This window comes from Neolamprologus multifasciatus, chromosome 15 (assembly GCF_963576455.1).
Source record: "Neolamprologus multifasciatus chromosome 15, fNeoMul1.2, whole genome shotgun sequence".
Taxonomy (NCBI): Eukaryota; Metazoa; Chordata; class Actinopteri; order Cichliformes; family Cichlidae; genus Neolamprologus; species Neolamprologus multifasciatus.
Genome location: NC_140453.1, coordinates 27,415,441 through 27,531,545, shown reverse-complemented (window position 1 = coordinate 27,531,545; position 116,105 = coordinate 27,415,441). Strand labels below are relative to the sequence as shown.

General features: G+C 40.9%; 6 protein-coding genes, 2 long non-coding RNA genes and 2 pseudogenes across 15 annotated transcripts; 3 read left to right on the top strand and 7 right to left on the bottom strand.

Moving 5' to 3' along the window:
• Window positions 1-21,853: 21,853 nt before the first annotated feature.
• Window positions 21,854-29,838, bottom strand: LOC146502316 (trace amine-associated receptor 1-like; annotated as a pseudogene).
• Window positions 29,839-46,345: 16,507 nt separating this feature from the next.
• ubr7 (ubiquitin protein ligase E3 component n-recognin 7) lies at window positions 46,346-76,125 on the bottom strand. 3 transcript variants are annotated; one of them, XM_085133955.1, is made up of 12 exons: window positions 76,013-76,125; window positions 72,904-73,026; window positions 69,017-69,150; window positions 68,840-68,900; window positions 68,599-68,694; window positions 62,087-62,140; window positions 59,874-59,979; window positions 59,690-59,760; window positions 59,452-59,616; window positions 59,168-59,333; window positions 46,690-46,751; window positions 46,346-46,608 (listed from the first exon to the last, which is right to left on the bottom strand). In XM_085133955.1, the coding sequence occupies exons 1-12, from the start codon at window positions 76,043-76,045 to the stop codon at window positions 46,519-46,521; spliced, it is 1,161 nt and encodes a 386-aa protein (XP_084990081.1). In that variant the 5' UTR covers window positions 76,046-76,125; the 3' UTR covers window positions 46,346-46,518. The 3 variants fall into 3 exon arrangements, with proteins under 3 accessions (XP_084990081.1, XP_084990084.1, XP_084990082.1); XM_085133958.1 differs by having other exon boundaries at window positions 59,539-59,616; XM_085133956.1 differs by lacking the exon at window positions 76,013-76,125 and adding an exon at window positions 75,526-75,675.
• On the top strand, window positions 53,281-55,443 carry LOC146502315 (uncharacterized; annotated as a pseudogene).
• Window positions 76,011-92,029, top strand: LOC146502311 (uncharacterized). The gene is made up of 2 exons (XM_085133965.1): window positions 76,011-76,222; window positions 91,607-92,029. Exons 1-2 carry the CDS (start codon window positions 76,036-76,038, stop codon window positions 91,699-91,701), a joined length of 282 nt encoding a protein of 93 aa, XP_084990091.1. The 5' UTR covers window positions 76,011-76,035; the 3' UTR covers window positions 91,702-92,029.
• LOC146502313 (uncharacterized) lies at window positions 76,691-78,882 on the bottom strand. The gene is made up of 2 exons (XM_085133269.1): window positions 78,553-78,882; window positions 76,691-77,954 (listed from the first exon to the last, which is right to left on the bottom strand). The coding sequence occupies exons 1-2, from the start codon at window positions 78,879-78,881 to the stop codon at window positions 77,549-77,551; spliced, it is 735 nt and encodes a 244-aa protein (XP_084989395.1). The 5' UTR covers window position 78,882; the 3' UTR covers window positions 76,691-77,548.
• On the bottom strand, window positions 81,688-88,540 carry LOC146502312 (uncharacterized). The gene is made up of 2 exons (XR_014869572.1): window positions 87,992-88,540; window positions 81,688-87,286 (listed from the first exon to the last, which is right to left on the bottom strand). It is a non-coding gene; the product is annotated as an uncharacterized LOC146502312 (long non-coding RNA).
• lyset (lysosomal enzyme trafficking factor) lies at window positions 90,024-97,232 on the bottom strand. Of its 3 annotated transcripts, none has more exons than XM_085133963.1 (2): window positions 97,132-97,232; window positions 90,024-92,608 (listed from the first exon to the last, which is right to left on the bottom strand). In XM_085133963.1, exon 2 carries the CDS (start codon window positions 92,598-92,600, stop codon window positions 92,229-92,231), a length of 372 nt encoding a protein of 123 aa, XP_084990089.1. In that variant the 5' UTR covers window positions 92,601-92,608; window positions 97,132-97,232; the 3' UTR covers window positions 90,024-92,228. The 3 variants fall into 3 exon arrangements, with proteins under 3 accessions (XP_084990089.1, XP_084990088.1, XP_084990090.1); XM_085133962.1 differs by lacking the exon at window positions 97,132-97,232 and adding an exon at window positions 92,864-92,888; XM_085133964.1 differs by lacking the exon at window positions 97,132-97,232 and adding an exon at window positions 92,827-92,883.
• LOC146502309 (uncharacterized) lies at window positions 97,111-102,263 on the top strand. 2 transcript variants are annotated; one of them, XR_014869570.1, is made up of 3 exons: window positions 97,111-97,224; window positions 98,808-99,486; window positions 99,591-102,263. It is a non-coding gene; the product is annotated as an uncharacterized LOC146502309 (long non-coding RNA). The 2 variants fall into 2 exon arrangements; XR_014869569.1 differs by lacking the exon at window positions 97,111-97,224 and having other exon boundaries at window positions 97,524-98,851; window positions 99,321-99,486.
• Window positions 99,279-104,729, bottom strand: LOC146502308 (ankyrin repeat and SOCS box protein 2-like). Of its 3 annotated transcripts, none has more exons than XM_085133949.1 (10): window positions 104,059-104,729; window positions 103,293-103,646; window positions 102,853-102,963; window positions 102,593-102,762; window positions 102,367-102,522; window positions 101,565-101,810; window positions 101,296-101,467; window positions 100,174-100,744; window positions 99,571-99,724; window positions 99,279-99,467 (listed from the first exon to the last, which is right to left on the bottom strand). In XM_085133949.1, the coding sequence occupies exons 2-10, from the start codon at window positions 103,637-103,639 to the stop codon at window positions 99,340-99,342; spliced, it is 2,055 nt and encodes a 684-aa protein (XP_084990075.1). In that variant the 5' UTR covers window positions 103,640-103,646; window positions 104,059-104,729; the 3' UTR covers window positions 99,279-99,339. The 3 variants fall into 3 exon arrangements, with proteins under 3 accessions (XP_084990075.1, XP_084990074.1, XP_084990076.1); XM_085133948.1 differs by having other exon boundaries at window positions 104,286-104,727; XM_085133950.1 differs by lacking the exon at window positions 104,059-104,729 and having other exon boundaries at window positions 102,853-102,959; window positions 103,293-103,408.
• A 4,814-nt stretch (window positions 104,730-109,543) lies between these two features.
• LOC146502307 (dynein axonemal heavy chain 12-like) lies at window positions 109,544-112,744 on the bottom strand. The gene is made up of 5 exons (XM_085133343.1): window positions 112,631-112,744; window positions 112,398-112,518; window positions 111,328-111,504; window positions 111,023-111,194; window positions 109,544-110,908 (listed from the first exon to the last, which is right to left on the bottom strand). The coding sequence occupies exons 1-5, from the start codon at window positions 112,742-112,744 to the stop codon at window positions 110,257-110,259; spliced, it is 1,236 nt and encodes a 411-aa protein (XP_084989469.1). The 3' UTR covers window positions 109,544-110,256.
• Between the last annotated feature and the right edge of the window lie 3,361 nt (window positions 112,745-116,105).

Genomic DNA, 116,105 nt, shown 5'->3' with positions numbered 1-116,105 from the left:
ACATTCCATGTCCCTATTGCCAGTCTTGTCAGCCGGGGGTCAGTCCGCCAGGGCCTCCGCTCCTGGCCACCACCCGGCACACAATGCACCCGACCCCTATGGCGCCTCCTGCGGCTGGTGGGCCTGCGGGAGGATGAGCCCATGTCTCCTCTTCGGGCTGTGCCCGGCCGGGCCCCATGGACTAAGGCCTCTCCAGTCACAGACAAACAAAAAACTCCAGCTGGGAGATAGAAAACGCTGTCTGGGTCTTGCTGGATGTTGCTGGTCAGAGTCCACACATTAGCAGAGTGCTTCTTGGTCAAATGATCCATGTGGACAGTGTGGAGAACTGTTCTGGAAAACAGAAAAGAGAATTAAAATAACAAAAAGCCAAACAGGATTTCCACAAAGACTATCTTGGAATCAGCAATCAAAAAAAAAAAACGCTGGTTCATATTTCAATTAAATATGAACAGGTTCCTTTAACCTAAACCTAACCTAAAAGCTAAATTAAATTAAATCAGATCTGAACTGCGTACATTTGTACGCAGTTCAGATCTGATTTAATTTAATTTCCTTCACACAGCACATTTGTCCAGGCTGACAGGTAAACATAGAATTAATCTCAGGTAACATGACTCATAGTAGAGATTCAGTAAGAAAGATTGCTAGCTCTAATATTATTACCACACAATACAAGGACACACCAACAGCTCAGATTTCTAGAACTATTTAAACAAATGTCTTCTGAATATTCAATTCATGTTCACAGTGGGAGGGTGGGGGGTGTCGTGGAACTTTTTAAATAAAGTCTGCTACACAGAAAGAGCTGTGATCAAGCTATTTATTACTGCGCCAACACACATCAAACATCACAGTTCAGTCATGTCAGCTCTGCCACAGAAGTTGTGCTCCTACTCCTTTATGCATTCCAAGGAAGAGGGAGGAAGTTACAAACTGATCCTACCACACTTCACGTGTCTTGCTATGAAACCTAACGGATCAGTGGTTATGCTGTTTTGTGCCCTTGGCCTTATCAGCACCTGTAAAGGGAGTTGTTTTCTCAAACTGCTGACACTGAAGTAAGTTCATCTAGTTTTAGAAACTTTCACTGAACAGTCTATAACAGTGTCACAACTAAGCATATGCATAAGGACTTAAATACTTCAAAGGAGAATAACAGAAAAATTCTATTAAAGAGGCTAGAGCCTGTCCCAGTAGTCATAGGTAGAGCACACCTGGACAGGTCACCAGTCTGTCAGAGGAATAACACAGAGACAGCCATCAGAGTAACAAATCTATTTAAAATTAATGTAAGTTTGCTGCAGCTGTATGTATGAAAATGTGTATCTGTGCTCACAGTCCACCTCTCAGGAACCTGCAGTTCATTTTTAGTCTACTTTAAACAGACCTCACAAAAGGCTGATGTGGCTGGATCAGTAGTCTGATTTAAGTACGATACCTTTGGCCAGGGATTAATCTGGTACATCGCTTCACTGCAGTCTTATGTATTTTCCCCACACCTGAATTAAAAAAAATACTGATATATACAAATAACAGCTTCAGCTGATGCAGCCTGACTCAATCCTAAATGTTCAGCACACAGAGACATAGAGGTACCGTTTAAAGTTTAGTGTTAACTTGAGTCACTGATCATTTGCAGTATTACAGAGTCTGGCAGTCTTTGCATGATGTCCACGTCACAGTACGTTTCTAGCTGACTCTCAGGTGTGACAGGTGTACCAGCAGGAAAGAGTAATAATAACCTGCATCCTGAGGTTTGTCATGCAGGATTAAAGGTGCCAGGCTTTGTTCACACAGCTAGGATTGTATTTTACACTGACCCTGGGTCAGTATACGTATCATACAGCACTGAAACTTGCACATATTTATTACAGATGTACTGAAGCTAATCGAGATATTTGCTGTCAATCTGTGGCTGCGATTAAACACTTTACTGGAAACTTTATTAACTAGTAACTTCATCAGTCATGACAGAAGCTAATATTTCTGTGCTAACATCATTGAGTTAGAAAGTGAAAACCAGTTAAATGGTTCAAGAAGCACATAAAGTATAAACCTATTGAGAGAAAAAAATGAATAACTAAGAAAAACAGGAACCAAAAAAATTAAAAATATTCCAATAACTACAGTCATTGTTAGGGATGGGTATCGTTTAGGTTTTATCCGATACCGGTGCCAAACCGGTACTTTTGAAACGGTGCCGGTGCTTAAACGGTGCTCAAACCGGTGCTTAAAGAATGGAAAACACAAAATTGGTCCAAAAGCCTCTCATGTTCAGCTGTTTTTTTGTAAAAATAAAACAATGTTAGCCTTTTCTGCAGCTATAGGGCATATATGGTATCACTATGGGCTGGAAGCAGTGCTTAAACAATGAAAAAAAACACAAACTTTGTCCAAAACCTCTCATGTTTAGCTGTTTTCCACTTTTTCTTTGGTCATTTTAGCCTTTTTGGCCAGGGTGAAGGGAGTATCTGCCATCAAACAAGAACACAACCGTATGTAACTACAATGGTGTTTGCTAGTTCACCTTACATGCATTAATGTAATAACGTGGTTAGCCTACTCAACGTAAATTACACACGAACAACATTAAGCTACTCACGCAGAGTAGTGCTGCTGCCATCATCAGTCGTCATCATTTCTGCTACACTGGCAGGACTAGGGGCCAGGACTGTACTCTTCAGGTTTTTGGGGGATGTTGCTAACTCCGGGTCCGATAACAGGCACCACACCCGCAGTAGATGTGCTCGGTGTGAGGTCTCGCAGCAAGCTATCAAATACAGCGCATTTCTCAGCTTTAAAAAAAAACGCTATGCGTCGCCAGGTGTTTCATCGGATTTAAGGTGTTACCTCCTTTGCACAGTATCAACTTAAAGCACTTGTTGCAGGCTGCTGAGTTTGCATCTTTTGCTGTGAAGTACAGCCAGACTTTTGACCCCTTCCCCTTGGGCATTTTTAATCTGTAGCTCTGCTCTAAAAGAACGTACGTACCTGGACCCGCCTACTATCCTCGGAACCGTAAAATGATTCCATACCACTGGTATGGAACCAACAGTTCCATACCAGTTGGTGGCGGTAATGCACCTTTCAGTTGTTTGCCAACCGCCAATACAAATGTAAGGAAGAAGAAAGTGTATCACAGCTCAGGAAAAAAAAGCACCGAAATAAAGCACCGAAATAAAGCACCGAAATGTGCGCTGCTTTTCGGTCTGGTTACTACCGTTTATGTCAGAACCGGTGCCATCATGGCACCGGATACCGGTACCCATCCCTAGTCATTGTCTTGGTGGCCTTTCTCTCCTTATTGGCAACTGCTTTAGACTTTGTGTTCTGACAAGTTTTATTACGGATGCTGCGTGCCTGCCTCAGTGCAACAACAAGAATTTTACTGTACATTAGTGATGTGCGGATCGATACTGAAATATCGATTCCTCCGATACCAGTCATTTATTTTCAAGAATCGATACTCATATTAAAATATTGATATTTTAGTAATTTAGGGTAAATTTGTAGGTTATCATTAACAAGAACAGAGTGGAAATAAACTATATCATTTGGATTGTGTACATTGGAAGGAACTACTTAGTTTTCCACCTGTCATAGTCATGTGTGAAGTACGTCTGTATAAATGTGTCCAGCCCCTTGTTGTGCACACTCACAACAATGGCTGAGTGTAAATGGAGTCATGTGCGGACGTATTTTACTTCCACAAACGGTTGAGACGTAGTCTGCAATAGAGATGGCACGATACCACTTTTTTATGTCCGATACCGATACCGATATCATAAATTTGGATATCTGCCGATACCGATATGAATCCGATATAGTGTTTTTTAATCAATAAAACTTTTTTTTTTAAATATCTTGCTGCATTTTGTATAAGTTTATACTCAAGTTTAAATAAATAACAACACTAAAGCTATTCTGTTATACCTGTATGTAAAAAATACACTGCGCCCAAAATATTTCATAGTTCAGCAACACTGATCAATCTAATAAACTTAAACCTACTCCATCCTCCCTATTCTGGTATTTTAAAGAGTACTTAGCAGAAATATTAAGCAACCTAACTAATAGGGTTGCAAACTCCCAGCAAAAAAAAAATAGGGAACCACCCCCCACCCTCCACCTCATGATGCTTAATCGATGTAATCACATTTAATTTGATGCAGTGTGGGAAAAAATGCACAGAAATAAATTATTTTTCAAGAATAATTAAATAGATTCAACATCTTTCTTCAACAGAATTGCAGAATTCACAGATGGTACTTTCCCAAAGGAAAAAGTACTATAGCTTACTAGGGTTTATTAGACTTAACAGTTACTATATACAGTAATGGACTTCTATACATTTTACATCAGATTAAAACTTTGGGTGTAAGATTGGGATAATTATTTATTAAAAGCTAGACATTTTAAATGAGAATAAGAAAGAAAAGTATGTCTTTGTGCCACCTTTTCCCTGTTCATGCCCTATCGCCCCCCCTGGCTAAACTTTGCTAGATCCGCCCCTGCACAGTTACCAGCCGTCAGCTACGTAGAAAAAGATCCTGGTGTAGAAAGTAATATTAAATAAATTCTAACAGCTTATCAAGGTTAAACGTGCTGCTGTTGTTCAGCCGCTGGTTTCCTCTTTCTGGTGAGAAGTGGGCCAAAAACAAAGAAGAGAGACGGACTCACGACAGAAAAGCCGATCAGCTGATCATTGATCAGTTTCACGATTGAAGTAGCAGCAGGAGAGAGAGAGAGAAGAGGCAGTCGCTCCATATATGTTCCATCGCAGGAATGCCTTACAAATAGGGATGGGTACCGGTATCCGACATAAACGGTAGTAACCAGACCGAAAAGCAGCGCACATTTCGGTGCTTTATTTCGGTGCTTTTTTTTCCTGAGCTGTGATACACTTTCTTCTTCCTTACATTTGTATTGGCGGTTGGCAAACAACTGAAAGGTGCATTACCGCCACCAACTGGTATGAAATGATACACTTTAGATTCTAGCCAATCATTTTACGTTTCCGAGGATAGTAGGCGGGTCCAGGTACATACGTTATTTTAGAGCAGAGCTACAGATTAAAAATGCCCAAGGCGAAGCAGTCAAAAGATGCAAACTCAGCAGCCTGCAACAAGTGCTTTAAGCTGATACTGTGCAAAGGAGGTAACACCTTAAATCCGATGAAACACCTGGCGACGCATAGCGGTTTTTTTTGATCACACCGAGCACATCTACTGCGGGTGTGGTGCCTGTTATCAGACCCGGAGTTAGCAACATCCCCCAAAAACCCGAAGAGTACAGTCCTGGCCCCTAGTCCTGCCAGTGTAGCAGAAATGATGACGACTGATGATGGCAGCAGCACTACTCTGCGTGAGTAGCTTAATGTTGTTCTTGTGTAATTTACGTTACAGCATACACCACATTGTTAAGTCTGTGTTTTGGCGTTTTGTCTTTCGGGTGAACCAGTTTTTGTCTGAGCGTGTTGCTGGGTCTGAAATGCACCGGGATGTCATGCTTGGAGAAAACCCTCCTGAGTTTTTCTGATACACCGGCTACATAGGGGATGACAATGTTGTTGTGTCTGTCCTTCTTATCCTCCCTCGCTGGTGTCTGATCTTCTTTTCTGTGCCTCTTTGCTGACTTTAAGAACGCCCATTTAGGATAGCCGCACGTTTTGAGTGCTTCCTTTACATGTGTGTGTTCCTTCTTTTTTCCTTCAGGCTTAGAGGGAACATGTTCTGCCCGGTGGTGTAGGGTCCTAATTACTCCAAGTTTGTGTTCCAGAGGGTGATGGGAGTCAAACAGGAGGTACTGGTCCGTGTGTGTGGGCTTCCGGTAAACTTCGATGCTGAGGTTGCCATTCTCTTCAATGTGCACAGCGCAGTCCAGGAAAGGCAAACAGTCATCCTTTGTGTCTTCCCTGGTGAACTTGATGTTTTTATCCACAGCGTTAATGTGCGCAGTGATCATCAGAGGGTCCTTTTGTCCCTCTGTGGGGGGATACTCCCACCAGGTTTATATCTGGGACTCTCCACCTTGGCTCATGGCTTACATATCACCGCCTTTACCCAGGGGATGCCATACCCTGCATTTACGGACTTCCTAAAATCCACAAGGAAACTGTCCCACTCAGACCCATAGTCAGTAGCATAAACTCAGCCACTTATAACATTGCAAAACACCTTGCTACCATCCTTGCTCCTCTCGTGGGGAACACCCCACACCACATCAAGAACTCCACCGACTTCACTGACAAGGTCCAGAAACTTACCCTGGATCCAGATGAAACCATGGTGTCCTTCGATGTAGTCTCTCTCTTCACTTGCATACCCACCACGGAAGCAGTGGAGACTGTCAGAAAACGACTACAAGAAGACAGCTCCTTGGAGGACAGGACCAACTTCACACCCGATCAGATTTGCACACTGTTAGACCTCTGCCTCACCACTACATATTTCAAATACAACGAAGGCTTTTACAGACAAAAACATGGCTGTGCCATGGGCTCCCCCGTGTCACCTATTGTAGCCAACCTTTACATGGAGGAAGTGGAAAGGAAGGCTCTTGCCTCTTTCAAAGGAAGAGTACCCAGCCACTGGTACAGATATGTAGACGACACCTGGGTCAAAATCAAGACACAAGAAGTGGAATCCTTCACTGCGCACATTAACGCTGTGGATAAAAACATCAAGTTCACCAGGGAAGACACAAGGACGACTGTTTTGCCTTTCCTGGACTGCGCTGTGCACATTGAAGAGAATGGCAACCTCAACATCGAAGTTTACCGGAAGCCCACACACACGGACCAGTACCTCCTGTTTGACTCCCATCACCCTCTGGAACACAAACTTGGAGTAATTAGGACCCTTACACCACCGGGCAGAACATGTTCCCTCTAAGCCTGAAGGAAAAAAGAAGGAACACACACATGTAAAGGAAGCACTCAAAACGTGTGGCTATCCTAAATGGGCGTTCTTAAAGTCAGCAAAGAGGCACAGAAAAGAAGATCAGACACCAGCGAGGGAGGATAAGAAGGACAGACGCAACAACATTGTCATCCCCTATGTAGCCGGTGTATCAGAAAAACTCAGGAGGGTTTTCTCCAAGCATGACATCCCGGTGCATTTCAGACCCAGCAACACGCTCAGACAAAAACTGGTTCACCCGAAAGACAAAGCGCCAAAACACAGACTTAACAATGTGGTGTATGCTGTACAGTGCAGCGAGGAATGCCCAGACCTCTACATTGGAGAGACCAAACAGCCACTTCACAAGCGCATGGCACAACATAGAAGAGCCACCTCCACAGGACAAGACTCAGCTGTCCATCTGCATCTTAAGGATAAAGGACACTCTTTCGAGGATGCCAATGTTCACATTTTGGACAGAGAGGACAGATGGTTTGAAAGAGGAGTGAAAGAAGCCATCTATGTCCACTGTGAGCGACCATCTTTGAACAGAGGCGGTGGTTTACGACACCAACTCTCTGCCATCTATAATCCAGTTTTGAGTTCCCTTCCCAGACGCCTTAACGCCCACTCACATCCTGGGCCATCTGACCTCAGGAATTCGCATGTTAAGGTGGGGCCAGGTTTCACAATGAACTCACCCGAAACTCTGGCTGATTGGGACCCACACCCAGTTTCACACCTTGGCTCAGGCGATTAGAGGATCATCAGGGGGTCCTTTTGTCCCTCTGTGGGGGGATACTCCCACTAGGTTTATATCTGGGACTCTCCACCATTTGACCTTAGAACTGAAGAAGCTTCTCGGATGAGAGGTGAAACGTCTTCAAGTAACTTAAAGAAGTCCAGACGCTTTTCTTTGCAAGCTCCTTTGACTACGATGACCTGGATGACTGAGAACCTTCAGAGACATTAAGATGGAGTCTATCCCTGTGCAGCAGCCCATTTGTGTCCACCAGGGGGTGGGGTTTAGTCATTTTCGAATTAGATTTTCTGTTCAACCCTTTCTGTATTATTTAGACCAGTTTGGTTGACTTTAATTGTTTGCTAATTGTAATTCCTGTTATTTTACAGAACCACACACTTACATATACTCACACGAATTCACTCCTGGAGATGTTTTGGATTAAAGGAACCTAAACTATCATTGCTGTGGACCCTCTCTTTCATCATATAAGTCACCTGTGCCTTCTGACCGAGGATAGGAAAATCCTGCTGTAATCTGCCAGTTTATTAAGCACACACATGTCCAGTTCAGAGAGAATATCATGCTCAAAGGAAATATTAAAGCACCAATTAGTAGATCAGCCACAGCCAGAGAGAGGATAAGGTAGTTAGTAGGAGTGTGGAGATATCTAAAGTAAATTATAGAAATTATCACAAGAAGATTTCCACATATGTAATAAGCATTAATGAGCTGAGGACAACATATAATAACACACATAATTTGTTCTGTTGTGAATTGCAGAGAAGGAAGCTCATAGTATTAACAGTCACATTGAATGACTCCATGACTCCATGTCACAGCCCTGAACCAAGTTTCAGTTTTCAGCATTCAAAAAAAATTTGTTTCTCATAAAAAAACTACACAAACAATATCAGTCTCCAAGTTGTCTACGTACCTGTATGATGAGGATGTTCAGTCTGTCTGACAAGGAAAAGAGACCTTTAAAATGATCATAACATGACTGCAACATTTCTCAACTAATTAGTAATACATTATGCACTTGTCCAATTAAAGAGAGAAACCTATGCTTGTTGCTGACAAGTAATGATGCGTTTGCAGGTGTGTATGCATGATTTGTATCATCATCACAAATTAGCTAAACTTGCAATGACTATTTGTGGCCACTTGTAATGAAAAATATAATATACTATACTATAATACTATACTAATATAATATACTGTACAATATAAAACTGTTGTTGTGATTTGGCTCAAATATTTGGCTTCAATATAAATAAAATTGAATTGAATTGAAAACAAGCTGAGAAAATATTATGATGTTTTGAGTTAATATTGTGACACAACCTGATATGGTTGTGTAGCAATGGTAAAATGGCAAAATGTGAAAACCTATATACATATTAGCCACCTACAGTGGGGCAAAAAAGTATTTAGTCAGCCACCGATTGTGCAAGTTCCCCCACTTAAAATGATGACAGAGGTCAGTAATTTGCACCAGAGGTACACTTCAACTGTGAGAGACAGAATGTGAAAAAAAAATCCATGAATTCACATGGTAGGATTTGTAAAGAATTTATTCGTAAATCAGGGTGGAAAATAAGTATTTGGTCACCTCAAACAAGGAAAATCCCTGGCTCTCACAGACCTGTAACGTCTTCTGTAAGAAGCTTTTCTGTCCCCCACTCGTTACCTGTATGAATGGCACCTGTTTGACCTCATCCTCTGTATAAAAGACACCTGTCCACAGCCTCAACCAGTCAGACTCCAAACTCCGCCATGGCCAAGACCAAAGAGCTTTAGAAGGACACCAGGAAAAGAATTGTAGACCTGCACCAGACTGGGAAGAGTGAATCTACAATAGGCAAGCAGCTTGGTGTGAAAAAATCAACTGTGGGAGCAATCATCAGAAAATGGAAGACATACAAGACCACTGATAATCTCCCTCGATCTGGGGCTCCACGCAAGATCTCATCCCGTGGGGTCAAAATGATCATGAGAATGGTGAGCAAAGATCCCAGAACCACACGGGGGGACCTGGTGAATGACCTGCAGAGAGCTGGGACCAAAGTAACAAAGGTCACCATCAGTAACACACTACAATGGCAGGGAATCAAATCCCGCAGTGCCAGACGTGTTCCGCTGCTGAAGCCAGTGCATGTCCAGGCCCGTCTGAAGTTTGCCAGAGAGCACATGGATGATACAGCAGAGGATTGGGAGAATGTCATGTGGTCAGATGAAACCAAAGTAGAACTTTTTGGTATAAACTCAACTCGTCGTGTTTGGAGGAAGAAGAATACTGAGTTGCATCCCAAGAACACCATACCTACTGTGAAGCATGGGGGTGGAAACATCATGCTATGGGGCTGTTTTTCTGCCAAGGGGACAGGACGACTGATCCGTGTTAAGGACAGAATGAATGGGGCCAAGTATCGTGAGATTTTGAGCCAAAACCTCCTTCCATCAGTGAGAACTTTGAAGATGAAACGAGGCTGGGTCTTCCAACATGACAATGATCCAAAACACACCGCCCGGGCAACAAAGGAGTGGCTCCGTAAGAAGCATTTGAAAGTCCTGGAGTGGCCTAGCCAGTCTCCAGACCTCAACCCATAGAAAATCTGTGGCGGGAGTTGAAAGTCCGTGTTGCTCGGCGACAGCCCAAAACATCACTGCTCTTGAGAAGATCTGCATGGAGGAATGGGCCAAAATACCAGCTACTGTGTGTGCAAACCTGGTAAAGACCTATAGTAAACGTTTGACCTCTGTTATTGCCAACAAAGGTTATGTTACAAAGTATTGAGTTGTATTTTTGTTATTGACCAAATACTTATTTTCCACCCTGATTTACGAATAAATTCTTTACAAATCCTACCATGTGAATGGTAGGATTTGGATCATGGATTTTTTTTTCACATTCTGTCTCTCACAGTTGAAGTGTACCTCTGGTGCAAATTACTGACCTCTGTCATCATTTTAAGTGGGGGAACTTGCACAATCGGTGGCTGACTAAATACTTTTTTGCCCCACTGTAGGTTAACTGTTTCTGATTATTAAGGAACCTGGAATGTACCAACATCGTTCCCTCTCCCACCTAGAGAGTGCTGGGAGCATATGAGAATCACGTTTTGGTTTTGTTTTTTTAATTTCTCCAGTGCCTTTAACACAATTCTTCCCACAGTCCTGAAGGACAAGCTGGAGAACTCAGGATTGGACCACCACCTCACAACATGGATACTGGACTACCTCACCAACTGACCACAGTATGTGAGAACTCAGGGCTGTGTGTCGGACAGGGTCGTCTGTAGCTTGCCTCCACCAGTGTGTGAATGGGAGAGTGAATGGGTGGATGACTGGGTGTGTAAAACACTTTGGGGTCCCTAGGTGGGACTAGTAAAAGCACTATACAAATACAGACCATTTACCATTTACCATTCATCATCTACACTGCAGACTTCTCCCACAACTCCACCCAGTGCTTCCAGCAGAAGTTCTCAGATGACTCTGCAATAGTTGGCGTTATCACTGACTGGGACAACAGTGAGTACAGAAAACTGTCCCAAGACTTTGTGGACTGGTGTTAGCAGAACTACATTCAGATCAACTGGTGGTAGACTTACTCAGACACAAAACATCCTCCACTGCAACCACTAAACATCCAAGGTGTGGACATTGAGGCTGTGGATAGCTACAGGTACCTTGGTGTTCATTTGAACAATAAACTGGACTGGACTCACAATTCTGATGCCCTCTACAGGAAAGGGCAGAGCAGCCTGTACCTGCTGCGGAAACTCCAGTCTCTTGGAGTAAAGAACCCACTCCTGAAGACCTTCTATGATTCTGTGGTGGCCTCAGCCATCTTTTACGGTGTGGTCTACTGGGGCAGCAGCATCTCTGCTGGGGACAGGAAAAGAGTGAACAGGCTGATCTGGAGGGTCAGCTCTGTTCTAGGATGCCCTCTGGACTCAGTGGAGGTAGTGAGTGACAGGAGAATGGTGACTAAGCTGTCATCCATGTTGGACAGCATCTCCCACTCCATGCAGGAGACCCTGACAGCACTGAACAGTTCCTTCAGAGGCAGGCTGTGGCACCCATGATGTGGGACGGAGAGATTTCACAGGTCTTTACTTCCTACTGCTCCACAACAAAGACTTTGCAGCTGACCAAACACACACATCCACACATGTGCAATAACACTAAGTGCACTTTTTTTTATGACACTGTAGTATTTTATTCCGTTGTTTATAATATTTTATTCTATTGCATATGGTATCTTATTCTTGTTATCTTATCATATTCCAATGTTTATTCTTAATTTTTGCTACTGTAACTTTACACTGTCTACTTTCTGCTATGACACAACACATGTGGGACTGATAAAGGTTTATTTTATCTCTCTCTCTCTCTCACACACACACACACACACACACATAAATATATATATACATATATATATATATATATATATATATATATATATATAATTTTTTGAGTTTATTTTTATTTATTTGTTTTTTACATATTGCAGCTATGTTATATTTTTGCAACTCTGAAATTATCACATGGAGATAAATAAAGTATTCAGATTCCCATATAAATATGAACCTTGTCCCCTGAGTGTGTGTGTTGAGTGCAAGAGCGGCTGACCTGAGAGATGGCTAACCTGGAAACCTGGACCCTCCATGGTCAACTAATAAGAGTACGTGAAGTACTCCCTGAAGGTCTACTACAGGATCTGAATGCAAAATAACAGACAAGTCTTAATGATACTTGGCTAAGAGATGAAAAGCAACCAGGAGCAGTACCCACCATGGAGACTAGAGGCCAGGCTCAAGGTTGCATGTGGGAAGCTAGCCAACAATCAGAAGAAGTCAACTCAGCTTTATTGCATAGCACATTAAAAAGACATGCAAGGCCACCTGGGTCATGCAAGGCCACCTGGGTTGGCTGGTAGACTGTTTACTTAGTCTGGCAGGGCGAAGGACACTGTCTCAGCTGAACTATGGACACGCACACACATACACTTACACTGATAAGCACACACTCATCCCCCTCCCTTTCCAAACGCCTTCGATGCTTGTTTCCTGCGGGGGAACACGGCGGGTCTGTGTGCCGCGCTGGAATGGTAGCGCTGTGCAGGGCGGCTGCTGTGTTCGCTTCGGATTACTCCTCACCCCCCACCCAATCCTGTGGTTTGTCATGTCTTTCACAATGTTGTGCTGTGGACATTTATGTGCTTTTTGTGCAGAGGAGTTTTTTTGTTTCCTGTTCTCATGCTGTCCTACCATGGAAGCACAGCACGAGTAGGGGTCTCTTTTTTTCCTCTTGTACTTTCCCATTGTATTGTACATTTCAGTGTTTTTCTGTAACGCTACCGATCTCCGACTTGTATCCCCATGTAATGTCTGTGTTGTGTGTGTAAGGTCGGGGGGGGGGGGGGGGGGGTCCCCCATTTCACTGCAGTGAAATGGGGGACAAGAAGCAATATACAGGCAAGTATGTAGGACAGAGGACTGGTTTGACTTGAGACACGTGAAAGGCAGGGTGGATGCGAAGAGTGGTAAGAGTTGTAATGGTTTTTTGTTCTCTCATGTATTTTAATTTTTTTTAATTTATTTTGACTAGATTTTCCTTCTTTTCAGAACTTTGGCTGACAGTTGATGTCTTTTTAATATGCTATACAAATAAAGCTGACGTCTTCTGATGGTTGGGTAGCTTTCCTCCGTATGATCTTGATCTTGGGCCTCTAGTTGTCTTGGTCATGGTGCTCTGGCTGGCTCATGCTGGTTTCAGGTTTTGTTTATGTTTTGCTCTTCTCTCTCGCTCTCGTGCCTGCCTGGGCAGAGCTCACTCTGGGCTCTGTGGCCCATGCAGCTGTGATGATTGCCACCACCTGTTGCTGATCTGTCTGGATTTCTCTGTGATTATTTAACGCTGTGGCATGGAGGAGTTCGCCGCTTGAACATTGAAACTCCCATGTTCATGCTCTCAGCTGTTTCTCAGAAATCTCCCTTTGTGTACTTGCCTGTTGGACTAACCTGTGGTCTCTGTATATAGATTTCCCCAGACCTCCTTCCTTTGATTCCTGTGTGTGACAGCCTAGAAGTAATAAATGCATGAACTAACTTCTCGGCATCACTCTGAGACAGGATATTTCTAATTTTACAGATATTGTGCAAATGGAAGAAAGCAGTCCAATTGTTTAATATATGCATTGAAAGACATATCCTGGTCAAAAATCACTCCAAGGTTCCTCACAGTGTTGCTAGAGGTGAAGGTAATGCCACCCAGAGTAAGAATCTGGTTAGCTACCATATTTATAAGATTTTCAAGGCCAAGCACAATAACCTCAGTTTTATCTGAATTTAGAAGCAGAAAATTGGAGGTCATCAGGTCTTTAAGACATTCCTGCAGTGTAACTAATGGGTGTGTGTTACCTGGCTTTATTGAACAATAAAGTTGGGTGTCATCTGCATAGCAGTGAAAATGTATGCAATGCCTTCTGATGATAGTGCCTAATGGAAGCATGTATCTAGAGTCTAGACTCTAGACTCTAGAGTATGATTTAAGTGGTGGGTTCATTCTCCATTACCTGCTGGTTCCACTCCCCCAGCCTTCAGAACAAGAACAGACTGCAGCACATTAAATCAGGGTGCTCTAAAATCATTGGCCTGCCTGTCAGAACTCTGGCACAGGCAGCCAAAATCATCAATGACCCCTCTCACATTCTCCACCCAGCATTTCAATGGCTCCCCTCTGGGCGACGCCTCCGCTGCATTTCCTGCAGGACTGAGAGGAGGAGAACCACCTTTGTCCCCAAACCCACTCTGCTTTTTAACTCCAGCCAATAAGAACATTTCCCAAACCCATAAACATAAACTACACTCTTTTTAGACTGCTGACACTTTTACTCACTTTTACTCACTTGCAGTTATTTATTCACCTTTCAGTCACCTTAATTTTAAAACTTTGTAATTTTAAAACTGTGTATATACTGTATATTCTGTGTATTTATTATCTCACTGTTATTGCCTGTTTATGTCCTGTCCTTATCTTCAATGTCATGCTGCTCTGTTGTATCTTAATTGCCCCTTGGGGATAAATAAAGTCTTTCTGATTCTGATTCTGATTTTACATTTTCAGAGGAGCCAATTTAGTCTCACAAATGCCGTGTTGGGGATTTTATCTTTAGCATCTGCATGGATCTTAAAATCACCTACAATAATTATTCTATCTGAGCTGAGCACTCAATCATATAAAAACTCTGATAAATCAGACAGAAACTTTATGGCCATGTGGACGATAGATGATAACAAATAAGACTAGTTTTTGAGTTTTCCTGCTTGGATGGAGAAGACATCAAGCTTTCAAATATCTTGATGTTTGGTTGATTAATAACCTCGGTCTGTGCTTAGAGGATTCTGTTAGTTAGCATGACTCAGGGGTGTTGATTCATTTAAACTAAGATAATCATCCTGCTGGAACTAGGTTCCTGTAAGGCTGAGCAAATTGATTTATTGATCAGTTATTAATTCATGTACCAAAAGAGACTTGGAAGAGAGAGAGCTTAATAATTAATTTCACAGTTTTAATCTTTGGTGTAGATGTGGATACCGCATTGTTCTTTCTTTGTGATTTTTTTATGTTTTTGGTTTTTTTTTGCAGTTTGTTCTTTTTTTTCAGTTTGTTTTTTGTCTGTTTTGGAGCTGACATAGTCTCTAAGGGGATGGGGATTTGATGGGAGAATGGGAGGATAGTCTGGATAGTCACATTTTGGGGAGTTTAATAAATTTGGCCAGATTTCTAGAAATGAGAGCTGCTCCATCCAAAGTGGGATGGATCCCGTCTCTCCTAACAAAACCAGGATTCCTCCAGAAAGTTTCCCAATTATCTGTAAATCCCTCATTGGTTTTTGGACACCACTCAATCACCTTAAGTATGGAGGACCACAAGAGCCACGCGCATCGAAATAAAAAATTCTGTGCTTAATTAATGAATTGTAGAATAAAATCTGCATTTGTAAATTCATTTTTGAATTCCAATTTGATAAACTGATTTTAAAAATGCTTTTTAAGTCTTCATTTCAAAAAACATTTTCAAATTCCACTTTAATAAACTGCATTTCAAAATCCATTTCCCTTTCCTGTTCGCTCAGGGATTAACATGTGGATTAGCAGTTTGATTAGCAGTTGGATTAACAACTTAATTTTAAAAATCCTGCGGTTATTCAAATTAGCTACACTGTGGGATGTAAGGAGCTCCCTGATTGGTTGGTCAGACACCAGCTGTCTGCCAGCCTGGATTTTTCTAGCTCATAGCTTCGCCCTGCTAAGAAGCGTGTGCTTGTACAAAGGCCGTTCAGCCTCGGGATTTACACTCGGCTCGACACGGATATGTGAAGAATGAAGGGACCCTGCAGCAAAAACGGAGAGCCCAACCTCTGACTGAGTGCCTGTTTATGCAGTCTGACCACCTGTGAAGGTAACGTGCTAACATGGCTAACGCTAGCATCACCGCACGTAGCCCCGTTATTTTAAGGTCTTCTGAGTTTATGATAATTTTATGGCCTGTTACATTTATACAGTGTTAAAGCAATGGCTGCAACCTACAGCCTTTAAACTAGCGATTAAAATGCTGACAGTAAACTCGTCAGTCCAGATGTTACCACATTACTTTGTGATACTTAAGAGCAAGGGTGTAGATTTCGTTTTGGCATTGGTGGGGACGAATGATTCAGTTTTTTTTTCCTTTTTGTCTTTGCTTCTTGATAACAAAAGGAGAAATGTACTTGCCTCCATATGCTATTCTACATGCTTTTAAACCATTTAAAATTACAATTGATAGTTTTATACGTGAGTTATATAATGCCAAATTACAATTAAACAAATGACTAAGTATTTTAGACTTTAGTTTACTTCAGCTGGACTGACGAGTTTACTGTCAGCATTTTAATCGCTAGTTCAAAGGCTGTAGGTTCCAGCCATTGCTCTAACACTGTATAAATGTAACAGGCCTCAGTGCCGGTTCTAATAGTCTGAGCTGCTTCCAGCTTTATTTGTGAAGAGCACAGCAGCTTACAAAACACGTAGCTAGCTCGTACAGCTGCGACATAAAATGATCACCTTCAAGGTGGTCAGACTGAGTAAACGGGCACTCAGTCAGAGGTTAGGCTCTCCATTTCGCTGCAGGGTCCCTTCATTCTTCACATATCCGTGTCAGGCCGAGTGTAAATCCCGAGGCTGAACGGCCTTTGTACAAGCACACGCTTCTTAGCAGGGCGAAGCTATGAGCTAGAAAAATCCAGGCTGGAATTTGAATAGCCGCAGGATTTTTAAAATGAAGTTGTTAATCCAACTGCTAATCCACATGTTAATCCCTGAGCGAAAAGGTTTTTGAAATGCAGTTTATTAAAGTGCAATTGAAAAAAGGTTTTTGAAATGCAGTTTATTAAAGTGCAATTCGAAAAAGATTTTTGAAATGAAGTTTATTAAAGTGGAATTCGAAAATGTTTTTTGATATGAAGACTTAAAAAGCATTTTTAAAATCAGTTTATTAAATTGGAATTCAAAAATGAATTTACAAATGCAGATTTTACTCTACAATTCATTAATTAAGCACAGAATTTTTTATTTCAATGCACGTGGCTCTTGTGGTCCTCCATAGTTTACTGTCCTTTGCATTTCTTCCTTGAACACTGAAAACAAGCTCAAAGCAGCCAAGATTTATGTAACTTAAAGAAGTCTGAAATTTTTCAAAAACATGTACATTTTTCTCATAATTCATAAATAGGATTTACTAAATCAGACAACATCCCTATTTAGATTTGATAATATTTCTAGTAGATAAAGGTAGATAGTTAACATTTAAATATTTAAATATTGTATAAATAAATATTGTATAACATTTAAAGACTAGAAATGACTAGTGAAACTTCAGCTCCTTCTCAATCCTAAATAGGATAAATGGAAGAAAATGGTTAGTTGAATAAAGATGTGGACGTCGACGGTGAAGGCAACAGTGGTCCCCGAGTGGTCGCCAAACTCAGAAGTGTCTCTAGGAAGGGCATCTGTGTCCAGAAGAGTGTAGTCCTAGAAACAGGAAAGATGCTGCTCAAGACCCTCAAGCTCCCAGACCCCTGGTAGAGGACCCAGGCTTGAAAGAGACAGACCATCCAAGGGGGCAAGAGAGGAATTCTTTTATATATATTTCAGGGCTCACAAAATCGCTAGCCCGACGTCCCGGGGCTAGCCATTTTTCCAGTCGGGCTACCAAAATATATCTCTGTCCTGCCCATCGGGCTATCATAGGAAGGACTCTCTGCATGTAAATGGAGAGTCCTCTTCACACACTGAGGTTAATTATGGAGTTCCACAGGGTTCGGTGCTAGGACCAATTCTGTTTACATTATACATGCTTCCCCTAGGCAGCATCATTAGAAGACATAGCATACATTTTCACTGCTATGCAGATGACACCCAGCTCTATCTGTCCATGAAGCCAGATAACACACACCAATTAGTTAAACTGCAGGAATGTCTTAAAGACATAAAGACTTGGATGGCCACTAACTTTCTGCTTCTTAACTCAGATAAAACTGAGGTCATTGTACTCGGCGCTGAAAAGCTTAGAAATATGGTATCTAACCAGATTCTTACTCTGGATGGCATTACCTTGGCCTCCAGTAACACTGTGAGGAACCTTGGAGTCATTTTTGACCAGGATATGTCCTTCAACGCACATATTAAACAAATATGTAAGACTGCGTTCTTCCATTTGCGCAACATCTCTAAAATTAGAAATATCCTGTCTCAGAGTGACGCTGAAAAACTAGTTCATGCATTTATTACTTCCAGGCTAGACTACTGCAATTCATTATTATCAGGATGTCCAAAAAACTCACTGAAAAGCCTTCAGTTAATCCAAAATGCTGCAGCAAGAGTACTGACAGGGACTAGAAAGAGAGAGCATATTTCTCCTGTTTTGGCTTCCCTTCATTGGCTTCCTGTTAAATCCAGAATTGAATTCAAAATCCTGCTCCTCACATACAAGGTCTTAAATAATCAGGCCCCATCTTATCTTAATGACCTTGTAGTACCATATCACCCTATTAGAGCACTTCGCTCTCTCTCTGCAGGCCTACTTGTTGTTCCTAGAGTATTTAAAAGTAGAATGGGAGGGAGAGCCTTCAGTTTTCAGGCCCCTCTTCTGTGGAACCAGCTTCCAGTTTGGATTCAGGAGACAGACACTATCTCTACTTTTAAGATTAGGCTTAAAACCTTCCTTTTTGCTAAAGCATATAGTTAGGGCTGGACCAGGTGACCCTGAATCCTCCCTTAGTTATGCTGCAATAGATGTAGGCTGCCGGGGGATTCCCATGATGCATTGAGTTTTTCCTTTCCAGTCACCTTTCTCACTCACTATGTATTAACTGACCTCTCTGTATTGAATCGTATCTGTTATTAATCTCTGTCTCTCTTCCACAGCATGTCTTTATCCTGTCTTCCTTCTCTCACCCCGACCGGTCGCAGCAGATGGCCGCCCCTCCCTGAGCCTGGTTCTGCCGGAGGTTTCTTCCTGTTAAAAGGGAGTTTTTCCTTCCCACTGTCGCCAAAGTGCTTGCTCATAGGGGGTCATATGATTGTTGGGCTTTTCTCTGTATCTATGAAGCGCCTTGAGGCGACATTTGTTGTGATTTGGCGCTATATAAATAAAATTGAATTGAATTGAATTGAAAAATATATGTCAATGCTTTTGCATTCTTTCTGAAATGTAGCTGTATAATTATGTAATTGGCATCGGTGAGCCACTGTCAATATGTGACATATTGAAATCGCGTTTGAATTTGCGCTTGTTTTTTGCTTTCACTTTGCAATCGCACGAACTGTGTATAGAGAGCGACAGTACTGATTGGTGAGTGACGATAATTTGCGCACCAATTCCTCTGACGTTGTCTTATCAGTCGTTAGCTTACTATGCAAACATGACAAGTGAAATCTCCCGCAGCAAGCTTAAACATGTGAGAGGTTGATCGCGCAGAGAATCGCTGAGCGTTATGTGAGTGCGTGTGTAAAAGCAGCAGGATATATATTTTAGTTCTGCTGAGCCAAATAAGACAGGTCAGGGTGAAGAAGTGACAGTCAAAGAAAAGCTTACCACAAAACGGAAAAGTTATGACAAATCAGACTATAAGGCAAAAAGAAAGTGCAGCTTTATGGTTTTATGGACAAAAGAATTTCTGTGGCTGCAATATGACGAGCTAAATAACCAGGGCTGCACAGAAGTCGTCCGCAGGTGCGCATTCGCTGTCAAAATAAAAAGAGCGCACAAGATAAGAAGTTGCAACGCGTGTTTGCGTACATAAGATTTTCTGGAGGAGGACAGACATTTGTTTAGAACTCTTAAAGATGTCGAAGAAGCTCCTTTAAGCAATTACTTTGGTGTTCCTCCACCTCCAAAGAAATGTCAGAAGGAGTCCGAACCACAAAAGAAGCACGTATTCTCGGAAAAGTGGTTGCAGGAGGTGAGCTGGCTTCAAACAAATGATGAACGCACAGAGATGTGGTGCAGAATGTGCCGTGAAAATCCCACTCTAGCGGACAAAAACACTGCCTTTTATATGGACGCAAACGCGCGCTGCAACTTCTTATCTGGTGTGCGTCTTTTATTTTGACAGCGAATGCGCACATGCGGACCACTTATGTGCACCCATGTAAATAACATAATGTTCTGCCGGGTGTGTTGTTGGTTTTCCCTCGATTTCTGAGTCGACAAGCGCCTTTGTTACTGGGACCAGTCATTTTAAGAAAGGCCCCCCATTAGAACCCATGAGAAATGCAAGAAATGCATTATTGCTCAGTCTGCAATATCTTTCCCAGAACAAACACCAATTGCAAATAACATACTAAAAATAAACCTGAAAATCAGTTTAAAACAGCGTACTATGTTGCAAAGAGTGAACTACCACTGGCACAATTTAGCAGTCTTTGCAAACTTCAAAAAGCAAATGGCCTCGATCTTGGTTCCACTTGCCTCTTACCCGTGACTTCAGTGGAAATTTCAAATTCAGGATCTGACACAGACTGATTCATGTCCTACACAGTTCTTACAAGTTCATAGAAATTTCTGTTCAATTAGAACCAAGTATTTGAGTTGATGATTGTAATTTTTAGACAATGTTGTAATTTGTTTTTCAACAATTTTTTGATTAATGTTTTGTTTCCATTACAATATTATACTTTAATGTATAATATTGTAACGGAAACAAAACAGGAAACAAAACATCAATCAAAAAATTGCTCTCTTTTTTATCCGGGCTACTTAAATTTATTTTGGGCTACCAAAAACTGAGGAGTCCCTAGCCGAAGGGCTACCAGGGATTTTGAAATTTTGCGAGCCCTGTATTTATATAGCAGAATAAGTCTTTTTATGTTTATTTATTATACGGACCCAGTAACTGATATGCTACTTAAAGAATTTATAGGTATTGTCATTATTCAACCATTTTCCTTAGATATGCTTTTTAAACATTTTAATTCAAATTTCCATGACTACATTATCAACTTACTTATTTAAATTACATACTGTAAGACGCAAAAACTGATTACTTCAGCAGAATAGTATCATTGAATCTGTAGTTTCTACTGAAGAGGATCAAATCACTTTAGCGGTTAATTTCTTATTTTGTTAAAACAAATTTAATTCTATGACAATGGTACTTTTCAAAATGTGTCTTTTATACAATAGAGATATTGAACAATACAGATATTGTCAAAATCATTCACCCATCCAAATCATTGAATTCAGGTATTCCAGTCACTTCCATGGCCTTCCATGGAGTGTACAGAAGACAGATTTTAAAAAAATGTAGAAACAAATCTTTATGACTGCTGAAAGCACTGCATGTATAAAACTGAACTGTTTATATTCAAACAGTAAGCCTGCACAGAAGTACCACAGCATAAGCTTTTGTTCATATTAATGAGAATAACTTTCATTTGTTTTGGATAAAAATAAAATGTTCACCTTCCATTAGTGTTTCCCAAATTAAACATGATGTTTAAAAGAGTTGCAGAATATGTATCATTTGGAACAGACATTAAACATACATAGAAGCATTTTCTTTTAGTCTTCTGCTTGTGTCATTGTTAGTAATCTTTATCATTTCAAATTTCATGAATGTGCACCAATTAAAATGATTTTGAGCTTTTTTTTAAAAAAAAAGCCAATCACCTTGAAATATTTTTCCAGAAATAATTGTTGTAAAAGCTGACCTGAACCAGCTATAAAAGAAAGCATAAATGAATGGATTTAGCATTGAATTTGACAATGTAAGCCAGTTAAGTGTTTCAATAACTGCAATTGGTGTTTCATTATATAACAATAGGCTGAAAGATAATACAAAGAAAGTAAGGAGTCCAACATAAGAGAAAAACTCCTATAACAATAGCTAGAGTCTTGGTGGCCTTTTTCTCCATCTTACTGGCAGTTGCTCCAGACTGTGTGTTCTGACATGTTGTATTCTGGATGCGGTTTACTTGTTTCTGTGCAACAAGAAAAATCTTCAAATAGATACTAAGCATTATTATGACTGGGATATAAAAGGAGAAAATAAATGCGAGAGTGGTTGATATTAGAGCTTCTGATAAACAGCTTTCCTCACATTTTCCTTGGTTAAATCCCACAATCTTGATGCCAATTCCAATTAGAACAGCAACTCCCCAGATCAACAGAATCATCATACTGACAACACAATCATTTTTGTTAAAGTCATTCATTTCACCAATTCTCATTTTACATGCACTGGCTTAGAATTTAATTTAACTCAAACAAAATAAAAATTGAACTGCTTAATGTTTACTGGTGATGGCCAGAGGGGCAGATGGCGCAATATGGCAGCCTCACTTCTGTCAATCTGCCCCAGGGCAGCTGTGGCTACAACTGTAGCTTGCCTTCACCAGTGTATGAATGTGAGAGTGAATGAATAGTGGAATTGTAAAGCGCTTTGAGGGGTCCCGAAAAGCGCTATATATATGCAATCATTATTATTATTATTATTATTATTATTATTATTATTATTATTATTATTATTATTATTATTATTATTATTATTATTTACTGAAGTCCTGTACCACACATGATCAGTCATTAAGTCCTTAGAAAAAAGGTGTGTGTTTGGCTCTCAACTCAAGCTTAACACAGCAGAAGGAATAAGGTGCCCCATTGTGGTGCTATTCAGTATTCCAGGAAAATAATCTGTCTTACAGGCTGTAACACCATCCGGCCCAGCTCCAATCATTGTCACATCTCTAATTAAATGAAAAAGTAATCACAGATCCAGATTTTATACGTATAATGTACAATAAGACTACAGGGTTCCAGGTCCAGGGTCTATGAGGTCATTGTATAACCAAAGTGAGAGCTTCTACAGAGGCAGAAGCCTGAGCAGGGTACTTGTGATGTCCTTTTCCCTACCTATACTTTTCATTTACCCCTTGAAGGACTCTAACCAGATGTCCAAACACTGCACCAATCCACCAGTCCAACTTGCACTCCGTCTCATCACTCAGTAATAAGATTCCAAGATACTTGAACCCTCTAGCTTAAGGCAGCCTCTCTCCCCTAATCCAGTGGGAGTATTCCACTATTTTCTGACAGAGAACCATGTCATCCAATTTGGATGTACTAAATCTCATGCCATCCATTTCACAATTGGCTGCAAACCACTTCAGCGCATGCTGAAAGTCATGCGCTGATAAACCCAAATGAATCACAGCATCCACAAAAAGCAGGGATGCTACTTCTAAAGCAGACCATCCTCAGCCTGGCTACGCCTTGAGATCATGTCCACAAAAATCAGAAGCAGGATCAGAGACATAGGATGACCCTTTTGAAGGCAAACACCAGTTGAAAATCTACTTAACTTTTTGCCAGAGTTGTGCTCTCACATTGGTTATACAATGACCTCATAGCCCCTGGAACTGGAGCCCTATAATCTTGTAGTACATGTAGTAGTAGACCAGAGAATTTGGTAATAAGCACGGAATCTACTTTTCTCCTGTATTCAAGGTTTGATAATTGGCTGCAGTTTCCCTGGAAGGCTGAGCAAGTTTTACTAAGTTGGAAAAATCTAAACCTGAAGAATGAAAAAAATAATACATTCATGAGCAGTGATGGGAATAATGGCATTACAAGTAACTGCGTTACTAACGGCGTTACTTTTTTCAGTAACGAGTAATCTAACTAATTACTATTTCTATCGCTGCAACACTGTTACCGTTACTAACAATAAAATGTGGTGTGGTCACGTTACTATTTTTCAACAGACGGTTGAATCTGTGTTCACCTTACCGCATCTTATATCAGTTGCACGGGAGTAGCTGTAAGTAATCTGGGCACTACAGCTTTATGCAGCTGTGCGCTCCCGTGGACAAAAATCACTTTCTGCCCGATGATCACTTTTTGGCACAAAATCTGGAGCTAAGTGGGCAAAACAATCGCATGAGTGCTGCTGTTTGACTTAGGACGAATAAAGTAGTCGTGGTAAGCCGATCACATGACCACTTTAAGATGACAAAGCAACAAGGTGATATATACCAGTTTTTAAATTGTGTTGATAGGCCAAGTTAAACCAGAGTTATAATAAACAATATATACGCTAAGTTTTTTGTCAATAGTTTTGTCATGTTTACTGTTTAAGGAGAACGCTAGTGAGCGCTCTCTGCTTATGACAAACCCCCCCCAAAAAAAAAAAAAACACACACACACACACAAAATCCCGAGCCTTTTGTGTTGGTGGAAAAATGCACCATGTCGACCAATCAAAAATGATATGGCAACATGACATTTGGTTGTTTAGGAACAGGGGGAAGTTTTAGGAGTCACGGTGAGAGAGAGAGAGAGAGAGAAAGAAAGAAAGAGAAAGAAAGAAAGACAGCAGAAAAAGAGAGAGAGCGAGTTTTGAGATGTGAGAGATTTGTGATGTTTAGCATGTTTGGTTAATGTGTTGTCTTGTGTGGCTAGTGTGTAGTGTTGTGGATAGTTTTGTGTTGTGTGTCAGAACAATGAGGCGACTGCTGTCTCCAGGTAGAAAACAGGAGTGATGCACCTGCTGCTGTCAGACCTGCAGGTATCAGTCCTGTGATGTTCTCCTTTATAGTGGACAGAAATATTTGGAGTGGCACAAATAATTTGTGTGGCATCTTATTTAATGCAGAACAGCTGATTGTTATGTAAATAGTTTGAAATTGTTATTAAAAAGGGGTAAAAGGTAAATACATGCAAATAACTTTGTTGTTTGCAAAACTTGTGCATATGATTTTAAAATTGACAATTCATATTTGCATTTAAAGTTATGATTCATAAAACATGTTTGTGGTTGTTACAGTAAAAAATACAACTTTTTCTACTTGGTTTTTATGTTTTTTGTCTGATTTTAGATTAATTGTCTTAATACAGTATGTCAAAATGAAAACATAACTGTAAATTCAGACACATGAGGTTGTGCTGAAAAGGATGATACCAAGCAAGGCAAAGTAAATAGTTTTTAAAGGTGAAATGTAGAGGAAACATCAAAAGTTGTTAAAAATGGCCAATTATACCCTGGACCCCAGAGGGTTAAACATTTTTTTCTAAAGTAACACAATAGTTACTTTTCAACTAATTAATCACTTTTAGAATCTTGTAACACAGTTACTAACTCAGTTACCTTTTTGAAGAAGTAACCAGTAACTATAATAAATCACTTTTTCAAAGTAACTTGCCCAACACTGTTCATGACACTTTAACATGTGAGTGAAAGTTTTGGTGTTGCTGCAGGTTGGTATATCAAAAAATATATTTTTCTCCATTTTTACTTCAATCCTTTATATTTCTGAGTTAATTCAAAATAAATTACCTACTTAATGATAGAAAGTATATAATAATATACATTTAGCTAATAGAATTATCATTAAGTAGATATTACACTTCAAGGATTGTGTTCAAGTGTAAAATGTAATGCTAATGGATATATATTGCAAGTGCATTCCCATTCAATTCTTCCTTGTAAACAACACCATTAACACATAGCAAAGTTTTGATTTCAGACATTCAAATTGAATTTTGAGCAGAGGACTGGTCCAAATATAAAAAGGTAAGCACAGCCTGTTGTATTATAAATACCAAATGTGCATATTGGACATTCTAAATTAATCTGTTCGCTGAGTTACACGTATTTTCACATTAAATTGTCGGTGTCTGGTTTTCAGCGCGAGATGCTAACATCATAAGTTGAGGCTGAATTCCAGTGTCATAGGAACTGGCTCTAGCAAGAAACTAAAAACATTCTACGTTGAGACTAGAGTTGCAGCCCACATTACATTCCACATTTAATTTTGTGTATGACTGGCTTCTGTTGCAAGAAACGGGGAAAATTTCTAAGATGCGGCCAAAGTTCAGCATATGAAATAGAGGTGAAATAGAGTCTGGCTTGTGGTGCGCTTGCATTTCAGAGCTCAGAGGTTTCTGTGTGTGTTTCTGCGTGTGAGACGCGCTCTCTGTGTGTTTCAGCATGTGAAATATGAACATGGTGACAGTGACGGTTGATGTGTGAATTGGAGGACACTTGTGCGAAGAAAATATTTTATGATCAAAGGTTGACGCCTAGTGGACCTCGTGGATTAGTTCCGGGAGTGGTTTCCCAACCGGTAGATCGGACGCGGCCCGGAGGTAACTAGGGTAGCAACCTTGGGAGTGGAACCCCTAAAGAGCTTGTTCATGGTGTGGCAACCCCCCTGTCTGTGGACGCTCAGGCAGGTCTCAGGCATCTGGTTAGCTGAGGTGGTGACTTGGGACGTGAGAACCCCCGCATAACTACAGAATAACCACAGGTTTACATTTATTCTGGACTAGAACAAGAAGATATTTTGACATCTAAGGTTGAGTTCTATATTAGTCAAAAAGGTTGAATTCCTCGTTTCAGTGCTTGAAATTGTAGATTGCTTTGTGCCTGTCCCCTGATGAGTGTGTAAAATTAAATAAGAAAGAGGAAAAGAGGGCAATTTGGAGCCACATAGAGATAGACGGGCGTAATTGGGTGCAATACTCTGTGGTGTAAAAAAAAAAAAGAAGAAGAAAAAACGGTAAGAGGTGAGTAGTGGTGTGAAATATGTTGGGTTTTAAATCTGACGTAGAGAAAGGGGAATAAAGAGAGAGTGGAGAATTATTGAGAAGCACAGAGAGGAATGTGTTGTGAGACTGGCGTGCAGTTTGCGCTGTAAAGGAGGGGCGTGTTGCCTGCTTCTCTATTTAACAGTGATGAAAATGATATTAAATAAATCTCTTAGTGTGTTAATACAGGTGGCTACGGACCTGGACCAACCGCCCACCACAAGCACAGCGGCCGGAGCAAAATTATAGAAATGGGAACCACACCCAGCAAGAATCAGCAGCTGTGGAACCGACAGCAGCGAGGAGAGAATTAGAGGAGAAACTAAACCTTTAAGAGTACACCAAATTGGGTTGGATTTTGGGCCAACGGACTTGTGGAGGTTGGGAAAGCGTCCGGAGCATCGCAACAAAAGGTGAAACAAAAACACACACAAGCAGAGAAATGTGAGAGAAAGGCACCTTTTAAGGAAACGCCTTGTTGGAGAAAAAGTTAGAATTAACCCGCCTACAAATCCACACACATGCAATGAAAAAGCAGCTTACACTCATGAACACGTGAAGATTTTTCAGCAAGGTTAAGGCAGGGAAATTTAACATATACCTGTTGTTAAAGGATGAACTGTATCCATTACTAACAAATAAACTCTCTGGGTTGCAGGACAACAACTTAACTTCAAAGAAAAAGAAAATAAAGAGACTGGTATGACCAACCAGTGATGAAACAACAAATTTAGTGGTTAAGAGTCAAATTGTGAGAGGTTTTCTGCTGACTGAATAACAAGTGATTATTGAAGGAAGGAAAATTCTCTTCTGTGAGTTTAAACATGATCTTAAGAATTTAAACATGTACCAGTGTTATCCTGTCAACTTGGTGGGCTATGAGTTGATTATATCGTGAGAAAAAACAAAAGAAAAGGGGGAGAGAAGGCTGACACAGGGCCTGGCCTGGTGTTTCTCCCCTCTCTGAATAACACAGCCAAAACAACATCATTTTCCTGTTCGTCTGTTTTTGTTTTGTTTTTTGTTTTTTCTCTTTATGTTTAATTACAGGCTGCTTTGCTGGCCCTGGAAGCCGAGGCTGACCTGGACTCCTGCTCTCCCCTCTACCATCTTCAACGTGACCCACAACAACCACCTGAAAATGTCAACAGTGCTGCAGGAAAGCAATCTCATGCAGCGGAGACGGAGCGCGGTAAACCCAAGGCCCGTTTCACTACATGGGGGAAATTTCCAGATAGCTTCAGCTGACAGAGCTGTGACGAGACGCCCATTAAGCCCGAATGAAAAGTGAGGCCGAGCAAAAGAATGCTGACCTTGATAACTCTGCATTAACACTGTGCAGGACAGTGATGGACCAACACAGATGATCGGGCAGCAAAAAGGGCGTGCCAGGGACAGGAGGAGCTACTGAGGTCAAAAGGCACCTCAGAATGGACAAAACACAGAAGAAGATGCAGGTTTCACCTGCAGTGAGCATGGACACTGGAGAAAGGACTGCCCCAATTGGGGTCAGAACCAGGACGGACAGAACTTTGAGCAGCAGCTGCAATGGTCGAAAACGGACTGAAAAGGAGGAGGGCAGTACCCCAGGGCACGCTTCAGGCCGTGGTTTACCCAAACCGCCAGAACAGGAAAGTGATGACCACATACACACACACACACACACACACACACGTCTACACACACGCTGATTCAGCTTGAAGTGAAATACACACATGAACACATGTGCACTCGTTGATTGAGTGAGAAATGACACACACACCTAAATCGAAATGCTGATTCACTGAGAAGTGATCCACACACAAATACACATGCACACGCTTGTGCAATGAAGAGTGATGCACACAAACACATGCTGATGCAATGAAGAATGCTTTGCTAACAAATGCGCATGCTGATACGCAAAATGCACACAAACATCCAAATATAGAATTTTTTATAAAAAGCCATTGATTACTTATTGGTTAAATGTGTTTTATGTCACACAGAGGGCATATATGTAGATTTAGGGAACAAGGTCTAAAATTGTCTGGTTATGAAAACAATGTCTGTGCGTGATGTCTGTGTATGGCTGCTCAAGGCCTCGATTGAATTGTTTACTGTGCTTCCCACAGCCTGATGAGGAGCAGTGGTACAGAGTAAAAATTATGAACTAACGGTGTAAGTTTTATTTCGGAGCGTTGCATTTTCTGTGATTGAGATTTAATTCAAGGAGGAACCAAAGGTGTTACGGTACCTGAGGTTCTCATTCCCACACAATGTTGTCCTGGGAGGAAGCAAAACTTTCCTGTGAATTTCTGGTTGGTTTTTGGGTTTTGCATAGCATTAGGTTGGTTTTATCAGTGGGGTTTGGATTGTTTTCTTTCTCTAAGAGAGAGAGAGATGGTTTTATGCTTGGACATGTTTGCAACAGGCCCTAGTATGTGTTATTTTATTAGTATTTTGTTGGTTATGTTTGCTTTTGCTTTCGTTACAGTGCACTGAGAGAAGAACATCTGAGAGGTGTGATCCACCGGTGGTGATATTTTGTGAGTTCATGATTTAACAATCAGCTCTTTAAACCAGGCCTAAAAGATTTAAATTTAAAGTGCTATGAAATTTTCTTACTGACAACAGTCGCAAAGTGTGCTTCTCCATGATTATAATGGGCTTTGGAGAAGTTCCCTTATATGGGACAGTGGTCACAGGAGATAGTCCTGAGTCTAAAAGGATTGCAGCGAGTCAATCCAGTGCAAAATAACAAGGAATTGTTTTCCTTTTAAAATGATGACGTCATCTTGCTGGTGATGGATGCTTGAATAGCTTGCAGACTCCATTATCAGCAAAATCTGGTATGAATGTGTGAGACTTCACATGACAGTGTGGAACTGCAGACTGAACCCTTTGGTTGCTAATTTTGAGCTATTGATGTTTGCATTACGGAAATTGTGTTTTGTTGGCTGTGTTTGATTAGGGCAGGGGTCAGCAACCTTTAACACCCAAAGAGCCACTTGGACCCGGTTTCCACGCAAAAGAAAACACTGGGAGCCGCAAATACTTTTTGAAATCTAAAATGGTCCGGAATGGACCAAATGGGTCCGGAATGTGGGGCCTCCCTGCTGCTGCGGAGTCGGGGCGGTCTGCTTCTCCCCACCGCAGGGAAAAGGGTAACACAACCTGGGTCTGGGTGCAGTTCCCCCCTCCAGGGGCAAGGGTACCTAGACCCGGTTCGTAGAGTACGCTTGGGGAGTGTGATTGTGTGTACAGCGTCTCTTTATGTCTGTCTCCACGTTGGTTGAGTGTGGAGTAAGTGCATATGAGAGCATGAGGGTGGGAATGGATGTTTGTATCTGTGTGTGCCTGTATGTCTGTGTCTATATGTCAGGTTGGGTATCAGATGCCACCTCTCTGAGGACAGCTCAGGCCCTCCAAGGTTTGGAGGCCTATCTCCCCCCACCACTTCCCCTGCCGGGGGCGGACTCCCTCAGACATCGGTGCGTTGGTGGTTCTTTGTGTCCGGGGGTGGGCGTCCGGGTACACACCGGCTCACTCCTTGGCGGCTGCTTATCGGGGCCTGGAGCCTGGGGCTCGCTTGGGCCACCTCGGAGGTGGGGTGCCCCCGGCCTCTCGGCCTGGGGCTCGGTCACTCAGGCACAGCTGGCTGCCGGCGGAGCTCACGGGCACGTCACTGCAGCCCCCCCTGGCTTCTGCTCCGTGGCTGCTGGGTGACCCCTCATCTGGGACTCTCCTCGGCTCTTTCTGGGACAGTGGCGCGGCTGCCCCTCTGTTGGTCTTCCTTGGTCTCTTGTGTTCTGGGGGCCTCTGGATGTCTGGAGTTTTGATCTCCTCCATACCTGCTTCATGCCCTGGAGGACGGGGCAGTGGCCCCCCACACCCTCTAGCAGATCATTACATGAGGGAACCTTTTAAGAAAACAAGCGCGTCCATGCTCACAGGTGTACACACGGGTGATCACACACACAAACTACACCCTTTTTGGCTCCTACCTCAATGCACACTGTGCTGTCGATCTTACGTGCTGCACAATAATGTTTAATATTTAGTAGTTACTGTCATATTCCCATATATCATTGTGATGTGGTTTATTGTATTACTCTCGTTTTCTTCTGCTTGTTTTCTTTTTTCTTTCTCAACAGGTGATCCAGGTGATCGATATATGTATTTATTTTTTTATTTATTTATTTTTTTTCTTCTGCTTATTCTGTTGGTTTTTGTTTTTTGCCCTTCTCCCCCGTCCCTCTTCTCAACTGTCTTTCTTTCCCTCTTTCTTTCTCCCTTTTCTTTCCCCCAGTCAAATCTGTCCCGTATTCAGCAAGTGAAAATAAAATAAAGAATAAAAGGTGAATCAAATGGACCATTACGGCAAAGCTGGGATGGTCAATTTGGTAAAGAAAAACCGTTGGGCATCTTTCTTCGCCTTTAGACAATAATTCTGATGGCAAAAGAGCCAAACGGGACAGGCAAAAAAAAAAAAAAAAAAAAAAAAAAAAAAAAAAAAAAAAAAAAAAAAAAAAAAAAAAAAAAAAAAAAAAAAAGAAATCTAAAATGAAGATGACACTATATATATTGTTTTTTACTTTTATGCTTTGTGTGAACAACTAAAGTAAGTAAGTAAAGTTTATTTATTAAGCACTTTTCACAGACAGGCAGTCACAAAGCGCTGTACACAAATATTAAAATAAACAATACAATCAATAGGCATTATACACAATGTAAAAGATCAAATGTAAATAATGTAAAGAATATAAAATACATACAGTGGGGCAAAAAAGTATTTAGTCAGCCACCGATTGTGCAAGTTACTGACAGAGGTCAGTAATTTGCACCAGAGGTACACTTCAACTGTGAGAGACAGAATGTGAAAAAAAAATCCATGAATTCACATGGTAGGATTTGTAAAGAATTTATTCGTAAATCAGGGTGGAAAATAAGTATTTGGTCAATAACAAAAATACAACTCAATACTTTGTAACATAACCTTTGTTGGCAATAACAGAGGTCAAACGTTTACTATAGGTCTTTACCAGGTTTGCACACACAGTAGCTGGTATTTTGGCCCATTCCTCCATGCAGATCTTCTCAAGAGCAGTGATGTTTTGGGGCTGTCGCCGAGCAACACGGACTTTCAACTCCCGCCACAGATTTTCTATGGGGTTGAGGTCTGGAGACTGGCTAGGCCACTCCAGGACTTTCAAATGCTTCTTACGGAGCCACTCCTTTGTTGCCCGGGCGGTGTGTTTTGGATCATTGTCATGTTGGAAGACCCAGCCTCGTTTCATCTTCAAAGTTCTCACTGATGGAAGGAGGTTTTGGCTCAAAATCTCACGATACTTGGCCCCATTCATTCTGTCCTTAACACGGATCAGTCGTCCTGTCCCCTTGGCAGAAAAACAGCCCCATAGCATGATGTTTCCACCCCCATGCTTCACAGTAGGTATGGTGTTCTTGGGATGCAACTCAGTATTCTTCTTCCTCCAAACACGACGAGTTGAGTTTATACCAAAAAGTTCTACTTTGGTTTCATCTGACCACATGACATTCTCCCAATCCTCTGCTGTATCATCCATGTGCTCTCTGGCAAACTTCAGACGGGCCTGGACATGCACTGGCTTCAGCAGCGGAACACGTCTGGCACTGCGGGATTTGATTCCCTGCCGTTGTAGTGTGTTACTGATGGTGACCTTTGTTACTTTGGTCCCAGCTCTCTGCAGGTCATTCACCAGGTCCCCCCGTGTGGTTCTGGGATCTTTGCTCACCGTTCTCATGATCATTTTGACCCCACGGGATGAGATCTTGCGTGGAGCCCCAGATCGAGGGAGATTATCAGTGGTCTTGTATGTCTTCCATTTTCTGATGATTGCTCCCACAGTTGATTTTTTCACACCAAGCTGCTTGCCTATTGTAGATTCACTCTTCCCAGTCTGGTGCAGGTCTACAATTCTTTTCCTGGTGTCCTTCGAAAGCTCTTTGGTCTTGGCCATGGCGGAGTTTGGAGTCTGACTGGTTGAGGCTGTGGACAGGTGTCTTTTATACAGATGATGAGGTCAAACAGGTGCCATTCATACAGGTAACGAGTTGGGGACAGAAAAGCTTCTTACAGAAGACGTTACAGGTCTGTGAGAGCCAGGGATTTTCCTTGTTTGAGGTGACCAAATACTTATTTTCCACCCTGATTTACGAATAAATTCTTTACAAATCCTACCATGTGAATTCATGGATTTTTTTTCACATTCTGTCTCTCACAGTTGAAGTGTACCTCTGGTGCAAATTACTGACCTCTGTCATCATTTTAAGTGGGGGAACTTGCACAATCGGTGGCTGACTAAATACTTTTTTGCCCCACTGTAGATCAACAAAGGGCTTGTTTGAACAGAAACGTTTTTAACTGCTTTTTAAAAGAATCCACAGAGCAACTAAGGTGTGTTGCTTATGAAATCCATGAGGTGCTACAGAGAAAATTACATTTTATTTATGTAATTAACACATTTTTAACTCTTAAAGAAATATAACAAAAGGAAAGACACCCAGCTGAATTAAAATGATCCATGTACAGTGGGGCAAAAAAGTATTTAGTCAGCCACCGATTGTGCAAGTTCCCCCACTTAAAATGATGACAGAGGTCAGTAATTTGCACCAGAGGTACACTTCAACTGTGAGAGACAGAATGTGAAAAAAAAATCCATGAATTCACATGGTAGGATTTGTAAAGAATTTATTCGTAAATCAGGGTGGAAAATAAGTATTTGGTCAATAACAAAAATACAACTCAATACTTTGTAACATAACCTTTGTTGGCAATAACAGAGGTCAAACGTTTACTATAGGTCTTTACCAGGTTTGCACACACAGTAGCTGGTATTTTGGCCCATTCCTCCATGCAGATCTTCTCAAGAGCAGTGATGTTTTGGGGCTGTCGCCGAGCAACACGGACTTTCAACTCCCGCCACAGATTTTCTATGGGGTTGAGGTCTGGAGACTGGCTAGGCCACTCCAGGACTTTCAAATGCTTCTTACGGAGCCACTCCTTTGTTGCCCGGGCGGTGTGTTTTGGATCATTGTCATGTTGGAAGACCCAGCCTCGTTTCATCTTCAAAGTTCTCACTGATGGAAGGAGGTTTTGGCTCAAAATCTCACGATACTTGGCCCCATTCATTCTGTCCTTAACACGGATCAGTCGTCCTGTCCCCTTGGCAGAAAAACAGCCCCATAGCATGATGTTTCCACCCCCATGCTTCACAGTAGGTATGGTGTTCTTGGGATGCAACTCAGTATTCTTCTTCCTCCAAACACGACGAGTTGAGTTTATACCAAAAAGTTCTACTTTGGTTTCATCTGACCACATGACATTCTCCCAATCCTCTGCTGTATCATCCATGTGCTCTCTGGCAAACTTCAGACGGGCCTGGACATGCACTGGCTTCAGCAGCGGAACACGTCTGGCACTGCGGGATTTGATTCCCTGCCGTTGTAGTGTGTTACTGATGGTGACCTTTGTTACTTTGGTCCCAGCTCTCTGCAGGTCATTCACCAGGTCCCCCCGTGTGGTTCTGGGATCTTTGCTCACCGTTCTCATGATCATTTTGACCCCACGGGATGAGATCTTGCGTGGAGCCCCAGATCGAGGGAGATTATCAGTGGTCTTGTATGTCTTCCATTTTCTGATGATTGCTCCCAGAGTTGATTTTTTCACACCAAGCTGCTTGCCTATTGTAGATTCACTCTTCCCAGTCTGGTGCAGGTCTACAATTCTTTTCCTGGTGTCCTTCGAAAGCTCTTTGGTCTTGGCCATGGCGGAGTTTGGAGTCTGACTGGTTGAGGCTGTGGACAGGTGTCTTTTATACAGATGATGAGGTCAAACAGGTGCCATTCATACAGGTAACGAGTGGGGGACAGAAAAGCTTCTTACAGAAGACGTTACAGGTCTGTGAGAGCCAGGGATTTTCCTTGTTTGAGGTGACCAAATACTTATTTTCCACCCTGATTTACGAATAAATTCTTTACAAATCCTACCATGTGAATTCATGGATTTTTTTTTCACATTCTGTCTCTCACAGTTGAAGTGTACCTCTGGTGCAAATTACTGACCTCTGTCATCATTTTAAGTGGGAGAACTTGCACAATCGGTGGCTGACTAAATACTTTTTTGCCCCACTGTAGCAAACAAAAACTGTTGTGAGCCGCCACCCTTATATCACCTTTGTGCTTTTGGAGCCTTGACCTGACTTTTAAAAAGTAATTGGAAAAAAGCACTATGCTGCTAAAAGATGAAAAATAGATATTTGCAAAATTCTGCTTAAATATGTATATTACCTGGTTAATGTGTGTGGCGGGGCGTGGTCTGCAGCGCTGCTGGGAGGCGGACGCACCTGAGCGGCACCGCAATCACGCCTCGCCACCTTAAAGTATGTGCTCTCTATGCTGTTGTGTTGTCGGGCTGTGAGCTGAAAAGCTACAGCCGGCTGTATGCGTACAGCAACCGTGTGTGAAAAGATGCTGAAAAGCATGTTCATGCAAACATCGTCGGGTCTGCCGTGATATGTTTACAATAAGACTTATGGTCCCGAACCTGTGCGCAGCATCTGCAAATCGGGGCTTTCATCTTTACGCAGGACTGTAAGCTGTCATCTGTGAGGCGTGAGCGGTGTTTGTTTTAACATAGTTCATGGTGGAGCTGCTGACATAATGTGGATCCGAAGATCCACAACTGGCCTACCTGGGGTTGAAAGTCTCAATAAATCCACGGCGTTTCGGCGGGTACACCGGCTTCCGCGAGTGTGACGCTTATTTTGAGCGATGAAAAAATAATAGAATATAATTTTATTTTTATATTTCAATATCACAATAATCTTCCAATTTAGAATTACAAGTTAAAAAAAGAACTAAACACAAATAAAATACACTTCAGCTAAATACTTCTAATTTATTTTCCCAATCCACCGGGAGCCGCAGTATAAGGACAAAAGAGCCGCATGCGGCTCCAGAGCCGCAGGTTGCCGACCCCTGGATTAGGGTATCACATTATATTGTTGGGAATGTCAAATACCACAGTGGAGAAAACTTTCAATATCACTCATGACGGGAATATGTTACTACTAACCATAGCAGGCCACTGTAAAAAGTCAGTTAAGGTTTATAGAGGAAAGTAGCCAAAACTTTAACAATATCTATGAATAACAGGGGAACGGTAGACTTGTCACATTCAAAATAGAGAATTTTCTGGGATTGAAGATCCTCTGGGTAAGTGGTTAACTAAAGCATGCATAAAGTAAAAAATAAAAAATAAAAATCATTATGTTATCGATTGGTAGTTGATTGATAATAGGCCATATTTACAGCTGCTGTAGACGCAGTCTAGTTCATGTTCAAGCACTCTAATTAACAGATTGAAAACAGCGACATTGAGGGAAGAATATGCAGTGCCGCCAAGTGTTGGGTAAGTTACTTTAAAATAGTAACTTAGTTACATTACTAGTTACTTCTATCAAAAGTAACTCAGTTACTTCAAGTTACTCGTTACTTTCAAAGTAACTAGTTACTAGGGAAAGTAACTTTACTTTACTCAGAATTCTCTTGTTAATGTGTTGCTTCCATAACTTTGCCAGTCTTCTAGCTTGCTTACTTGCCACAAGTGCACTGTGCCACCTACCAATAGAAAGGAAAAGATAATGTGCATATTTCCACGAGAGAAATCCCACGCCTGGACCGTCATTGACTGCTGCCATGATTCTAGCCTACGTCACAGCGTCATGTGCGCCTTTTACATCCAACACAAAAACTGCAGTCGTGGTGCTTTGATTGTACTCAGAACTCGGAAATTCTGCCTTCTGAATAGGAAGATGTAGGTAACACCAGGCTGCAGATGAGCTGCATACAGGGCTGGACTGGGACAAAAAATTGGCCCGGGCATTTTGACTAGAGACTGGCCCACCATTATAGGAAAAATCATAAAGCCTTTGAATGAAAACAAACGCTGTTGTGACAGTGATGTTCACTGTTTGATGGTATATATGCATCAATCTATCAATCCTTTGTTGTAAGATTCAGATAATTATTTTTTAAAAGCTAGACATTTTAAATGAGAATAAGAAAGAAAAGTATTTCCTTGTGCCCCCCTCTCCCTGTTAATGCCCTACCTGGCCCCCCTGGCAAAACTTTGCTAGACCCACCCCTGCACAGTTACCAGCTGTCAGCTACCTAAAAAAGGATCCTGGTGTTATCTGTCTCTCAGAAACAGTTCATAACTTCCCTTCAACTCATTTATGTCACCTAAAAGGTAAACCTGTTTCTCCATCACCTGTTCAGCTCTGATGATTCAGTAAGGACATCTCCTGGTTTCATCTTCATGTTTCCCTCTCACCACATATCCAAACCGACATCATGACCAGCAGCTTTACAGCTGTGGCTCCAGCAAACATCAGCTGATACTAGAAATTAATATTAAATAAATTCTAACAACAGCTGATCAAGCTTAAACGTGCTGCTGTTGTTTAACGCGACATCGGCTGGTTTCCTCTTTCTGGCGCAAAGTGGGCGATAAACAAACAAGAGACCGTTGATCAGTTTTCATGATTGAAGTAGAAACAGAGAGAGGGGGAGAATGAAAGAAGAAGAGGCAGCTGTGCAGCAAAGACACAGAATAACTCCAGCTTTGTGTCTTTTTCAATGTAGCTGAAGTCCGGGACAAACTGTTGCTTTTCACCTCAATAAGAAATGCGTAATTTTCTCTGAATACCAGACGGGACGGTTGGCAACTCTAATAACTTATGAACAAAATAAAGTTCAACATCATTAACTTCATAGCACCCACCCAGCTGTATAGAAACTCCGTCATGCTAGCTAGTACGCAGTACGGAAAAAGTCAGAATAACGAAAATAAACTCCACCTAAACTTGGTTTATATCTGATCCAGATAGACTGCAGGTCATAACTTCTTACCTGAAGTTCAGTTCACACTCGGACCGGCGGCCGCCTCGGGTCTCTTTTCCTTCTGCGTCCCCTTTCCCTCATCCACCTGCTGGCCTCCACCACTTGCTAATGTTACTGAATCTGTGGAAGCTCCGCGATAGCCACCACACGAAGTAACGAGTAACGACCGCATCTAAATCCCAGTAACGACTAACGCGTTCCTGATTTTGGCATAATAACTAGTTACCGTGCTCGTTACCACAATAATAACGTAGTTACTGTAACGCGTTACTTAATAACGCGTTAGTCCCAACACTGAGTGCCACACTATCAGATGCCAGTGACGGTTGGGCTCAGTGATGAATCAGGTGAGCTGGATTCATAGCTGAATCAAGACATAAATTCCCCTGCTGTGGTCAGTGAGGGAAAAACAGGGAAAAACAAAAAAAACGGCGTTTTTATATGTGAAGTTCATATTAATACAGCTTTTGTTTCTAGGTAGTTCTGCAGATGCAGGCTCTGGGCGGAGCCAGGAGTTTAACAGATCTAACATGATAATTAAATTGATTTCATTCCCTAACACAGGATGACAAGGCTAGAGCAACGACACTGGATAGGAGTGTAAACGACCACGGCAGACCCTGGTGCACATTCATGCTTTGCAGCATACTTTATTAACACTTTCACGGTTGCTGTACATCCACACCCAGAGCTGCAGCTCTCCCCCTGCCAGCTCAACATAACAACCACAACAACAATGCCAACCACAGGACCCAGTACAATATTTAATTCGGCGGGGCGTGATTGCAGCTGCCACGCAGGTGTGTCCGCCTCCTCTGCATGGCACGCCCCGCCACAAGGAGAAAGTCTGATACTTTCTGAGATATGATGTCACTAACCTTTTCTTTTAATTTCTAGCTCCAGGTGAATTGACACATGGGAGTGTGTCAAAAAGGGGGAAGTTGAGTTTTAACATCAAACAACAGTTTTATGAACATTTTATGACTTTACTTGTGTGTTTAATAATTTAGGTATGGTAAAACTTAAGCTTATAATGACCCAAAAGTTCCCAGACTTTTTTTTAGAGAACCAGTGGGAAGTATAAATCATGATTTTCATGTTTAAGCATTAATGATTGAAATAAACTGAATAGCGTTTAGAAGATAAAATGCCTGTGTGTGTTCATGTGTGTTCATGAGAAGCTGAGTATTGCACTGGAGAGGAAATTGTAGGACGGAAGGCTGAAAGAAACACATGATTTTTGTAAAAAGGGGGGCAAATGTCAGAAATAAAAATGGTTAATTTGTTTTTGATTTCTTTTACTAAACTAAGTGGTTATAATCATTTTCATACACATTGCGAATATGCTCATATTGGCACTCAGTCTTTTGAAGGTCATAAGCTTCGTTCGGCGTGATGTCCGGACTGATATATTTTAGGTATTGACTTTGAGTGCAGAGGATGCAAACATGCTTACACACACATAGATTATGATTAGAATAAGTCCTTGGGTCAGAGAGTCCTGAACATGATATTCAAAACCAAATTTGCATCACTGGAAGACTAATGGACAATAACATTAGATTATCAAGGCTAGGGAGAGAGGTGTTTCTTTTCTGTCTCTTACAGAGAAAGGAACAAACACCAGACGAGGTCATGGAGATATGAGGATCCTTGCAGCAGAGACAGACGTAGAGACTGCCAAGACAGCAACTGGGGTCAAGTGTCATGGCGTTTGGGCTCCGGCTAGTCACCTCAAAAGGATGGATCCCATAGACACAGCAATAACCATGAAGGGGTTGGCGAAAATCCAGAAACACCAGACCAATGAGGTTCGAGAGGCTCTTGGTAAAAAGGGGGACACGGCTGTGACCCCAGAATACGGGTGGCTGTAGCTCAGGTGGCAGAGCAGGTCAGCCACAAACCAGAAGGTCAGTGGTTCGATCCCAGGCTGCTCCAGTCTGCATGCCAAATATCCTTGGGCAAGATACTAACCCCGCGTTGCTCTCCGATGCATCCATCGGAGTGTGAATGTGTATGAATGTTAGACTACTTAGCACTTAGGTCAGAAAAAAGTGCTTGTGTGAATGGGTGTGATTGGGTGAATGAATTAGTTGTATAAAGCGCTTTGAGTGCTCAGAGTAGAAAAGCGCTATATAAGAACAAGTCCATTTACCATTTACCAATACACAGATCGTTGTTTGAAAATCGGGGCAGAATAATCCCCTGATCTGTGCCACGACTGAAGGGTGGTCTAACCCCTGAGGTCGAAGAAAGAAGCAGAGAATCACCCGACTGGAAGATACTGGTAGCTGCAGCAATAAAATAAAGGTTAAAAGCTCCTTAGACAGAGGTTCTAGTCTGAGTACATTTGAGGGTACAAGGTGGCACCAAGATGGGGGTGGGAAACTGGAGCACCAAAATAAAGCTGTGGGAGAACTGGAGAGCGATGGGAGTGTCTACTACTACTGATGTTGTTGTAATCATTGTTTTCCTTGCATTTGAACTGCCCAAACACAGAGGTCATCCCACATATGGTCCACCCGTTAAAGGGGGACAGAGGGCCTCAAGGGCAAGGGGAGATGGACCTCGTAATATTGGATTGCAAGATGTAAGTGATCTCTTTATGAAAGAGATCAAAAGGGGGAATTGTGGGATTATAATATTATCTTATGCCATGTTATACCCCTAATTAAAGATTGTGAAATTATTATGTAGTTTTAGTTTGCAGTATTCTCCTGAATTAGAAGAATGTGATAACTATTATATTTGTCAAATTGATTTGTATTACATTAGACTGCTGATTTATTGTGAATAAATGATATTGTTTTATGATGCATTATACTGCTGAGTTATATGGAATACTGTTTTCGGAGAGTCAGGACCTTGCTTTTTCTGATAGTAGAGGAGACAGAGAGCACATTCCACGGGAGCTTCACCCCCACCGTTGTTGAAGGCAGACAAAATAGGGAGCCAAGGCCATAAGTCAGGCTCACTAGGAGTTAGAAAGAATGTGAATGTTTAGGCTTTTACGACTAGGTGGAGGCCACTAGAGGCTATAAGAGTTTGAGATTTGCTGTGACCCTCTTCATGCATGTCTCCCCATCCGGATGGTTTGGGTTCTTAAAGTGTTGAATTTTATGGAATAAAGGATTGTTTACTGAGCATTTATACACCGAGTATTGTCCTTCCTTCAGCCCAAAGATCGAAAGAATTGGGAGAATTTAACAGTATAAATACACAAACAATAGACATATGCTTTCAATTGTGTAATTTAAGTGATCTAGGTAGCTCTGTTTTGGAAGTTCAGTTAACGCTAGAAATGTGTTTTGGAGTTTGTAAGTGCTTTGGAATTTGTACGTGCTTTTTGGAGTTTGTACGTGCTTTGTCTCTAGGGGCCACCGCATATATTTATATATAAACATATATAAATAAAACCACTTTTTTTTACATTAGTAATCATTTTGTGCATAATTTTATATTATTGTTAATAATAAATTACTTAAAGCAGCAAAACAACCTGAAGAGCCGGTTCGGAGCCGAAAGAGCCGGCTCTTTTTAGTGAGTCGAGCCGAAAGAGCCGGTTCTCTAAAAAGAGCCGGAAATCCCATCACTAGTAGCATGGGACCCAACACAGCTAAGGCCTATGCCACTGTTTTGTGTTATGTTTAGTGTTTTCAGCAAACACCTTGTATTGGTGTTGTCAATATTATTAGTCGCTGACTCTGCTTTTCAGCGTTCACCTGTCAGCAACTCCAACTCTGTCCATAAAATCCAGGTCATCTAAACCATTAGAATGATGGACACTACATGTAGCTGTGTCGCTCAGCCTCCCCTGACACCGCCCCAAACAACCCAATATCACTCCAAACCGTGTAATAAACACCCACACAGGGTTGTATTACTACATGCAGAAGTTGAATTCCAGCAGGAGCAGATAATATATTTAAAGTCATGAAGTCAATAGTGAGCACAAAAAATGTATGAAGAACAATGCAGAGTCAATCATTGCCAGAAACGATTGAGGTTGCTAATATGTATATACAAGTAAATGTGTTAATAATGCCTGTTTAAACACTTTCCTATGATTGTTTTTATGTTGGCTTGAAATAAAGTCCTCCCTCTGCTGTTAATGCAGCTTCTGCATGAGTGTTGAGACGGCTGGAGCCTATCTCAGCTGTCATAGGGCAAAAGGAATCCCATGACAGGCTGCCAGCCTGGTAACCAATATAACATATAGGACAATAAAATAATGACTATGAGACAGCCCTCTTACTGAAAATCTCTGTGGAGAGAATGTTTGCATGCATGCATTTGTGAAGAATGGGAGTGGAGAGTGACTATGACACGAAGGAGGCACTAAAAGAATGTCTGGCTTTAAAAATGTGTGATTTAGTATAAGAAATTGTATCAAGCACATTTTAATTGACAAAAACAGTCAAAGTTCTGAAAAGGAAAATGAAAAAATAAATATTTTATGAATTAAAGAGATTTGAAGAAATGGATATTCATGTGCGAATAAGCTAATTATAAATTTAATTAAAGCATAAACTAAGTGGGAGTGTATTCATATGTGACTGAATGTTCATATTTGATGAAAATAACAATATGTCATGTTAAAGAATGACATAGAAAAGACGTTTGTAAAAGACCCAAGGCACACACAGACAGAGTTGCAGGGACAGCATTCATTTATTTACATTAGCAATCACTCTTGGGATTCTGTGATGTTGCATTCACCATGTCTTCAGGTCTGTCCTCTGGTCCCAGCCGGCTACTGAAATAGAGAGTGTATGATCGCACAGTCACTCCCAGTTCGTCTGCCAGCCTGCTGGCGCCACCCCTCCTCTGCAGCGGAGTCGCAGACCACACCCAATGCCACAAGAAGAAAATGTAATGAAGTGATTTTAAGGTTTGAAGTTTAAAACTTTGTTTTAAATCGTGTATGTGAAAAATTCACAAGAAGGGAGGATGATAAGATGTGGCTGGACATCAGGTGACTGTATGTCAACAATAGTGATTGGATGTCCAGAGAACAATTCACCTAAAGGTTAGACCTTTCAGTGTTCAGAAAAACTCTAAAAACAAACAGAAAAGCTACATCTAGTGATGTGCGATACCACTGATTTTCTTTCCGATCCGATACCAAGTAAAATCCAGGGTGGTATCGATGATACTGATCCATACCGATACTCTGTACATAAACGTAATGTTTCATTGTATTTCATAATACAATATAGAATTGCATTATGTAATTGTAATAATAATATAGTTTCATAATGATTACAGGACATCCAACTACTTGTTCTTATTGCTTAATGATGCAGAATAATCATATAGAAATAAAAAACCTGGAGTTGTGCACTATTTGAGCATGTTGCCTGCCTGCAGCACTAAAGGACTCTGCGAGAGACGTCTGTCTCGCCCTAGCAGCACCTGTGCCTCTCCTCTTCAGTTCACCTCGACATAAGCTTATCTTATTCTGTGATATGATTTACTCTGAGGTGTTTGACGAGGGTTAGTGGTGTTGCCACTGTCTTGCCACATGTATCGCAAACCACGTCTTGGCTGTTTGTGGAGGTAAAATACATCCACACATGACTCGGTTTAGGCTCAGCCATTGTTGTGAGCGCGCATGCCAGGTGCAGTGTTGCCAACTTAGTGACTTTGTCACTATATTTAGCGAGTTTTCAGAACCCCTTAGCAATTTTTTTTTCTAAAAAGTGACTAGCGACAAATCTGGTGACTTTTTCTGGTGTTATTGGATTTATTACAACTTTTTGACGTGAAAGCGCATATCGCTTTTCTCAACAAGCAGCGGGTGCTGCTGTGGGTACTTCGCCCGTGCCAAAGCGCTCACGGGCAGAGGATAGTCCCCCCCCCAGCTGCTATCAGGGCAGGAGATGTTCCCACCTATGCGTCCAAACTGCAAATGAATCGCGTATGACTGAAGCCTCTGCTCCCGCATTGACTGTAATGCAATCAGTTCTTCTTTTACTGTTATGTTGTTTTGTGGATCACAAGGTTTAAAACTACTTAAACACACACACACACACACAAAGTAACTCCACCAGAGTGCCTATTTCGAGTCACTTTTGCTGGTCCAAGCGCAGATAAAGGAGTAAGGTTGGAATTGTGACATAAAAAAAAACAATAATTGCTAAAAGAAATTTAATATGCAGTTCTAAATAAATTCTAAATGCATTTAGGACGTTTTTTTACTCACTTTGTTTCTTCTTTTTTTCTCTCCTACAACGTGGGTTACAATGACATTAGCATAACCAATTATGCAAATTAGGCAATGGCGTCATTTAGCGACTTTTAGGATAGCCAAAAGTGATTTTCCTTGCTGAGGAGTTGGCAACACTGGCCAGGGGCTGCGACACATTTATATAGCCATATTTCGCATATGACTATGAAAGGCATAAGAGGAAGTAGTTTCTTCCAATTTAGATGATCCGAATGATATAGTTTCTTTCCATTGTGTTCCTGTTAATGAAAAACTACAATTTTACCCCAAAGTACTAAAATATTGATATTTTAATATGAGAATCGATTCTAGAACATAAATTACTGGGATCGGAAGAATCGATATTTCAATATCGATCCACACACCACTATCGCATGCACTTGCGCGACAAGCACTCGTGTTTAAACACACGCAGTCACGGTGACGCGTTTCTATCTCGGATCCTACGATCATTTGCACGGTTATAGAGGCGCTCCGTTTACTTACTGTTGTGCTGCTTCTCGTTCACAGGGAGGGTCTCGGGATCCCGTCAATCGCCATCCAACCAAGGGCAGTTCACACGCTATCTCACCGGCCTGGCCACAAATTCACGTTCCAGGGCTTTCTTCGGGCATCCTAGTGTCCTGGCTGTCCACAGACTTCGGTATGTCCTACCCCCTCCTCAATGAAAGGCCATTTGTTGGGGTCCGGCTCCGAAGGACCAAATAAATGTTAGGTCTGTGCTTGCAGGCCTCGCTGACTCAGAGACTTAGTCCCGCGAACAAAGCCAGATGAACAGAGATCGATTGGTTTTAAGTTGCGCAAGGGGAGCCCAGTCAGAATCTCAGAGCTGTGAGCTCTGCACCCAAACCTCAGACGACTCCAACTCTGGCCCCCTCTTGCAGTTCTTTTATTAACTCAGTGTTTACACAAACATCTCATTAATCATGCGACAGATAAAACACATGTGAACATGTGTCGTGTGTCTGCAACAGTGAACATGTGATGTGTGTGAATGTGTCTGTGAGCATGTGATGTGATCAGTGAAACGTGAGTGTGCGTCTGTGTAGAAAACATAGGTGAACATTCATGCTAAAGATCTAATCATCTTGCACAATGACAACCATAATGATCCACAATTCTCTAACAGAACTGTTACCTGCAACCACCTGACCTCATTCTCCATCCTCATGTCACCAAACATTCCAAAGAAACTCTGTTTGGACATTATAACCTACATTGGAGTTGGCCTGTCCATGATTTCCTTGGTCATATGTCTCATCATTGAAGGACTCATATGGAGAAAAATAACGACTGAAACCTCTTATGTGCGTCATGTTGCCATAGTCAACATTGCTGTGTCCCTCCTGATTGCAAACATTTGGTTTATAATTGGAGCGGCCATTTCAGATGCAAAAGTTTAAAAAAAAAACCAGCATGCACTGCAGCTACCTTTTTTTTTTTTTATCCATTTTTTCTACCTAGCTCTGTTTTTCTGGATGTTTGCCTCAGCTTTGTTGCTGCTCTACCGTACAACTAATGTCTTTGGTGGGGGGGTTGTCTAAAGCATCTATGATGGCCACTGGATTCTCTCTAGGCTACAAAGCTCCTCTCATCATAGCAACAGTAACTGTAGCTGCAACTGCACCTGACAACAAATATATCAGAGAAAATGTAATCTGTTGGCTCAAATGGGATGAGTCCAAAGCTCTACTGGTGTGTGATTCTTACACTGTTAATAGTGCTGATAAACCCAATTATCCTGCATGTGGTTTTCAGTTAGAGATATTTGTAATGAAAACCATTTTCACTAGCAGTCAAAAACTAATGTGTACCCTTATGGCAGCATTTTTGTTAAATATGAACAGAATGATAGCAGAAGTGCTGCCACATGCCTGGCCAGAGAGTACCAATTTGTTTATTTAGTAGTTCAATGAAAGGCTTCAGTTAAGTAAGAGTGAGGGAAAAAAATCGTGCTTACTTTCACAGTTTTGTCTTTTTAAAATAAAGAAAAACACTACATTTTTCAAAATATTTGTGGATGTTTAAGTGGCCATCCAATGAGATGGCAGCGCCAGCTGGGTTAGCCTCATCTTAGATAACATCAATCAGATCATTAAAATAAACTAAGTTTTAAAAATAACATCTGAATATTATTGATAGCTTAAAAACCCACCTGAATAGTTTTGTTATTGATCTGGCCTCTGTAGTTTGATGGTTTTTCATATTTTCTGGTTCTTTACTCTTTCACATTCACACATCTAGCTTTTTTTTCTTTAACTGAAAACTTTGTTTCTTAAGTATTTATTGTCTCTGAGCTGTTTTTCAGTTTTCCATCATTCTATCAGCTGATTCATAAGAGGATTAGTTGGCAGAATTGATTGACTAATCAGTTGACTGATCATGAAGTAACTCCAAATGTTGCCATGTTCAGATTGTTTTATTAGATTTTTAAAAAGGAAACAATACTGAGAAACAAAGAGGTTGTTCGACATGTCAGACAGATTTTATAGAAAAGTTAAAACGGGAAACACACAACAGGTTCCATTTAATCAGGGATGAAAGATCAGCAGATGAGGTGAGGTCAGAGGGGATCAGGTGCAGTAGAACTCTCCGGCATCAACTCTGCGTCTTTTACGACCCTGCTGCTCAAAGAACTGACGAATGTCATCAGATGTCACAACCTATCAGAGAATAGTTAAATTATATCAGTTAACCTATCAGAACAGTCACAAGACACTCGACCTATCAGGTGAAAGACTCACTTTTCCTTCAGCTGCAAATCTCTGCAGGAAGTCCTTCAGCTCAGTTTTCATGTCATTGTATCCTGCAACAAAAATAATCAGGACTATTTAATCTGATCATAGACTTTCTGCAGGTTCAAACGTTCTTCTTACAGAGTCCACTTACAGAATTGTTAAGTTATAGTGTGAGCACCTGCATAAAAGCAAAGATTTCACGTGTGCGTTAAAAGAGTACTGAAGGGGGAAAAAACTAGTGATGCGCGATACCACCACTACTGAACAGGTGATGGAGAAATAGGTTTACCTTTTAGGTGACATGAATGAGTTGAACGGAAGTTATGAACTGTTTCTGAGAGACAAATAACACCAGGATCCTTTTCTAAGTAGCTGACAGCTGGTAACTGTGCAGGGGTAGGGCATTAACAGGGAAAGGGGGCACAAAGAAATACTTTTCTTTCTTATTCTCATTTAACCCTTTAAGACCTACCATAGAACCAAGTCCGCCAGAGCTTATATTATATTTTTACATGCTGTAGTGCAATTTTTGGGAGCATTTCAAGTTGCTATACATCAATACAACCATTATAGCCCAGATTTTAATAATATGTATACATTAAGTGGATAGTAATTACATAAATTGCAAAAAAGTGCAATAAACTAAAAAAAAATAAACCATTGAAAAGCGTTTTTGTTTTTTAACATATATTTCTAGTTAGACAAATTTAAGAGGCTTATCCCTCAAACCTGTAAAGACAAAAAAGTTGCACAAAATAGTTTCCCACCACAGGAAATTTATTTTGAGTGTCTTCATAGTTTTATTTTTTAAATACACCAATTTTTATATACTGCAGGAAAAACGAAAATAAATATTATAATGCAAATTTATAAAAAAAAACAAAAAAACAAAAAACAGCATATGCATCAAAATAAACTATTTCCAGCAGTGCAATTTGATTTCTAAGCATCCCAGAAACAATACAGAAAGTCATAAAGTCAAACATAACTTTTAAAAAACACCAGTACAAGCTTATAAGGCCCTGAAGGTAAAAAACTACATTTCCGCGAAAATGACGTCACTTACGGTTTCGGGCAGGTAATGGCGGACATGCGATAGTTCGCGCTGACGTCTATTCCAACGTAGGAAGTGTTACGAACAGCTGATCGGATCGGCAAAGCATGTTTCTGGAATATTATGTTTTCGTTGCTGCAAGTGCTTTTTATGCTGTTTTTGCAAAGCTATAGGTGGAAGGAAACCGTGACCTAGGACAAGCTGATGGCATAAGATGTAAGTACAACTCCTCCGGTTTCATATGCAAAAAAACATTATTGTGCTAGCTTACGTGGTTGCAGTTCTACCGGGATTTAAAATAGTTACGCCAAACGGAGCGTGCCCACTCCGACCGGCTTTAAAGGGTTAAAATGTCAAGCTTTTATTAAATAATTATCTGAATCTTACAACCAATGTTTTTATCTGATGTAAAATGTACAGAAATCATACATATACCAACAAGACAGTGAACATCACTGTCACAACAGTGTTCGCTTTCATTCAAAGGCTTTATAGCTTTAATACCTGGTGGGCCGGTCTCTAGTCAAAATGCCCAGGTCGATTTTTGTTCCAGTCCAGTCCTGGGCACGACATGCAGTGAGTTAATCTGAGAGGGTGCATTAAAAAAATAAATGGCTGGGCCAGCAGTGCACATCACAAATTAGCTTGCATAGAAACATTAGTTGTGCCGCTTCTTAATGACGGTATCTTATCTACCAACTCCAACTACCAGATTCAACTTGTAATTGGCTAAAAAAAAAAAAAAAAAAAAAAAAAAAAAAAAAAAAAAAAAAAAACGGTGAGAGGGAGGTTGCTAGCTGGCAGTTTTTTCAAGCGATGTTGAAATTTCCACATTCCAACACTTCAAATGCTTCAGGAGCTGTCACTTCCTGACAAGTTTAAGTGTCTTCAGAACATTGCAGAGGCCTTATTGACAGTATTTGGCTCTACATATCTGTGTGAGGAGATTTTCTCTCACACGAAGAGTGTCCCCGGGTAGCTGTCTGAATGCTGGACACTCGGAGACCTGTGTCTCTGAGTGGGAGACCAGAGATCATATTAACATGTGTATCCCTGTATTAACATGCCATATTGGCCCAGTTTATTTTTCTTATCATTGTTGTGAGGAGACCATAAATAGCATTTGCATTTTCTGTTGTACAGTTCATGTGCTCTTATGGAGTTCTTGTCATGGATAAAAAGTGTCTTTTTTTTGTTTGTTTCAAAATATCTGATAACTATTTGCTGCGAACAAATCTATATTTCTCAGCTGTAAAAAGCTGGATTTCACTACTGCTCTCACTTGACTGTTAAACCTAAAATCACTGTTCATTTTAAAACCCAAATTGGTGACAGTGGGCTTTCCGCACTGTGCTAGTGGGCCCATGTCCACAGGAAAGGACCCAGTAGTGACACCCAGCCCAAAAGACAGAACCTCTGTCTTATATTCATGAAAATTTAAAACACTAAGAGCCAACCAAGCTTTCACTTCCTCAAGACTTCCTCATCTACAGGAGTATCATTTTTCTCTTTTAGAAGCATATAAATCTGCGTATCATCTGCATATACAGACGTGGACAAAATTGTTGGTACCCTTCGGTCAATCAAAGAAAAACTCATAATGGTCACAGAAATAACTTTAATCTGACAAAAGTAATAATAAATAAAAATTCTACAAATCTTAACCAATGAAAGTCAGACAATGATTTTCAACCATGCTTCAGCGGAATTATTTTTTATAAATAAATGCAAGAAACAGGCCTAGACAAAAATGATGGTACCCAGCACTTAATATTTTGTTGCACAACCTTTTGAGGCAATCACTGCAATCAAACAATTCCTGTAACTGTCAATGAGAATTCTGCACCTCTCAGCAGGTATTTTGGCCCACTCCTCATGAGCAAACTGCCCCAGTTGTTTCCTGTTTAAAGGGCGCCTTTCCCAGACTATATATTTCAGCTCCTTCCGAAGATACTCAATATGATTGAGGTCAGGGCTCAGTGAAGGCCACTTTAAAATAGTCTAGTGTTTTCCTCTTAGCCATTCTTGGGTGTTTTTAGCTGTGTGTTTTGGGTCATTGTCCTGTTGTAAGACCCATGACCTGTGACTGAGACCAAGCTTTCTGACACTGGCCAGAGTTTCAAGACTAGGGATGGGTACCGGTGTCCGGTGCCATGATGGCACCGGTTCTGACATAAACGGTAGTAACCAGACCGAAAAGCAGCGCACATTTCGGTGCTTTATTTCGGTGCTTTTTTTTCCTGAGCTGTGATACACTTTAGATTCTAGCCAATCATTTTACGTTTCCGAGGATAGTAGGCGGGGCCAGGTACGTACGTTCTTTTAGAGCAGAGCTACAGATTAAAAATGCCCAAGGCGAAGCAGTCAGAAGTCTGGCTGTACTTCACAGCAAAATATGCAAACTCAGCAGCCTGCAACAAGTGCTTTAAGCTGATACTGTGACACTGTCAAAGGAGGTAACACCTCGAATCCGATGAAACACCTGGCGACGCATAGCGCTTTTTTTTTTAAAGCCGAGAAATGCGCCGTATTTGATAGCTTGCTGCTAGACCTCACACCGTGCACATCTACTGCGGGTGTGGTGCCTGTTATCGGACCCGGAGCCCTGCTAGTGTAGCAGAAATGATGATGGCAGCAGCAGCCGTTCTTCTCTGCGTGAGTAGCTTCATGTTGTTCATGTGTAATTTACGTTGAGTAGGCTAACCACGTTATTACATTAATGCATGTAAGGTGAACTAGCAAACACTGTCATAGTTACATGCGGCTGTCTTCTTGTTTGATGGCAGATACTCCCTTCACCCTGGCCAAAAAGGCTAAAATGACCAAAGAAAAAGTGGAAAACAGCTAAACATGAGAGGTTTTTGGACAAAGTTTTTTCCATTGTTTAAGCACTGCTTCCAGCCAAGAGTGATACCATATATGCCCCATAGCTGCAGAAAAGTCTAACATTGTTATCTTTTTACAAAAAAAACAGCTAAACATGAGAGGTTTTTGGACCAATTTTGTGTTCTCCATTCTTTAAGCACTGGTTTGAGCACCGTTTAAGCACCGGCACCGTTTCAAAAGTACCGGTTTGGCACCGGTATCGGATAAAACCTAAACGATACCCATCCCTATTCAAGACACCCTGTGCCAGATGCAGCAAAGCAGCCCCAGAACATAACAAAGCCTCCCCCATGTTTCACAGTTGGGACAGTGTTCTTTTTATGATATGTTTCAAGCTGATGTGCCTTGGCAAAAAGTTCACTTTTTGTCTCATCTGTTCATAGAACATACTCCCAGATACTTTGTGGCTTGTCAACATGTAGTTTAGCAAATTCCAGTCTGGTTTTTTTTTTTGATTTGTTTTCAACAATGGTGTCCTCCCTTGTTGTCTCCCATGTAGCCCACTTTGGCTCAAACAACGACGGATGGTGCGATCTGACACTGATGTTCCTTGAGCATATCTGGATTTGTATATTTCTAAATTCCTTTGGAAAGATAAACCCGCGCGTATCAGCTTAAAAACGCTACAAAGGACCAAAGACAAAGGAGGACTAGATCTGCCTAATTTTCAACACTATTCTTGCCAACGGGCTACAATTCATCTCAGGGTGGTTAAACCATACCCTCTTAGATGAGCCCTGGCTAGATTTAGACCAGGAACTACACAATAATATATAGATTTCGGACCTACCATTTATCAGCTCAAACGTCAAACAACATGTATGCTTTAAAAGCCTCAACATAAGCTCCTCTCTGACAACATGCTGGGAGTTTCTAAAAATGACTGTTCATTAATCCCATGCAGATTGTACACCGATCTGGAACAACCCTGACATACGACTGAACAACAATAATATGATTAACTTCCCAGATTGGGGTTGTAAAGGAATAAAATACTTGGAACATATATCAGAAGGAACAAACTAGTTGTATAGTATAGGAAACATTTTTAGAATATCAACAAATTAAATCTATAATAAAAATAAATTTAAACCTAATCAAGTTGAATTACAAACACAATCAAGTGTGGTACAATTTCTTAATCTTAAACCCCCCAAATTACTGTCTAAAATACACAAAATATATCTGTGAAGGTTCTAAGTAATCCAAAAGTTGACACTTTTCTTTACAAGCTCCGTAGAATACACAACATAGATCAATCAATATCCCTTCTGCAAAGTGGAAAGCAGATTTATCAGTCGGCTTAGACCGAAAGTTCTGCTCTCAGGTATGCTTAAAAATCTTTCATGTGATTAGAAATCCCAGTCATGGTTTTGTCCCGCCTCTGTAATTGTGGTTGATGTAGGAGTAGGTGCGTGCTTGGGGCATCTGGGGACTCCCTAGGGACGTTTTTCCTGGAGGGCTCAACCCAGGGGCTGTGGTCATGACCTTGTTGGGGCTCTGGTGGCTCTTGGGTAGTGTTTTCCTGGTGGCTACATGCAGCAGAGCTGGGGGAGGGTCTGGCAGAAGAGGGTTACTGGACCGGTAGCTTGGCTGCCGCGGTCCAGGGCAGGCTTAGGGTTCTGGGGTGCTCCGCTTCCGGGCTAGGCCTCGGGGGCTTGGGTTCTGGTTGGTGTCGCTGGGGTTGTGGGTGGGTACGTGCCAGCCCTGGTACATTGAGGGAACTGGGGGCCACTTCAGCTGGCGGGGAGGTTGTTAAATCCTTGCACGAGGTCTCTGCTCTCTAGGAGTTCCCTCTGAAGATGGAGGGAGAGCTCTAGAAGAGGTGCAGAATGAACTCAACCTGGGTGTCTATTGTCTTATGTAGTCTGGAAGATGATTATATGATGGGGTGGGTGTAGTTTCCTGCGTTGGGGTCAGGTGGGCCGCCATGGGCTCTGTTGCGGTTGACGGTGCTACTACCGTGGGGGCCCCGGTCTGGATGGGCCCAGGCACCCTGGCCTTAATTGGTTTCCAAGGAACAGTGGTGGCTGAACTGAGTTAGGCACCCCCGTTCCCTGGACATACTACGTCCAGTCTCAAATACCACTTGCTAGCCAAGCACACAGCTAACGCAGAGAGCCCTCCTCCCTCACCAAAGGCAGACCACGCTGGATAGCTTTCAAAGGAGACGTCTGGACAGTTCTACAACCAACAAACTTTCAACAGCCATAGCAAAATGGGTGGCTACAGCTTGCAGGTCGATTAACATTGTGGAGGATGAGCATCCTCCACATAGCATAGCATCCAACAACTGCACGTATGAATTGCCTTCAAGAGCCACCACTGTAAGATGGACAAAGATTCTCATCTTCATACAAGTTGTGTAAGCCAAAGTCGTGGAGGCTTTGGGGCTGACCAACACAGTTGCACTCACCAGAGACTATTGGATTTCTCTAAGTAAACATAGGGGTAACAGTGCATTATTTTTCACCAGAGTGGGAACTTCAGTCGAATGCTGTGACTGTTATGAAAACGGAGGAGAAGCACTTTGCTGACACGTGCGCTAAGCACTTTATGCCGGTGGCTAGACAGTGGGGAATCGAACAACAGCAAATTGCAAATTTTCATAAGAAAGACTCACTTACACAGTAAGTGTAAGTGACTGTAAGTTAACAAGACGGAACAGAACCCTGGAAATGATCAAGTGTGTTCTAAGAGATCAAGAACCACTGAAGAGATGCACTGGCACTACATGCAACCAATGTCACAATGCCATCAACAACAACTGAAGAAGCTGGAGACTGCTGGAACACTGCAGGTAATTTATTAATATTTCCTCTTACCACTTTTGACATAGGAACGTTTGTGTGTGTGTGTGTGTGTGTAAAATATTTTAACCTTATGTGAGTGAATGTAACAAATTCTTAATGAAGTGTATTTCTCTATGGAGGGAGGGGAGAAGTTTGTTCCCTGCTCAGTGGTGTTGCCAGCTTTGTGTCACCAGTTGCGAGTGATGGAGGTCTCTGAGGAGGATCCAGCTTACATGGTTAAGTTCAAGGGGACCTTCAAAGCAGAAATGGAGAAGCGCAAGGAAAAAGCTAACATCATGTGGCTCAGGGCAGCACTGGATCCTAGGTTTAAGGATCTTAAGTGTCTGAGCAGACCTGACAGGGCTGAGGTGTGGCGCTTGATCAGTGCGTTGCTGAGTGAGAGGCAGAGGCCTGCGCAGCTTGAACAACCAGTAACATATGAGCCATCTAAGAAAAGATCAGCTCTCATGCTTGCCTCAGAGTCTTCATCTGATGAAGAAGAGGCCTGTATTGAGAAATGTGTGGAGTGATACAGGGCAGAGCCAACTGTTGACATAGAGGACTGTCCCCAGAAATGGTGGCCCATGCATGAAGGGGCACACAGTGAGATGGCATACCTTGCATGCAAGTACTTGGCAATACCTGCCACATCCATACCATGTGAGGGGTTATGGGTGGGTGTAGTTTCCTGCGTTGGGGTCAGGTGGGTCACACTTTCTGGGCATGTTGTTTAAAAGAAGCGAGCTGTCCTGTCATGTGAAAATGTCAAAATGCTTGTCTGTTTGAGCAACTGGTTAAGGGCAAAGAAACAAAAGTAATAGGGACAACCCATGCACTGTATGTTTTTAGTTCTTTCTTCCCTTTCTCCTTTGTGGTGTTTCCATGTTCATGTTTTGTTAGGAAAACTGAAAAAGGAAGAAGCTTGCGTTGTTCAGCTTCTGCTAAATGCAACTGGAGAGCAACAGGTACAGCCAAACTGTTTTAGTCAAAGACACTGTAAGTATTAAGGTATAGCCTAACTGCATTTTATAGGCTTATGTATTACACTCCCCACAGTTACATATGCATTTTATTTATTGTATTTTTATTTTTAATGTGTACTGTGTCTCCCTGTTTTGATCCCACCTAGATGGAAATATGTTTTGTGAGCCTTAACTGTCTAATGGTAAATTAAACAGTTACATTGTGTGGGAGTGTATGCTTAAGTTTCCTTTCAGCATATTTTTGAGCATTCAGTACATTTGAGGTTTTTCTAAAGAATATTTTGGACTTTTGATTGTTTTGAATTGTTGCAATAAAAATAAACATATTTGCATAAAGCAAGTATATTTGTTCACTCCCATACTGTTAAGGGTATTAGAAACATGAAAAGTATCTAAGTATTCTAAGTTCCTTTAGAACAATTCTTTTAAAAATCCGTGATTATTTTGGGATGAATCTTGAGTTGATAAGTATGCGATTAATCGCGACTAAATATTTTCATCGACTGACAGCCCTAATATATACACTTTAAGCAGTCTGTTGCCTCCTTCCCAGGGCAAAGGGCAACATCTCCTGGGTCTAGGGGTAGATTGCCCCTCTGGGTGTGATGGCACCTGGAACTGAGGGTATAGAGTATGTTTGGGGAGTGTGTGTACAAAGTTAATTTCTGTTTGTCTCAATGGTGGGCGAGTGTTGAGCATTGGTATATGTGTGCATGAGGGCAGGAATGCATGTTTGTGTCTGTGTGTGCCTGTTTGTCTGTGTCTTAGACTTCACCTCTCGGTGAAGGTCGGGTCTTACGGTGTGTTCACACCGAACGCGATAGACGCGAACAGAGCGTCAGGTTTACATGTAAAGTCAATGGAAAAGCGCGATGACATGCGACTGCGGGTCCCGCGAAAATTCGGAAGCAGATTTGCGTTGCCAAAACGCCAAAACACGTGAAACGCGCATCAGTGTAGCGCGTCTGGTGCGTTTGACTCACGAAAAAAACCACGCGCATGAGTTTTTGTGTATTTTGTGCATACGCGCGTTTCGCGTCTACCGCTCGAGTTGAGGGACGGGTCCCGGGACAGTCCATCGGCGGTGGAGCTGGCCATCCAGGTGTGCCTGAAGAGGCCACACCAATCTCCAACGGAGCATTTCCTTCTCAGCCTTGTTCCTGCTCTGGAGAGCAGCTGGGTCCTTTTTATTCCTGTCTCTCTGTAAATATTTATATTTTATATATTTATGTTTAATGTTTTTCTGTTTGAGAATTTTAATATTATTTCAAATAATTTTTTATAATGACTAATGTCTCAGTTCTACTACACAGCAAATGTTGGCACACGACTTGACACATGTAGAATTTATTTCATATTATACTAATGACAAAATATACTAATACAGTGGGATGCAGAGGTTTGGGCAACATTGTTAATAGCCATTATTTTCCTGTATAAATCGTTGGTTGTTACAATAAAAAATGTCAGTTAAATATATCATACAGGAGACACACACAGTGATACTTGAGAAGTGAAAAGAAGTTTACTGGAATTACAAAAAGTGTGCAATAATTGTTTAAACAAAATCAAGCAGGTGCATAAATTTGGGCACCACAAAAAAAGAAATGGAATAAATATTTAGCGTATATCAATGTGTGTGTCTCCTATATGATATATGGGGTGCCTTTGTCTGGACATGCTTCCCATCCAGAGCTCCACAGCAGAGAGGGAAGTTCCAGCGCTCCTGGAATCCCTCTGTGATGGACCGCCAGTCTCCAGGTGAAGGCACAAGTCGTCCACTAGACAGTCCCAGATGGCGGTCGCTACCTGGGGGGTGATCTGGCACACCGTGGACACACCGACTCTGAAACTGAACGCGATGGTCCTGAAGGAGTCCCCGGTGACAAGGAACCTGGACAAAATTGTTCAAAATTAGTATTATGTGTACTGCAGTTACAAAATACATTATTCAAATGCCTTTTGTGATGTCAGATTTAAATTACAAAACATAAATCTTACATAAAACATTTTGTAATTATAAGGATAATTACATAATATATATTAGATATAATATTAAACAGTCAGTTGTGTTTTGTTTTAACTTTAACATATCATAATTTGATTGGTAGCAACTTTTACCCCTACAGTGAGCCAATCACTCATAATTCCTAAACATGTCAATCAGGTAGGAATGAAGTAAGACATTAATAGAAATAAAGAGTTGTATGTTGACATGTAGCCCTTTCCTTGCTTATATCATTGTTAAAATTTTTGAAAAATTAATCTATGATAAGATTAATTGATAATTGATAATTCTATCAAGATAGAATATGCTAGATAGAGCCATATAACTAAAGATGAACCAAACGGTTCACAGTTTTATCTAACTCTCAGTCTTAAGAAAGGTTGGTGACCCCTGTTATAGAGTCTGACAGCTGCGGGGATTATATACAAATATTCAACTATACCAGAATTAAACCAGGTCTAAATAAATAAAAAAAAGGAGTGAGTATCACAACAAAGATTAACCCACAGTGGTCCTCATACCAGTTTGATATCAGCAAACACCGAGAGCATACACTGATATGACACCACAGCCATGCTATCATTGCAAACACTGATAACAGCATAAATTGAATTAAATCGGGACTTGATGAGACCTTTCGAGTATCACTAAAAATATTATAAACAGTCGTCTCCATACCACAGTTTGCTTTCAGTAAACACCGACAGCATTCATTGATAGCATAGCACATCCATGTTAGCAGTGTATAAACGGATAGTTTAGCATATATTAGCACAGGTATCAATAAAGGACTACCGTATTAAACACTTTTACTAACCTCAGGCAGATGGACAGGCGCTCTGCAGGTGGGATTGAGCGCCTGTAGTTAGTGTCTAGGTGGGCGATGCTTGGACCAACGCGGGACAGCAGGTCCTCAAACTGGGTGAGGGAAAGACGGCGATATCGTTGAAATCGGCCGTCATCCAGGCGCAGCTCCTGGAGCAAGTGGTGAAACTCACTAAACTGCTCACGCGTCTGGAGGACCTGATGAACCCAGGTACGGCGAGGATGTCCTTAACGCCGCTGCTCTGCTCTCCACAGTAAATAGAGAAGGGAGACTCTCTCTTCAAACGCTAGCTCGACAGCTGCCATCTAGCAAAGATACCGGTCTGGCACAACTTCCTCCCACATTCCTCCCACATTTCCGGCTCACGCGCGTCAAAATATGCATTTTTGAGGCGCGATGGATTTTTCTTGGACATGCGTTGAGGTGCGAATGTGCACGTGTCAAATTAGGGGCGTTTGGGGCGTTTTCGCTCGCGTCTATCGCGTTCGGTGTGAACACACCGTTAGACTTCACCTCTCTGGGAACATCTCAGGCCCTTCCAGGTGTGGAGGGCCTATCTTCTCCCGCTACACTCCCTGCCGGTGGCTGATGCCCTCAGCCATCGGTGCATTGGTGTTTCTCGATGTTCGGGGCTGGGGACTCAGGTATGCACTGACTCACTTGTGGTGGTTGCTTGGCAGAGGCCTGGCACCCATGGCTCGGTCGAGCCCCTTCCGGAGATTTGGGTGCCCTCGGACCTCTGGGTCCGGGGCTCAGACTGCTCTGCCGCAGCTGGCTGCTGGCAGAGCCTGCAGGCACATCACCGCAGTCCTCTGTAGCTTCTGTACCGTGGGTGCTGGGTGAACCCCCATCTGGGGCTTTCCTCAGTTCTTTGTAGAGATATGGCGCGGCTGCTTGTGGTCCTCCTTGGGCTCTCGTGCTCTGGGGAGCCTCTAGATGTCTGGGGCCCGGATCTCCTCTGTGCTTGCTTCATCAGATAGTTACATGGAGAAACCTTTTGAATACAAGCATTCTCGTGCTCACAGGCGTGCACAGACACACACTATATCTTCCTTGGCTGCTGCCTCAAAGCATACCATGCATTGTCAGGCTTGTGTCCTGCTCAAGAACATTCAATATTTATTATTTACTTTTACTTATACTTATCTAGGTTGTTGCTGTGGTCTCCCTACTGTGTTGTTCTCCTTCTGCTTGTTTTTCTTTCTTCCAGTAGGTGATTCAGTGGACTTTTTAATGTCTTTTCTCACTCCCCCTTTCCCTCTGTTTTTCTTTACCCTGTTTTTCATTAACTTCTCTTGTCTACGTCTTTCCCTTTCCTATCCTCCAGTCAAGTCTGTTCCATTTGTAATAACTTAAAAGTTAAACAAAAAATAAATAAATAAAAAACAATAACAAAGATGAATCAAGTGGACCAATAATGATCTACTTGGAAAATTTTTCCAAAAATGAAAGTTTGTCATTTTTCTTGGCCTTCAGGCATTAATTGCGATTGCTACAGTGCCGAACAGGACCGGCAAAAAAAAAAAAAGAAGAAGAAAGAAAAGAAAACCCACAAGCAGAGCTGACAGGGGCAGATGGCGAGCCACACACACCGGCACAATTGTCCCGCCAAGCACAGCAGCAAAGCTCCAACAGAACGACCGAAAAAGAAATGTATCAAGGTGCTGCCTGACTGAGACTGTGGTGGGACATTTAGAGAGCTGTGCATAAATGAATGCTGCAAAACTAAATGAACTGAAGTAATACTGTAAACAAGCGTGGACCAAACTTTCTCCTCAGTGATGTGAGAGAATAAGAAAGTCACACAGCAAATCATCACTCAAACTTATTGGTCGTGAATGACTGGACTCAGTTTCTCACACTTCTTTTTTTACCATGACCTTAGAAATTATTACAACTTCGCGTGTGTAGTATTAGTAGTAGAAGTATCAGTACCATGGATGATCTCGAGCTGCTGCACGTGGTTCAGGTTGTCGAGCGCTGACATCAGAGGGTCGTCTTCCTGTCGTCTCTGCTCACTGTTCTTTCCTTTGTTTTCGTAGGCGAGGACTGTGTCTGACTCGTCCAACAGGAAGGACAGACCAGCTTCAAGCAGGCGCAGCTAAGAACACAGGTCGGTCCGCCAGGCGAGTAAAAAAAAAAAAAAAAGATCTCTTCAGTAAAATCTCATTATATATCAATCAGAGCATGCTCAGACACACTAAACACAGACACAGTACCTGGCACATTCTGCAGGAGCAGAGTTTGGAACGCCACGGTGAAGGCCAGAACACAGCTCCTGATTGGACTCTTTTCTGACCAATTACCTGCAGCTCCTTCAGTCTGCATCTCGGCTCCACTTCCTCATGGCTCCGCTTGCAACTGGGCTCAATGGCATCATCAACCTGCCAGATTTTGGATTATTGATTAATCAACCCTGATCAGTGAGTGTGATGCAAACTGCTGTGACCCCCTCACCTCTTCTTCTTTGATGGGAATGGTGGGCTCTTTTGCCGTTTCCTCCTTCACCTCCGCTGCTCCCCCCGGTACTAAAACAGGAAGTGCATCACACACACAAACATAGACACACAGGAAGTGCACAACATGTATATAACAGTATGTTTGTGCCAGGTTAGTACTGTAAGATAACAGGACACTTTACCTGCTAGGTGCGAAGCGTAGGTCCAGAGAAACGAGTGCGTTTTCATACAGGACTCGCAGATCATCTCCTGAAGCTCCACACAGTCTGGAACCACACAGCCCAGGTGCTGCAACAATATACAGGTACAAGAGTCAGGAGATCTTGATGCATTCTCAATCATCCAGGAAAGTAAATCTCCAAAAGTTGATTCTGTTCATCTGGACGTAGCGTTTTGTGTGAGAAACGTTTTGTCACTCATCCAAGTGACTTCTTCAGTCTCAGCTGACTGCAGTTTTCCCCAATCTTATAAACAATGCATTTGCATAATGACTGAAACCAGCCCACTGAAAGAACAATGGGCTGGGAGGTCAGTTCCTTACTCTGTTTGTGTCGGGGGGACCTGATCCTTGGGGTGGACCAATTTTTGTTTTGGGGTTTAAAGGCCACAGAGACCCGGTGTTTAGAAAAAATGCGTCTCAACTGTGACACATATGGGATCACTACAGGTTTTCGCTTGGGCAGCAGTTGTCCTTCTCTCCTGGATCGGCTGGAGCTTTCTTTAGGTGCCTTTCCAGCTTTGACAAAAGTCCAGCTGGGATAACCACATTTACTCAGGGCCTTCTTGATGTGCTGTTCTTCTGCCTCCCTGGCCGCTGTGTCAGTGGGGATGGTGTTCGCTCTGTGTTGTAGCGTCCTAATGACACCCAGTTTGTGCTCCAGTGGATGATGAGAGTCAAACCTTAAATACTGATCCGTATGTGTAGCTTTACAGTACACGTCAGCTTTTAGATGTCCCATATTACTGATGGAAATCTCACAGTCTAAGAAGGCTAACCTGCCACTTTTCATATCCTCCCTGGTGAATTTTGGTGTCGGTCCACCGAGTTGATGTGATCCGTGAATTGTGGTACGTCCTGAGATTTGATTTTCACCCAGGTGTCATCCACATATCTGAACCAATGGCTTGGTGGTGTTCCAGGGTAGGATAGCAAAGCCCTCTTTTCCACTTCTTCCATGTACAAATTGGCCACGATGGGTGAAACTGGAGAGCCCAAGGCACACCCATGTTTCTGCCTGTAGAATTGACCGTTGTATGTGAAGTAGGTGGAATGAAGACACAGTTCCAAAAGCAAACACACTTGGTCGATGCTGAGAGTGGTCCTGTTGCTGAGGTTGGTGTCATCCTGTAATCTCTTATGGACTACCTCCAATGCTTCCGTGACTGGGATGCAAGTGAAGAGAGATGTAACGTTGTACGAGACCATGGTTTCATCTGCCTCCATAATTGGTCCACCCCAAGGATCGGGTCCCTCGACACAAACAGAGTAACATAGTGTACGCTGTTAAGTGCCAGGAGGATTGCCAGGATTTATACATCAGGGAAACCAAACAACCTCTGGCGAAGCGGATGGCACAACAGCTACCTCGTCAGGCCAGGACTCTGCAGTCTATTTACACCTACAGGCCAGTGGACACTCTTTCAAGGATGAGGATGTACACATCTTGGACAGGGAGGAACGCTGGCTTGAGTGCGGAGTCAAGGAGGCCATTTACGTGAAAAGGGAAAGACCATCTCTGAATCGAGGAGGGGGCCTAAGGGTACATCTTTCGCCATCTTACAATGCTGTGATTGCAGCCTGTGGCGGGGCGTGGCCTGCGGTGCCGTGCAGAGGAGGCGGGCGCACCTGTACGGCATCCGCAATCACGCCCCGCCAAATTAAATATCGTACTGGGTCCTGTGGTGGTTGTTGTGGTGATAATGTTGAGCGGGCAGCGGGAGAGCTGCAGCTCTGTGAACATTGTGAACAGCAACCGTGAGAGTCAATAAAGTATGCTGCAAAGCATGAATTTGCACCCGGGTCTGCCGTGGTTGTTTACACAGCCATTCCCCAGCTCTCTGTGAATGGTACTCATGGCCATTGATCAGTGGTCTTTGATCAGTGGGTTTTGGTCAGCTGTTGATCAATGGTCATGAGAATTTGCATAATTAAGATTAAGGAACTGACCTCCCAGCCCATTGTTCCTTCAGTGGGCTGGTTTCAGTTATTATGCAAATGTACTGTTTATAAGATTGGGGAAAACTGCAGTCAGCTGAAACTGAAGAAGTCACTTGGATGAGTGACAAAACGTTTCTCACACAAAACGCTACATCTAGATGAACAGAATCAACTTTTGGAGAAGAGTCAGGAGAGGCACACCAGACAAGTGCAGGAACAGGTAAACTGATGACTCACCCGGCCGTGCAGCCAGTCCTCACACACCACACACTGAATCATCTCATCCTCCACCTGCAGACACAAACAGCTTAAGTAAAGTGAAACCAGCACAGGAGAAGGAGCTAAAACCATCAGGTGAGACATTAACAGAAGTAGTTGAGTTATTTACAAGCATACCTGCCAGCGCAGGGAACTATTCCGAGAAGCAGGTTTAGCTAACATATCCGAGTTTGTTAATCCCAAGATAAGAGAAACTGATTTTTTGTTCCAGACAAAGCATCGACGTTAACTCTGAGTCAGTTACCGTGATAACAGTGAACTAAACCCACTCGCTAGCAGGTTTTCTTCAACAAACTCTGAGTTCCAACTCCTCCCTTCTTGCTGCACCTAAAACCAGCTGACTGACACTATGACTCATTTCCTTACATATAGTAAAAGCTGTCAAAGTGCAAAAAGAAGTTAACTTACGTTAACTTCACGTTTTTCGTTCACGTTCTTGCAAAATCTGTAACCACATTTGTGTACTAAAGATGAACATTAACAGATTTATTATCAGCTCAGAATAAAATCTATAGCCTCCACCTTGACTTTGTGGATAGTAATGCTGTCAGAATGCCAGTTCCTTTGCAATGTAAATATTTATGGTATGTTACACACTGATCAATGACCAATTGTTTGTCTTATTATAATCAATCATACTGATGGAAAAAATGTGTCACATTTGGATCTTGCAGATAACATGAATATTTGAGTGAAGTTGAGGCTGAAATGATTTTAAGACTCTGAAACTAAACCAAATGTGTTTTAAGTAACATTTTAAATGTAGACTGCAGAGAGTCTGATTGTAATCTGATTACGCTTTACGTTGAAATGTGTTCACTGATTGCGGTTCAGTCATTTAATATCAGACAGCATTAGTGAGGGTGTGTTGTCTTCTAAATCAGGCTGAGCGGGTCAACCCAGACACACATCAATCTGAACGTATCAAACGGATCACATTTTAGATTCAGTCCCAGACTGGCTCCGGTCATTTCCCAGCTCATCCCACCTGGATTCATCCTATTTTGCATTTATGAGCCATATTGCTGAATACTACCCTGAAATATCCAAAATACGTAAAAGTTAAAACATTTCTAATATGTTTGCCTTTAAGATGAAAATGTGTCATCTATCAGTAAAGATTGATATGAGATCAATGTTCGGCTTTAATGTTCCTAGTGTAAGCAATTGGAATTTGAAGAGGTTTTTTTTAAAGTATGTTTATTGAGAATTTTTGATATAAGGGGGAAAAAAAAGACACAAAAGACACACACACAAAAAAACAACAACAACAACAACAACAGACAACACAATAGCAAGGGCAAAAACACAAATAAGGCAAAAGATTACACTGCAACGACAAAAATACTACTTCAACACTGGCAATAAACAGAAATAAAATGCTAAGGTGGTAGGCTGAATTATTGCCGATCGATCAAACAGGACTTTGTTTTAATACATGATCTAAAAATGGCTTCCACACATTAAAGAAATTACTAAGTTTGTCTGCTAATGTGTACCTAATTCTCTCCATATGCAGTAGAGCAGTCAGTTCTGTCAGCCACATTTTGAATTGAGGCACAATATCCGACTTCCAGAGAGTCAAGATAATTTTCTTAGCAATTACCATTCCGAACAAAACTGTAGTTTGTGCAGCAGAGCTGAGGTGTAAAAGGGAAGAGGAAGATCCAAACAATGCAGTTATTGGGTCCAGCTCTAATGTGCAATTATAGATATCAGCAAAACATTTAAAAATGTCCAACCAATAGTTATGCAATTTGGGGTCCAAAATAAATGAGTGAGAGTGAGCCTTCTCCAAGTTTACAACGATCACATGTCGGACTAATAGGAGGAAAAATCCTGTGAAGTTTAGTTTTTGAATAATGAAGTCTGTGAAGCACTTTGAATTGAATTAACTGATGCCTTGCATTTATAGAGCAAGAATGGATCCTACACAGACTCCTCTCCCACACCTCATCTCCAATTTGCAAACTAAGCTCCTCCTGCCATGCCATCTTCAAAAAGTCAGACTTAAAATTTAAATACTCTGAAAAAGCTTTCACAAAACCAGAAACCAACTTTTTAGAATCCAGGGAACTCAGAAGGAGTGTAAAAATTGACCCCTCTTCCGGAAGAGATGGAAAATTAAGGATACTCTGACGAACATAATTTCTTATCTGTAAGTAATGAAAAAAATGTGACGCAGGGAGAGAGAACTTGTTCTGCAACTGAGTTAATGATGCAAACAAGTCTTTGAGAGTAACAATACCTTTCTGTGTCCAGACCTCAAAAGAGGCATCTAAACATGAGGGTGGAAATGTATGATTACAATATATTGGAGTATGGATCGAAGTGTCTGGTAGAGCACAACCTTTTTTGATCTGACTAAAGATTTTAACGCAGTTCGAAACTATAAAATTATTGCCCTTGGTTTGCGGATTAGAGGACGAAAAATGAAAAATGAAGAGCAGGGAGGAAACTATTCTCAACCCCACCACTCTCTGTGACCACCCAGGGGTGGGGTATTGGCAGACATGACCTTTTTGTACCCTTCCTGCCTAGCAAGAGTTCTAGCATTTGCAGCCCAATAATAAAACTGAAACAGTGGCAGACCAAATCCACCCTTAAGTTTAGACTTACAGAGATAAACTTTTGATATCCTGTCAGTTTTCCAAACAAATGGTAATACTACTGAGTCGATCACTTTAAAAAATTGCTTATTCAAAAAAACAGGTAAGTTTAAAAACAAATATAGAAATTTAGGAAGGGAAACCATTTTGATTACATTAATGCGACCTACCATGGAAATAGGAAGAGCCCTTCATTTTCAACTTGTTCAAGATAATTCAACTTAAAGATCAATTTAGGATCCTTAGGCAAAATAACACCCAAGTATTTCAATCTGTCTGTAATTTTAAAAGGCAAAATTTTCAAAAAAAATCAACATCCAAGTTTGCAGTTAAAGCCACAAACTCACTCTTCTGCCAATTAATTGTATAACCCAGACCTTCCCAAAGTGTGGGGCCCGCCCCCACTGTTTTAGCTGTTTGGTGGTTGTCGAAATTTTGTGAGGTTTCACCTGAGATTCTGGCATTTCGGGCAAAATAAATTTATATAAAAAAATGGATTCAGGATTTTAATGAATGGATATCACGTTATCCAAGCCAGAATCGATTTTAATCGATATATCGATTACCAAAACCCACCCCTAGTCTGCAGTGCCGCTGCATGGGAGTCGGACGCACCTGAGCGGCACCCGCAATCACGCCTCGCCGCCTTAAAGTCTGTGCTCTCTTTGCTGTTGCGTTGTCGGGCTGTGAGCTGAAAAGCTACAGCCGGCTGTATGTGTACAGCAACCGTGTGTGAAAAGTGGTCAATAAAGAGATGCTGAAAAGCATGTTCATGGAAACATCGTCGGGTCTGCCGTGATATGTTTACAATGGAACTTCTGCTCCTGAACCGCACAGTGAAGTCACTTTCATCTTTACGCAGGACTGTAAGCTGTCATCTGTGAGGCGTGAGCAGTATTTGCTTTTAACATGGTTCGCGGTGGAGCTGCTGACATAATGTGGATCCAAAGATCCATAATTGGCCTATCTGGGGCTGAAAGTCTCAGTAAATGCACGGCGTTTCGGCGGGTACACCGGCTTCCGCGAGTGTGACGCTTATTTTGAGTGACGAAATTTTAGTGAAAATTTTCATATCCAAATTCAACAAAGCAATAGGTCGATAAGAGGAACATTCTGTTTCATCCTTTCCTTCTTTCAATAACAAAGAAATATTAGCTTTATATAGCGTACGGGGAAATGCTTGAGTATGGAAAGAATGCTTAAACATTCTTAATAAAAGCGGGGCCACCTTTTCAGAGTATTTTTTATACAATTCAATGCCAAACCCATCTGAGCCTGGGGACTTTCCATGGGGGAATGACTTAATAGCTTTCGAAACTTCTTCAATAGTAATATCCGAGTTTAAAGCCTCTCGTGCAGCGTCATTCATTTTCGGGAGATCCAGCTTCCCTAACCAATCAGAAATATTGCCCCAAGATTTCGACATAATCTTCATAATATTCTCTAAATTGCTCATTAATAGCTTTAGGGCTGATTAAAATTTCGCCTGATCTTAACTTAATTGTGTATAGCCCTACTGGCCTGTAGGCCTCTCAGCTGCTGAGAAAGAAGCCTATGGGGCTTATCTCCAAACTCAAAATGCTTCTGTCTGATCCTAAATAGCTGATCTGTTACTTGACTAGATAAAATTGTGTTATACTCAGACTTCCTTTTAATGATGTCTTGAAACAAAGAGGGACAAGAGGAGGCCTTGTGGTCCTGTTCTAACTGTGTTAATTCAGTTTCTATTTCTAACAGGCGTTTCCGGTGTTCTTTTTTTTAACGAAGATTCAAAAGAAATAATTTCTCCTTGCATTACCAGTTTAAAGGTTTCCCATAAAATCGAATCAGAAACGTCTTGATTATCATTAGTTTCCAAGAATTCTGATATTTTCGTTGTCATAAATTGGCAAAAGGATGTCACAGACAGGAGTGACGGGTGAAAACGCCAGTTACCCTGTTGTTTCGTACCACAGAAGTCCAGGACTAAAGAGGTTGGAGAGTGATCCGAGATCAAGATGTGATAAGTTGAGCATACAACGTTAGACATCAATTTAGAATCAAGCAAAAAATAATCTATTCTGGAGTACGATTTGTGCACTTGTGAAAAATAAGAGTAATCTCTACCAGTAGGGTTACACAGTCTCCAAACATCAACTAGGTTAGTAGAACTCAACATATTATTCAGAACAGTCGAAGCGTTAAACAACTGGGAGGTTTGAGTAGATCTATCCAAGTGTTTATCAAGTACAGAATTAAAATCGCCTCCTAAAATTACATGAGTATCAGCGAGACTAGGTAATAAATAAAATATTTGTCGAAAGAAAGCTGGGCTATCAAAATTAGGACCATATAAATTCAATAAAGTAACATGGGTTGCATGAATATGGCCCGTCACCAGAACAAATCGACCATTCTGATCACTAACCGTGGACTCATGTCTAAATGGGACTGTTCTACGGATCAATATAGGCACTTGGGCTAATCAGATTTTTCAGTCGACATTCTCCAGAATGTCGACTGAAAAATCTGATTAGCCCAGGAGCACCTGAACAACCTCTCTTTAGTCAGTTTCATTTGCGTTTGAAGAATTTTTAAAGCATTTTTATCTAATAATGGCAGAAATAATGTAACTCTTTATTAGCGTTACTATTATTGTTGGAATTACTGAAATAATGAAATGGGCATAAACAGACTTGAGGGCAGATCCACTCTGTAGTCTATTGCCATGGGTAACTAATCTCACAGGTACATCAGTGATCTGTCACATTACAGTTTAATTATTTGATTTAAAACCAGATGTAAAGTTAGGATTCACGCTCATCTAATAAAACCTCAAAATGTTAAGGTCAAATTAATGAACAAGGACATTATAATAAAATTATATATTTTATAAACAAACTTTGTTCCACTGATATGATGACAGAGTTGCCCAAACTGATTAAAATGACCCTTTTTTCCCCCATCCTGTTTTTATAAATAAATATGAGTCAGCACTGACACATGTTCACATTCCTTTGTCTGCTGGATTGAAATTGCAGCTCTGCTCTCTATTTATCCTTTACCATAGTGAATCATTTGAGGGATTCATTGATGATGGCTGTTTCTACTCACACACATGCGTAACTCAAGAGTCGGCATAGCCAGTTGTTAATTGACTCTGATCAAGTTCTGAAAATGAAACTCGGAATGTATTTTTAAACTCAGAGTTTGCTGAACCTGCTTCCTGGAACAGGCCCAGATCAGTAAAGTATTGATTTGTTTTACTCTCTGAGGATGGGTTAAGGTTTTGTGAAGAAGGACATCATCAGGGTGAAGTTTATCACCAGACATTATTCTCTCATTCTCCACCGAGGCACTTCCTTCTTCTTTATGTCATTAACAGTCTTTATTTCTAAATGACTCAAAAAGGCCTTTAAAACCGACTGCGCTGAGAAAAAAAAAATGACAAAAATTATTTTTTGGATTTGAATTTCTCACGTGACACATGTACACACTTAAGGTGTTGCGTTTTTTGGAAAAGTTCTCCCTTTAAAAGAATGGACTATGAAAGAAATGAAGTGGACATGAAGCATGGTTTATCTGAATTTCAGGAGCAGACAGCAACACTTCTAGTTTGATCCAGCTATAATAGCAGTGGTTTCCAAATGGTCCGATTGGTCAGACCCATTTATTTACGTAAAAAAAAGGGGGTAAAAAAAAAAAAGGGGGGGTAAAAAATAAAAAGTACGAGTCCAAACAATATTTTCAACAAGCGAAATATTCACATGGATTTGCGTTTGGTGTGCAAAAGCCTTAGGTCACTGAAACATGCTCATACTGGGTTATAGATCTGTGTATGAGGGTCAGTAGTGGTCTGATTTCTCAGGTGAGAGAGGTTACCTGATCCTCTGGGTCTGGGTACGGTCGGCCGCAGGTGCAGTAAACTCCAAAGAAATTCTGACTGTATTTATTCAGACTGTTTACCTCATCTTTGTCCTGGAACACACACACACACACACAGAATCAGACACGCTCCCAACCAAGTGATCAGCATCAGTTATCATGGTGATCTGTCAGGTAAACACAAATGTCTGTGCTCTGAGGTACCTCCTGCTAGTGACTCAGGTCAACAAAGACTCACCGGATGGAGTTTACACTGCAGCTCCGAGAACTTCCCGTTTCCACAGTCACAGCGGAAGTTCCTGCACCAGAATAAGAGACAGTTGTATTGACCACGTCACCGTGTGTACTGATAACTGCAGAAACTGACCAGTAGTTTCTGGTCTGTGACTAACTTATCAATAAAAGCATTGATCACCTCTTAGTGTACAGTTCAAAGAGGTCATGACCTTCGTGACATTTGTAGGAGCACGCCAAACAGATGCCGGCCGCCTCGCTGCCCTTTGGCGTGCAGGTGTTACAGGCATACAGAGCTTGCCGCTTCACATAGCCCTGAGAGAGAGAGAGAGAGAGAGAGAGACACACACACACACACACACACACACAAAAAAAAAAAAAAACAGTGTTTGTGTTAGGGCTGCTCAATTAATCGAATTTTAATCTCGATTACGATCTGGGCTTTCAACGATCATTAAAAATGACTGAGCCGATTATTAGCCCCTCCCTCGTGCTTTACTCTCGCACTGCTCCATGTGGCAAATCGAGCGCACCTCTCTGCATTTCGAACACGTGTCACAACAATTAAGAGGACCCGAGGGAAGCTCGGAAAGCTAAGCAGAAGTTATTTGGAGAGGAGAGTGACTGCCGTTGGTTGAAAAGAGAGGTAAAAAAAAACTTCAGTGGTGTGGAAACATTATGGGTTCGCGAAGTCAGACGTGGATCAAGTAGACATAGTGTGTAAACTTTGCTACGGTGTCGTAGCTGCACCACAGAGCAACACTGCAAAGTTCACTAAACATAGATGTTTACATTTTTCATTTATTTTTTATATTGCAAACATTTGCACTGTTATCAGTATTTGCACACTATTTTATATTATTTTTTAACAATATTTAAAGTCATTATTCAATACATTGTTATTGTTAAATAAATATCGTCAAATAATCGAGATCTCAATTTCAGTGAAAATAATCGTGATTATCATTTTTGCCATAATCGAGCAGCCCTAGTTTGTGTTTCCTGTTTCCAAGGTAACACCTGATCATCAGTCTGATCACACTTTGTAACCTTGATCAATGAACAGCAACACTACGTGTCCACTAATCACTACTCTCTGAGTTACGAGACAGGGCCTGTAAATATCAGGACGTAGCGTCCAGATGAACAGAATCAACTTTTGGAGATTTACTTACCTGGATGATTGAGAATGCATCAAACCTTTACCCTCAAACCCATAATCAGCAGTAGATGATAGACTGACCCTATCATCGATCATTTTTAAAAGAGAGATTTATTTATTTATTTGCCCATGAGTAAGTTTGCTAATAATATTGGTTGAAGCTAAGAGAAGCAGTTAACTGAAAAGTAATGGCTGTTTTTAACAGCACCCTCTTCCAGCTGCGCCCAAATGCAGCAATTCATTTACTGAAACTCATAACAGAAAGAAAGAAAGGCAAGTAGCCTATGTTCAGAAAGAAGCCCCAAACACTTTATTTACATTTAAAAAAAAAAAAAAAAACCCACAGTGATGGGGAGGGAAACAAGGAGAAACTATAACCATGTTTACAGGTTATTTAATAGTCGAGGCGTCGTTTGAAGCTTGGTAATATCCTAAAAGACGCAGGAATAAGTAGTAGGATTTAAGAGTGTAATAACGGACAGAAGATGGCAGCAGTCCATCTACAAGGATGCCAGCTGCCATTAAACGCCAAAGAAGAAGAAGAAGCAGCAGTCTTCGGTATCGTATGTCCAAACTCCGGTATTTGTGTCCAAATTCAGGGGCCACATCCTTCGGAGGTGGCACTTATAGAGATTGACAGACCACGTGACTTTTGCGCATTGCATGCCGGGAACTCGTGGCAAAACAATCCAAGTACCGCATCAAATGCAAGCATTTGCAGCACCGCAAAACGTTCATTCTCCCGTTCCAATACATTCTTGCTTTTTCTTTGGCCCCCAAAAAGGTATGTACAAAACGAAGGAGAACAATGCCGGTCCGTACAAAGACAGACTTGATGAAAAGTCAAAGAAAAGATACGAGGAAAAAATCAAAGGAGTGAAAGGGTTAGACCCTTATGAGCACACAGAGGGACAAAAGACGCTGGCGTGCTGCCCAACTTTCACCACGCTCATATTTATAATTATACAGTTCTTGGAGTGAGTGCATACACTCATGAAGTTTTTAGTAACTTCAGGTCACTGCAACAAGCCCAGGTACAGTTTACCGAAGGATGGGTACAGGACCTTGAAATGCACCGTGTAGAACGAAAGACCATCGTACGTATCATAAGTTTACCAGTCTCACAAATCGTCTTCATAAATACACATTTGTTAACAGTTTATTAATAGGACCTTTGAGCCCAACGGTAATTAATTAGTAGTGGAAATAATTTCTGGTATACGTTACAGAAATGTAGCAGTGACAATAATATTGTATGCTGTAATCGTACTGGGCAATTAGTGGTACAAATCAACTGTTTTATCCTGTAAATAAAAGTATATATTTTTGTCAATGTACCATGGTAATAACAGAAGCAAAACGCAATATTCTGTCAGGACAATTCACTATTTATGCACAATAAACAAAGGAGCATAGTGCGACAATTTCTGTTCAGCGACAGACTTGCTTGTAACCTATATCACCAATTATATTATGAAAAATGACGTATTAACTACAACAGAAGACTGACCTTTGTGGAAATGCTTGGAGCAGACTAACCTGTGAGCTGGAGTGTTCTGGGACGTTGTATTTGGTCTTCGAATGGCTGCAATCCAGGCCATCTTTGTTACTTCGGAAACATGACTTGAACAATTTCTCTTCAACGACGTAATCCGATAACAACCCATCTCTTTACCCGTCGGCTTCCCGTGGCTGTCATGCGACCGGCTATTGCAGTTAATAATACAACAGCTTCTTGCCATTTTTTGTGTTTCTTTTTATCGCTATGTAACTGATTTCAATTGAAAGCCTGCGTGCGCTAGTACCTCTTGCCACGAGTTCCCAGAATCCTTTGCGGTTTTACCCCTGAATGATGTCACATTTTCAATCTCTATAGGCCGATTACATTACAGCGACGCGACGAAGGCTGTCCAAATTCAAAGACTCCTCCAAATGAGGCCCCCCTTTCGCTAGATTTGAAGGATGGGTTGGGTGTGTCCTTCGTGGCCCAATCTATTCCAGAATCCATAGCGCGGCCCAGCCACTTAGTTTTAATATTAGTCTTTCTGGCTCACAAAATAAACTTTTAAGTTATTTTCAGGTGAGAATTTTGGTGTGTAAACTTAAAATATCTGGTTGATTTATCAGGACATCACTTATTTGCAAAAGTGCTCCGACATTTTCGGAGACATCTGTTACCCACCAGCTCGATAGTTAGTCAGGAGATTCAAGGCTCACTAGAGCCGGCGAGAACAGCAAACTCCCGGCACATTGTTTTCAAACCCCCACGGTCTTTTGCTACTCAGGCTAAACACGATATACAAGTCACTCAGATAACTTTAAAATGTTATTGTTTAGCTTTTTTCAGTGCTTTATTTGTTCCTATTTGTTCATTTGGCTAAGATTAAAGTTATAGTTTTCACACAGCTGAATAAACGTCAAACAGAAAACTGATTAAACAGAAATGTGAGATGGTAGAGAATTTACTACAGTGTCCAGTTATATTTTAGATAGCAAGGAGCAGAAGGCTGAGTTTATTAAACTCCACCAAGGCAATCTACAAATATCATTAAAAGTTTGATAAACTACTATCTTGTCATTATTTTTGGTTAGCACATACCTTACACACTTCAAGCTGTAAGCTAATTATATTTATATAAGAACAGATGCATGTTGGTGCAACAAGATGTACATTTTACGTCCAATGGATGCATGATCTGATTAGTCGACTAATAGCGAAAATAATCAGTGACTAGTCGATTATCAAAATAATCATTTGTGGCAGCCCTACCGTGAATGATTATATTGCACCACCCAGCAAAAAGTCTCCGCAAATATATCACCTATTTGCACTGAAGATTGTCGGCTGGAAAATTTTTACATATGCCCAACCTTAGTGGGGATGTTTTGCCAGACGTTTTACTCACCTGAGGATAGGAGCAGTGGTCAGAGTCACTTCCTGCCAGCACAGCTGAAGCTTCTTCCTCTAGCTCCTCGTCTTCCTCCAGAACATCAACCAGAGACACCGTCTGTTCCTCACACATCCTCCTCTGCTCAGGTACACAAATAGGTCACCATGGTGAGGGGCAGAGCAGTAAGAATTACTGGCTAGACACAGATCAATATACAGTTGCTGACACAACAACAGTGATTACCTGTTCCTGATCAGATGGAGCTGTGACAGTAGCAAATCCTAGAATAGTTTATATCCAATAAAAACTACAACTGCACAAGCAGAAATGCAGCAACAACATTGGCCACATACAGAGTTGACATCATAGGTATGCAGACACTCACCTCAGAGACCAAATCAAGTCAAGTAATTTACAAATGTAAACAGAATACAATTTCACTGTCTGCCTGGAGATTTTTGTCTGAATTAATCATTTGCTCATAGGCGGTCTTTTAACCGATGAGGTTTCTCTTTATCACCCTCCGTCCTGCTATATCGATGATTGATTAGAACAGCAAGCCAGTCTTATAGTCGACCTTAATCTTACAGAGAATGTGATGATTTTATGCATAATTAAAGTCAGTAATATATCCACAAACACAACAAGCTGAAAGTCAGTAAATGCTGCTTGGTTTGCAGGCCTGAATGTCACGGCACAAGCAGGATTCACTGCACTGTTAATGTTAGCTATGTTATATTGCTGCCTCTGTTCGGTAGTGATGTGCGATACCACTGATTTCCTTTCTGATCCGATACCAAGTAAAATCCAGGCTGGTATCGATGATACTGATCCGATACCGATACTCCGTACAAAAACTTAATGTTTCATTGTATTTCATAATACAATATAGAATTGTATTATGTAATTGTAATAATAAAATAATAATATAGCTTCACAATGATTACAGGACATCAGACTACTTGTTCTTATTGCTTAATGATGCAGAATAATCATATAGAAATAAAAAAAAACCTGAAGTTGTGTGCTATTTGAGCATGTTGCCTGCAGCACTAAAGGACTCCGTGAGAGACGTCTGTCTCGCCCTAGCAGCACCTGTCCCTCTCCTCCTCTTCAGTTCGCCTCAACATAAACTCATCATATTCTGTGATATGATTTACTCTGAGGTGTTTGACCAGGGTTAGTGGTGTTGCCACAACACCTCACTGTCTTGCCACATGTATCGCAAACCACGTCTTGGCTGTTTGTGGAGGTAAATATGTCCACACATGACTTTGTTTACGCTCAGCCATTGTTGTAAGTGCGCACGCCAGGTGCAGTGTTGCCAACTTAGTGACTTTGTCACTATATTTAGTTTGAGTTTTCAGAGCCCCTTAGCAAATTTTTTTCTAAAAAGCGACTAGCGACAAATCAGGTGACTTTTTCTGGTGTTATTGGAGACTTATTTATGATAACTTTTTGACGTGAAAGCGCGTATCGCTCTTCTCAACAAACAGCGGGTGCTGCTGTGGGCAACTCGCCCGTGCCAAAGCACTCACGGGCAGAAAACAGTCCTCCTCCAGCTGCTATCAGGGCAGGAGATGTTCCCACCTATGCGTCCAAACTGCAAATGAATCGCGTATGAGTGAAGCCTCTGCTCCCGCACTGACTGTAACGCAATCAGTTCTTCTTTTACTGTTATGTTGTTTTGTGGATCACAAGGTTTAAAACTACTTAAACACACACACAGTAACTCCACCAGAGTGCCTATTTCGGGTCAATTTTGCCGGTCCAAGCGCAGATAAAGGAATAAGGTTGGAATTGTGACATTAAAAAAAAAAATCGCTAAAAAATAATAATAATAATTTGTAGTTCGAAATAAATTCTAAATGCATTTAGGACGGTTTTTTTTTTACTCAATTTATGTCTCTTCTTTTTTCTCCTACAACGTGGGTTACAATGATATTAGCATGACCAATTATGCAAATTACGCGATGACGTCGTTTAGCGACTTCTAGAGACTTTTAGCATAGCCAATAGCGATTTTCCTTACTGAGGAGTTGGAAACACTGGCCAGGGGCTGCGACACATTTATACAGCCGTATTTCGCATATGACTATGAAAGGCGTAAGAGGAAGTAGTTTATTCCAATTTAGACGATCCGAATGATATAGTTTCTTACCACTGTGTTCCTGCTAATGAAAAACTACAAATTTACCCCAAAGCACTAAAATATCGATATTTTAATATGAGAATCGATTCTAGAACATAAATTACTGGGATCGGAAGAATCGATATTTCAATGTCGATCCGCGCACCACTAGTACGTAGTCAGCGAAGTGCGCGTACTACGAAGCGTACGGTCGCTGGATTGGGATACAGCTATAGTCAGGTTCAACGAACTCAGATTTTTAGCTGAGCCTGAGCAGTGGTTCCTGCCATCGAAGTGTAAACAACCAAACAAAAAACAAACAGCTGTGACGTCAAGCTCAACAAACACGCACAAGTTCAGAGCCGCAACAAGGAGCTGTTACCGGGGACAATCAATAAGCATGTTAACCGTTAGCGTCAGTTAGCATCAGCCAGCATCCTGGGTAAATACGAACGGGCAGCGTGCTTAATGCTAAGGCTGCTCGCTCTGAGAACTAAAACACTCACCGATCTAGGGTCCGATTGCTCCGCTTGACTGTGAACTAGTCGATGACGCACCAGTAATAAATAATCAAGTCCGATGTTCTGATGTGTGTCATCGAGCTGCTAGCTACCATTAACCAATGACAACTTCCGGTTCACTTCTTCAGCTCGTATTTGGCGGGACATTGAGGTGAGACGTCACCGGAACAAAAACACAAATAAAATTAGTAAACAGGTCAGTTCCACTGAGTCTGAATATTAATAAAGTTTATAATAATTACCTGATAAATAAAATAAAAAATAAGCTAAGCGCTGTGTCGCGTTCACGTGTTTCAACGAATGTCCTCCTACAACTGATTAAAGCGCAGCTTTCATTCCAAACATGACTCATCAGCAAAGTTTGACCCCTGAAACTTTAAAGCCCGTTATTGCAATCTATTACTCAGTTCCGGTGTGTAGATCAGAGTTACACATGACCAGGATTTTTTGATAAATAAATCATAAAGCGAACCTGAAGGTAGTAGATGGTCCGCGATGACGTCATCGAGGAAGATGGCGTCGCTGCGGACAGAGCTGAGGCTCAGAGATGGGCAGAGGCAGACGGTCAGCGTGCAGGTAGAAACACACCTTAGCTCGTTGATACGCGGAATCTCCGAGCTGAACCAGGACCTGTCGCAGCTGCTCAGCGAGCTTGTTGAGCGTGAAAAAGTATGCGCACAAGGTGAGCTACAAAAAACTACCTGTGAGCAGGCGTAGCAGAAAGATAGCTAGATGTGCTGAACGAGCTTCTAGGCCTCTGCTTTATTACCTGCTAAACAAATCTAGCAGAGGGTATCAAAGGCACTGAGCCTGACTCGGAGTGATGCTGTGAATACTTAGAGCAGGGGTGGGGAACTCCAGGCTTCAAGTCCCTGTGAAGCGGGAGTAATGAAATACATGTACCGGCGTTACATGCTAACATATATTTAACATACAAAATATGAGTAACTGTATTCCGTTACAGTTGCCGTTTAAATAGGTGGTAATCAGAATACAGTTACTTTGTTGGAATAAATGGAATACACGGCGGTCATTTCCTGTTTCATATGTTAGGCTATCCCCTCTCTATGCTTTCTCCAATTTCGGTGATTAACGTGGTCGGGCGTAAGTTTAGCTTAGTTGGGTGAGCATGTAGTAGTGGTGGGTAGAACTTTGTGCCACCAGAAACTGAATTTGAATAAGTTAAATTCGAATTTGAATTGCTCAGATTGAATCTGAATTGTAACTTGAATAAATGCTTTTTAAAACTAAATTTGAATTAGCCTAATTTGAAATTTAATATATTGGTTTGAAAATGATTGTCACTAAATTGAAATTGAATTTTATATTTAGAAAATGAATTCATTTGCTTTGAAACTGTATTTTATCCTTTAAAAATGTAGCTCTCAAGTAATTTCAGTTTCACTTCTCGCCATTCAGTTTCATTTTTAAAATTCAATTTTAGTTCCAAAATTCAGTTTTTTGGGACTTACATCCGGTTCCGGTGTTGTTTTAGGAAAAAAAGAAGTCATATGTCATTTTGACTGACGCGCAGATAATCTTTTAGGTTAGTAATAAATGTATTACATGTATAAGAACAAGCGTCATGTTAACAAATAATAACAAACATACAGTAACTTTTATGCTTATTGTAGCTGTCAGCTAAAAACGCTAATTTAGCGTAGTATGCCCTGGGTTCAGCTTTGACAAACAAATATGATTCCAAAGTTGTCGTTTTGTACCCTCTCACAGCCCTGTATGCTTGCAGAGACCACTACAGTAGGGAAACATGCAAATGAATGTCCAAACCATCGCATTTCAGGGCTCGCAAAATTTCTAAATCCCTGGTAGCCCTCCGGGCAGGTACTCTTTAGTTTTTGGTAGCCCAAAATAAATTTAAGTAGCCAGAATAAAAAAGATTATTTTTATTGTATAATATTGTAAAGGAAACAAAACATCAATCAAAAAATTGTTAAAACACAAATTACAACAACTGTATAAACATTACAATCAACTCAAATATCTGATTCTAATTGAACAGATATTTCAGTGTTTCAGGGTGTAGAGAGGTATGATGTGTTTTCTTCACTCGGTTCATGCAAGAAAATCCTCTCTCACAGATGGCTGTTGATGGACTAAGTGTCAGCATTAATTTCACCAGCAACAAGATATGAGAGAGGTGTTCTGGATTCTCAGAGAGGAGATCTCTGTACAAGCAATCTACTTTGCTACCCCGGTGTTCTGCAAGCCACATTTTTAGATCCATCTGCTCTTGTGGAATTTTCTCTTTCTGTTCTGCATCTAGAAAACAGGCAAAATGTGTGACAAGATAATCCACCTCTTCATCCCCATAATTCGCCAACTCTTTTCTGGGGTAGGAAAGAGTGGAAGGGTCAAAAACCTTGAAACTAGAGAGAGGTTTTTTCCACGCAGATTTTTAAATCTGTTGTCCATGTACTTGACTGTGTTGTCAATAATCTTCTGAATCTCTGCACCAAAGGTGTCTCTGTCTGCGCCCTCACCTCTTCTAGTAGGTTGCTGACTTTTTGTTAGCTGAGTTCCACAGTAGCAAATGCTACCATCCTGGTTCGCTGTGAACTTTGTGTCCAAGGGTTTCTGATATTCTCCTGGTTTTGTTTTCAGTCTGAGTAAGCGTGATGTGGTGCTCTCAACTAACTGATTTGTTCGTGTGATGTTTAGGGTTTTTTGTTGTTGTTTTTTTAAGGTTTTCATGCTGAGAATCAGTATAGCACTTGGATAAGATGGTACTGTAGTCCAACATGAAATGCAGGAAGTGAACAAATTTCTCAGTCTTCATCTTCTGCACCATCCCCTTAGCCTTGGCTGCATCCTCGGCTTTGACATCACTTCCTTCTGCCATGTTCTCCATATGAACAACAGTGGGAGTGTAATTTTTTTTCCACAGCCTTCAGACATCTCAGCCAGCTTGGAACCCACTGTGTGCTCTTCAGGCCATTGAAATGTGGCAGCTTCTCATTTAGCAGTTCACTTATTTCTGTCAGCTCTCTTCACTTCTTTGGGGAATAGTAGTACACCTTTAAGATGGTTTTCAGTGTAACTTCAAATTTTACCAGGCAGTCACAGCCTTTCACGCTACCCAGCACAGCTAGCTCTAGTTTGTGTGCCACACAGTGGATTGTTATGATGTGGGGTATCCTCTGTTTCAGTCTCCCAGCTACTCCTGTTTTCTCACCCATCATCACTGCAGCACCATCAACATTTGCACACACTACTTTCTTTTTCCATGTGTCTTCTCTGATACCCATGGTGTTCACTGCTTCATCAATAGCCTCTAAAATACCTGCAGCATTTGTACTCTTGACTGGCTGAAATTTGATCATGTATCTATCATGTAGCTATGTCACCATTATCTCTCACATACCTGACTTGAACCAACTCCTGTTCTATTATACCAGTGTCTGTACTGGCATCTGCAAGAATGGATAAGAACCCGCTTTCTTGAATTTCCTTTTTATTCTGGTCTCTTGAAGTTTGTGCTACTGCTCCAATAAACTCTCTGCAAGCATGGTCATTGAGGTAAGTGGAACCAAGATCTAGGCCATTTGCTTTTTGAAGTTTGCAAAGACTGCTAAATTTTGCCAATGGTAGTTCACTCTTTGCCACATAGTACACAGTTCTAAATAGCTTTTTCAGGACTTCTTGTTGTGCTTGGTTTATTTTTAGTATGTTTTTGCAATGGGTGTTTGTTCTGGGAAAGATGCTGCAGACTGAGCACCAATGCATTTCTTGTGATGCAGAAATTTCTCATGGGTTCTGATGGGGTCTTTCCTAAAATTACTGGTCCCAACACACCCGGCAGAACATCATGTCATTCACCTTGTCATATTGCAGCCACAGAAATTCTTTTGTCCATGAAACCAAAAAACTGTGCTTTCTTTTTGCCTCGTAGTCTGATTTGTCGTAACTTTTCCGCTTTGTGGTAGGCCTTTCTTTGCCTGTCCCTTCTTCATCCTGACCTGTCTTTTTTGGCTCAGCAGAACTAAAATACCTGCGTAAATCCATTTGTTTTTACACATGCCAGTGATTTTTTTTTTTTATTCTCTGCGCAATCAACCTCTAGCACGTTTAAGCTTGCTGCGGGAGATTTCACTTGCCACATTTGAAGAGTAAGCTAGTGAGTGATGTTGTGTCCTGTCTGACTATACCATATTGCACCACTAGAGGGTGGTGTCATGAAACAAGAGTAAAGTGCAGTCGGGAAATTGTAGAGTTAGAATATAGTTAAGATGGCTAACTGATAACTCGATGTGTCTCCCTGTTACCTATACGATGTAAGGTTATGTGCTGCATTCATTAAAGAGCACTGTTCTGTGATGAGGACTGGTTTATTACCTGTCGCTGCTATAAATGATAAGAGGATTGCAGAGGAATTGGTGCGCAATTAATCGTCACTCACCAATCAGTACTGCCACTTAGGGCTGGGTATTGTCACTGATTAGCTGTATAAAGCGCTTTGAGTGCTCGGACAGAGTAGAAAAGCGCTATATAAGAACCAGTCCATTTACCATTTACCATTTCTAGAATCGATTCAATTCCGATTCACAATGTCCTGAATCGATTCGATCCACGATTCGAAACTGTTCTTGAAGTACAGAGAGAGAGAGAGAGAGAGCTGTGCATCGTGGTCGAAGCAAAACAGTAAAAGTCAGAGTGAATACATGACGATGTTTATGTGAAGCGTAGTTTGGATCTTCTTTTGCTGCTGGTTCGGTCAATATTGTTTGGAGAGACATCAAACTAACAGCTTTAGAATCCGCGCATAAAGGGCGTGAACACAAAGCACGGACCCGCCGACAGATCAGAATCAGAGTCTGTCGGCTTTCAGCCCCGACCGTCAGCTGAGAAACGCGACATCTAACTTATTCTGATCCGCGGGTTGCGCTGTGTGTTTAAGTCTTTGTGCAGAATCCATGTTCCTGCTCTCATTTATCGTCTTAGCTGTTTGGTGGTTGTTGAAATTTTGTGAGGTTTAACCAGAGATTCTGGCATTTCGGGCAAAATAAATTTATGTTAAAAAATCGATTCAGGATTTTAATGAATCGATTTTACGTTATCCAAGCCAGAATCAATTTTAATCGATAAATCGATTATAAAAACCCACCCCTACTGCCACTCTCTAAACACAGTGTGCGCAATTGCAAAGTGAACCTGAAGGTAAAAAACAAGTGCAAATTCCAACGCGATTTCAATACGTCACATATTGACAGAGGCTCATCAATGCCAATGACATAATTACTCAGCTACATTTGCGAAAGAAAGCAAAGGCATTGACATATATTTTTACTTCCTATGATATCCCGACGGGCAGGGCTGAGAAAGATTTTGGTAGCCCGACTGGATTTTAGGTTTATTTATGTCTTACACACCATCCCAACTCCTTAGGTAACTTAATAACTTCAGCTAAAGTGAATAGGTAGTCTAATTCATTAGTGCAGCATTACTGGATCACCTCTGTTTGAAGTGATATGATATGTGACTATCACTGTTTAACTACCATAATAATTCTTAGGTTACTGAGTGCATGCTTAATTTGTTTTTGTTTTTAAACAAGTTGTTGGGTCACCAAGGCACCTCAGGTGTTTTGTGCCAGAAGTGGAGTGTCCACTGTAGACTGAAGATACTGAATCTCTATGTCTTGCCATTGATCCCTCTTGTGACTTCACCTAGACAACAGACATTTACTTGACCATACTCTCACATCCTCTGTACCCTACATCACCATCCCTGACAGTCGTAGCTTGGCCCATCAGAGGGTGAAATTATAAGAATGTGTTATTTTGCAAAGTGCTCTTTAGGGTTCCTAAATAAAATATGGCATTGAGGTCATTTCTTTTGAATTCCTTTTAATAACCCCTTCTTCTGAAATAAAAGAACCTCTCCTAGTTTTAATGGCACTTTGGATTTCCTTACTTTCTGTTCCACTCCCAACCCCAAATAGATGCTGACACAGTGACATAGAAGAGGGAAGTAAGTAGGGCTGGGCGATATGGCCTAAAATCCATATCGCGGTATAATTTGAAGCACGTGCAGTAACGATATATATCGCGATATGTTCTTTTCTTCTGTATAACGTATTTTCCACACTATAAGGCTCACTTAAAATCCTTTAATTTTCTCAAAAATCGAGAGTGTGCCTTATGTATGAATTCTGGTTGTGCTTACTGACCTCGAACCGATTTGGGCGTGCAGAAATCTGTTAAAAAATGTTTTAGTACAACTTTGGTAAGCCGCACTGCTTGATGGATTGTCAGAGCATTACGGCTGCCATAGTGAGGAGCTTCACGGAGTAATCTGGGTCCAAAACTTCGTCCGCTTCAAGTCCCAAAGTCAAACGAACACTGAGAGTTAAAAACGGTCTAAATTCTTTCATCTTTAATAAAATGATCAGCGTTGCTGCTTTACCAGGTGTAACAATTAAGTTTAACATCCAGGCTTCCATGTAAACAGAATTTCTTAAATTTAACGGAGTTACAAGTTAACAGGAAGTTAGCTCGCTAGTTCCACCTAAACATGACATAGGACATAAATAAACCTAAAATACAATGGTTTGGACATTCATTTGCGTGTTCCCCTACTGTAGGGGTCTCTGCAAGCATACGGGACTCTGAGAGGGTACAAGATGAAAACTTTGGAATTCTACTGGAAACAGTTGATCATATTTGTTTGTCAAAGCTGAACCCAGGGCAAACTACACTAAATTAGCATTTTTAGCTAACAGCTACAATAGAGATTGACAGACCACGTGACTTTTGCGCATTGCATGCCGGGAACTCATGGCAAAACAATCCAAGTACTGCATCAAATGCAAGCATTTGCAGCACCGCAAAACGTTCATTCTCCGGTTCCAATACCTTCTTGCTTTTTCTTTGGCCCCCAAAAAAGGTATGTACAAAACGAAGGAGAACAATGACGGTCCGTACAAAGACAGACTTGATGAAAAGTCAAAGAAAAGATACGAGGAAAAAATAACATGAGTGAAAGGGTTAGACCCTTACGAGCACACAGAGTGGACAAAATACATTAGCGTGCTGCCCAACTTTCACCACGCTCATATTTATAATTATACGGTTCTTGGAGTGAGTGCATACACTCATGAAGGTTTTAGTAACTTCAGGTCACTGCAACAAGCCCAGGTACAGTTTACCGACGGATGGGTACAGGACCTTGAAATGCACCGTGTAGAGCGAAAGACCATCGTACGTATCATAAGTTTACCAGTCTCACAATCGTCTTCATAAATACACATTTGTTAACAGTTTATTAATAGGACCTTTGAGCTAAATGGTAATTAATTAGTAGTGGAAATAATTTCTGGTACGCATTACAGAAATGTAGCAGTGACAATAATATTGTATGCTGTAATCCTACTGTGCAATAAGTGATACAAAAAACAGTTTCATCCTGTGAATAAAAGTATATGTTTTTGTCAATGTACCATGGTAATAACAGAAGCGAAACGCAATACTCTGTCAGGAAAATTCACTATTTATGCACAATAAACAAAGGAGCATAGTGCGACAATTTCTGTTCAGTGCCAGACTTGCTTGTAACCTATATCACCAATTATGTTAAGAAAAATGACGTATTAACTACAACAGAAGACTGACCTTTGTGGAAATGCTTGGAGCAGACTAACATATGCGCTGGAGTGTTCTGGGACGTTATATTTGGTCTTCGAATGGCTGCAATCCAGGCCATCTGCCGGCTCTTTGCTACTTCGGAAACATGACTTGAACAATTTCTCTTCAATGACGTAATCCGATAACAACCCATCTCTTTACCCGTCGGCTTCCCGTGGCTGTCATGCGACCGGCTATTGCAGTTAATAATACAACAGCTTCTTGCCATTTTTTGTGTTTCTTTTTATTGCTGTGTAACTGATTTCAATTGAAAGCCTTTGTGTGCTAGTACCTCTTGCCACGAGTTCCCAGAATCCTTTGCGGTTTTACCCCTGAATGACGTCACATCTTCAATCTCTATAAGCATAAAAGTTACTGTAGGACTATCCTTTGTTAACATGACGCTTGTTTATGTAATACATGTAATACATTTATTACCAACCTGAGAGTTTATCCGCTGGTCATTTGACATGATGAATGACTTCTGAAGTCTTATTCCAACTTCAGCTCAAGATGCTGTAGATTCCCGTTAGTAACACTTTCGGTCCCCTGGTAAAATGTAGTTCTATTAATCTTCTCTCGATTACTCTGGAACCAGAACCGGTGCCAAAAAACTGAATTTTGGAACTGAAATTGAATTGTAGAACTATAACTGAATGGTGAGAAGTGAAACTGAAATTATTCGAGAGCTACATTTTTAAAGGATAAAATACAGTTTCAAGGCAAATTAATTCATTTTAAAATATAAAATTCTGTTTCAATTTAGGTGACGATCATTTTCAAACCAAAACACTGAATTTCAAATTAGGCTAATTCAAATTCAGTTTTAAAAAGCATTTATTCAAGTTACAATCCAGATTCAATCTTTGCAATTCAAATTTATATTATTCAAATACCATTTCTGATGGCGCAAAGTTCTACACATAATGTAGTCATATATTGCTTGGCTGAGAGCAGCCAGCCCACGTTCGAGTACGACCAGCGGCCCTTCTTTAAATTTATTTTATTTTATTTTATTTTTTTACTCAATTTCTATCTGGGATTAATGCAGTTTCTCTGATTCTAATTGCTGGAAACCCAAACAAAACACGTAATTAGAGGCTGTAATGTAAGTGTCCTGTTAATGTTGGTGGCGTCATTTACATAATGGACCCAGAGCCAGCAGTCCACAGGCAGGAATGCATTTCCGACACCACTTCATAAGAAGATTGTAATGTGCGAAACTTTAGTATGTACTATTGCTGTGTGATTTTTATTACTATTAATGAAGGATACTCTCCACCGAGCTAACATTGTTAGCTGGTGTTAGGTGTGGTTAGTTCACTGCAGACTGTTAGGCCGTTTTTCAATACAGTGGTCCCTCGTATTTCGCGGAAGTTACATTCTAAAAATAACCTGAGACAGGTGAAATCCGTGAAGTAGCCAACTTCATTTTTTACAATTATTATAGATGTCTTAAGGCAGGGATGTCAAACTCAAATACACAGTGGGCCAAAATTCAAAACTGGAACAAAGTCGCGGGCTAACATTAATATTTATTGAAAAAAAATCTTCCTCCAGATATAAAAATGAATCTTTTCTTATGGACTCAAACAAGTTTTGCTGAAAAACTCAATGTAGAACAAGCAAAGCTTAATACTAAACTATATATAACTTATATAACTTAATATTGCACACATGCAAAACCAAAATTCCACTTAAATAACACATCAGTGAAATTCATTTCTTAAATAAAAATTGTATTTGCAGCCTTCTGAATTAAATTTTAACAGTAAACTTTTTCCACAGGCTAATAGTAAATATAAAAATAAAAAAAATAAAGCAATTAAATAATAAAAGTATCATTGAACGTGAAACCATTCAAGCCCATGTCTGGGAGTAGTAAGAAAATGTGCACAAAAAAATGTTAATTATAGCTAAGTTTGCTGTATACTGATCTACTCTGATGTGTCTAAGCCAGATACCTGGCATCTAATCTTGGATGCTACATCCTCAATTTCTGGGCTCAGGCTCTGAGCTGAGGAAATCCTCAGGACCGAGTGAAGGTGTTCATCGGTCAGACACTGTGTCAGGGATCATACTTTGACTTCAGCGTGTGAAGTTCAATCAGCTCCATTTGGAAGTTTTTTGGTGCGTTTGCCACCATCTTGATGCATGCAAAAGGATTACTGAGCAGTTCAAATTGACATCTCTGGGCATCAGAGTTGGCAAATCGCTGGGTAAACTCAGCACTGAGTACACAGAGTTTTTCAGCAAACTGTGCACATGGGACCACAGCAGTAGAGATCTGCATGTTCATCGTGTGGCAGCAGGGAAAATGGTCCAGGTTTCCTTGTAGCATCTGATTCTGCCACAGGCACAATTTAGTTTTAAAAGCCCTCATCGCAGTGTACACGTGATGATACGCCCCCGTCCCTGAAGCTGTAGGTTCAGCGCATCGAGATGGCTTGTGATGTCACACATAAAGGCCAGCTCACACAGAAACTCTTGTTTCCTGAGCTCAGCGGTGTCTTGCCCTTTGCTTTCCAGAAACTGAAATATTTCCTCATGTAGCTCAAAATACCTGTTCAGTACTTTTCCTCGACTTAACCATCTCACCTCTGTGTGATACGGCACGTTTGCGTATTCTGAACCACACTCCTCAAAAAAAGATTTGAACTGGCGCTGATTCAGACATTTGGCTCTTATAAAGTTAACTACTCGTGTTACTGCGGTCATAACATAATCCATCTTTAGGGCTGTGCCACAATGCGATTCTTGATGTTTGATGCAGTTAGTGCTGGGCGATATGGAAAAAATATTAACACGATATGAATTATTTTATACCACGATAACGATGTATATCACGATATACCACCTGACCTGTGGTCATCTGGAAAGTACGCTGTCTGTAAACAGCGAGCGCAGAGGGTGGAGTCTTTGTTAATGAAATGGATGGTTACGTTCATGTAGGGCTGCGTATCTCTGCTCGTCCATAGGTCAGTCGTCAAGGCATAATGCACAACACTGCAAACATCCTTCTCTATTTTGGCCCGGCATGCGTCATATAAGCGAGGCAACTCAACTTTCCTGAAGTGCTTACGACCGGGCATAATGTACCTCGGATCAAGGACTTTGACGAGGTCACGAAAGCTGTCCTTCTCAACTACATAAACAGGGGCCATGCCTTTACAAATGTAACGTGAGATGGCTCCTGTGGTTTGTTTATGGCGCTGGGACGTTTTCTCATAAGAGCCTTGTATGAAAGACTGCTGTATCTTCGGCTGGCTATAGTTTTTCTTTTCCCAACTTGCTGCAAAGAAACAGCATGTGCATCAAAATAAACTATTTCCAACAGTGTAATTTGAGTTCTAAGCATCCCAGAAATGATACAGAAAAGCATAAAGTTAAACATAACTTTTAAAAACACCAGCATAGGCTTATAAGGCCCTGAAGGTAAAAAAAAACTAAATTTTCTGCAAAAATGACATCACTTCTGGTTTCGGGCAGGTAATGGCGGACAAGCAATAGTTCGCGCTGACCAACAACAACACTTCCAAAATAGGAAGTGTTATGAACAGCTGATCGGATCGGCAAAGCATGATTCTGGAATATTATGTTTTTGTTGCTGCAAGTGCTTTTTATGCAATTTTTGCAAAGCTATATGTGCAAAGAAACCGTGACCTAGGACAAGCTGATGGCATAAGATGTAAGTACAACTCCTCCAGTTTCCTATGCAAAAATTTTTTATTGCGCTAGCTTACATGGTTCCAGTTCTACAGGGATTTAAAAATAATTAGGCAAAACGGAGCGTGCCCGCTCCGACCGGTTTTAAAGGGTTAATGATATATTTTATGTCATAATTTATAAAATTAGGTTAGAAACGATAGAAGACAAATGGCACGATAGACACTTTTCTATCGTCCACACGATATATATCGTCATATCGCCCAGCACTAGATGCAGTGATAAACATTTAGCTCACCTGCACAGTTCTCCGCTTGCATCTTCTCCCGTACCCTGCCCACCAGTCCACTCCTTTGACTCCACATCGCTGGTGCACCATCTGTTGTTAACCCCACAAGGTTTTCCCATGGCAACTTCATTTCAGTTACACATTTGGAAACCTCTTCAAATATTTCCTTCCCTGTGGTTGTGCCATGCATTGATTTTAATCCTAGAAGTTCCTCCATAACACAGAGATTTGAGTCCACCCCACGGATGAAGACTGAAAGCTGGGCAGTATCAGAGGCGTCACTGCTCTCATCCACAGCAAGAGAGAATGCAACGAAATGGTTTCCCTTCTCCATCAGCTGCTTATATAGATTGGTGGCAAGTTCACGTGTGCGATGAGCTACTGTGTTTTTGCTCTGGCTCACATTTGAAAATGTTTGCTTTTTCTCTGGGCACACAAGGTCACAAACTTTCATCTGATTTTGCAATCTCTGCTACCACAATAAAACTAAACTTTACAGCAGCCTCACTTTGTGATATGGCTTTTTTGAACATAGTCTGTTTTCAGACAAAACTTCTTTTCATCTCTTCTGCTTTCCGACGCCTTTGAATCATGTCCAGGTTCTTGTACTTGTCTTGGTGTGTCGTTTCATAGTGTCGTCTAATGTACTCCTTGGTTATAGCCACATTAGCTCCACATACAAGACAAATAGGTCAGTCTTTTACATAGGTAAACAGATATTCTGTCTCCCACCTGTTCAGAAAGCTCCTGTTTTCTGCCTTTCTTTTTGCCATTTTGGGAGAGGTAGCACGGAAGTATTCGCACAGTTGCTATGACTACAGTCAACATGTCTTAAGGCTTTTAAACCCCTCATTACACACTTTGTGAACATTTTCACACTTTTCTCTCTTGTTTAAACACTTTCAAAGTTCAAACCTTCGTAGAAAAATAAGTCCAGTATTACAGAATGAAACCAAAGACCAAGCCCTGTTTTCAGGTCCAGAACATGGGAATAGAGCACCTGCGAGAGAATTCACCATTAATCAATCAATGTATGGAAGTGGAGGCAGTGGAAGCAAGAAGAATGAGTTGAGTACTTATCTGACATCTACCTGGATGATTGAGCATGCATCAAGATACTTATCTGACGGTTTTGTTTCGCTTAATAAGCCTTATAATTCGGTGGAGAGGGTGCGCCTTATGGTCCAAAAAAATACGGTAACTTCTACCTTCCTTTAGAAGTCCAACTTTTTGTGCCCCCCCCCCCTAAAAAAAAAACATGCAAAATTGCATACAAAAAAAATCCTCGAAACAGCGATGCCGCGAAAAGTGAACAGAGTTATAGCAAGGGACCACTGTACTCAGGTACGCGAGTCCGGACTCACAAGGAAGCACAAACTTCCCAAGAACGCAGCGCGATTGTTCTATGTACGTGATGGCATCACAGCTCTGGAGTTTTTACTGCCATTCCCTCTTAATTTAAGTTTGAGTAATATTTGCAATGGAAATTACACATGACATAAAAAAATTGCACACAATGTAGTAGATTTCTTTAAGAAAAAAAAGTATTTAAAATTTCATCTTAAGCACTTAGCAAAATTTGCTTTTAAATGTCATCTGTTTCACAATGTCTAATAAGCTTCATACAGTTAACCACACTACGTGACTAAAACACAAGCTTTATCTCTCTGAATAAACATAGTACACATGTATGCCTGAATAAAAACAAACAAGTGAGATGTTAGAACGCTTTTATTTTTATTTTAGTAAATATTAAAATAAACAGCTGGAGTTTGAAAGAGACTTGAACAAATATTTAAAATATAATCTGATCATTTTTGGAGCAGCCTTCAGGATCTCCACATATTAACATGCTTTTTTTAGACTTGATGGATAGCTTTAACAACTTGCTAGCTACAAATAATCATTTGCAATTCCACATGAATATTAACAGACAAAAAGAAAACATATTAATGATACAGAAATAGTTTTCTATACAAGATCACTGCAAAAAAAGTGCAGCCTTACCTGATGTCCACCATACTGTTACTCATTTTATATTAAGATTTAAAAATCTAGTTGGTATTGCTATAGCAAGTAGCCTTCAGTAATACTAATATAACACAGCAATAGTACATTCATGTAGCTGTAAAACCCATGACAATATATTAAGTATTCCAAAGTATTCAGAATACATTACTGTCATTGAGTAACTTAACAGATTACGTTACAAAATACATTTTGGGTAGGGGTGGGTTTTGATCATTGCTTTCTCGATTAAAATCGATTGTAGCTTGGATAACGTGATATCGATTCATTAAAATCCTGAATCGATTTTTAAATATACATTTATTTTGCCCGAAACGCCAGAATCTCATTTTAAACCTCACAAAATTTCAACAACCACCAAACAGCTAAAACAGTAAATGAGGGCAGGTAAACAGATTCTGCACAAAGATGTAAACACAAAGCACGGACCCGCTCAACGGATCAGAATCAGTGAGATGTCGCCTTTCTCACCCAACGACGCGGACACGGTTGGGGCTGACAGATTCTGATGTTTCGGCGGTTCCGTGATTTGTTTTTACGCCCTTTTTGTGCTAGATTCTGAAGCTGCAAGTTTTATTTCTCTCCAAACAATACTGACAAACTACGCTTCGTCTAAAAATCTGTCGACTGCTGTTTTTTTTCCTTGTACTTACTTCCGAAAAGAAAGCCCAATTTCTGTGTTCAATAGGCTACTGAACTTTGTAAAAATTCTGCAAAATTGCAAAACGCTTAGCTGTGTCTCTAATAAAACCTCTGTAACTTTGCTCTGCTTCACTTCAGCAGTATCAGGTAATGTTCATATGTTAATTAATGGTATTCTTTCATTTTTGATCTACTGCAGAATAGTTAAGGTCATCTGCTATAAAATCCCAGGCAAGGAAAATCACCTTCATGTTTTTCTGTGTTTTATCCTCAGTTACTTTGACACAAAGGCATCTGCTGTGATGCTTACACCTTTGATAAAGTCTCACAAGTGTCAGCTTTCTTTTTATAGATATAAAAATATGGAAATGTACTGATACGTGATAAGAATTATAATATTTCTGACTGTCTGAAGCAAAATTTCCCCGATTCAAATCAAATCAAATCGTGGATCGATTCAATTCAAGACCTCGAGAATCGAATCAATTCTAGAAATCAGTGACGATACCCAGCCCTAATTTTCGGCCATGTATTCTGTAATGTGTAGTGGAATACATTTTAAAAATAACCTTCCTAACACTGCCTGCAGGTTTTCGACATCACCCTGGGCCAACACACCTGAATCACATGATTAGTTCATTACCAGCCCTCTGGAGAACTTCAAGAGATTTTGAGTACCTCATACTTCCTATTCCAAATCTCTTTGCCTACCAATATAAAGGGAAGGTAAACAGGAGAATTGCTAAGGACTTGAGTCAAGAAAAGAGAGGAGAGACCCCTGAGAATTGGTAACTTCATACAATTGGAATGGCTTTGCACTCATCTCTCATTAACGATATGACGTGAGATGTTTGCCATGTTGAAACTACAATGTGCTGGAGAAGGACTACAAAAGGACTACAAAACATCTTAGTTCATAACGTGTTCTAACCCTGTTGTTGAACAGCCTGTAAAAATATCCTTCATTACAGAGGCTGGAATTTTAAAGGAGGAGGAACATTTAGGGTCAGATTTACTGATGTCTGCAGAGCGCAAAGATTTCTTTTTGTTAAAAATCTGCTATTAAAGATGCTCAGAGTCAGATTGTGATTGAAAGTTGTGAACAGGAGGATCTTTGGACTTATGCATATGTATTTGTAAGCCTTTCACTTTCAACAGAAGAGTATTTAAACAAGTCACACAATTCTGAGCACATTGTTTACTGTAAATTGCACAACCTTAACACAGAAAAAATTGCCCTGCGAGACACTTCCAAAAATTGAAGCGTCTCGCTGTTTTCAGAGACAAACATTGAACCTGAGCTCACACTGGCTTATTTTGGTTAGCACTACAAAGGAGATCCAACACTTTAGACAGTGGTGCTTAGACAACAACCTCATCCTGAACATCCACAATCTGATCCGGAGTTTGTGCTGATGATTAATGACACAAACACGGATCTACGTACAGCTGCTTTGTTTTATTCTCAGAAAAAAAAATACAAAAAAACCCCCAATGTTTAAAACATAATCGTACCAGTACACACCTGAGCACTGACCTCTGTCTGTGTCCTTTTGTCAATGTTTGTTTTCACTTCATAAAGGTTTCATTTAAAAAATAAATAAATATGAGCACTGATGAATGTCAGCACCTGTCTCACCTGATCAAACAATCAGAATCACTAACTCATATTGTCACTGAAGACTTATTGTTGGTGGATTGATCGCTTTGATTGGTGAATTGGCAGGATGCTGGTTACTGCAGGTGTCTGATGCTCCAGGTTCAATGTAGAATCATCATCTAGCTGTTTTACCTGTTACAGATGAGGACGAAGAAGACAGCAGTGAAGAAGACGAGAACGCTGAGGAAGAAGAGAACTGTGAAGTGCATCCTCCCTCAAAAAGATCACGAACCTGAAACACCTGAGAACACTTTCACATTGATTTTTCTTTTTTTAAATTGACGACACAATAAAGATGTCAAGGTAAACAGTGTTTCATGTGACTCATTAAATAGAGAAAAGTACCACATTTCGGAGGAATCCTGCTCACTGATTGGCTGTCAGCTGTGAGGTTTTCAGTTAACCTTAACCTAAATAATGTATCGAGTAACCATGGCAACATCACTGCATTGTCAGTAAACAAATAACTAATGAAAATAAAGTGACTCACAGCCAGGCAACAAATCACAACACAGGGTTCACCATGATGTCACAACAGTAAAAAAAAAAAAAAAAAAGGAAAAAGACTGGCTGCCACTGGTGGGAGGGGCTTTTTCACAGGGTGCTGTGAGTCTGTACTGAGAGCAGCAGAACTTCCTGTCAGGCCGCAATCTGGGCAAAACTTGTAGGAGTGTTTAAAAGGCACACAGGAAGTGACATCACAAACTAGTCCTGCTGTCATCCCACCCCTCATCACGTGGGAGGCTCTCTGATTGGTTGTCCCCTATGTGTCGATGAGCGATCCTGCTGCCCTGTGATTGGCCAGTTTGGCAGCATGGCGGCGGCTGTACAGAAGGGCGATACAGACAGGAAGCACACAGTATCCAACAGCGCGGGGGTCCGCCCTTGTGCAAGAGAACAAGAAGAGGAAGAGCTGCAAGTATGGCAGCAGGAAGATCAATGCCCACATCCACACAGGAAGTGGTGACCCATGGACAGTGATAGCGGGAGGTGGAGCCGATGGGCTGGTACCTGCTCTCTGCACACGTTCCAAACTAAAGCTGTGGACCTCAAAGATGTAGTACGCCGCCATGACGCTGAGCAGCAAGTAGAAAGCCACACCCACCCATCCCATCCTCTGACGGAAGTTCATCATCCTCCATACTGCGGAAGAAACAGATTAAAAATCAAAACAGGATCAACATTCATCAGTGCTCTTATATCCAGTAACAGGTCAGAGGTCATTACATCATCCAAAAGAGCAAATCAACAATCAATATTAGGATCAATGAAATAACTACTCCATCAGTGCTGAGATAAACAATCTCTGCCCCAGTCAATTTCAATTCCATCTGATTTAAATCTAAGAAACAGTTTAAAACCTGCAGTCTCCAGTGACAATGTTCAGCTCCCACGTACTTTTCATCTAATCCAGGTGTGGAGAACTCCTATGGAACGCCAGGACTGCCATAATGAATTAATTAAATACACCATTAAATAATTAATTAAATGTGTCAATAATTAATTAAAATGGGAAATAATTAATTAAATAAATAGTTATGACACATGTAATTAATTAATTATTGACACATTTAATTAATTATTTATGTATTTCACATTTTAATTAATTATTGACACATTTAATTAATTATTGACACATTTAATTAATTATTTATTGACACATTTAATTAATTATTTATGTATTTCACATTTTAATTAATTATTGACACATTTAATTAATTATTTAATGATATATTTATTTATTTCATTTTGGCAGTCCTGGCGCCTGGCTCTCATCATGAAATAATTTTATCTGTCAACCTCACCCATCAAACTCAGGGGGCGGGGTTAACGCTGATCGACTCAAAACCATTGCTTTGGCCTGGTGGCCATTGTTTTTAGCACACAAAAACCAGCATGTGGAAACTAACAGAACTGAACTTTGAAAAACCCTGTTTGTGTGTGTCACCAAATACAGTTTTAATATTTTTTTAGCCGAGAATGTAGTGGTTTAATCTTCATGTGTCTGGTCGGTTTCTCAAGATACAGCCTCTTTGCAAAAGTGCTTCGATGATTTCGGAGATGTCTGCCCAGTCTCACGGCAAAGCGTGGATAGACCCGCTCGCCTCGCAAGCAATCGAGCTGTTATTACCACCGACAAGGCTCAGGCCCCGGTACACAGCTGTAATAACCCCCGCTGACACGGACTTCTTTTACTGAGGTTATATTTATCAGGGTTTTATTTCCTGATGTTCTTATGTGTCCTACGTGTTTCAGTCGCCAATTCTGAATTATAACTAACATTAAAAACATGTTTAATGAGGAGAGAGAGCAAATAAATTCGATTAACAGCTGATCTTTGGGTTTTTGTTCAGTAATCAGCGTGACCTGTGAATAAACGCATAAAAGAGATAACGTTGGTGTTTCCGTCATGTAGTAATTGCTGGCTTTAACTGTACAAAGGTTGTTCGAAACTATGACACACATACAGACTTCATGATGTTCGGCTAATATTTTTATTGTGAATATTAGTCATGAGGGTAAACGGACCTGTACACCACAGAGCGAGGTCAGCATGTCCACGATATCTTCAGCTCTCTGAGGTAACACAGAGTTTCCCAGCTGACTAATCTAACTGTCATCTACGAATAATTCACGGGTCATATCAATATGATTTTACAGAAAAGCATCCTTAATACTGCCAACTATTCCAGAGACGTGAAAATCTACAGCATAAAGAACACAAAAATATAGCAGTCTAACGCAACACTGTAGATGAACCGTCAGTTTGTCAAAGTGGAATGAAAGCGATTGGTTGAACAGGTGTTCGTGATCTGTGTTTTCTGCATTTTCATCAGCGTAAGAGACTCAGCAGCAGATTAGAATAACAGTTATACATTTAATAAATTACCAAATGAACGCAAGAAACGAGCAAACCTGTTCCGACAATTTGAGTTTGTGTTCCCTCAGCTGCAGACTGTTTAAATGTTTGAGAGGAAGATTAGATATAAAGCAAACGTCAAACATAGACTCAGTCTGCGTTCACATTTGATATGAGGCCAGGACGGATAATGGCTGTGTCCTGTTTTAAGATCATACATGTAAAATTGTTGTCTGACCTCCGTCGATCCAGCCGCTCAGAGTTAACTGAAGTTAACTTGGATAAATTATAGTTAAGGAGTATCACAGATAACACCCACGTGAGCTGTGTGACTGTTCACCACTACACTGAAATCAGTAGGCTATTACTGAAATACACGTGTTATTTCATAAACTATGATGTAAAGTCCTACTAACATGTTTAGTTTTAAAGGACACCTTCCTGCCTTATTAGCAGTATTAGTTTTCTTCTAACATCCAGAAGTCTGCACCACGTGTTTCATAGTTTGTAACAAACCTTTGACAGTTAAACATAACATGACCGAAAAAGCAAAAAAATAAATAAATGAATAAAAAGAGAGAGAGAGAAAAAAAATCACACAAATTATATGTTAACCTCGTTTATTTTTAGTTAAGTAAACTCTAAAAATTCTAACAGATCGCTGGTGCTTAGAAAACCTATTAAAAAACAGATGATATAATATTTCTGTCCAGTTGGAAACTCTGCTCCTCTCGGTGGAAATGCGCCTTCTCTTTCCTCTTTGTATAAAAACATTTTAAAAGTCAGTTTAATCTCAAACTTCACTGTTAAATCCAAAACACACCAGATAAAGAAAAGCGAATGGTTCAGTCTAACACATGGGCCAGTGAACCATTAAACGTCTGTAAAACTGTGCAGTTCTGAAACGTAACTTTAACCTCAGCCAAACCGATTTGCTCAGTTGTAAATAAAACAGCGAAGTAAACGTGACCCGACAGACAGAACCTGAGTGAATTAAGTCCAGCGTTTAACACTGAGAGCTAAAACTCAGCTGAGGTTTCAAAGCTGTGCCGGTGATTGGACATCAGCCGCTGATGAAGTGGGTTCGCCTATAAAGTGCTCTGTTGGGAAACAAGCTCCAGCAGCTCTGCGCTCGGGAAAAACTATATTTACTTATCTTGTGCAGAAAAATGTGCTGACGTTGCGTAATATCGAGCACCGGCTGCCCAGTTAAACTGTGACTATCACCAGGTAACGTGGGCGTGTTTCTTGAATTAGCAGCAGGTGTTAAACAGCTGACAGGTGAGGAGGAGGATGCATGCAGGTAAACTGAGGGCCTGTTGAGCTGATCGCTGGTTTCGTGAGAAAAATGTCAGCTCGTTCTTTATGTTACAGAAGCACAGAGACACACGACCAGGTGGAAAGAGACAATCGTTCGGTGAAAATGAGAATTTGCGAATGCAACACGTGGAACACGGAGAGTGGAATATGTAAACAAACCGGTTAACGTAACCCCCTCGGTGCACTCTGCATGCTGACTGTTAGCAGAGCTACTGAAATCTCTGAAAACATCTGAGCACAAACATGTTCTATGTTGACAACCTGACCCGACATGTGAAGATTACAGCGCGACATTCGCAGCTAAAACACTGTTAAAAGTGTAGTTGGTGACAGAAAAACGGGCTATTTTAAAACTACACCACCAACATTGCTGCCTGTGATTTGAAATGCACTCTGGGATACCTGGCTGCCCCAAGTCTACACAAGTCGATTATCTAGGATCGACCTGTTTTGACTTACTTTGCACGGCAACCAATCAAATGTTAGAGAAGCTGCATGGGCTGCGTTAACCCCGCCCCCTGAGTTTGATGGGTGAGGTTGACAGATAAAATTATTTCATGATGAGAGCCAGGCGCCAGGACTGCCAAAATGAAATAAATAAATATATCATTAAATAATTAATTAAATGTGTCAATAATTAATTAAAATGTGAAATACATAAATAATTAATTAAATGTGTCAATAAATAATTAATTAAATGTGTCAATAATTAATTAAATGTGTCAATAATTAATTAAAATGTGAAATACATAAATAATTAATTAAATGTGTCAATAATTAATTAATTACATGTGTCATAACTATTTATTTAATTAATTATTTCCCATTTTAATTAATTATTGACACATTTAATTAATTATTTAATGGTGTATTTAATTAATTCATTATGGCAGTCCTGGCGTTCCATAAACTCCAGCCTCAAGAGCCAGTGTCATTCAGGTTTTAGATATTACCCTGGGTCAACACACCTGAAATAAATGATTAGTTCATTACCACGACTCTGGAGAACTTCAAGAAATAAAGAGGAGGTAGTTTAGCCATTTAAATCAGCTCTCTTGGATCAATGACACATAAAACCTGAAGGACACCAGCCCTCGATGACTGGAGTTCCCCCACCGCCGATCCAATTCAAAGTATGCCAACATGTAGCTCCGTGCACTAATTTACTTTAACAGAGAGCTGTGGTTTCTGTACCAGACTATTAATTTTTCTCTAATCCAAACTGTGCTAGCATGTAGCTCTGCGTCTCTGTTCTGATTTATTTCAACTTAACGCTGTGAGCTTTGTACCAGACTCCATTCATTTTTCATCTGATTTAACGCCTGCTAATAGCTCTGTGTCTTTGGCCCTGTTTCCTGCTGCCATAGATGCTCGCATGGCTTCCCTGTAGATGACGACCACGACACACTGAGCTGCTTCCTTCCAGCCTCCATCTTCCTCTCTGCCTGTTAGCATCCTGTTAGCCTGTTAGCTTATGTTTTCTTACCTTCCTTCGCGCTGATATTTCAAATTAAAATCCAGCTACAGGATCGTGTTTTGATCGCTGTTGTTCTCGTGAAGTCTCGTCTCTCTCTTCCGGGTAAGTCATCTGATGCCAAAGGATTACGTCATGTGTTACACAGTGCCGCCTGCTGTTTAAACAGCGTCATTACACATTAGCGCGTTAATACTACAAGTCAGTATGAAATCAAATATAACTGCATACAAACTGTGATTTTAATCATTTTCATGTTCGTTTGTCTTTGTTCCCTTTTACTTGTTTCTGTGACAGTTTGGATCCTTCATTGAATAATCTTATAGTTCAGAGTCTCAGATGATAAAATTCGGTAAAATTTCATTAATTTAATGAAATAATCAAATATAAGCCATCAAGTTCTTCAGTGTCCTAATCATAAAGCTGTGATATTGATCAGTCTGTTCTCTCACACAGTTGGATTTTAAGACAGTTTTTCTTTGCCTTCAAACAGCCTAAACTTTATTAATATAGCAGCTCATTTCCAGTCTGACAGACCCAAACTTTTAAAACACAAACACTTTTTTATATAGGGTGTTTCCTCTCACACTAATTTACCTATAGCAGCCATTACTTTCATTATGTGTGTAACCTCTTCCATCACCAGGCAGTGAAAACTGGCTGGTAATGGAAGAGTTGACTTTGAGGTGAAGCAGCATCTGATGAGGAGCTGGGACCGGGTTAGGACTGCTTCAATGTGGACCTTAAAGTTGGTCACCTGGAGTGGGACTGAAGTCGATTCAGGATGATGCTGGTTGTTTTCCTGGTAAAGTAATATTTTGTTTCTTCCAGGCTAGATTTAAGGCCCTTTCACAATAAAACAGAATCGATTTACATCAAAACATCAGTAAACAGTCAAATCAATTAACTAATCAGCAGTCTTTGTTAGTGAGGTACAGAGACTTAAACACAGAGATGAGAGGTTGCTGTGCTGTCAGCTCAGTAACAATTTATCAAAAACAGCCGACAAAACATCTGTTCACCATCACCACTGCTTCTCAGACTAACAAGCAAATCTTTGTAACAGTTCACAGATCTGTCTAGTAACAGACTGAAAATGCTCTCACTGTACACTGATGATGCAATTCTGTTCATCTGAACATTACACTAGAGCACTGCTAAATTATGAGCTTATCAAGATATTTCAGAATATTCACTCAAACAAGGTGAAAATGAATGAAGAAACCAGATTCCAGTTTAACGTGGAATAATTAAAATATTCAGGGACAAAAGTATGATTAAGAACCTACAACTCAATAATGGGTGGATGTATGTTCCTTTTAAAATATTTGGTGAAGTCAGATTTGTTTTATCAATTTATGAACAATTAATGATAAAAAACAGTATTACTTTGGGAAATAAAGCCTCTAGAATCATTTAAAGCAAATTAAACAAATAATTTCAAGCCTTGCAAAAAGCAGTTTAGATAAAGTGAAGACAGGAAAGCTTTGGACACCTTGTCTGCTTCTTCGGGATATTAACCCTGAGCAAATCAGAATATTTGTTTGTTTTTGTATTTTTTTTAATCATTTCCCCGTCAAGTTGATTTTTTTTTTGTCCTTCCACAATGTCATGAGTTGAAAATGAGGATCACAGTCTTTCTCCTTGTTTCTTTTGTCATTAAAAAATAATTATTTCTATTCTTTCAGATTATTCAGAACAAGAAACCTTCAGATCCTCAAATGATTCCTGGGTAAATATGCAGGCCTTGCATTGCTTGATCAGAAAGACCCTCTCGGTCTCCATTTAGGTGGGAGTCGTTAGTGAAGACCTTCAGGAGTCTCCACAGATGATCAGTCTTAGTGCTCAGTGGTAACTTTATTGTCCCCAATGGGAAATTGATTTGCAGTATGTCAACACATCAAACAACACATAAACACACACACACACACACACACACAAAAACCCCTTTGAGTCTGGACTTTGAATCACTCAAAATCGGTCAGAGACAGTTCAGAGTCATCTTGGCTGTTTAGGCCAAGTCTTTGTGCCCCCTGGGGTTTCACTTGTGGCATTTATTTATTCAAAAACTAAAAAAAAAAAAAGAAGGTTTGTGCAGCATTAAGAGTGGATTACCACTGCTGTCTCCAGCACCATCAGGGTACCAATTTTTTTAAAAAAAAAATCAGAGCTAATCAATAACTCTCTGTCAAACCATCCAGATTATAAACATCAGTCAATCTACATCAACTCCTGATGCTGCAGGAAGCGGATCAGACCCCCAGGGAGTGGCAACTTCTTCAACCGACGGTGACCAACCAGGTGAAGAATCTGCAGCCTGCAGAGCTGCAGCAGTGGGCGCGGTGGAGCTGAAACAAACACAGACTGGTTAGCCTGGAAACACACTAGAATAACTATTAACACTGAAATCAGTAAAATTGCAGAAGAATCAGTTATCACTTTTTGATTTACCTGCTTTCTCCTTTATGCAGGTCCATTCAGAGTAACTGTCCAGGTGTTCCATCAGTCTGGAGCAAAGAGTCACATGGCCGACGTAATCCAACAAGACATCAATAATTGGCCCCGCCCATCGACAGATACTGGGGATGGATATCATCTCACAGAACTGTCAGTCCGTGAGTGTATCAAACAATTAGTTACACCTTAACTTTATCGTGAGGTCACCTGAAGGCCGTACTGTGATTAGGCAGTAAGGTTTTGATGGTACTTTCAGGTATTACCCAAGCATACAGCCCAACTGCATGCACTCAGAGCTAGATTCAGATAACCTGGCTTATGTACAATATTAATGATCACTGTTAGATAATAAAAAGTTATCCTGGATATGTTTGACTGGCTCGGAGTATAGGCCACATTTTAAACATGAGGTCTTTCATCCTAAAACACCATTAGGTCTTTAAATGTCCCCTTTTCACACACATTAACAGTCTTTAAATACCCCGTTTCAAACAAGGCCACCTGAGTAGCTATGGTAATAGTTTTGTTTTGATTTTTACCTGGATTTGTTTCATTTTACCAGATAAACACAAAATTAAAAGGAAAAATAGAGGTCACCTGAATGCCTCTTCTTGGGACAGCTTGGTCGATATCATGGAGTTCATCCCTCTCTGTTCGACTGGTTTTGACTGGTGGGTGAGGACGACTGCCATACACACAATTGAAGCAGGAAAGGGCATTGCCTCCATGGTCTAGCAGGTACTTGAACATAGGCAGGTACTTCATTGAGAACATGTACACGGCAGGGAAAGTAGTGGGGTGGGTTGGGATGGTAGCATTGATCTCAGCGCCGTGTTCTACAAGCAGTGTGATGGTCTGGATGCAGCCCTGCCTTGCTGCTACCATCACAGGCTTGAACACATCCAAGTTTGGGTTAGCGCCAGCAGTCAGGAGCATTTGCACAGCATCAATGTTGTCGTTGATAACAGCAAAGTAGAGTGCTGTACTACGGCGGTCCTCGTACAACCTAGACCACTCCTCTGATAGTTGGGCGTTGACATCGAACCCTGCCCCAATTAGAGTCTCCAGGACATCATCACGGTTACGCTCTGCTGCCATGTGCAGAGGGCTAATGCCAGTCCGCCGGACTCTGGCCTTACTGGTGGCTGGGATCAACATGGAGACTATGCTGGGAACAGGAAACACCTAGCAATTAGCCTAAACGGATACACCTTAGTGAAGCTTACAGACAGAAACAGCTGGGGCATTTACAGTCAGAAAAACAATGGCAACTCACAGCCAGAAACATTTTATCCACTTACAACCGGAAACACCTCGGCCCTGTACAAGCAGTAAAACCTAGTGCACTTACAATCAGAAACACTTGGGCCGCTTACAACTAGAAACACTTCGCCACTTATGGCCAGAAACATTTTGGCTACTTAGCACCAGAAAAACCTGGGTCACCTATGACCAGAAACACCTGGGCCACTCATGGCCAGAAACATTGCCACTTGTGCCCAGGAACATCTGGGCCACTTGTGGCCGAAACCCCATCGCTACTTTGGTCTAGAAACACTGGGAACACTTAAGGTTAATGCTGTTGCTCCCTAAAATTGCTCCAGATACCTAAAACCTGGAGGAGTCAAGGTAGCCACACTTAACACAATGCCACTATTAAATACCAAATTAACTCCAGTGAGTCTGCACAACTCAGTAAACATTTCATAGTGTACCTACGTGTCACTTCCTCTCTGGGCAGCAACATGAAGAGGTAGCAGTCCCCTCTTTCCTGGTTTGTTGGCATCAGCGTTCTGGGAAATGAGAAGCTCAACGACTTGTTCGTGTCCATTTTTAGTGGCTTCATACAGAGCTGTCGCGCCATCAGCTGCCTGGCTGTTGATGTCAGCACCTGCAAAATGGGAGATGGGGTGGGGTCAAAGGTGGAGTTAATTCAGTGGCAACAGAAGTGTTCAGTGTGCAACAAGTTCATTAACCACGTTATTTACCATGTTTGAGCAGAAAACGTAGCGTGGCGAGCTGCCCACTCTGAGCAGCGGTGAAGAGTGGTGTGATGCCATACATGTTGCTGATGCTGTGTTTGGCGCCGGCCTTCAGGAGCATCTCACAGATGTCCAGGTTGTTTCGGCTAACAGCTTCCTGTAGTGCCGTCCACCCTTGAATGCAGCGAGTGTTCACCACTACTCCGTGGTTCAGCAACACTGCCACAATTGCTGGGTTGCTCCTCTCACAGGCTATAGGTTAGGTTGGAAAACACATAAAAGGGACATCTTGATGCATTCTCAATTATCCAGGTAAGTAAATCTCCAAAAGTTGATTCTGTTGTTCTGAACATAGTGTTTTCAGTCTCCCACTGAAAACGCTACGTCCAGATGAACAGAATCAACTTTTGGAGACATAAAAGGGACATTTCACCCAAACAAGAATCAGATGCAGTTGATTCAAGCTGAGACGATGTCCATTAGGTTAGGGTTAGATTAAATCATCTCCCTGTTTTACTCCTGCTGGTATGACTGCTTGGTCTATGTTTATAAATTGGCAATCTCCAAAATATAGTCCACGTAGATTAAAATTTTATGCAGAGCTGGTCAAATTGGTTGTTTTTAGTGGCTTGGTGAAGCTGTTCCTACTGGATGTCAAAGAGAGTCTAATCTCCTAATTAAAACTTATGAAGATGGGATAAAAATCCTACATTTAAAAAAGGTTAGGACCCTTTCATCCATTTGCATCATCATTTCTGGTTTTCTTTGGGGGGGTTTCTCTTCTCCATGTGTGTCCTGTCTCTTTTACCTTTGTACAGTGGTGTCTCTTTATCATAGTTTGGGATGTCAGGATCAGCTCCTCTTCCCAGGAGCACCTCAACGCATCCCAGATGCTCTCTACTGACGGCAACCAGCAGTGCTGTCTCGCCATGTTCTGTCCTCTTGTTGATCATCCCAGGCTGAGCTGCTCAAACCAAAGACGGTATTACAGGTGTGCTCAGTTGTTCTTTGTAATTTTGAATAGGTAAACCTACCTGACAGTAGCATTTGCAGACAGGTTTCCTTGCCGAACCACGCTGCCTGGTGAACTGCCAGCCAGCCCGGTTTACTCGGCAGCATCAAGTTTGTTCCTGGGCACATTGCATGTGCTTTCACTCTGCTTACATCACCTTCACGGATTGCTTTGAACAAGGGTTCCTCCTCCCTGCAGTGACAAGACCAATCAGCCAACTGGAACACCTTGTTCAGAGGTGAGTCAAATGGCTGTACATGTTAGGAGCAGAACTAAACTCACTCTTCAGGTTCGGGACAGATGTGGACCAGACCGCCATCATGTCTGCGATATGCCACCATCCTCTTCCCAGAACCCGTGACAAACAGACTGATTGTCCCATCAAATGTCTTCCTGACGAGACAGCAGCCAATTAGAACACAGTTCCAAAAAGAGAAAGCAATCAGAGCACAGTCACAAAGACAACAGCCAATCAAACTACAGACAAGGAAACTACAGTCAATGAGAACACGAAGACAGGATTTGCAGCCAATCAGGACACAGAACCCGCAGCTAATGAGAACAAGGACACAGGGTCTGCATCCAATCAGAACACATTAAATAACAATCAATCAATCAATCACTCTACATGCAAACTCATCAATGAACCGAAGCTCTAAATATATTCAACTATCCACATACTTGGTCAGAAGAGACTAAGAATAAAAATGGAGGCTACTCACGGATCAGGAGGCTTTTGAGGTGGCGGGTTTGGTGAGCTGTAGTGTGCTGTGGTCTGTGCTTGAAATGAATTTTGAGCTCTGTGGCTTGGCTGGTTTGTGTTTATGGCTGCTGGGTTCAGTTTGTCAGGACAATGAGAAGGCTGGATACAGCTGGGGGTACTGGCACTGATGGTGTTGTTGGCACTGATGGTGTTGGATTCGGTGGTGTTGCCATGTCTGTCAGTTAGGCTGCGCTCAATTGCAAGCTGCAGCAGCTCTTCTTCACTCAGATTACTGTAGAGAGAATAATCGTCAGAAGTCAGACTGGAAGCAGATGATGTGGAGCGAGAGATCCTGGGTCCTGCCATGATGGCACTGTAACAAATAGGAAGTGAGACCAGTCAGATATTTATTGTTTCTAATTTAATCGTTTTATCACGTAAAGAAGCTGCAAAGTCTTTCTGAACATACTTTGTACAAACTTAGGGTTTGATGATTAAAAAAAAATAACTACAACAAGGTTTACCTGCAAGCTTAAAAGCATGGAAACTCAAGCGCCCCCATGTTCACTACCAACAAATACTGGACAAACAGCTGCTAAAGACATGCTGGTAACACTTGGAGACATAAAGTGTAATATAGTTCAAAGTTCAAGTTCACCAGTTTAACCAGTTTGTGAAGCATTAATCTCTCAGATTATTTTACTGTTAAAGTTTTGTGTTTTTTACAGATCTTATCATCATCATCATCTGAGAACAGCTCTGATTGAAGTTGGTGGCACACTCACAGGGATCCTTTTCATCAGGAGAAGAGTGGAATTACCCACAAAAAGCACCTTTTAATGCGTGCACTCAGAGCCTAAAGCAGAGAGCCCAGCTTAATGGAGAAAATTAATAACAACCATCTTGATGGCCAGATAAACAAACAGAAAGAAGCAAACTGAGATAAACAAAGAGCCAGAAAAACAGAATGTCAGGTTTCAGTCTAACAGCTTCAGTCACTGAAGTTGTTTACCACTGTCAGAAATCCAGTGTTTCCCTTGAGTTTCAGCTTCGTCCTTTCCTCCGTCTGTTCTCCAGCTGTCTGTCTGTAATCTAGTCTGACCCCAGCGTGGGGGTGGGGTGTTACTTAAGTTTTATTTTAGGAAGCTGCTATCAGAGCTTGTTGACCAGTCCACCTCTTCACTGCTCTAAAGTCACATGAAGCTGTATCACACAAACAAATGCTGAAGAGCTGTTTCACAAACTGGATCACCCCCAAAATAATCCCAGACCTGCTCAGAGCTACAGATTAACTTCAGGTTTAACTCTTTTTTTCAGGATTTTGAAGTTGCTTCATTTACTAAGGTACATCACAATGTAGCAGACCTAACTTGCTCCAGGGCATCTTATTTTCCTAATTAGAGACTCAATGGCAGGAAAATTCCACTTACTGACCAATCAGACCTCAGGAAAAAAAATCACTATTCCTAGATGATTCCCTAGAGTGCGGATAGCAGCAGGGACTAGAGGTTTTTAGGAGCGTCCAAAGATTCTTAGTGAAACTTTATTTCTGCTTTTTTCCTAATGGCCAAAAATGTCATTTTAAAAAAGATTTAATAACTCTATAAGCCTGACCCAAAGCGAACTAAGTATAAATCTCCACCAGGACTGCAAGTGAAAGAATAAAAACTGTTAGAAACCAATCAGAAACATTACTTACCAGAACAAACAGCTGCCATTATCCTCACGATGGAGTGTCATAGTAATAGGTCTGCACAAGGCAAGGAACATAACCTTCACCTGTCAAGGATTGTTAAAGAATAATTCTCTATATGCAAGTGTATATTTAACACAAGTATGTATGTTTTTCTGTGCCTCAGTGCTTTCTATCAAATATTTATACTCTGATGAACACATCAGAGCGCAACCTCTGGGGTTAGTATCATGTCCATACTCTGACCTGCAGACTGGTGCAGCCAGGGATCAAGCCACCAACCCTCTAATTAATACATGGCCTTCTCTATCTCTTGTGCTACCACCACTACTAGACCATATTTAATGCAAATCTTTACGTTTTAAAAAAAATTCTGTTTATATCAGTGAAATTTTAGAGCTGCCGTGACTGAAATCCAAAAACTTTCCAGAATGAATCCCAGATCTGTCTCAAGTTACACCAGAGTTTTAACTTCAGCTCAGTCATAACTTTGTTTATTCAAAAGTCTCCACACAAATCCATGGATTGTTATCATGGTGTGCGTGTGTGAGTGTGTTATTTTTAGACTGAGCTACTGAGAAAAGTAAGATCAGGCCAAAGACAAAGTGTAAGTGTTCAGACATTAACAGCCCGAATGCTGTTTACCAATCCTGGCTCAGTCTGACCTCTGCTGTCCTCTGATGTCCTTCCATGACCCTTTCTCTTCTCTTCACCTCCAACCAGTTTGAGGCAGTGTGAGGTTTTTTATGTTAAAAGGGAGTTTTTCCTTTCCACTGTCACCAAGTACTGCTTATAGCATATCATCAGATAGTTGGGCGTTTCCCTCTAATAGAAACCATTCTGTGACAACTGTTGAAAAAGAAAAGTTTATTTGAACTCTTTCTGATTTCAAACTTTGAATATGGTCAAAGGTGAACATCTTCCAGAGCAGCACACAGTAAACTCAACACACTAAGAGTCAGCACATACAGAGGAGCTTAACAAAGGATGCTTGTGTCTTTAAAAACATAGAAAGTGTCACATTTCTGTGTCCTAAACAGTCTCAGATGTACCAGGTGACTTTAGATGGGTATGACTAGCAGTGAAGTTCAACATATCCAGGCTTTCTCTGTGTTACTGTTTCAATCAAACTTAAAACCCCAGTCAGAGGTTCTCAACGCATTCATGTTACAAGGGACATTTTGCAGGTCATTTGACTCTTCTTCTGCACAAAACGACCGTTCCAACTTCTCCAAACAGAGGTGTTATTAGATAATAATGACGATAAAATCCATAATGAGCATAAAGATCTTAAAAAAATAAAAAAATAAAAAATCAGAAACTGGTTAAGCTCTTATTTGTGGCATAGAGCTGTAAAATAAAGATTTGAACTGCAGTTAATGATTTTCTGTCTGAGTGTGATCATTACTGCTATTTATTTCTAAGCTGATGGCTGCACATTAGAGCTTTGAGACTTTAATCTGGATCCATGGAAAAATGTCCTGCCCGGCAGCCTGATGAAGGAGATCAGAGTGAATGAATGCGATTGGTGGAACACCTATTCTTGCTGTGTGTTCTGTGTTTCCAGCAGTGCGAAAGAGACTCAGGAGCAGATTCAAATTAGGTTGAAGAACATTTATATATTTTCTGCATTACCACATGAACTCAAACTCTGAACGTAACCTGCTCCCAACCAGATGATCTGTTAAGTACCAGTTACCATGATGATTTAGTGAGGCAAAAAGCAACATCTTCATGACACTAATACATTAATTTCACACTCCTAAGGTGAGTGAACACTTGACGTCGTATTGCAGGAAGCGAATAAGTCTGACAGGAAGTGGCAGAGTGTGAAGCAGTTTGAGTCGTTGGACTCCAATCAAGCATCGGATCTTCAGTCTGCAAAGCTGCATCAGAGGATGAGGAGGTACTGAAGCCAGAACACAGAAAGAAGGATGGTATCAAGATTTCAACCAAACCGAGGATTAACAAGGATTAACAAACTTTACACTGAGAGTGCAGAGGGATGTTTTAAATGAACTCTGGAAACTGTTCTTTATTTTCTAAAAACTTAGGAACTTAATAATACATTTTATTTGACTTTCAGAACACTCAAGGACACTGTACACAGCAGAAAAATAGAAAATAAGCATAAAAACAGGCAATTTACAGAATCATAAAACATAAAAGAGATTAAAATAGCAGAATAGAAAAGATTATGTGGGATAAGCTATTTTGAACAGCTGAGTTTTGAGTGTAGACTTAAAAAGGGGAAAGGAAGTGATATTTCTAATGTCAGGAGATAGGGAATTCCAAAGTCAAGGAGCAGAGAAGCTGAAAGCCCTGCTCCCCATGGTGGCAAGATGGGGGGAGGGGACAGAGAGAGAAAGAGAAGAAGAGGATCTAAGACACCATGATGGAATGGTGATCTGAACCAATTCAGAGCGATATGGAGGGGAGAGATGATGACTAACCTTAAATGTATACAAAAGTATATTAAAATTGCTGCGATATTTGACTGGAAGCCAATGAAGCTGCTACAGGACAGGGGTGATGTGGTGAATAGAAGGGGTCCTGGTGATAATACGGGCAGCAGAGTTCTGGACACGTTGAAGCTTATGGATGGATTTTTGAGTAAGACCAAAAAGAAGTGAATTGCACTAGTCAATCCGTAACAAGGCTATGAACAAGAATGGCACTGTCCAAATTAGAAACTCCTTTAGTAACCAATGCATCAAGACTGAAGCCATAACCATTAAGGAAAATAAAGATAAAGGAGGATGCAGAAAGCTTATTATTCAACCAAAAGACTCGTACACCCTAACAATAAAACACAAAAGCTTAGTTTGTATTTGTCTATCATCCTCCTGACCCTTACTCTGATTTCTCAGACTTTTTGTCTGACTTAGTGCTCAGTTCAGATAAAATAATTACCTGAATTTAGCATCTACATGATAATGTAGATTATCATGTAGATGCTGAAAATGACAGCCTCCACACAACAACTTTAAACTCAAAAGGCATCTCCTAAATGGAAGTGACCACGCTCACCTTTTTAATAGCTCTTTGCTAGCTAAACGTCCCTTCTTATTTTAACAGTGCAGAAGACCATATTATAATATGCATTTGGGGACTTCAGATACTCAAGTAAGGGTTTCCATTCCATATGTCTTCAAATTCTGCTATTTTCCTTTGACTATAGTAAGTCAGTTTCTCCATTGTAATATCAGTGGCCATTTATTTCATTCATACTTGAACTGAAGGCACCTGCATTTTTCTCCATGATAAGACTATCATCCCCCTGGCCTACAGGAATCCACAGTCAATTAGAGTTTACTCGAGTTGTATTGTATTGGTATATACAAGAGCACACATTTTTGCTTCACAGGATATCTACATACCAACAATATCAGATATAGTCTAACAACAGTCTTCCAGCATTTATTCAGTTTTGAGGAATCCCATAGACAACAAAACGGAGTGCTTATTTCTTCTAAACATGTCAATGAAAGGAGAAAGATTTTGGAGTCACTCTGTTAATTAGAATGATCAAAATCTTTAATAAAAAAATATTGTCAATTATGAAATTGTTGGAGTAATACAATAAGGGAAAATGACCTACACGTATCAACTAAAAAGTCTTCATCAGGGATGAGAGATGTGTCTGGGATATCAGGAGACCAACTAGTCAGGGGTGACATAAGTTCACATTAACTACTTGTGTTGTAATAGCGTCATTCTCATATTCACTGACTGCGTTTGAAACTTTAAACAGACCATATTCCATTCAGCTTCTTGTAAGTTTTTTTTAAATGACCAATCTCCATGCCTCCAACCATGGCAGACCTTTATCATAGGACATCAAAGTTGTAAAGAACATGGAAATATGACCTTTCTTGTTTAGATGTTCAAGTGTGAGACTCTGAAGTTGAATAAATGAAGTTTCTTAATTATAGATATTTATAATTATAGATATTAAGGAATGTCTTAAAGACAGAAAGACCTGGATGGCCTCTAATTTTCTGCTTCTAAATTCAGATAAAACTGAGGGTATTGCACCCAGCCCTAAAAATCTTAGAAATATGGCATCTAACCAGATTCTTACTCTGGATGGCATTACCTTGGCCTCCAGTAACACTGTGAGGAACCTTGGAGCCATTTTTGACCAGGATGTGTCCTTCAATACACGTATTAAACAAATATGTAGGACTGCTTTATCTCTAAAATTAGTATTATCCTGTCTCAGAGAGACGCTGAAAAACTAGTTCATGCATTTATTACTTCCAGGCTGGACTGTAATTCATTATTATCAGGATGTCCTCACTGAAAAGCCTTCAGTTAATCCAAAATGCCGGAGCAAGAGTACTGACAGGGACTGGTAAGAGAGAACAAATTTCTCCTATATTGGCTTCTTTTTATTGGCTCCCTGTTAAATCCAGAATCCTGCCCCTCACATTCAAGGTCTTGAATAATCAGGCCCCATCTTATCTTATAGTACCATATCACCCTATTAGAGCACTTCACTCTCGCACTGCAGGCTTGTTGCTGGAGTATTTAAAAGCAGAATAGGAGGCAGAGCCTTCATTTTTCAGGCCCCTCTTCTGTGGAACCAGCTTCCAGTTTGGATTCAGGAGACAGATACTATCTCTACTTTTAAGATTAGGCTTCAAATGTTCCTTTTTCCTGCTAGCCAATAACCTGCCTCAGTACCACAGGGAAGCTCCTGGCAGGAATCATAGTGGCCAGAATGAACAGGCGCAAGGCTCAATACATGTCCAGGGCACAGAAAAGAATTGCCAGGAACACTAGAGGGGCAAAACACCAGCTACTGGTAGATAGTGCAGTCACCCAAGACTGTAAGATCAGACTGACCAACCTGTGCACTGCTTGGATTGACTACTGTACAAGAAAAGCCTCACATATGGATTTTTGAATACCTAAAAGGTCTTAGGTCTTAACCCCCTCATCTAGACCATCAACAAGACTCCGTTTGACTACGAATTACATTTGTTAAGACAACTGCTAAAGGGTTCATTTTTAAAATCTTAATTAATTAAAGAAACCACTTTTCAAGTCCAAATCTAGGTGATAAATCAAATAAATATGGTTATTATAGTATTATTATTAATTTCCTGTCACATGTGTGTGTGGTTCAGGTTTCTTACAAGCTTTTAGTTTGATCAGTGCCCAGTTGCCTTGACTCTCCAGGATTCCAACCAGTCGAGAGCATAATCGTATATGGCTGACATAGTCCAGCAGCATCAAGATGATTGGACCAGGTGTTGGGCAAAAAGACATGCTGGAGATGGCCTCACAAAACTGAAATACAGTTGAAGACCCTCACTAACAAGCACATAGAAATTCTCATTTCAGATTTTAATTCACAACTCACCTGAAGGTGGTGCTGTGGTGGAAAATCTCCGCTAAACTGCAGCTCTTCAATGGGACGTGGTGATGGTGCGATGGCAGGATGTGGTTTCTGGCCATAGGAACACTCGAAACAGGACTGGGCATCACAGCCATGGTCCAAGAGCAGTTTGAGCACAGGAAGAGTGTCCATGCTGAGCATGATAGCTGATGGGAATGAGGACGGCTGTGTGGAGACCTGAGCACTCACATCAGCACCGTACCTCAGCAGCAACGCTGCCATGTCCACCCAGCCGAGCCGGACAGCAATGAGTAATGGGTTGAAGACATCTAGGTTGGGGTTTGCTCCAGCAACCAGCTGCATCTCTGTACCTTCTAGGTTTCCATTGTAGACTGAGAAGTAGAGCGCTGTACTTCGGTGGTCTTCATAGATCCTGGACCAGTCCTGCGACAGCTTGGCATTGACATCAAAGCCAGCCTCGATGAGAAGCTCCATTATTTCATCCCTGTTCCTTTCTGCAGCAATGTGTAAATGACTGATCCCACAGCGCTGGACTCTGATCCTGCTGGTGACTGGGATCAGCATGGATACGACACTGAAAACACAGAAGCACAGAGCTCTCAAGGAGTTACCTTTTGAATCCAGAAAAGGTTTTAATAAAAGGTTAGTTCAGACTCATGCAGTAATAGATCCTATAAGTTATTCAGACCGTGCATGGTTGTTCTGAACAGCCACATGAAGAGGTAGCAGTCCAGCCTTTGTGGTTCTGTTGGCATCAGCTTTTAAAGTAAGCAGTGCCTCCACAGCTGAAACATGACCATTTTTAGAGGCTTCATATAGCGGCGAGGCTCTGTCTCCTGCCTGTGCATTTATATCTGCACCTGAAAAACAGACATTCAGTTTCTGATAGTAAAGATAGTTCTTATCCAGGTATGTAGTACTGACCTTTATGTGCAAGCAGTTGGATTATATCTGCATGTCCATGCTGTGCAGCGGTAAAGAGTGGCTGGATACTATAGATGTTTTTCAGCTTAAGATTGGCACCAGCATCCAGTAACATCTTGCAGAGCTTCAGTTGTCCATGTCTGCAGGCTTCGTGAAGAGGTGTTCCCCCCTGAATGCAGGAGTGGTTCACCTGAGCTCCTGAACTCAGGAGCAGCTCTACGATGGCTTGGTTTGGATTCTCACAGGCTGGAACACAGCAAGAGATCATCAGTATGTCTGTAACACTATTCAGTCAACGATTAACTCTTACAAACTTACACTACTCCAATGTCAATAGTACAGACACAGCTTCCTCATGGTAGCTGACTCTGGCCATTAACCTTCAACACTATATCTCATAACATCCTTCTTGACAGACTAGGCTCAACTGGAATCACTGACAGCCCTTAGACCGGTTTAAATCCTATCCCCCTGAGGCTCACCTGCTTGTCTTCTATCTACCATCTCTTGGTCATATCTTCTGTAAATGTATTATCAGTTTTTATTGCTTCACTGATAACAAGCAGCTTTACCTGTGTACCAAACCCACTTCTGCTTCCCCAACCACTGCCTTCTATCAGAGGCTTATACTACAAAGCAAGAATATGTTGTATATTTGTTAAGCCACTCTTTACAAAAACTACAAAGTGTACCACAAATCGGGCATTGCATTGTCTTGATGCATACTCAACCATCCAGCTAAGGAAATCACAAAATGTTGATTCTGTTCTTCTGGACATACCGTTTTCAATGGGAGAAACATTTCTTTTCTTATCCAAGTGTCTTCTTCAGTCTTGATGCATTACATTGTTACAAGAAAGTCCATGCATTAAGTTTGTTAAACAGTGTTGCATTAATATTTCTGGAGTAGGTGGCATTCCAAGGGATAATGTTCTGTGGAAGAAGAGGCATGATCCCGGAAATCCACCTTTGTGTTTGGTCACTTTTTATGACCACTTTTCTTATTCACCAATGTTGGGGATGCCTCTTCTGCAGCTTTCCCCACTCTGGGCTCAGTGACATCCAAATGACAAAGGCATTGTACGCAGAGATATCCAACATGTCAAAAAATATCACTAAAGGCCATCGTAGGGTCTTACTTTTGCAGCTGTAAGTAGTCACCAGCTTATTAAGGTTGTCCACCTCATTTCGGGCTTTTGATTCTCCTAGCCACTGGTGCTCCCATCCCTGTGCAGTGTACTCATGAGCAGCAGCACCTGTCTTTGGTACATATGATACCAGGGTTGTATCAGCCGTGTACACACTTTGACTACTGAACAGGCCTGCCCTCTCCTTTCAGTAGCTTGGGAGACCTCAGATTTGTTTTTCGTACTGTTCCCACCATAGTAAGCTTCCGCTTTAGCAGCTCCTGTCCCAGCTTGTGCGATGTGAAAAAATTGTCGCACGTGATGCACATGGAAAGTCCATGAGCCACATCGAGGACCATTCTCACGCCTTGATTTTTCTCAGGGGCTCCTCCATTGTGTTTCTCTGAGTAGACCTGCAAGTTTGATTGATTGATTGATTGAATCTTTATTTTGAACATGTTGAAAAGGTACAACAACATAGAATTAAAAAAGACAAATGAACAAAGCAAAACAAAAGGAAAACGAGCAACCACAACTACAAATAACTTTCATGTTCAAAAAGGAGCAGGAAGAAGCATAAGCTTATTTAATCCCACCCCTTTTCCACTATCTAGTAATCAATAGACTACAGAAATACCTCCTTGCAATTACATAATATGCCATGTGTATTTTTTTTTATTATTCATTTTTTTAATATATATATACATATATCTTTCTATCTATCCATACATACGTATATACACATACGCACATATACACATTTTCAATAACCCCATTAACACCTCAAAGGATACACAACCTACAAATATATATATACCCATACCAACATACCCGCGCACTCGCACACACATGAAAATATTAGACAAGAACACCCTATGAAATCTCTACCTCTTCCCTGCACCCTGTAAAAACCATCTCCTTAAACCGCTTTTTAAACTGTGCCATGCTCGGACATTGCTTTATATCTTTACTTAGTCTGTTCCACAGCTTCACTCCACACACAGAGATGCAAAAGCTTTTTAATGTTGTACGGATACGAGGATGTTTTAAATTTAATTCCCCCCTCAAATTGTATCCCCGTTCCCTTTTAGAAAACATTTTTAGAATATTGTCAGGAAGCAGGTTATTTATTGCTTTATATATAATTTGTGCAGTGAGAAAATGAACCAGATCTGTGAATTTTAGAATTTTTGATTTTAAGAATAGTGGATTTGTATGATCTCTGTAACCAGTTTTATGGATTATCCTTATGGCCCTTTTTTGTAATATAAAGATTGATGATAGCGAACATTTGTAAGTATTGCCCCACACCTCTGCACAGTAATTCAAATATGGTGCAATCAGGGAACAATAGAGAATGTGGAGTGATTTGTGGTCCAGAATGTGTTTTACTTTACTCAAGATTGAGACACTTCTTGAAATTTTGTTATGTATATGATTTATATGAGACTTCCAGTTTAATTTATTATCTATAATCACACCAAGAAACTTATGTTCAAGTACTCTTTCAATTTCCACACCATCTATATGAATCTGCACTTGTGCATTTCTAAGGGAATTCCCAAATAAGATTATTTTAGTTTTACTTAGATTTAGCGATAGTTTGTTCCTGTTAAACCATTTTTTAATTTTGCACATTTCTGAAGTAATTGTATCCAGCAGCTCCTTTATATTCAACCCAGAACAAAAAATATTTGTGTCATCTGCAAATAATACTAATTTTAATATATCAGATGCCTTACAAATATCATTTATATAAATAATAAATAATTTTGGACCCAGTACAGAGCCTTGTGGAACACCACAAGCAATGTCCAACCATGATGAGGAATGGACACCCAGCTTCACAAATTGTTTCCTGTCACTTAAATAATTTTTCACCCATTGCAGTACGACCCCCCTGATCCCGTACCATTCCAGTTTATTAATTAATATGTCATGATTGATTGTGTCGAATGTTTTCTTGAGATCCAGAAATACTCCAGCTGCATACTGTTTCTGATCTATAGCATTCGTAATCTCCTCAATTGATTCGATTAATGCCAGAGATGTTGATCTTTTTGATCTGAATCCATATTGACTGTCAGAGAGTAATTTATATTTATCTAAGAATTTGTCTAATCGTTTATTAAACAGGTTTTCTAGGATTTTGGAGAATTGTGGTAGTAAAGAAACAGGCCTGTAATTTGTGAAGTGGCGTCTATCCCCAGTTTTATACAGCGGCACAACTTTAGCTATTTTCATTTTGTTTGGCACTTTTCCCGTCTGAAATGATAAGTTGCAAATATATGTTAGAGGTCCTACAATTCCTTCAATGACCTTCTTGACGATTTTCATGTAAGTAAGTAAGTAAGTAAAACTTTATTTATATAGCACCTTTCAAGATAAAAATCACAAAGTGCTTCACAGAAGCTAAAACCTAAAAATAAAAATCAACCAAAAGCAAGTTTAAAAAGATGAGTTTTTAGCTGTTTTTTAAAAGCGACCACTGAGTCCACAGATCTCAGGCTCAAAGGGAGAGAGTTCCACAATCTGGGGGCCACAGTTCCAAAAGCTTTGTCGCCTTTTGTTTTCAGCCTCGTGTGTTGGACAGCAAGCAAGCCCTGGTCACATGACCTCAGGGACCTGCTGGGAATGTATGCATGTAAAAGTTCACTTATATATGTTGGTGGTTGTCCATGCAGAGCCCTGAAAGTCAAGGTCAAAACCTTAAACTGGATTCTGAATTTAACGGGGAGCCAGTGCAGCTGAATCAGCAGGGGTGTGACATGGGAAAATTTGGAGGACTTGGTCAGAAGCTTTGCAGCAGCGTTCTGAACGACTTGGAGACGCTCCAAAGAGGCTTTACATAAACAAGTAAACAAAGAGTTACAATAGTCCAGACGAGATGAAACAAATGCATGAATAACAATTTCTAATTCGGAGCGCGATACAATGGGACTCAGCTTAGCAATGTTTCTCAAGTGATAAAAACAGGAGCGAACCAAAGATTTTACATGGGCGTCCAAAGTCAGAGCTGAGTCAATACTAACACCAAGGCTCCTGATAGACGGTTTTGCAAATGTAGCAAGTGGACCCAAGTTTTCCATAACACTAGGTACAACATTTTTAGGAGCACAAACAAGAACTTCAGTCTTCTCCTCATTTAGTTGAAGAAAGTTTCCAGCCATCCAACATCTAATGGAGTCTATGCACTTATGCAAAATCTGTAGCTTGGAAACATCATGGGGCTTAAAGGAGATATATAACTGAATATCATCTGCATAGCAGTGATACGAAATGTCCTTAAAATGTCAATATCATTACAATCAGTAGATGTTTTATATTTACACATGTGTACAATGTCAATTATTTCTTTTTCCTCCACTGATGTGAGGAACATTGAGTTAGGGTTCCTATCAATCAGGTTTTCACTACAGTCTACTGATGGCAGTGACTCAGGAATTTGTTCTGCCAGTTTTGGTCCAATATTTACAAAATAATGATTAAAGCTGTTGACCTTATCAGCAGTGTTTTCCATAATATTGCCATTGTCGATAAAGTATTGAGGATAACTTTGTTGTCCAGAATTATTTTTAATGATATCGTTTAAAACATCCCATATTCCCTTCATATTATGTTTATTGTTGTTCAATATTTTACTATAATACTCCTTTATACATACACGTATAATATTGGTCAACTTATTTTTGTATTTTTTATATTTATTTTCAGCATCTT

Excerpts from the sequence above, each read along its gene's own strand:
- LOC146502311 (XM_085133965.1), top strand. The coding sequence starts at position 76,036 with ATGACGTCATCGAGGAAGATGGCGTCGCTGCGGACAGAGCTGAGGCTC. Across the intron at positions 76,223-91,606 it reads TGAAAAAGTATGCGCACAAG|ATGAGGACGAAGAAGACAGC; the intron begins GTGAGCTACAAA and ends TACCTGTTACAG.
- ubr7 (XM_085133955.1), bottom strand. The coding sequence starts at position 76,045 with ATGACGTCATCGCGGACCATCTACTACCTTCAG. Across the intron at positions 59,980-62,086 it reads AGGACTGGCTGCACGGCCGG|CACCTGGGCTGTGTGGTTCC; the intron begins GTGAGTCATCAG and ends ATATTGTTGCAG. Across the intron at positions 59,761-59,873 it reads CTACGCTTCGCACCTAGCAG|TACCGGGGGGAGCAGCGGAG; the intron begins GTAAAGTGTCCT and ends TTCCTGTTTTAG.
- LOC146502313 (XM_085133269.1), bottom strand. The coding sequence starts at position 78,881 with ATGATCAAATTTCAGCCAGTCAAGAGTACAAATGCTGCAGGTATTTTA. Across the intron at positions 77,955-78,552 it reads TACTACTATTCCCCAAAGAA|ATCTGCGTGGAAAAAACCTC; the intron begins GTGAAGAGAGCT and ends ACAGATTTAAAA.
- LOC146502308 (XM_085133949.1), bottom strand. The coding sequence starts at position 103,639 with ATGGCAGGACCCAGGATCTCTCGCTCCACATCATCTGCTTCCAGTCTG. Across the intron at positions 102,763-102,852 it reads ATCTGTCCCGAACCTGAAGA|GGAGGAGGAACCCTTGTTCA; the intron begins GTGAGTTTAGTT and ends TTGTCACTGCAG. Across the intron at positions 101,811-102,366 it reads AGAGACACCACTGTACAAAG|CCTGTGAGAGGAGCAACCCA; the intron begins GTAAAAGAGACA and ends CCTAACCTATAG.
- LOC146502307 (XM_085133343.1), bottom strand. The coding sequence starts at position 112,744 with ATGGTCCTCGATGTGGCTCATGGACTTTCCATGTGCATCACGTGCGAC. Across the intron at positions 112,519-112,630 it reads AGCTTACTATGGTGGGAACA|ACAGGTGCTGCTGCTCATGA; the intron begins GTACGAAAAACA and ends TATGTACCAAAG. Across the intron at positions 110,909-111,022 it reads GTTCAGAACAACCATGCACG|TGTCGTATCCATGCTGATCC; the intron begins GTCTGAATAACT and ends CTGTGTTTTCAG.